Source organism: Ranitomeya variabilis, chromosome 2 (genome assembly GCF_051348905.1).
Source record: "Ranitomeya variabilis isolate aRanVar5 chromosome 2, aRanVar5.hap1, whole genome shotgun sequence".
NCBI classification, from domain to species: Eukaryota; Metazoa; Chordata; class Amphibia; order Anura; family Dendrobatidae; genus Ranitomeya; species Ranitomeya variabilis.
In genome coordinates, this window is record NC_135233.1 from 495,452,326 (window position 1) to 495,596,504 (window position 144,179).

Sequence of the window (144,179 nt, forward strand, 5' to 3'; positions counted from 1 at the left end):
TGGTTTTGGCACTGTGAGCAGGTGCCAGGTCGTGCTGAAAAATGAAATCTTCATCTCCATAAAGCATTTCAGCCGATGGAAGCATGAAGTGCTCCAAAATCTCCTGATAGCTAGCTGCATTGACCCTGCCCTTGATGAAACACAGTGGACCAACACCAGCAGCTGACATGGCACCCCACACCATCACTGACTGTGGGTACTTGACACTGGACTTCAGGCATTTTGGCATTTCCTTCTCCCCAGTCTTCCTCCAGACTCTGGCACCTTGATTTCCGAATGACATGCAAAATTTGCTTTCATCAGAAAAAAGTACTTGGGACCACTTAGCAACAGTCCAGTTGCTGCTTTACCTGGGGAATGCGGCACCTGTAGCCCATTTCCTGCACACGCCTGTGCACGGTGGCTCTGGATGTTTCCACACCAAACTCAGTCCACTGCTTCCTTAGGTTCCCCAAGGTCTGGAATCGGTCCTTCTCCACAATCTTCCTCAGGGTCCGGTCACCTCTTCTCGTTGTACAGCGTTTTCTGCCACATTGTTTCCTTCCAACAGACTTACCATTGAGGTGCCTTGATACAGCACTCTGGGAACAGCCTATTTGTTGAGAAATTTCTTTCTGGGTCTTACCCTCTTGCTTGAGGGTGTCAATGATGGCCTTCTTGACATCTGTCAGGTCGCTAGTCTTACCCATGATGGGGGTTTTGAGTAATGAACCAGGCAGGGAGTTTTTAAAAGCCTCAGGTATCTTTTGCATGTGTTTAGAGTTAATTAGCTGATTCAGAAGATTAGGGTAATAGGTCGTTTGGAGAACCTTTTCTTGATATGCTAATTTATTGAGACAGGTTTTTTGGGTTATCAGGAGTTGTATGCCAAAATCATCAGTATTAAAACAATAAAAGACCTGACAAATTTCAGTTGGTGGATAATGAATCTATAATATATGAAAGTTTAATTGTAATCATTACATTATGGTAAATAATGAAATGTAACATTATATGCTAATTTTTTGAAAAGGACCTGTATATGGAGGGATGGAGACAGATGGGACAGGAACATGGGGCAGGATGGAGACACATGGTGCAGTATCATGGGGCAGGATGGAGATATGGTGCAGGATACAGACATGTGGTGTAGGATCATGGGCAGGATGGAGAAAGATTTGGAGGTATGGAGACAGGGAGGTATGGAGACAGATGATAATAATAATAATCTTTATTTTTATATAGCTCTAACATATTTCGCAGCGCTTTACAGTTTTTTCACACATTATTATCACTGTCCCCGATGGGGCTCACAATTTAAATTCCCTATCAGTATGTCTTTTTAATGTGGGAGGAAACTGGAGTACCCTGAGGAAACCCACGCAAACACGGGGGGAGCATACAAACTCCTTGTAGATGTTGTCCAAGGTGGGATTAGAGCCCAGAACCCCAGCGCTGCAAGGCTGCAGTGCTATCCACTGAGATAGATGGGGCAGGATGGAGACACATGGTGCAGGATCATGGGGCAAGATGGAGACACATGGTGAAAGATCATGGGGCAAAGTGGAGACACATGGTGATGGATCATGGGGCAGGATAGAGACAAACAGATGGGGCAGGATCATGGGGCAGCATGGAGACATATATGGAGGGATGGAGACAGATGGGACAGGAACATGGGGCAGGATGGAGACACATGGTGCAGTATCATGGGGCAGGATGGAGATATGGTGCAGGGTGCAGACATGTAGTGCAGCATCACGGGCAGGATGGAGAAAGATATGGAGACAGGGAGGTATGGAGACAGATGGGACAGATGGAGATAGATGGGGCAGGATGGAGACACATGGTGCAGGATCAAGGAGCGGGATAGAGACAAACAGATGGGGCAGGATCATGGGGCAGCATGGAGACAGATGGACAGGATGGAGACAGATGGGGCAGGGATCATGGGGCAGGATGGAGACACATGGTGCAGGATCATTGGACAGATGGGGCAGGATGGAGACATATGGGACAGGATGGGGAGATCATAAGGGGCAGGATGGGACATCACATGGGGAGAATGAATACTAATGAGGGCAGGATGTGGATGGAGCCAGGAATGAGACACAAGGGGGCCAGATTGAGGGATATTATTACCCTAGGGCAGGAGTGGGGAACCTTTTTCCAGCCGGGGGCCTGGAATTTCTACCATTATTCTGGGGCCACACAAAAATGATCCCCTTGAAAATAACCCTGGTATATTTAGTCAATTAATTACGGTAACTCACCCTTAATGTGAGGTGTTGTGGATTCTGTTTGTGGGCTCCCTCTGGTGGTTACTGCTGGTACTGGGTGACTTTGGTGGGTTGCGGCCTTTGGTTTCCACCTGTCCATCAGTGGCTGGGTGTTTCCTATTTTACCTGGCCTTTCTGTCATTCCCTTGCCGGCTACCAATGTATTCAGATGTGCTCTGTTTGGTTCCTGCCTACCTGCTCCCAGATCTTTCAGGATAAGCTAAGTGCTGATTTTCAGTTGTTTGGTTTTTTGTCCAGCTTGCTTATTATGTCTCTATGCTAGCTGGTAGCTCTAGTGGACTGAGGTTCTCCCCATGTGCCATGAGTTGGCACATGGGTTCTTGTAATCTCAGGATGGTTTTTTTGATTAGGGTTTTTTGCTGACCGCTCAGTCCCCTTTTGTATCGTTCTGCTTTCTAGTTTACAGCGGGCCTCAATTTGCTAAAACTATATATATCATCTCTATGTGTGTGCCTTCCTCTCATTTCACCGTCAATACATGTGGGGGGCAACTATATCTTTTGGGGTTCATTCCTCTGGAGGCAAGTGAGGTCTTTATTTTCTCTGCAGTGCTAGTTAGCTCTTAGGCTGGTGCGTGGCGTCTAGAACCAACGTAGGCACGCTCCCTGGCTATCTCTAGTTGCGTTTGTCAGGCGTAGGGCAGCGGTCAGCCCAGGTTCCATCACCCTAGAGCTCGTCCGTAATATATTTGTACTTTGCTTGTCCTGTGCTATCCCTAGCCATTGGGATTCATGACAGTATAGCCGGCCCACAAAGTGTTAATTGTTTGGGCTGAAGCAGGAGAAAGAGAAGTGTTTAAGGGAAATTTTTTTTTTTTTTTTTCCCTTCAGAGTTTTGCTGCCTAGCCCTTAATTGCTGTCTAGCTGCTTCTTACCTCCTCTTAACCCTTGAATGGCTCTGATCTTAGCTGTTTAACATGGATGTCCAGAGTTTGGCTTCCAGCCTGAGTAATCTCGCGGCAAAAGTTCAAAACATACAGGATTTTGTTGTTCACACTCCCATGTCTGAACCTAGAATTCCTATTCCAGAGTTCTTTTCTGGAGATAGATCTACCTTCCTGAATTTCAGGAACAATTGTAAATTGTTTCTTTCTTTAAAATCTCGCTCCTCTGGAGACCCTGCTCAACAGGTCAAGATTGTAATATCTTTCCTGCGGGGCGACCCTCAGAATTGGGCATTTGCATTGGCACCAGGGGATCCTGCATTGCTCAGTGTGGATGCGTTTTTTCTGGCATTGGGATTGCTCTATGAGGAACCTAACCCTCGAGATTCAGGCTGAAAAGGCTTTATTAGCCCTCTCTCAGGGGCATGATGAAGCGGAAATATATTGTCAGAAGTTTCGGAAATGGTCGGTGCTTACTCAGTGGAATGAGTGCGCCCTGGCTGCAAACTTCAGAAATGGTCTTTCTGAAGCCATTAAGGATATTATGGTGGGGTTCCCTACGCCTACAGGTCTGAATGAGTCTATGGCTATGGCCATTCAGATTGATCGGCGTTTACGGGAGCGCAAACCCGTGCACCAGTTGGCGGTGTCTTCTGAACAGGCACCTGAGACTATGCAATGTGATAGAATTCAGTCCAGAAGTGAACGGCAAAATTATAGGCGGAAAAATGGATTGTGTTTCTATTGTGGTGATTCAGCTCATGTTATATCAGCATGCTCTAAACGCACAAAAAGGGTTGATAAATCTTTTGCCATTGGTACTCTGCAGCCTAAGTTCATTTTGTCTGTGACTCTGATTTTTTCACTGTCTTCCATTTCCGTCGATGCCTATGTGGATTCGGGCGCTGCCCTGAGTCTTATGGATTGGTCATTTGCTAAACGCTGCGGTTTTAGTCTGGAACCTCTGGAAGTTCCTATTCCTCTGAAGGGAATTGACTCTACACCATTGGCTATGAATAAACCACAGTATTGGACACAAGTGACCATGCGCATGACTCCCGTTCATCAGGAGGTGATTAGCTTCCTTGTACTTTATAATTTACATGATGTACTAGTGCTTGGTCTGCCATGGTTACAAACTCATAATCCTGTCCTGGACTGGAAAACAATGTCTGTGTTAAGCTGGGGATGTCAGGGGGTTCATGATGATGCACCTCCGATTTCAATCGCTTCATCTACTCCTTCTGAGATCCCTGCGTTTTTGTCTGACTATAGGGATGTTTTTGAGGAGCCTAAGCTCAATTCGCTCCCTCCGCATAGAGATTGTGACTGTGCTATAGAATTGATTCCTGGCAGTAAGTTCCCTAAGGGTCGTTTATTTAATCTGTCACTGCCAGAGCATACTGCTATGCGGAATTATATTAAGGAGTCCTTGGAAAAGGGACATATTCGTCCATCTTCGTCCCCTCTGGGAGCAGGTTTTTTTTTTGTGGCAAAAAAAGATGGTTCCCTGAGGCCTTGTATAGATTATCACCTTCTGAATAAGATTACAGTCAAGTATCAGTATCCATTGCCATTATTGACTGATTTGTTTGCTCGCATTAAGGGGGCTAGGTGGTTCACTAAGATAGATCTTCGCGGTGCGTATAATCTGGTGCGGATAAAACAGGGTGATGAGTGGAAAACCGCATTTAATACGCCTGAGGGCCATTTTGAGTATTTGGTAATGCCTTTTGGACTCTCCAATGCTCCGTCAGTCTTTCAGTCCTTTATGCACAATATTTTCCGTGAATATCTGGATAAGTTTATGATTGTGTATTTGGATGATATTTTGGTGTTTTCTGATGACTGGGAGTCTCATGTTCTACAGGTCAGGAAGGTGTTTCAGGTTCTGCGGGCCAATTCTCTGTTTGTGAAGGGCTCAAAGTGTCTCTTCGGAGTCCAGAAGATTTCTTTTTTGGGGTACATTTTTTCTCCTTCTACTATTGAGATGGATCCCGTCAAGGTTCAGGCGATTTGTGACTGGACACAACCTACATCTGTTAAGAGCCTTCAGAAGTTCTTGGGGTTTGCTAATTTTTATCGTCGGTTCATTGCTAATTTTTCCAGTATTGTTAAACCTTTGACTGATTTGACTAAAAAGGGTGCTGATGTTGCTGATTGGTCTCCTGCGGCCGTGGAGGCCTTTCAGGAACTTAAGCGCCGGTTTTCTTCTGCTCCTGTGTTGTGTCAACCAGATGTTTCACTTCCTTTTCAGGTTGAGGTTGATGCTTCCGAGATTGGAGCGGGGGCGGTTTTGTCACAGAGAAGTTCTAATGGCTCGGTGATGAAGCCATGTGCATTCTTCTCTAGAAAATTCTCGCCCACCGAGCGCAATTATGATGTGGGTAATCGGGAGCTTTTGGCCATGAAGTGGGCATTTGAGGAGTGGCGTCATTGGCTTGAGGGTGCTAAACATCGTGTGGTGGTCTTGACTGATCACAAGAATCTCATTTACCTTGAGTCTGCCAGGCGTTTGAATCCTAGACAGGCTCGTTGGTCGTTGTTTTTTTCTCGTTTCAATTTCGTGGTTTCATACCTGCCAGGTTCAAAGAATGTGAAGGCAGATGCTCTTTCCAGGAGTTTTGTGCCTGACTCTCCTGGAGACTCTGGGCCTACTGGTATCCTTAGGGATGGGGTAATATTGTCCGCCGTATCCCCAGACTTGCGACGTGCATTGCAGGAGTTTCAGGTGGATAAACCGGATCGTTGTCCACCAGAAAGACTGTTTGTTCCGGATGATTGGACCAGTAGAGTCATCTCCGAGGTCCATTCTTCTGTGTTGGCTGGTCATCCTGGAATATTTGGTACTAGAGACTTGGTGGCCAGGTCTTTTTGGTGGCCTTCCTTGTCTAGGGATGTGCGTACCTTTGTGCAGTCTTGTGAAGTGTGTGCTCGAGCTAAGCCTTGCTGTTCTCGGGGCCAGTGGGTTGTTGTTATCCTTGCCCATCCCGAAGAGGCCTTGGACGCACATTTCCATGGATTTTATTTCTGATCTCCCGGTTTCACAGAAAATGTCCGTTATCTGGGTTGTGTGTGACCGCTTTTCTAAGATGGTTCATTTGGTGCCCTTGCCTAAATTGCCTTCCTCCTCTGAGTTGGTCCCTTTATTTTTTCAGAACGTGGTTCGTTTGCATGGGATTCCGGAGAATATTGTTTCTGACAGGGGATCCCAGTTTGTGTCTAGATTTTGGCGGACGTTTTGTGCCAAGATGGGCATTGATTTGTCTTTCTCGTCTGCATTCCATCCTCAGACGAATGGCCAGACGGAGCGAACTAATCAGACCTTGGAAACTTATTTGAGGTGTTTTGTTTCTGCTGATCAAGATGACTGGGTTGCTTTTTTGCCACTGGCCGAATTTGCTCTTAATAATCGGGCTAGTTCTGCCACGTTGGTCTCTCCTTTTTTTTGTAATTCGGGGTTTCATCCTCGTTTTTCCTCTGGTCAGGTGGAGCCTTCGGATTGTCCTGGAGTGGACGTGGTGGTGGACAGGCTACATCAGATTTGGAATCAGGTGGTGGACAATTTGAAGTTATCTCAGGAGAAGACTCAGCAGTTTGCTAATCGCCGTCGCCGCGTGGGTCCCCGACTTTTTGTTGGGGATTTGGTGTGGTTGTCTTCTCGTTTTGTCCCTATGAAGGTCTCTTCTCCTAAGTTCAAGCCTCGGTTCATCGGTCCTTATAGGATCTCGGAGATTCTTAACCCTGTATCTTTTCGTTTGGATCTCCCAGCATCGTTTGCTATTCATAATGTGTTCCATCGGTCGTTGTTGCGGAGGTATGAGGTGCCCGTTGTTCCTTCGGTTGAGCCTCCTGCTCCGGTGCTGGTGGAGGGAGAACTGGAGTATGTTGTTGAGAAGATCTTGGATTCTCGTGTTTCCAGACGCAAACTCCAGTATTTGGTTAAGTGGAAGGGTTATGGTCAGGAGGATAATTCCTGGGTGGTCGCCTCCGATGTTCATGCGACTGATTTGGTCCGCGCCTTCCATAGAGCTCACCCTGATCGCCCTGGGGGTTCTTGTGAGGGTTCGGTGACCCCTCCTCAAGGGGGGGGTACTGTCGTGGATTCTGTTTGTGGGCTCCCTCTGGTGGTTACTGCTGGTACTGGGTGACTTTGGTGGGTTGCGGCCTTTGGTTTCCACCTGTCCATCAGTGGCTGGGTGTTTCCTATTTTACCTGGCCTTTCTGTCATTCCCTTGCCGGCTACCAATGTATTCAGATGTGCTCTGTTTGGTTCCTGCCTACCTGCTCCCAGATCTTTCAGGATAAGCTAAGTGCTGATTTTCAGTTGTTTGGTTTTTTGTCCAGCTTGCTTATTATGTCTCTATGCTAGCTGGTAGCTCTAGTGGACTGAGGTTCTCCCCATGTGCCATGAGTTGGCACATGGGTTCTTGTAATCTCAGGATGGTTTTTTTGATTAGGGTTTTTTGCTGACCGCTCAGTCCCCTTTTGTATCGTTCTGCTTTCTAGTTTACAGCGGGCCTCAATTTGCTAAAACTATATATATCAACTCTATGTGTGTGCCTTCCTCTCATTTCACCGTCAATACATGTGGGGGGCAACTATATCTTTTGGGGTTCATTCCTCTGGAGGCAAGTGAGGTCTTTATTTTCTCTGCAGTGCTAGTTAGCTCTTAGGCTGGTGCGTGGCGTCTAGAACCAACGTAGGCACGCTCCCTGGCTATCTCTAGTTGCGTTTGTCAGGCGTAGGGCAGCGGTCAGCCCAGGTTCCATCACCCTAGAGCTCGTCCGTAATATATTTGTACTTTGCTTGTCCTGTGCTATCCCTAGCCATTGGGATTCATGACAGTGAGGGCTGGAGCTGCTTCTCTTTGGTGCAGCTGTGATGTTAGGTGATAGTGATCATGTTGCTTCTCACAGCTGCTTTTCCAGGGTTATGTCGACCTGGAGAGTAGTCAACTTTTTGTCATAATAAGTTTTGTAAATCTTATACATCACATAGGACATGCTGAGACAGCTGCATATACACCTCATAGGAGACGCTGGAGCTGCTGTTTATACATCACACAGGAGATGCTGAGACTGCTGTATCTATATCACAATGAGGATGCTGAGACAGCTGTATATATAATTTAAAGCATAGCCAGGAAAAACATACACTAAAACTTAATATTTATTAGATATGTTAAACTTAGGACAAACATACAATCAACAATTCCACAGTGTAAGTACTCATGATTAGCAGTGCTCAAGTAAAAAATGGTTCAATCTCACCAGTATAGGTTTTTGTTCATGTTCTTCAAGGCCTATTTATTCGAATACAAAACCCAGAGCGGGAGGAGAGAAAGGGGGATTAAAGGGTAAAGATAGAACAGTCTTTCTGTTTCTCCCTGTCGTGCCCCTGTAGTACTCCCGCTCTGACAAGGGCAATACCCAAGTATGGACCTGTGTGACGCCCCAGGGTCCTGGTTGTCACAGTGACATTGCTTTCCTCACGGGGAGAGTGATGTTATGTTTGGAAGCGATGAAGGATATCTTTTATCAGGTAATCACAATGCATGCAACATGTTCACACTCCAGGCCAGAAGGGGGAGCTCTGTTGTGAATTCCGTTCTCGGGCTCCCTCCTGTGGTCATGAGTGGTACTGTGTGAGTTTGTTCTTGGGCTCCCTCTGGTGGCCTTTAGCGATATGGCTGGGCTCAGCTGTTTCATCTCCTGCTAGGCTGGGCCTATTTAACTCACCCGGACCTTTACTTGTCGCCTGCTGTCAGTGTATTCAGTCCTGATCCTGTGCTCTCCTGAATATTCCATGTGACCAGTCTCCTGCTATGAGAAGCTAAGTTTGCTTGTTCAGTTTCTCATTATTTCCTTGAAAACATTTCTCATTATATGATGAGTTCAGCCCAGCTTGCTTTCATGTGATTTTTTGCTTGCTGGTTAGTTCTGGGGTGCAGAGTGCGCCCCTCACATCGTGAGTCGGTGTGGGGGTTTTTGTATTCTCTGCGTGGTTTACTTTTGATAGTTTTTGTACTGACCGCACAGACACCTATCTTTATCTGCCTATCTAGTATAAGCGGGCCTCATTTGCTAAACCTGTTTCATCTCTACTTTTGTGCTTTCCCCTTAACTCACCGTTATTATTTGTGGGGGGCTATCTAAAACTTTGGGGATATTTCTCTGAGGCAAGTGAGGTCTTTGCTTTCTCTCTAGGGGTAGTCAGTTTCTCAGGCTGTGACGAGGCGTCTAGGTTTTCAGGTAACGCTCCACAGCTGCCTTTAGTGTGTTTGGATAGGATCAGGATTGCGGTCAGTATAGCTTCCACATCCCCAGAACTTGTCCTATATATTCAGGGTATATGTGTCAGGTCAGTTTGAGATCCTACCACCAGGATCATAACAGTACAGCAGGCCACAAAGTGTTAATGCAGCAGAAGAGGGAGAAGAGAAATCCTGAAGTCATTTTTTTTTCCCTCTGCACTGTGTTTGGCTTCTCTCCTCCCCTTAATCTTTGGGTGGTTCTGAATTCAGTTGCAGATATGGACATTCAGAGTCTGTCTTCTAGTGTGGATCATCTCACTGCAAGGGTACAGGGCATTCAGGATTATGTAGTCCGCAGTCCTATGTCAGAGCCTAAAATACCAATTCCTGAGCTGTTTTCCGGAGATAGATCTAGGTTTTTGAACTTTAAGAATAATTGTAAGTTATTCCTTTCTCTGAGACCTCGCTCCTCTGGTGATTCTGTTCAGCAAGTTAAAATTGTTATTTCTTTGTTGCGTGGTGACCCCCAAGATTGGGCATTCTCTCTGGCGCCAGGAGATCCTGCATTGCTAAATGTGGATGCGTTTTTTCTGGCGCTTGGAGTGCTTTATGAGGAACCTAATCTGGTAGACCAGGCAGAGAAGGTTTTGCTGGCTCTCTCTCAGGGTCAAGATGAAGCAGAGGTTTACTGTCAGAAGTTTAGGGAGTGGTCTGTGCTCACTCAATGGAATGAGTGCGCCCTGGCGGCGATTTTCAGAAAGGGTCTTTCGGAAGCCCTTAAAGATGTTATGGTGGGGTTCCCCACGCCTGCGGGTCTGAATGAGTCAATGTCTTTGGCCATTCAGATTGATCGGCGTTTGCGGGAGCGCAAACCTGTGCACCATCTGGCAGTAATTTCTGAGCAGAAACCTGAGCCTATGCAATGCGACAGGATTCTGACCAGAGTTGAACGGCAAGACTACAGACGTCAGAATGGGTTGTGCTTTTACTGTGGTGATTCTGCTCATGTTATCTCAGCATGCTCTAAGTGCACAAAAAGGTTTACCAAATCTGTCACCATTGGTACTGTACAACCTAAATTCATTCTGTCTGTTACTTTGATTTGCTCTCTGTCATCCTACTCAGTTATGGCTTTTGTGGATTCAGGTGCCGCCCTGAATCTGATGGATTTGTAATTTGCCAGGCGCTGTGGTTTTATCTTGGAGCCTTTACAATTCCCCATTCCACTAAAGGGAATTGATGCTACGCCATTGGCCAAGAATAAACCTCAGTACTGGACTCAAGTGACCATGTCTATGACTCCTGCACATCAGGAGGTGATTCGCTTTCTTGTGCTACATAATTTGCATGATGTTGTCGTGTTGGGTCTGCCATGGCTGCAGGCTCATAATCCAGTCCTGGATTGGAAAGCAATGTCTGTGTCAAGTTGGGGTTGCCAGGGAATTCATGGCGATGCCCCTTTGGTGTCAATTGCTTCTTCTTTCTTCTACTCCTTCTGAAGTCCCTGAATTTTTGTCAGACTACCAGGATGTACTTGATGAGCCCAAATCCAGTGCCCTACCTCCTCATAGGGACTGTGATTGTGCTATAAATTTGATTCCTGGTAGTAAGTTCCCTAAGGGACGACTTTTTAATTTATCTGTACCAGAACATGCCGCTATGCGGAGTTATATAAAGGAGTCCTTGGAGAAGGGGCATATTCGCCCGTCCTCGTCCCCTTTGGGTGCGGGGTTCTTTTTTGTGGCCAAGAAGGATGGTTCTCTGAGACCCTGTATAGATTATCGCCTTCTAAATAACATCACGGTCAAATTTCAGTACCCCTTGCCACTGTTGTCTGATCTGTTTGCTCGGATTGGGGGGGCCAGTTGGTTCACCAAGATAGATCTTCGAGGAGCATATAATCTTGTGCGCATAAAACAGGGCGATGAATGGAAAACAGCATTTAATACACCCGAAGGCCATTTTGAGTGAGTACTTGGTGATGCCTTTTGGGCTTTCTAATGCTCCCTCTGTGTTTCAGTCCTTCATGCATGACATCTTCCGAGAGTATCTGGATAGATTTATGATTGTGTACCTGGATGATATTTTGGTCTTTTCTGATGACTGGGAGTCTCATGTGAAGCAGGTCAGGATGGTATTTCAGGTCCTGCGTGCCAATGCCTTGTTTGTGAAGGGCTCTAAATGTCTCTTCGGAGTCCAGAAGATTTCTTTTTTGGGCTTTACTTTTTCTCCGTCTACTATTGAGATGGATCCAGTCAAGGTCCAGGATATTCATGACTGGACTCAACCTACATCTGTGAAGAGTCTTCAGAAGTTCTTGGGTTTTGCTAATTTTTACCGTCGCTTCATCACTAATTTTTCTAGCGTGGTTAAGCCTTTGACGGATTTGACCAAGAAGGGTTCTGATGTGACGAATTGGTCTCCTGCGGCCGTGGAGGCCTTTCAGGAGCTTAAGCGTCGGTTTTCTTCGGCTCCTGTCTTGCGCCAGCCCGATGTCTCTCTTCCCTTTCAGGTTGAGGTTGAAGCTTCTGAGATTGGAGCAGGGGCTGTCTTTTCGCAGAGAAGCTCTGATGGCTCTGTGATGAGACCATGTGCTTTCTTTTCAAGAAAGTTTTCACCTGCCGAGCGGAATTATGATGTTGGTAATCGTGAGTTGTTGGCAATGAAGTGGGCATTTGAGGAGTGGCGACATTGGCTTGAGGGAGCCAAGCATCGTGTGGTGGTCTTGACGGATCACAAGAATTTGACTTATCTCGAGTCTGCCAAACGGTTGAATCCGAGACAGGCTCGATGGTTGTTGTTTTTCTCTCGTTTCAATTATTGTGGTTTCATATCTTCCGGGTTCGAAAAATGTGAAGGCTGATGCCCTTTCTAGGAGTTTTGTACCTGACTCCCCGGAAGTTTCTTAACCGACTGGTGTTCGGTGATGGACCTCAAAAAAGTGTTTGGGGATAGATTTAAGCAGGGATGGTTCAGAGCAATTTGCTGAGTTGTTAATGTCCCTGATGTGTTCCTGGACGCGAATTTTAAAGAGACTAGTGGTCATGCCAATATAAACACGGTTACAGGGGCACCGAGCGTGGTATACAATTGCTTCAGTGTTGCAAGTGATATGGTGTACGATTTTATAATTTTTATCCCCGGCAGAATTAGCGAATTCCTTGGTCCTAAGGATATATTTACACGCTGAGCAATTACCGCAGGGAAAGCAACCCCACGGTGGACCCTTTGAGCTAGTACCGAAGGGATTACCCCTAGGGGGGACATAATGGCTGCTGCATAGCATATCACCTAAAGTGTGAGATTTGCGCCAGGAAATAAGGGGGTAGGGAGTAATTTGACCACGTAGATCTTTATCCGTTAGCAGAACTGGCCAATGTTTATTGAGAATTTTATTGATCTCAGGCCAGTTGGATTTGAACTGCGTGATAAAACGTGGTGCTTTATCCGATTTTTTCAAATGCCTCATAGGTGGTCCAGCAAGCAAAGAGGGCCTATCTGAATGTAGTGCCCGTGAGTATCACCTATAGATGTCTGTGTGTTTATACCCCCTATCTCTAAAGCGGCGTGTAAGGTCCTTTGCCTGTTTATGAAAACTGCCGTCATCAGAGCATAGCCGGCGTGCCCGCAAAAATTGTCCCACCGGAATAGAGCTCTTAAGCTTAGGAGGATGAAATGACGTGAAATGCAGAAGTGCATTAGTGGCGGTGCTCTTGCGGAAGATGTCAGTGTTGATAGTACCATCAGGAGATTTGGAAATAGCCAGATCCAAGAAATCTATTGAGTTCTGGCTGTATTTCCAAGTGAGTTTGATGTTAAGCATGTTGGTATTAAGGTGGTTCAGAAAAGCGTCTAATTGCGACGTGGAGCCCTGCCATATGAAAAGAATATCGTCGCTATAGCGTAACCATGAGACGACGGAACTGTGACCAGGTGTGTCAAGGACCACATCCCTCTCCCACAGCCCCAGGAACAAATTAGCATATGAGGGCGCACAAGACGCCCCCATTGCAGTGCCCTGGAGCTGTAGGAAAGGGCGGTCCTTGAACACAAAATAATTATGGGTAAGTATGAATTGTAATAAATCCATAATAAATTTGATAAGTTCAAAATCCAAATTGGTCATGTTAAGAAAAAATTCAACAGCCCGCATCCCGTGGTCATGGGCTATCGACGTGTACAGGGACTCCACGTCACAAGTGACAAACCACATGTCCTCCTCGAGGGTAAGACCATCCAGTCTTCTGAGGACATCTGTAGTGTCCTTCACAAAAGATGGAAGAGTCTCCACACGCTTCTGCAAATAAATATCAATAAATTGGCACGAAGGTTCACAAAGACCCCCATGCCCGAGACAATAGGTCTGCCTGGAGGGCATGAGGGGTCCTTGTGAACCTTAGGCAGCAGGTAGAACGTGGGAACAGTGGGGAATTCTGGCAAGAGGGCCTCCTTCATTTTAGGGGTAATAGCTGAACATTTCACACCTTCATCCAGAAGATGTGCTAGGTTCTGCTGGAACGGAAGTGATGGGAGAGTGTCAAGTTTTTTGTAATGATCAGGCCTGTACAGCTGCCTAAAGGCCTCCGCCTCATAAAGTGATACAGGCCAGATAACGACGTTGCCACCCTTGTCCGCCCGTTTGATGACCACATCTTTCATGGATATCAATTCTTTAATAGCTCTTCTCAGAGGAGGAGAGAGGTTATCAAGAACAATATCAGGATTCAGTTGGTCAATCTCATCTTTGACCAATTTAACAAAGATTTCCACTGAGGAACAAGGGACAAGGGTGGCTGTGAAGCCACCTCCCTGTAGGACCCGGATGCAGCCCTGCGGCCATTTTGGATCCGGGGTTTTGCAGGGAGGAGACGCTTGGTACAAGGTGTGTTGTGATCCGCTTTTTGGCTCCCCTGGTGGTGGCTGGTGGTACTGGAGACTTGTGTGTGCTTTTCTGCCTCAGCTCACCTGCTTCCATCAGTTTTGGGAGTTCCCTATTTAGCCTTGCTCTCCAGTCACTTCCTTGCCGGTCATCATTGTAACCTGAGTCATTCAGTTGCATGTTCCTGCTACTAGTCTGCTGATCAGCTAAGTGGACTCTTGTCCTTATTGTTTTGTTTTTCTTGTCCAGTTTACAGTTTTGTCATTTCCTGTTACTGGAAGCTCTTGTGGACTGAAATTGCCACTCCTGTGTCATGAGTTGACACAGGAGTCTTAAAGTAATTTCAGGATGGGTTTTTGAAAGGGTTTTTCAGCTGACCGTGAAGTCCTCTTTTGTATCCTTCCTCTATCTAGTAAGTGGACCTCGCTTTGCTAAATCTACCTTCATACTGTGTATGTCTTTTCCTCTGAACTCACCGTTAATATACGTGGGGGCTACTATCATCTTTGGGGAATTTCTCTAGAGGTAAGCCAGGTCTGTTCCTTCCTCTTCCAGGCGTAGTTAGTTCTCCGGCTAGCGCGTGGCATCTAGGCAGCCGTAGGAATGCTTCCTGGCTACTGTTAGTTGTGTGGTAGATTTAGGTCACGGTCAGCTTGAGTTTCCATCACCCGAGAGCTAGTCTGTTATTTTTGTGTTTCTGATGTTCCCACGCCATTGGGGAATCATGACAGTATGACCGGCCGCTGTTAAAGTAATTGGCAGAAGAAAGGAGAGTAAAAGAAGTCTGTAGATTTTTTTTTTTTTCCTCTCATGTTTGCTACTTAGTTGGCTCAGTTGTATTTCTGCTCTATTTACAGCCTTGCCTTTCTCTCCTTCTAATCCTTGAATGGCTCTGATCTCTCCGGTTTAAGGATGGACCCACTGTCATGATTCCCCAATGGCGTGGGAACATCAGAAACACAAAAATAACAGACTAGCTCTCGGGTGATGGAAACTCAAGCTGACCGTGACCTAAATCTACCACACAACTAACAGTAGCCAGGAAGCATTCCTACGGCTGCCTAGATGCCACGCGCCAGCCGGAGAACTAACTACGCCTGGAAGAGGAAGGAACAGACCTGGCTTACCTCTAGAGAAATTCCCCAAAGATGATAGTAGCCCCCACGTATATTAACGGTGAGTTCAGAGGAAAAGACATACACAGTATGAAGGTAGATTTAGCAAAGCGAGGTCCACTTACTAGATAGAGGAAGGATACAAAAGAGGACTTCACTGTCAGCTGAAAAACCCTTTCAAAAACCCATCCTGAAATTACTTTAAGACTCCTGTGTCAACTCATGACACAGGAGTGGCAATTTCAGTCCACAAGAGCTTCCAGTAACAGGAAATGACAAAACTGTAAACTGGACAAGAAAAACAAAACAATAAGGACAAGAGTCCACTTAGCTGATCAGCAGACTAGTAGCAGGAACATGCAACTGAATGACTCAGGTTACAATGATGACCGGCAAGGAAGTGACTGGAGAGCAAGGCTAAATAGGGAACTCCCAAAACTGATGGAAGCAGGTGAGCTGAGGCAGAAAAGCACACACAAGTCTCCAGTACCACCAGCCACCACCAGGGGAGCCAAAAAGCGGATCACAACAGTACCAACAGAACCTAAGATTCCTACACCAGAGGTATTTTCCGGAGATAGATCTCGGTTTCTGAATTTCAAATGTAATTGTAAATTATTCCTTTCTCTCAGACCTCACTCCTCTGGAGATCCTGTTCAGCAGGTTAAGATTGTGATTTCTTTGCTGCGAGGTGACCCTCAAAATTGGGCATTTTCATTGACACCAGGGGATCCTGCGTTGCTCAATGTGGATGCGTTTTTTCTGGCTTTAGGGTTGCTGTATGAGGAACCTAATTTGGAGATTCAAGCTGAAAAAGCTTTAATAGCCCTGTCTCAAGGGCAAGATGAAGCTGAGATATACTGCCAAAAATTTTGTAAATGGTCTGTGCTTACTCAGTGGAATGAGTGTGCCCTAGCGGCAAATTTCAGAGAGGGCCTTTCTGATGCCGTTAAGGATGTCATGGTGGGGTTTCCTACGCCCACAGGTCTGAATGAGTCCATGACAATGGCGATTCAGATTGATCGGCGTTTGCGGGAGCGCAAACCCGTGCACCATTTGGCGGTATCTTCTGAAGGGACGCCAGAGAAAATGCAATGTGACAGAATTCTGTCAAGAAGCGAGCGGCAGAATTATAGGCGCAAAAATGGCTTGTGCTTCTACTGTGGTGATTCCGCGCATGTTATATCAGCATGCTCTAAACGTACTAGGAAGGTTGACAAGTCTGTTTCTATTGGCACTTTACAGTCTAAATTTCTTCTGTCTGTAACTCTGATTTGTTCATTATCAGTTATTACCGTGGATGCCTATGTGGACTCTGGCGCCGCTCTGAGTCTCATGGATTGGTCCTTCGCCAGGCGCTGTGGGTTTGATTTGGAGCCTCTGGAAGTTCCTATACCTCTGAAGGGTATTGATTCTACACCTCTGGCTTGTAATAGACCACAGTTCTGGACGCAAGTGACTATGCGTATGACTCCAGACCATCAGGAGATGATTCGCTTCCTCGTGTTGTATAATTTACATGATGTTTTAGTGCTTGGATTACCATGGTTACAATCTCATAACCCAGTACTGGACTGGAAAACTATGTCTGTGTTAAGCTGGGGATGTCGGGGGGCTCATGGGGACATACCTTTGGTTCCTATCTCGTCATCTATTCCCTCTGAGATTCCTGCATTTTTGTCGGATTTTGGGGATATTTTTGAAGAGCCTAAAATTGGTTCTCTCCCTCCCCACAGAGAGTGTGATTGCGCCATAGATCTGATTCCAGGCAGTAAATTTCCAAAGGGTCGTTTGTTTAACCTATCTGTACCTGAGCATGCTGCCATGCGAGAATATGTTAAGGAGTCCCTGGAAAAGGGACATATTCGTCCTTCTTCATCACCTTTAGGAGCTGGGTTTTTCTTTGTCTCTAAAAAGGATGGCTCGCTGAGGCCTTGTATTGATTATCGACTCCTGAATAAAATTACTGTCAAATATCAGTATCCGTTGCCGCTGCTTACTGATTTGTTTGCTCGCATAAGGGGGGCTAAGTGGTTCTCCAAGATTGATCTCCGTGGGGCGTATAATTTGGTGCGAATTAAGCAAGGGGATGAGTGGAAAACCGCATTTAATATGCCTGAGGGCCACTTTGAGTATTTAGTAATGCCTTTCGGCCTTTCTAATGCGCCTTCAGTTTTTCAGTCCTTTATGCATGATATTTTCCGTGAATATCTGGATAAATTTATGATTGTGTATTTGGACGATATTTTGATTTTTTCTGAGGACTGGGAGTCTCATGTTCAACAGGTCAGGAGGGTTTTTCAGGTCTTGCGGGAGAATTCTCTGTGTGTAAAGGGTTCTAAGTGTGTTTTTGGGGTTCAAAAGATTTCCTTTTTGGGGTACATTTTTTCCCCTTCTTCTGTTGAGATGGACCCTGTCAAGGTTCGGGCTATTTGTGACTGGACGCAGCCTACTTCTCTAAAGGGTCTTCAGAAGTTCTTGGGCTTTGCTAATTTTTATCGTCGATTTATAACTGGTTTTTCTGGTGTTGCTAAGCCTCTTACGGATTTGACTAAGAAGGGTGCTGATGTTGCCAATTGGTCCTCTGCCGCTGTGGAGGCCTTTCGGGAACTTAAGCGCCGCTTTTCGTCTGCCCCTGTGTTGCGCCAGCCCGATGTCTCTCTCCCCTTTCAGGTTGAGGTCGATGCTTCCGAGATCGGAGCGGGGGCGGTTTTGTCGCAGAAAAGTTCCGATTGCTCAGTGATGAGACCTTGTGCGTTCTTTTCTCGAAAATTTTCTGCCGCCGAAAGAAATTATGATGTCGGTAATCGGGAGCTTTTGGCCATGAAGTGGGCATTTGAGGAGTGGCGTCATTGGCTTGAGGGTGCTAGACATCAGGTGGTGGTTTTGACTGATCACAAGAATCTGATTTATCTTGAGTCTGCCAGGCGCCTGAATCCTAGACAGGCGCGCTGGTCGTTGTTTTTCTCTCGGTTTAATTTTGTGGTCTCATATCTACCAGGTTCTAAGAATGTGAAGGCGGATGCCCTTTCTAGGAGTTTTGAGCCTGATTCCCCTGGTGATTCGGAACCTACAGGTATCCTTAAGGATGGGGTGATATTATCCGCTATTTCCCCAGATCTGCGACGTGCTTTGCAAGAGTTTCAGGCGGATAGACCTGATCGCTGTCCACCTGGTAGACTGTTTGTTCCTGATGATTGGACCAGTAGAGTCATCTCGGAGGTTCATTCTTCTACACTGGCGGGTCATCCTGGAATTTTTGGTACCAGGGATTTGGTGGCTAGATCCTTCTGGTGGCCATCTCTGTCTCGTGATGTGCGTGTTTTTGTGCAGTCTTGTGATGTGTGTGCTGGGGCCAAGCCTTGTTGTTCTAGGGCTAGCGGGTTGTTGTTGCCCTTGCCTATTCCGAAGAGGCCTTGGACGCACATCTCGATGGACTTTATTTCTGATCTTCCTGTCTCTCAGAGGATGTCTGTTATCTGGGTGGTGTGTGACCGTTTTTCTAAGATGGTTCATTTGGTGCCATTGCCGAAGTTGCCTTCCTCGTCTGAGTTGGTTCCTTTGTTTTTTCAAAATGTGGTTCGCTTGCATGGTATTCCTGAAAATATCGTTTCTGATAGGGGTACCCAGTTCGTTTCTAGATTTTGGCGGTCATTCTGTGCCAGGTTGGGCATTGATTTGTCTTTTTCGTCTGCCTTCCATCCTCAGACTAATGGCCAGACGGAGCGAACTAATCAAACTTTGGAGACGTATTTGAGGTGTTTTGTGTCTGCGGATCAGGATGATTGGGTTGCCTTTTTGCCGTTGGCGGAGTTTGCTCTTAATAATCGGGCCAGTTCTGCCACTTTGGTTTCCCCTTTCTTTTGCAATTCGGGGTTTCATCCCCGTTTTTCTTCTGGTCAGGTGGAGTCTTCGGATTGTCCTGGAGTAGATGCTGTGGTGGATCGGTTGTATCGGATTTGGGAACAAGTGGTGGACAATTTGAATTTGTCCCAGGAGAGGACTCAGCGGTTTGCTAACCGCCAGCGTCGGGTTGGTCCTCGCCTTCGTGTTGGGGACTTGGTGTGGTTGTCTTCCCGTTTTGTCCCAATGAGGGTTTCTTCTCCTAAATTTAAGCCTCGGTTCATCGGTCCCTATAGGATTTTGGAGATTATTAACCCTGTTTCCTTTCGTTTGGACCTTCCGGCATCTTTCGCTATCCATAATGTGTTCCATCGGTCGTTGTTGCGGAGATACGAGGTGCCGGTGGTTCCTTCTGCTGGGCCTCCTGCTCCTGTGCTGGTTGAGGGTGAATTGGAGTACGTTATAGAGAGGATCTTGGACTCCCGTATTTCCAGGCGGAGACTCCAGTACCTGGTTAAATGGAAGGGCTATGGTCAGGAAGATAATTCTTGGGTAACTGCCTCTGATGTTCATGCCTCGGATTTGGTTCGTGCCTTTCATAGGGCTCATCCAGGTCGCCCTGGCGGTTCTTGTGAGGGTTCGGTGCCCCCTCCTTAAGGGGGGGGTACTGTTGTGATCCGCTTTTTGGCTCCCCTGGTGGTGGCTGGTGGTACTGGAGACTTGTGTGTGCTTTTCTGCCTCAGCTCACCTGCTTCCATCAGTTTTGGGAGTTCCCTATTTAGCCTTGCTCTCCAGTCACTTCCTTGCCGGTCATCATTGTAACCTGAGTCATTCAGTTGCATGTTCCTGCTACTAGTCTGCTGATCAGCTAAGTGGACTCTTGTCCTTATTGTTTTGTTTTTCTTGTCCAGTTTACAGTTTTGTCATTTCCTGTTACTGGAAGCTCTTGTGGACTGAAATTGCCACTCCTGTGTCATGAGTTGACACAGGAGTCTTAAAGTAATTTCAGGATGGGTTTTTGAAAGGGTTTTTCAGCTGACCGTGAAGTCCTCTTTTGTATCCTTCCTCTATCTAGTAAGTGGACCTCGCTTTGCTAAATCTACCTTCATACTGTGTATGTCTTTTCCTCTGAACTCACCGTTAATATACGTGGGGGCTACTATCATCTTTGGGGAATTTCTCTAGAGGTAAGCCAGGTCTGTTCCTTCCTCTTCCAGGCATAGTTAGTTCTCCGGCTGGCGCGTGGCATCTAGGCAGCCGTAGGAATGCTTCCTGGCTACTGTTAGTTGTGTGGTAGATTTAGGTCACGGTCAGCTTGAGTTTCCATCACCCGAGAGCTAGTCTGTTATTTTTGTGTTTCTGATGTTCCCACGCCATTGGGGAATCATGACAAAGGTGAGCACATCGCCTTGTACCGATCGTCTCAGAGAAGCACGCAGGGAGCCCCCTCCCTGCGTGATGCTTCCATGTACCGTCGGAACACTGCAATCATGATTGATCGCAGTGTGCCAGCGGTTAATGTGCCGGGGCGGTCCTGACACATAGTGTCGGATGTCAGCTGCGATAGTCAGCTGACACCCGGCCGCGATCGGCCCCGCTCCCCCCGTGAGCGCGGCCGATAGCGCTGGACGTACTATTCCGTCCTTGGGAAGTAGGGCCCACCTGTTGTGAATTCTCCTTTTGGGCTCCCTCCGGTGGTTGTAGGTGGTAATGCAGTTGTCCCTGAGTTGCAGTCCTGGTCAGGTGTATCTGCTGATTGCAGTTCTGACTGGGGTATTTAGGCGTGCAGGATTCATTAGTCCTTGCCAGTTGTCCATGGTTGTTGGGAGGTTTTGGTCCTGGTTTGGTTCCTTCTGCCTTCTGCCAAATCAGCAAAGATAAGTGTCTGGTTTTGTTTCTGTGGCACACATGCTGTGTGCTTAATAATTCTGTGCTATTCAGTGTTTTTTTGTCCAGCTTAGATTGTGTCGGTATTTTCTCAGTCTTGTTGGATTCTCTGGAGTGGCAGATATACATTCCATGTCTTTAGTTAGATTGTGGAACTTTTTTGTATTATCTGCTGTGGATATTTTTGGAAGGGTTTTTAATACTGACCACTTAGTATTCTGTCCTATCTTTCACTATTTAGCTAGAGTGGCCTCTTTTGCTGAATCCTGTTTTCTGCCTGCGTGTGTCTTTCTTCTCCTACCCACAGTCAATATTCGTGGGGGGCTGCCTATCCTTTGGGGTTCTGCTCTGAGGCAAGGTAGTATTCCTATTTCCATCTATAGGGGTATTTAGTCCTCTGGCTGTGTCGAGGTGTCTAGGGTTTGTTAGACAAACCCCACGGCTACTTCTAGTTGCGGTGTTAGTTCAGGTTTTGCGGTCAGTACAGTTTCCACCTACTCCAGAGAAAGTTCATGCGGCTCCAAAGTCACCGGATCATAACAGTACAACTGGCCAACTATGAGTTAAATGCATCTCAGAAGAAGGGAAGAAAGGTGTTGAGTCATTTTTTTTTCTGCAGTTTGCTTTGCCTTTTCTTCCCTCTTTTTCTCTGGGTGGCTAAGGAGTCTTGTGTTAGCATGGATGTTCAGGAATTAGCTTCTCGTGTAGACCAGCTTGCTGCTAGGGAACAGGCAATTTCTGATTATATTGTTCAGACTCCTGTTTTAGAGCCGAAGATTCCTACTCCTGATTTGTTTTTTGGTGACAGGTCCAAATTTTAGAGTTTTAAAAACAACTGTAAACTGTTTTTTGCTTTGAGACCTCAATCCTCTGTGGATTCTATTCAGCAGGTTAAAATCGTCATTTCCCTGCTGCGTGGTGACCCACAGGATTGGGCATTTTCCCTGGAATCTGGGAATCCGGCTTTGCTTAATGTAGATTCCTTTTTTCAGGCTTTAGGACTATTATATGATGAACCTAATTCTGTGGATCAAGCGGAGAAGACCTTGTTGGCCCTATCTCAGAATCAAGACGCGGCAGAATTGTATTGTCAGAAATTTAAAAAATGGTCTGTGTTGACTAAATGGAATGATGATGCTTTGGCTGCAATTTTCATAAAGGGTCTTTCTGAATCCGTTAAAGATGTTATGGTGGGGTTTCCCACGCCTGTCGGTCTGAGTGATTCTATGTCTTTGGCCATTCAGATTGATCGGCGCTTGCGGGAGTGCAGAACTGTGCGCACTGTGGCGTTGTCCTCAGAGCAGAGTCCTGAGCCATTGCAGTGTGATAGGATTCTGTTTAGGATAGAACGACAAGGACTCAGGCGTCAGAATAGGTTGTGTTATTATTGCGGCGACACTTCTCATGTCATTTCAGTCTGCCCTAAGCGGACAAAGAGGATCGCTAGTTCATTTACCATCAGTACTGTACAACCTAAATTTCTGTTATCGGTGTCCTTGATCTGCTCATTGTCATCATTTTCTGTCTTGGCGTTTGTGGATTCAGGCGCCGCTTTGAACTCAATGGACCTTGAGTTTGCCAGGCGTTGTGGTTTCCCCTTGCAGCCTTTGCAGAACCTTATTCCTTTAAGGGGCATTGATGCTACACCTTTGGCTAAAAATAAGCCCCAGTTTTGGACACAGGTGACCATGCACATGGCGCCAGCCCATCAGGAAGATTGTCGATTTCTGGTATTGCATAATTTACATGATGCTATCGTGTTGGGTTTTCCGTCGTTGCAGGTACATAATCCTGTGTTGGATTGGAAGTCTATGTCTGTGACTAGTTGGGGTTGTCAGGGGGTTCATAATGATGTTCCTTTAATGTCTATCTCCTATTCTTCCTCTTCCGAAATTCCAGAGTTTTTGTCTGATTTTCAGGATGTATTCGATGAGCCCAAGTCCAGTTCTCTTCCACCGCACAGGGACTGTGATTGTGCTATTGATTTGATTCCAGGCTGTAAGTTTCCTAAGGGCCGACTCTTCAACCTGTCTGTGCCTGAACATACCGCTATGCGGAGTTATGTTAAGGAGTCTTTGGAGAAAGGGCATATTCGGCCATCTTCTTCACCGATGGGAGCGGGATTTTTTTTGTTGCTAAGAAGGATGGCTCCTTGAGACCCTGTATTGATTATCGCCTCTTGAATAAGATCACGGTCAAGTTTCAATACTCTTTACCTTTGCTTTCCGATTTGTTTGCTAGGATTAAGGGGGCTAGTTGGTTTACGAAGATTGACCTTCGGGGGGCGTATAATCTTGTTCGTATTAAGCAGGGTGATGAATGGAAAACTGCGTTCAATATGCCCGAAGGCCATTTTGAATACCTTGTGATGCCGTTCGGGCTCACTAATGCTCCATCTGTTTTTCAATCTTTCATGCATGATATCTTCCGGACTTATATTGATAAATTCTTGATTGTATGTTTGGACGATATTTTCATTTTTCTGATGATTGGGAGTCTCATGTGGAACAGTTCAAGATGGTATTTCAGATCCTTCGTGACAATGCTTTGTTTGTGAAGGGGTCTAAGTGTCTCTTTGGGGTGCAGAAGGTTTCTTTTTTGGGTTTTATTTTTTCTCCTTCATCTATTGAGATGGATCCGGTTAAGCCTCAGGCCATTCATGATTGGATTCAACCCACGTCCGTAAAGAGCCTTCAGAAATTTTTGGGTTTTGCAAATTTTTATCGCCGTTTCATTGTTAACTTTTCCAGCATGGTTAAACCCTTGACCGATTTGACGAAGAAAGGCGCTGATGTGGCGAATTGGTCCTCTGCAGCTGTTTCTGCCTTTCAGGAGCTTAAACGTCGATTTACTTCTGCTCCAGTGTTGCGCCAACCGGATGTTTCTCTTCCGTTTCAGGTTGAGATTGACGCTTCTGAGATTGGCGCAGGGGCCGTTTTGTCCCAGAGGGATCCTGTTGGTTCCTTGATGAAACCGTGTACATTCTTTTCCCGTAAATTTTCGCCTGCTGAACGCAATTATGATGTCGGCAATCAGGAGTTGTTGGCTATGAAGTGGGCATTTGAGGAGTGGCGACATTGGCTTGAGGGAGCTAAGCACCGTATTGTGGTCTTGACCGATCATAAGAATTTGATTTACCTGGAGTCTGCCAAGCGGCTGAATCCTAGACAGGCTCGATGGTCCTTGTTTTTTTCCCGTTTTGATTTTGTGGTCTCGTATCTTCCGGGTTCCAAGAATATTAAGGCTGATGCCCTTTCTAGGAGTTTTTTGCCTGATTCTCCTGAGGTCCTTGAACCGGTCGGCATTCTGAAAGAAGGGGTGGTTCTTTCTGCCATTTCCCCTGATTTACGACGGGTTCTTCAGGAATTTCAGGCTGACAGACCTGATCGTTGTCCAGTGGGGAAACTGTTTGTTCCTGACAGATGGACTAGTAGAGTGATTTCTGAGGTTCAATGTTCTGTGTTGGCTGCTCATCCTGGTATTTTTGGTACCAGAGACTTGGTTGGTAGGTCCTTTTGGTGGCCTTCTTTATCACGTGATGTGCGTTCTTTTGTGCAGTCCTGTGGGACTTATGCGCGGGCCAAGCCTTGTTGTTCCCGTGCTAGTGGGTTGCTTTTGCCATTGCCGGTCCCTGAGAGGCCCTGGACGCATATTTCTATGGATTTTATTTCTGATCTTCCGGTTTCCCAGAGGATGTCGGTTATCTGGGTTGTTTGTGACCGGTCTTCTAAGATGGTTCATTTGGTGCCTTTGCCTAAATTGCCTTCCTCTTCAGATTTAGTTTCGTTGTTTTTTCAGCATGTGGTTCGTTTGCATGGTATTCCGGAGAATATTGTGTTTGACAGAGGTTCCCAGTTTGTTTCTGGGTTTTTGGCGAGCCTTTTGTGCTAGGCTGGGCATTGATTTATCTTTTTCCTCTGCATTTCATCCTCAGACAAATGGCCAAACCGAGCGAACTAATCAGACCTTGGAGACTTATTTGAGATGCTTTGTGTCTGCTGATCAGGATGATTGGATGGCCTTTTTGCCATTGGCCGAGTTTGCCCTTAATAATCGGGCTAGTTCGGCTACTTTGGTTTCGCCTTTTTTTTGTAATTTTGGTTTTCATCCTTGTTTTTCTTCTGGGCAGGTTGAGCCTTCTGACTGTTCTGGTGTGGATTCGGTGGTTGACAGGTTGCAGCAGATTTGGGCTCATGTGGTGGACAATTTGGTGTTGTCTCAGGAGGAGGCTCAACGTTTTGCTAACCGTCGTCGGTGTGTTGCTTCCCGGCTTCAGGTTGGGGATCTGGTCTGGTTGTCTTCCCGTCATGTTCCTATGAAGGTTTCTTCTCCTAAGTTTAAGCCTCAGTTTATTGGTCCTTATAGGATTTCTGGGATTATTAATCCGGTGTCTTTTCGATTGGCGCTTCCGGCCTCTTTTGCTATCCATAATGTCTTCCATAGATCTTTATTGCGGAAATATGTGGTACCCGTTGTTCCCTCTGTTGATCCTCCGGCCCCTGTGTTGGTTGATGGGGAGTTGGAGTATGTGGTTGAGAAGATTTTGGATTCTCGTTTTTCGAGGCGGAGGCTTCAGTATCTTGTCAAATGGAAGGGTTATGGCCAGGAGGATAATTCTTGGGTTTTTGCCTCTGATGTCCATGCTGCTGATTTGGTTCATGCTTTTCATCTGGCTCGTCCTGATCGGCCTGGGGGCTCTGGTGAGGGTTCGGTGACCCCTCCTCAAGGGGGGGGTACTGTTGTGAATTCTGCTTTTGGGCTCCCTCCGGTGGTTGTAGGTGGTAATGCAGTTGTCCCTGAGTTGCAGTCCTGGTCAGGTGTATCTGCTGATTGCAGTTCTGACTGGGGTATTTAGGCGTGCAGGATTCATTAGTCCTTGCCAGTTGTCCATGGTTGTTGGGAGGTTTTGGTCCTGGTTTGGTTCCTTCTGCCTTCTGCCAAATCAGCAAAGATAAGTGTCTGGTTTTGTTTCTGTGGCACACATGCTGTGTGCTTAATAATTCTGTGCTATTCAGTGTTTTTTTGTCCAGCTTAGATTGTGTCGGTATTTTCTCAGTCTTGTTGGATTCTCTGGAGTGGCAGATATACATTCCATGTCTTTAGTTAGATTGTGGAACTTTTTTGTATTATCTGCTGTGGATATTTTTGGAAGGGTTTTTAATACTGACCACTTAGTATTCTGTCCTATCTTTCACTATTTAGCTAGAGTGGCCTCTTTTGCTGAATCCTGTTTTCTGCCTGCGTGTGTCTTTCTTCTCCTACCCACAGTCAATATTCGTGGGGGGCTGCCTATCCTTTGGGGTTCTGCTCTGAGGCAAGGTAGTATTCCTATTTCCATCTATAGGGGTATTTAGTCCTCTGGCTGTGTCGAGGTGTCTAGGGTTTGTTAGACAAACCCCACGGCTACTTCTAGTTGCGGTGTTAGTTCAGGTTTTGCGGTCAGTACAGTTTCCACCTACTCCAGAGAAAGTTCATGCGGCTCCAAAGTCACCGGATCATAACAGTACAACTGGCCAACTATGAGTTAAATGCATCTCAGAAGAAGGGAAGAAAGGTGTTGAGTCATTTTTTTTTCTGCAGTTTGCTTTGCCTTTTCTTCCCTCTTTTTCTCTGGGTGGCTAAGGAGTCTTGTGTTAGCATGGATGTTCAGGAATTAGCTTCTCGTGTAGACCAGCTTGCTGCTAGGGAACAGGCAATTTCTGATTATATTGTTCAGACTCCTGTTTTAGAGCCGAAGATTCCTACTCCTGATTTGTTTTTTGGTGACAGGTCCAAATTTTAGAGTTTTAAAAACAACTGTAAACTGTTTTTTGCTTTGAGACCTCAATCCTCTGTGGATTCTATTCAGCAGGTTAAAATCGTCATTTCCCTGCTGCGTGGTGACCCACAGGATTGGGCATTTTCCCTGGAATCTGGGAATCCGGCTTTGCTTAATGTAGATTCCTTTTTTCAGGCTTTAGGACTATTATATGATGAACCTAATTCTGTGGATCAAGCGGAGAAGACCTTGTTGGCCCTATCTCAGAATCAAGACGCGGCAGAATTGTATTGTCAGAAATTTAAAAAATGGTCTGTGTTGACTAAATGGAATGATGATGCTTTGGCTGCAATTTTCATAAAGGGTCTTTCTGAATCCGTTAAAGATGTTATGGTGGGGTTTCCCACGCCTGTCGGTCTGAGTGATTCTATGTCTTTGGCCATTCAGATTGATCGGCGCTTGCGGGAGTGCAGAACTGTGCGCACTGTGGCGTTGTCCTCAGAGCAGAGTCCTGAGCCATTGCAGTGTGATAGGATTCTGTTTGGGACAGAACGACAAGGACTCAGGCGTCAGAATAGGTTGTGTTATTATTGCGGCGACACTTCTCATGTCATTTCAGTCTGCCCTAAGCGGACAAAGAGGATCGCTAGTTCATTTACCATCAGTACTGTACAACCTAAATTTCTGTTATCGGTGTCCTTGATCTGCTCATTGTCATCATTTTCTGTCTTGGCGTTTGTGGATTCAGGCGCCGCTTTGAACTCAATGGACCTTGAGTTTGCCAGGCGTTGTGGTTTCCCCTTGCAGCCTTTGCAGAACCTTATTCCTTTAAGGGGCATTGATGCTTCACCTTTGGCTAAAAATAAGCCCCAGTTTTGGACACAGGTGACCATGCACATGGCGCCAGCCCATCAGGAAGATTGTCGATTTCTGGTATTGCATAATTTACATGATGCTATCGTGTTGGGTTTTCCGTCGTTGCAGGTACATAATCCTGTGTTGGATTGGAAGTCTATGTCTGTGACTAGTTGGGGTTGTCAGGGGGTTCATAATGATGTTCCTTTAATGTCTATCTCCTATTCTTCCTCTTCCGAAATTCCAGAGTTTTTGTCTGATTTTCAGGATGTATTCGATGAGCCCAAGTCCAGTTCTCTTCCACCGCACAGGGACTGTGATTGTGCTATTGATTTGATTCCAGGCTGTAAGTTTCCTAAGGGCCGACTCTTCAACCTGTCTGTGCCTGAACATACCGCTATGCGGAGTTATGTTAAGGAGTCTTTGGAGAAAGGGCATATTCGGCCATCTTCTTCACCGATGGGAGCGGGATTTTTTTTGTTGCTAAGAAGGATGGCTCCTTGAGACCCTGTATTGATTATCGCCTCTTGAATAAGATCACGGTCAAGTTTCAATACTCTTTACCTTTGCTTTCCGATTTGTTTGCTAGGATTAAGGGGGCTAGTTGGTTTACGAAGATTGACCTTCGGGGGGCGTATAATCTTGTTCGTATTAAGCAGGGTGATGAATGGAAAACTGCGTTCAATATGCCCGAAGGCCATTTTGAATACCTTGTGATGCCGTTCGGGCTCACTAATGCTCCATCTGTTTTTCAATCTTTCATGCATGATATCTTCCGGACTTATATTGATAAATTCTTGATTGTATGTTTGGACGATATTTTCATTTTTCTGATGATTGGGAGTCTCATGTGGAACAGTTCAAGATGGTATTTCAGATCCTTCGTGACAATGCTTTGTTTGTGAAGGGGTCTAAGTGTCTCTTTGGGGTGCAGAAGGTTTCTTTTTTGGGTTTTATTTTTTCTCCTTCATCTATTGAGATGGATCCGGTTAAGCCTCAGGCCATTCATGATTGGATTCAACCCACGTCCGTAAAGAGCCTTCAGAAATTTTTGGGTTTTGCAAATTTTTATCGCCGTTTCATTGTTAACTTTTCCAGCATGGTTAAACCCTTGACCGATTTGACGAAGAAAGGCGCTGATGTGGCGAATTGGTCCTCTGCAGCTGTTTCTGCCTTTCAGGAGCTTAAACGTCGATTTACTTCTGCTCCAGTGTTGCGCCAACCGGATGTTTCTCTTCCGTTTCAGGTTGAGATTGACGCTTCTGAGATTGGCGCAGGGGCCGTTTTGTCCCAGAGGGATCCTGTTGGTTCCTTGATGAAACCGTGTACATTCTTTTCCCGTAAATTTTCGCCTGCTGAACGCAATTATGATGTCGGCAATCGGGAGTTGTTGGCTATGAAGTGGGCATTTGAGGAGTGGCGACATTGGCTTGAGGGAGCTAAGCACCGTATTGTGGTCTTGACCGATCATAAGAATTTGATTTACCTGGAGTCTGCCAAGCGGCTGAATCCTAGACAGGCTCGATGGTCCTTGTTTTTTTCCCGTTTTGATTTTGTGGTCTCGTATCTTCCGGGTTCCAAGAATATTAAGGCTGATGCCCTTTCTAGGAGTTTTTTGCCTGATTCTCCTGAGGTCCTTGAACCGGTCGGCATTCTGAAAGAAGGGGTGGTTCTTTCTGCCATTTCCCCTGATTTACGACGGGTTCTTCAGGAATTTCAGGCTGACAGACCTGATCGTTGTCCAGTGGGGAAACTGTTTGTTCCTGACAGATGGACTAGTAGAGTGATTTCTGAGGTTCAATGTTCTGTGTTGGCTGCTCATCCTGGTATTTTTGGTACCAGAGACTTGGTTGGTAGGTCCTTTTGGTGGCCTTCTTTATCACGTGATGTGCGTTCTTTTGTGCAGTCCTGTGGGACTTATGCGCGGGCCAAGCCTTGTTGTTCCCGTGCTAGTGGGTTGCTTTTGCCATTGCCGGTCCCTGAGAGGCCCTGGACGCATATTTCTATGGATTTTATTTCTGATCTTCCGGTTTCCCAGAGGATGTCGGTTATCTGGGTTGTTTGTGACCGGTCTTCTAAGATGGTTCATTTGGTGCCTTTGCCTAAATTGCCTTCCTCTTCAGATTTAGTTTCGTTGTTTTTTCAGCATGTGGTTCGTTTGCATGGTATTCCGGAGAATATTGTGTTTGACAGAGGTTCCCAGTTTGTTTCTGGGTTTTTGGCGAGCCTTTTGTGCTAGGCTGGGCATTGATTTATCTTTTTCCTCTGCATTTCATCCTCAGACAAATGGCCAAACCGAGCGAACTAATCAGACCTTGGAGACTTATTTGAGATGCTTTGTGTCTGCTGATCAGGATGATTGGATGGCCTTTTTGCCATTGGCCGAGTTTGCCCTTAATAATCGGGCTAGTTCGGCTACTTTGGTTTCGCCTTTTTTTTGTAATTTTGGTTTTCATCCTTGTTTTTCTTCTGGGCAGGTTGAGCCTTCTGACTGTTCTGGTGTGGATTCGGTGGTTGACAGGTTGCAGCAGATTTGGGCTCATGTGGTGGACAATTTGGTGTTGTCTCAGGAGGAGGCTCAACGTTTTGCTAACCGTCGTCGGTGTGTTGCTTCCCGGCTTCAGGTTGGGGATCTGGTCTGGTTGTCTTCCCGTCATGTTCCTATGAAGGTTTCTTCTCCTAAGTTTAAGCCTCAGTTTATTGGTCCTTATAGGATTTCTGGGATTATTAATCCGGTGTCTTTTCGATTGGCGCTTCCGGCCTCTTTTGCTATCCATAATGTCTTCCATAGATCTTTATTGCGGAAATATGTGGTACCCGTTGTTCCCTCTGTTGATCCTCCGGCCCCTGTGTTGGTTGATGGGGAGTTGGAGTATGTGGTTGAGAAGATTTTGGATTCTCGTTTTTCGAGGCGGAGGCTTCAGTATCTTGTCAAATGGAAGGGTTATGGCCAGGAGGATAATTCTTGGGTTTTTGCCTCTGATGTCCATGCTGCTGATTTGGTTCATGCTTTTCATCTGGCTCGTCCTGATCGGCCTGGGGGCTCTGGTGAGGGTTCGGTGACCCCTCCTCAAGGGGGGGGTACTGTTGTGAATTCTGCTTTTGGGCTCCCTCCGGTGGTTGTAGGTGGTAATGCAGTTGTCCCTGAGTTGCAGTCCTGGTCAGGTGTATCTGCTGATTGCAGTTCTGACTGGGGTATTTAGGCGTGCAGGATTCATTAGTCCTTGCCAGTTGTCCATGGTTGTTGGGAGGTTTTGGTCCTGGTTTGGTTCCTTCTGCCTTCTGCCAAATCAGCAAAGATAAGTGTCTGGTTTTGTTTCTGTGGCACACATGCTGTGTGCTTAATAATTCTGTGCTATTCAGTGTTTTTTTGTCCAGCTTAGATTGTGTCAGTATTTTCTCAGTCTCGTTGGATTCTCTGGAGTGGCAGATATACATTCCATGTCTTTAGTTAGATTGTGGAACTTTTTTGTATTATCTGCTGTGAATATTTTTGGAAGGATTTTTAATACTGACCGCTTAGTATTCTGCCCTATCTTTCCCTATTTAGCTAGAGTGGCCTCTTTTGCTGAATCCTGTTTTCTGCCTGCGTGTCTTTCTTCTCCTACTCACAGTCAATATTCGTGGGGGGCTGCCTATCCTTTGGGGTTCTGCTCTGAGGCAAGGTAGTATTCCTATTTCCATCTATAGGGGTATTTAGTCCTCCGGCTGTGTCGAGGAGTCTAGGGTTTGTTAGGCACACCCCACGGCTACTTCTAGTTGTGGTGTTAGTTCAGGTTTTGCGGTCAGTACAGTTTCCACCTACTCCAGAGAAAGTTCATGCGGCTCCAAAGTCACCGGATCATAACACCCACCCCACATGGACGGTTTAGTACGTCCGATGATAGAAAGGGGTTAAAGAAACCAGCTGAATATGGCATTTTATTGGCAATGCGCACACTGGGAATGTACCCAGATTAGCCCCCAGTCAGTTTTTGGCCAGGAACTTATCTCTGGTCATCACAAAGCATAATGTTCAGACATTGACTGATAGGGATGCTACTTCTCCTAGGTGGTAGGCTCTTTCCTTGGCTGACAAGAGCAATGTGTTTGTATGTGATGTGAGGAGGGAGCGTTTGTGACTATTTGGACACTGTAAGTTCTATGGGGGTTTTGTCATCACCTCTTCCCATTTATTACATAGCTGTATCACTACAGTGGTGATATCACCTCCTCCCTTTTATTGTACGGCCAAATAACTGCAGGTACTGTATGTCACCCCTCTTATATCATACAGCTGTACCACCATAACATTGGCACCTCTACTATTGAATTTATAGCTACAGTATATCACTATTTAATTATTAATTCATGGATTTCAGCTCAGTCTGAAGCAATGGCGACTTGATGGATGAACAATCTGTAGGGAGATCGATCTTGTGCAAGCCTAGATAGGTCCACCAGGGTCTTTTCCACTGTTATCCTGATTGCATCCAGCCATTGGGTTCTTCTCCTTGTTCCTTCTATTTTCCCAATCATGATGTCCTTCTCCAGTGATTGTTCGCTTCGTATGATGTGCCCAAAGTAGGCAAGTCGTAGCTTGGTGATGGGTCATTTGAGTGACGTGTCCGACTTCATTTGTTCCAAAATTGATTTGTTTGTTCTTCTTGCCATTCCTGGTATTGATAACATCCTTCTCCAGCACCACATTTGAAAATGCATTGATTCTTCTTCTGTCTTGCTTCTTCATCGTCCAGTTTTCACATTTGTACGTTACCACAGAAAAGATAAAACTATGTATAAGCCGTGTCTTCATCGCCAGTGAAATGTTCCTCGATTTGAAGACCTTGTCCATTGTCTTCATTGTTGATTTGTCCATAGCTAGACAGATATTCACTTCTGGTGTTGTCGTTTCATCTTGAGTGATCATCAGGGCCGGACTGGCCATCTGGCAATTCTGGCAAATGCCAGAAGGGCCTGTCTGGTTGTGGGCTGCCTTGTGTGCTACATTGTTAGCAGAATCGGTGTTCTCAAGATACCCATACTGTTAAGCGTTGTGATGGAGCACAAAGTTGCTGACTCTGTAACTTACCCCAGCAGGCCATGGGTATCATTAGAAATATTGGTCTTGTAGTAAATCTTGCTTTCCTCCATCCAGGGTAATATTAGTGCAGCGCCCCAGAGACCTGGTCGTTGCACAAAACATCGCTACGCCGCTAAGGGGAATGATGGTACGTCTGATGGCACTGAAGGAGTGATCGTCTACCTGCCCCAGGAGGGGAAAGGCTTCGTCCAGGAAATTGGAACGGCCCTGAGAGTCCGCATCACCCAGGACGAGGTGGAGCCCTGCCTGTGTGGAGATGGTGCGAAGTCCCTCCTGAAACTGGGAGATGTAGTGACATATCGCCGGCGCCTGAAGGGGAGCAGTTGGTGGGCCCGGGATATGCAGCGCTGTACGGCCATCCTGGCGGTATCCAGAACCGAGGGGGAGGAGCTTGCCGCTGAAGCAGCTGCCGCAGCCTCTGCTGCCGCCAGCACCATCCATCGACCTACGCAGACACCTATCGCGGCGCACGACCTGGTCGTGCAGAAGACCCAAACCCATGGGGTACACCTGGCACCGGGAGTGGACTTGGAGTCAAGCCTACCTGGATCGCAGAGAGCCATTTGTCAGGTAAAGCCCCAGTGGACGCCGCCAGAACCAGAGTAAGATCCTAATGCTCTGAAACTGTACATAGTTAACTGTGTGTTTTCCTTGCTGCTAGTACCTGATCAGGGTCAGTTCTTAAAGGGATCCCTTAGTTTACCCGGGATCCCTATTGCTTTTATTTTTGTTTTTATTCTCCTTTTGCTCCTTGTTCACCCAAGTTTACAAAGAACTGCTGGATCATGAACACTGCATGATTACAAACTTATTGTAAATAGTTTGCACCTTCTTAGAGGTGCCCCCTACTGGTTTTACAACACAGAGGACTCTTTGCGAAGAAACTGTTCCTGGGAACAGCATTGGAGTTCCTGTCTACACGGACTGGCAGCATGAGTAGCTGCACTACCTCAAAGAGACTTGGCTCCCTCTTAAAGGGAATGTTCGTTAGTTGTATTTAAGATACAATGTCGCCCTGCAAGAGAATAAATAAAAATAATGTTTTACATAGAAGAGTTATATGTAGTTAGTTAGTTGTTTATAGGAAATGTTTAATAATGTGTTAGAGAATGAGGACAGGAAAGTGAACCCGTAGGGATTAGTGAGTGAGTCCTCCTAGGAAAAGAGGCAGTAGGCCTGGGCAGATAGACAGGCGGTCCTGCATGAGACAATCAGAGAGTAACAAGAAAATATTGCACTTAGGAAAGAAAGATGAAGAAAAGTTAATTTATAATTTAGAAGTTTTATCGTAGGCCTTTAGTGGATCCAGCTTATACATCCTTAAAGGCAATGTTAAATTATTGTTCAGAATTTGCACTCAGTAGAATACCCGGCTGGGTAATAGAAGTCATGTATAGTCTGTTATTTAAAATATTTAACCATGTTTGTAACGTTTAAGAGTCCACAACTCCCATAAAGGGAAGCACTGTTCTTATTACTTATTACTTGTTACTGCATTTCAAAATTGTACGTCTTTTTGCTGACATGTATTGTTGTTTTCTTCCCAGTCCGGGAGTACTGGATTTAACCGGGGGGGGGGCGGGTGCAGTGCCCCAGAGACCTGGTCGTTGCAGTAACATCACTCCGCCGCTAAGGGGAATGATGGTACGTCTGATGGCACTGAAGGAGTTCACCTGACCAGGTATCACAGACACCAATACACTTCATAGTCTGGCCTCCAGGGGGAGAAAGGGGCACTATGCATTAGGCCACTCCTCACAATCTGGTAAAACTGGGGGTTAGATAGAAAGTTAGTCAGAAAGCTGACTGGGTTGGAACCAGGCAACATCCTGTGGCAGAGGGTGTTGCAGGGGAAGATTCAGGGGGGTCTGTTGTGAACTGTGTTTTTGGGCTCCCTCTTGTGGTCACTAATGGTATGGTATGAGTCTTGTCTTTCTGCAGGCCTGGACTTCAGCTGTTTCATTAAGCTGTGGGTGTTCCCTATTTAGTCCTCCTTAGGACTCAGTCTCTTGCCTGGTATCGATGTATTCAGTCCAATTTGGTCTCCTCCTGATTCCTTGCCATCTGTCTCATGCAAGAAAAGCTAAGTCCTGTTTGCATACTTTGGATCATTTGCATTATCAGTGTTTTTTGTCCAGCTTGCTCAAAATGTGATTCTCTAGCTCGCTGGAAGCTCTAGGGTGCTGATATTCTCCCCTCACACCGTCAGTCGGTGCGGGGGTTCTTGAATATTCAGCGTGGATGTTTTTGCAGGGTTTTCTGCTGACCGCATAGTTCACTTTCTATTTTCTGCCTATCTAGATTAGTGGGCCTCACTTTGCTGAATCTAGTTCATCTCTACGTTTGTGTTTTCCTCTTACCTCACCGTTATTATTTGTTGGGGGCTTTCTACATCTTTGGGGTTAATTTCTCTGGAGGCAAGTGAGGTCTTATTTTCCCTCTAGGGGTAGCCAGTTCTCCGGCTGGCTCGAGACGTCTAGAAACAACGTAGGCACATTCACCGGCTACTTCTAGTTGTGTGTTAGGATCAGGTATGCGGTTAGCCCAGTTTCCACCTCCCTAGAGCAGTTCTATGTTTTTCGCAGACTTGCCGGCATACCAGAGATCCTCTACCACTAGGATCATAACAGGGGTCCCTGTCAGGGGTGGGATCCTGACGGAGGCCTAGCAAACAGAAAGAACGTTACAGGACCGCGCCTGCACTTCATCACGGCGGTACCCCAAGAAAGGGCAAGAAGAGAGGTTTATTGTGAAGAGTGAGAAATAGTGTTGAGCATTCCGATGCTGCAAGTATCGGGTATCGGCCGATACTTGCTGTATCGGAATTCCGATACCGGGATTCCGATACTCTTGTGGTATCGGGTATCGGGTATCGCAACAACATTAATGTTAAAATGTGTAAAAGAGAGAATTAAAATAAAAAATATCGCTATACTCACCTGTCCGACGCAGCCGGGACTTCAGCGAGGGAACCGGCAGCGTTGTTTGTTTAAAATTCGCGCTATTACTTGGTTACGTGAATTCCCGGCTTGTGATTGGTCAGGTCGGCCATGTTGCCGGGACGCGGACCAATCACAGCAAGCCGTGACGAAATTACGTCACGGCTTGCTGTGATTGGTCCGCGTCCCGGCAATATGGCCGCCCTGACCAATCACAAGCCGTGACGTCACGGGAGGCTGGACACGCGCCCATTTTAAAATGAGCGCGTCCAGCCTCCCGGCTTGTGATTGGTTGACCGCGGCGCAACCAATCACAAGCCGTGACGTCACGGGAGGCTGGACACGCGCCCATTTTAAAATGAGCGCGTCCAGCCTCCCGGCTTGTGATTGGTTGACCGCGGCGCAACCAATCACAAGCCGTGACGTCACGGGAGGCTGGACACGCGCCCATTTTAAAATGAGCGCGTCCAGCCTCCCGGCTTGTGATTGGTTGACCGCGGCGCAACCAATCACAAGCCGTGACGTCACGGGAGGCTGGACACGCGCCCATTTTAAAATGAGCGCGTGTCCAGCCTCCCGTGACGTCACGGCTTGTGATTGGTCAGGGCGGCCATATTGCCGGGACGCGGACCAATCACAGCAAGCCGTGACGTAATTTCGTCACGGCTTGCTGTGATTGGTCCGCGTCCCGGCAACATGGCCGACCTGACCAATCACAAGCCGGGAATTCACGTAACCAAGTAATAGCGCGAATTTTAAACAAACAACGCTGCCGGTTCCCTCGCTGAAGTCCCGGCTGCGTCGGAGAGGTGAGTATAGCGATATTTTTTATTTTAATTCTTTCTTTTACACATTTATATGGTTCCCAGGGCCTGAAGGAGAGTTTCCTCTCCTTCAGACCCTGGGAACCATCAGGAATACCGTCCGATACATGAGTCCCATTGACTTGTATTGGTATCGGGTATCGGTATCGGATTGGATCCGATATTTTGCCGGTATCGGCCGATACTTTCCGATACCGATACTTTCAAGTATCGGACGGTATCGCTCAACACTAGTGAGAAACGAGATCAAAGCAACAAGGAGAAAACACCAGTAGGAGTCGTGCTGTAAGATCAAGGCAACATCCTACTGAGGCGTGTAGCCGGTGGCCGGAAACGCAGAGGAAGTACTGGCTCCAAGCCTTACTTCAAACCAACGGCAGGACAGTCAGTTATAGGCGGGCCGTCTCACCTAAATCACCTAAGCAGACATAGGGGGCAACAGTGGGAGAGGGGCGACTCTAGGGTCCCGGAAGAACTCCAGGCCTATCCGTCATACGGGTGCGTCCTAGCCATATCATCTGGGGGACGGAGAAGAACATCAGAATCAGTTGTGAGGGAACATCAGAAACAGACACAACAGTTGTGAGGACTATCCCGTGGTGCTGAGCAGGGAAGGACTACAACACACAAGCGCTAGAAGGAAGGCACAGATTTCCACCTGCAAAGGGAACTCTGGAGGTGTAATCGGACCGGCCGGTCTCAGCCAGCCCTGTTAACCGTACTCTGGATTGAGGATCCTGAAGCTTTCAGTAAAGAGGTAAAGAGACAGCAACCCTGTGTCCTCGTTATTCATCGCACCCTGCACCACACTGTCATGATTCCCAATGGCAGGGAAACATCAAAACACAAAGATAACGGACGAGCTCTGGGTGATGGAATCTCGAGCTGACCGTGAGCTAAATCTACCACACAACTAATAGTAGCCAGGGAGCATACCTGATTAACCCTAGATGCCACGCGCCAGCCGGAGGACTAACTACCCCTGGTAGAGGAAGAAACAGACCTGGCTTACCTCTAGGGAAATACCCCAAAAGATGATAGCAGCCCCCCACATGTAATGACGGTGAGTTTAGAGGAAAAGACATACACAGTATGAAGGTAGATTTAGCAAAGAGAGGTCCACTTACTAGATAGCAGAAGGATACAAAAGAGGACTTCACGGTCAACTGAAAACCCTATCAAAAAACCATCCTGAAATTACTTTAAGACTCCTGTGTCAACTCATGACACAGGAGTGGCAATTTCAGCCCACAAGAGCTTCCAGCTACAGAGAATAACAAAACTGCAAACTGGACAAAAGATACAAAACAAAAGGACAAAGTCCACTTAGCTGATCAGCAGACTAGTAGCAGGAACATGCAACCGAAGGCTCTGGTTACAATGATGACCGGCAAGGAAATGACTGGAGAGCAAGGCTAAATAGGAAACTCCCAAACACTGATGGGAGCAGGTGAACTGAGACAGCAAAGACACACACGTCACCAGTACCACCAGCAACCACCAGGGGAGCCCAAAAGCGGATTCACAACACCACACGTTATCACTCTCAACTTTTACTGGACGCCCCTTAGCAGGGTCACAGACCGGGTCTAGCCACCGTGACAATCCCAGAACCGAGACAGAGAGGCCCGGTACCGGGTACCCCTCAGCCCTGCGACTGTGGGGGCGCTCCATTAGTAATATATCCCATCTGGTGCTTTTGGGCGGGGACAACATGGGCCTGCATGATTTCAAATGCCAGGGCTGAATTTCAGCCTCAGTCCGTACCTGGTGATCATCGATCTGACTAGGCGGAAGTCTTTAACAACTTCCAGTTTGTCGCCGTTTATCTCAAATGTGTCCGTTTGTACCTGTCAGTAGTCATTAATTTCTTTTTCTTCTTTATGTTCAGTAAAAGTCCCTGGTTGAGCTTTCCATCTGGACACTCCGTAATAAGTCCATAAGTCCATCTACGCTTGTTACTATCAATATTAAATCGCCTGCGTATTTCAGATTGCTGATGATTCGTCCAGCAATGTTTATTCCTTCTTCCTTTGAATTACAATACATTTATTATTGCAATACCAAACACAGCCTAAAGAGAAGAGTGGCGCTATACACCAGACAACCCATTTCAATCCAGAATTGTGGAGGGTAAGACATATTAGACAGAGGAGAGTATTTCGTCTCCTACTTCTGAATGTGAAGATAGTGTAGAGTATAACTCCAGCGCTGGGCTATATGGTTACTTGTTACAGTTATGCATCGGACAATGGGTGTTACATGTAAGGTTTGTCCATTTACTACTGACATTTCTGTAGGGATCAGGCAGATCTAGCTAAGAATCAAAAGCTGAACATGAATATAAATGTTCATATGGTGCCTTTGATATCAAACTTGGAAGCATAAAGGAAACGTGTGAATGTGGTTTTCTTAAAAAAATAACACGAATTGTAGCATAATTTCTCTCAGTATCTAAAATTATCACCAATTTTACCCTACATCCGTACTTAAATTATTACTAACTAGTTGTAAGGTGATAATGTCTAAAGGTGTTAATCCAGAAAGAAAGTAAACTAACACAAACAAACTGAAATAAATGTGCAGGAGCAGCTGCTGTAGTCACAATGCAAAAGCAAGAAAGAAAAGAGGCAACAAAATTCTGCCAGCGCAAATATGTAAGCGGCCATATTTATTACACAGCTCCTAGAAATGTGAGGTTCTTAGCGCACATTTTGATCAAATTGTGCGAGCCCATCTGCCAACGACAAGGCGACCTCTTCAGATGGGACCCTACACTAACACTACACTAACCGGTATTAATAAAGCCCCTAGGTCTAATGTTGTTGATCCAGAAAACACCCTGGACACACTCAGCCAATTTGTGACTCAGGGAAAAAATTCCTTCTTGACCCCGGGAAAAGGCGATCAGTCCTAGAACCCTGGATCAAACCCTACTACTAATACTATGGTTATTATTATCCTCCCACATTATCTAATATTATTTATTTATTATTATTGTTTCTATTCTAAGTAATGTTTATTCTAATATTAAAACTAAAGTCATTACTATATGCGTATTATTAAAATAATAATTTAATAACTGTTATAATTATTTTATGCATTTTGTCCTTTCTCTTCCTTATTATAAATATTCTACCATTGCAGTTTTAATTATTGTTTTGCTATTACTATAAAAAGACTATTGTACCTTTTTTACTGTAAATATTACTACTATACTATGTATATGCTTTTGATCCAGAAGAAGGCAAAAACCCTTGGACACTTTCAGCCAATCTGTGTCTGAAGGGAAAAATTCCTTCTTGACCCCGGGAAAAGGAGATCAGACCTAGAACCCTGGATCAAACCCTACTACTAGTACTATGTTATTATTAGCATTACGCTTTTATTATTATTATTATTATTATTGTTATTATCCCACATTATGTATTGTTTATTTATTATTGTTTCTATTTTAAGTAACGTCAATTCTAATATTGAAACTAAAATTACTATATTTTATTATTAGAAAACTTATTTAATAACTACTATAATTATTTTATGCTTTTTGCACTTTTTCTTCCTTATAATAAATATTCTATTATTGCAGCTTTAATTATTTTTTTGCTATTGCTATAAAAAGACTATTGTACCTCTTCTACTATAAATATTACTACTATGCTATGTATATGCTTTTGATCCAGAAGAAGGCAAAAACCCTTGGACACTTTCAGCCAATCTGTGTCTGAAGGGGAAAATTCCTTCTTGACCCCGGGAAAAGGCGATCAGTCCTAGAACCCTGGATCAAGTCGCCTAATTCTATAAAATGTGTATATTGTGTTATATTAATAGAATAGTGGTTAATACTAGCTGACTACCTTGTTATGACAACTATTTCTCTATATCCTATTTATACTACTGTAACTAATTATTTATATTATTAATTATTATTAATGCTACGCCCCTACCAATAATAAGGTCCCTATGTTACTTACTGCTACATCAAACCTGCTGTTATAACTACTATTATTATTACTTTTACATTTTTATTTCTACTATCTTTTACTATAATTACTTTTTGTTACTACTATGATAGCTACTATTACAGTTTTACCTACTAATATTAATATACTGCTGCTCTAATATTATTTTACCCCTCTTATTACTATTCTTTTTTTATACTTACCTCCCAGTATTTGCCGTATATGATGTTATCGGCTGAGAGGTCCTAGCAGGATTGTCCAGATGATGTTCTTCTTTCCTCTCAAATACTGGTTGATATATTGGAGGATGTGGCACTGCGTGGTCCTGCTGCTTCTTCTGGCCTCTGTCCTGCTGCTTCTTCTGGCCTCTGTTGTGGTCTCTCTTCTGGCGCCGATCTTAATTGTGATTTTGACCTCTTTTTTCTTCCTTTCTTCTTTTTGGGTTCTCTGCTCTTCATCCAGGTCCATACACAGTACTTTAGCCCGCATTGCCCTTTCCTCTTGTTCTGTGATACTGGTCTTCATGGATGGTGCAGGCTGCTCTTCAGATTCATGCCTTGGTGTATATTTCTTCTGGGCTTCTGGGCTGGTCGGCATGAGGGGCTGAGAAGACAGCAGATTAAGTTACACATGTAATAAGCCGTTCCTATACACCCATGTAAAGGCAGCAGTAAAATCTTCTCACTAACCTCCATCTTGTAGAGGGGTGACGGCAGAAACTTCATACAGAAGGCCAGTCTTCTGAATGCCTCCTCCGGTGTGATATCTGCAGCGCCCCAGAGTCCTGGTCGTTGCAGTACTGTGGCTCCGCCACTATGGGGAGCTACGGTGCGTCCGATGGCACTGAAGGAGTTCATCTGATCAGGTATCACAGACACCAATACATTTCACAGCTGGGCCTCCGGGGGGAGCTAAGGATGCTATTCATTAGGCCACTCCCCACAATAGTGGGTAAACTGGGGGTCAGGCAGGAAGTTAGATCAGAAAGCTGACTGGGTTGGAACCAGGCAACACCTTGTGGCAGAGGGTGTTGTAGGGGAAGATACAGTAGGGTCTCTGTCAGGGGTGGGATCCTGACAGAGGCTTGGCATTGGAAAGAACGTAACGGGTCCGCGCCAGCTCCGGAAGCGGCGGGGCCCAAGAAAGGACTAGAAGCGAGATAGATTGTGCTGAGTGAGAAACGAGATCAAGCAATAGGAGAATACCAGTAGGGGTCGTGCTGTAAGACCGGAGCAACACCCTACTGAGGCGCACTACCGGTGGCCGGAACGCCGAGGGAGTATTATAACATTCAGCTTCAAGCAATACTCTAAACAGCGGCAGGACAGTCAGTCTAAGGCGGGCTGTCTCACACAAATCACCTATGAAGTCTTGGGGGGCACCTTGTGGAGAGGGGCGACTCTAGGGTCCCGGAAGAGCTCCGAGCCTACCCGTCAAATGGGTGCCGTCCCAACCAGAACATCAGGGAGGGACGGAGGATTAGAAGAACATCATTTAATCGAGTTGTGAGGGAACTTAAGAAACAGACACAACGGTTGTGGGGACTTTCCGTAAGCACAGCAGGGAAGGACCGCAACACATAGCGCTAGAAGGAAGGCACCGATTTCCACCTGTGAAGAGAACTCTGGAGGTGCCATTGGACCAGCCGGACTTGCGCAGCCTGGTGAACCGTATTCTGGACTGTGGACTCAGAGATCTTCAGTAAAGAGGTAAAGAGACTGCAACCTGGTGTCCTCGTTATTTACTGCACCGCACCACCACTACCAACATCCACACCTATCATTCACTGTGCGCCCCACGGCAGGGTCACGGACCGGGGCCTAGCCGCCGTGACAACCCGAGAAGCAGAGACCCGTAGGCCCGGTACCGGGTACCCCTCGGCCCTGCGGCGGTGGGGGCGCTACAACTTGGCGTCACGAACAGGATCTACTTAAGCCTGAAGAATCAGGTCATGTGTGCCTTGGAACTGTGATTTGTTGTGCTTGGACTGTACTTTATTGCAAAGACTGTGGATTGTCACTTGCCGCCAAAAGTTCGCGCCAAAACCGCCGCCATTACAGCGCTAAGGAGAGCGCAGGAGAAGAAGAAGGGCGTGGAAGTGGGCGTGAACAAGCTGAAGAGCGCGAAAGACAATGGCCGCCCAGTCTAAATATCTCGGCCCCTTGAGGACGTGTCCGTCAGCAGCCGAGATCCGCCTCCTGATCCTCAATGGTGGACAGAGACAGAGAAAACGAAACCGCCCACGAAGGAGAGAGCGGGAAAAGGACCAGGAAGAAGAAGTGAGCGACATGGAGGACGCCATGGCGAGCCGCCCGGAGCCGGAGCGTGGGGTCGGAGCAGAGGACTCCCCCAGCCACCCGGAGGGGCACCGCAACCAGGTCTCCACCGCTGATGCTGAATTCCTGCAGGCCGGAGGGGACGAGCTCAGCGACCGACCCCGGCGGACGCAGCTGAGCACTGAGGCCGGGTGGAAGAAGGCCATCATCAGGAGCCTCACCAGACATCTGTCGGCAGCCTCATCTGGTCCGGAGCAGGAAAGAAGTCCCAGCGCTCCGAAGCTGGAAAGCAAGGCCCTGCCGGAAAGCGAGATGCTGCGAGCGGAGATGACGACGCCGCAGCTCAAGGCCCCGCAACCAGCGTTCCAGACCCCAGCGGAGGCAGAGCAGACCGGCACCGGAGGGACCGCATCTGAAGCAGGTATGAAGGACGACCCTGCCCTGACGACTGACCCCACTCCCGCGACTGCTAGTGCCACAGCTACTGACTCCGTTCCAGTGACTGATCTTGCAGCAGCCGCTACCTCTGCTACAGCAAATGCCCATACTCAAGCTGCGCAGACCTCCATCACTGTGCATGACCTAACCGTACATGAAAGACGGATTAACGGCGTTTGTCCAGCACTGGGTGTAACCCTGGACCTCACTCTTCCCAGGCCAAGAAGGGTTAAGTGCCAGGTGCAGCCCTGGAAGCCGTCCAACTAAACCTCGGAAACCTGAAACTGTACATAGTTAACTGTTTGTTTCCCTGCTTTTTGTTGCTTTAAACCCGACCTGGGTTAACTCTTCAAGGGATCCCTTTGTTTACCCGGGATCCCTTCCTCTGCTTTTGCTTTTGTTTCCTGTTTCCTCATTGTTGAAAAGAACTGCTGAATCATGAACAGTGCATGATACAAACTGCTTGTAAATAGTTTGCACCTTCTTAAAGGGGCTTCTTACTGGTTTTTACTTAAAGAAGGACTCTTTGTGAAGATACCACACTGGAACCTTTGCTGATTATGGACTGGTAGCTTGAGAAGGCGTGCTACCTCATAGAGACTCGGTCCCCTCCTAAAGGGGATGTTCATTTGTTACGCTTAAACTGTGATATTGCTTTAAGACAGGAAGCAATAATGTCTTGATCAAAGGAAATGATGATAATGTTTATATGAGAAAAGTTATATGTGTTTAATTAGTTAAATGTGAAGAAATACTGATGATGTGCTCTGAGAAGTAAAAGGTGAAAGATAGAAGAAGGATGCAGTGGACCCGTAGGGATAGACGTGGTGTCCAGCATGCATGATAGGAAGAAAGATAATGAGAAGGTTTAATGTTCGATAGAAAATGTTTTTGATAATGCTGATAGATAGTTAGGATAGAAGGTAAACCCTGAGTCCTCATAGGAGTCATGTAGAGATGACTTAGTGCTCTTAAACTGAAAGTAATGTTATGTTCTATACTGTGTATAGTAGTTGAAAAGGCAGTAGGCCCTGGCTGAACGGGGCGGTCCTGTAACAGAAGGGAGAGGCAGTAGGTCTGGTGCCGATAGGACAGGTGGTCCTGCAGATTTAAAGAAGGAGAACGAAAAGTTAAAATACCTTATAATGTGATTATAGGAAGGTCTTTAGTGGATTAAGAGTGTATGTCCTTAAAGGCAGAGTTAAATTATTGTTCAACAATTTTTGCACTTAGTAGAATACCCGGTTGGGTAAGAAAAGTTAATTATAGCATGTTGCTATGATATTTTACCATGTTTGTAACGTTCAAGTGTCCTCACCTCCCATAAAGGGAAGCTCTGTTCAAATATGCTTATTGTTATTGCACTCAACAAAATTGTATGTCTTTTTGCTAACTTGTATTGTTGTTTTCTTCCCAGTCCCGGAGTACTGTGTTTAACCAGGGGGGAGTGCAGCGCCCCAGAGTCCTGGTCGTTGCAGTACTGTGGCTCCGCCACTATGGGGAGCTACGGTGCGTCCGATGGCACTGAAGGAGTTCATCTGATCAGGTATCACAGACACCAATACATTTCACAGCTGGGCCTCCGGGGGGAGCTAAGGGTGCTATTCATTAGGCCACCATAGTGGGTAAACTGGGGGTCAGGCAGGAAGTTAGATCAGAAAGCTGACTGGGTTGGAACCAGGCAACACCTTGTGGCAGAGGGTGTTGTAGGGGAAGATACAGTAGGGTCTCTGTCAGGGGTGGGATCCTGACAGAGGCTTGGCATTGGAAAGAACGTAACGGGTCCGCGCCAGCTCCGGAAGCGGCGGGGCCCAAGAAAGGACTAGAAGCGAGATAGATTGTGCTGAGTGAGAAACGAGATCAAGCAATAGGAGAATACCAGTAGGGGTCGTGCTGTAAGACCGGAGCAACACCCTACTGAGGCGCACTACCGGTGGCCGGAACGCCGAGGGAGTATTATAACATTCAGCTTCAAGCAATACTCTAAACAGCGGCAGGACAGTCAGTCTAAGGCGGGCTGTCTCACACAAATCACCTATGAAGTCTTGGGGGGCACCTTGTGGAGAGGGGCGACTCTAGGGTCCCGGAAGAGCTCCGAGCCTACCCGTCAAACGGGTGCCGTCCCAACCAGAACATCAGGGAGGGACGGAGGATTAGAAGAACATCATTTAATCGAGTTGTGAGGGAACTTAAGAAACAGACACAACGGTTGTGGGGACTTTCCGTAAGCACAGCAGGGAAGGACCGCAACACATAGCGCTAGAAGGAAGGCACCGATTTCCACCTGTGAAGAGAACTCTGGAGGTGCCATTGGACCGGCCGGACTTGCGCAGCCTGGTGAACCGTATTCTGGACTGTGGACTCAGAGATCTTCAGTAAAGAGGTAAAGAGACTGCAACCTGGTGTCCTCGTTATTTACTACACCGCACCACCACTACCAACATCCACACCTATCATTCACTGTGCGCCCCACGGCAGGGTCACGGACCAGGGCCTAGCCGCCGTGACAACCCGAGAAGCAGAGACCCGTAGGCCTGGTACCGGGTACCCCTCGGCCCTGCGGCGGTGGGGGCGCTACATATCAACTGCAGAGAAAAGAACCAAATATAAGGATCACCCATAACCATACAGAGAGGATGTGACAAAGCGGCACTACTGATCGCTATATCGCTAACCATCCCGCTAAGTGCTAGGAGCAGAAATGTCAGTAAGAAGAAGCTAGAAAAATGTGTTTTGTACATGGAAGATGCAATCCTTCGGTAGCCTTCATGGCCAGTGATAGGATTCCCCTCTCTACCTATGAAGCTCACGTTCTGCTCAGACCGGCGATGTCAGCCTCTGTTGGGGATCAGTTTAGCCTTCTGGTATTTTTTACAGCAAATATCTGCAGTTCTATATTTACCCCCAAAATTACTGGAAACCTGACACATCCCAAAGATAAAGAAAGGTGAAGCCGTTGGGAGCCGTCTGACCACAGGACAGAGAATGGTCGTCTAACAGTGTGAGGAATCTCACCGGATCCAACGCAGGATGAAGGTCCGGTCCACATGGTCTCGCTGTGGTCTTCACTCGTGTCGAAATCTATCAAAATCCTGTAAAATACCAGAACAGTCAGAATCGGTTTTGTGCTCATTGACCAGGGTGTACTGTTACTGGAACCTTTGGGAAACACCGTCTATGTGTTTAGGAGGCATTGCCGGGGCAAAGGCAACATTGGGCAATGTGCAGGATATGACTGCTCTATATCCAATATCTGCCCTCCCCCATTATTCTGTGCTGTATATGGAGGAATATTCGGAATAATCGACTTCGGTCCGTTCTCTGCTCTGCAGGCGCCGTTCTCTATGGAGGACGGAGCTGATGTTAAATATTGGACCCATCCAATAAGATGTGACAAGTGGAGACAGCGGAGTATCAGCCGCCGGCTCCTCATCATGTACATGTCTGTATGTGAAGTATTGGGGTAAATAAGAACAAATAGTAACAGAACATCTCGGGTTATTCTGTGTGAATATGTGATGAGATAATCAGCCGTCACTTATATAATATTACAGGTTTATACCTGAAATGTCGCTGTGGCCGCAGGTGTCCGTCTTCACTCTCTGCTGAGATAGAACAGAATGAGCATAACTGAAGTTTGTGTTTTTTTCAAATTCAAATCTAACAATCCTATTGGTTGTTTATTGCCATGGTGACAGAAATAACTGATAATTTAAAGGGACATGACGGTATTATTGCACTATAGTGAATTTTACTGTATGTAACTCCCCTTTGACACCATTTAAGCACATGGAGATGTGTTGTAATTCCCTGCACAGATGATAGGCGCAATACTATGCAGGTAAATGAGATGAAGGACCAGTGTCCCATTTGTTCTAACCATTGGTGCGGGTCCCAGGAATTGAGTTCTAGCAATATGTCATCGTTTTCCAAAAACCCTGTATTTGCTTCTACTTCACTGCATTTTGTGAGGTCATGATATCTTATTATCTAGTTGGATTGCTCAAGGGAGTTTCTGTTGTGTAATTTACAATTAAGAATAGAATTGTTGTCACCTAGGAGAGGCATGTTCAATAAATATTAGGTTTAGGCAGGGCCGCCATCAGGGCATTACTGCCTTGACTGGCGTATGGGGCCCAATGAGCAGAGGGGGCCCACAATGCCCCATCTGTCTCCTTCCTGCCTGATGATCCTGCACCATGTGACATGGCGCAGGATGGAAACACATGGTTCAGGATCATGGGGCAGGATGGAGACAGATGGGGCACGATGGAGACACATGGTGCAGGATGGAGACATGGGGCAGGATAGAGATAAATGGTGCAGAATCATGGGAAAGGTGTAGACATGGGGCAGGATGGAGACATGGGGCAGGATAGAGATAAATGGTGCAGATTCATGGGCAGGGTGTTGACATGGGGCAGGATGGAGACAGATGGGACAGGATCATGGGACAGCATGGAGACAGATGGGGCAGGATGTAGACATATGGGGCAGGATCACAAGGCAGGATGGAGACAGATGGAGCAGGGTCATGGGACTGGATGGAGACATACACTCACCGGCCACTTTATTAGGTACACCATGCTAGTAACGGGTTGGACCCCCTTTTGCCTTCAGAACTGCCTCAATTCTTCGTGGCATAGATTCAACAAGGTGCTGGAAGCATTCCTCAGAGATTTTGGTCCATATTGACATGATGGCATCACACAGTTGCCGCAGATTTGTCGGCTGCACATCCCAAAGATGCTCCATACAAGGCAGGATGGATCCATGCTTTCATGTTGTTTACGCCAAATTCTGACCCTACCATCCGAATGTCGCAGCAGAAATCGAGACTCATCAGACCAAGCAACGTTTTTCAATCTTCTACTGTCCAATTTCGATGAGCTTGTACAAATTGTAGCCTCAGTTTCCTGTTCTTAGCTGAAACGAGTGGTACCCGGTGTGGTCTTCTGCTGCTGTAGCCCATCTGCCTCAAAGTTCGACGCACTGTGCGTTCAGAGATGCTCTTAGGCCTACCTTGGTTGTAACGGGTGGCGATTTGAGTCACTGTTGCCTTTCTATCAGCTCGAACCAGTCTGCCCATTCTCCTCTGACCTCTGGCATCAACAAGGCATTTCCGCCCACAGAACTGCCGCTCACTGGATTTTTTTTCTTTTTCGGACCATTCTCTGTAAACCCTAGAGATGGTTGTGCGTGAAAATCCCAGTAGATCAGCAGTTTCTGAAATACTCAGACCAGCCCTTCTGGCACCAACAACCATGCCACGTTCAAAGGCACTCAAATCACCTTTCTTCCCCATACTGATGCTCGGTTTGAACTGCAGGAGATTGTCTTGACCATGTCTACATGCCTAAATGCACTGAGTTGCCGCCATGTGATTGGCTGATTAGAAATTAAGTGTTAACAAGAAGTTGGACAGGTGTACCTAATAAAGTGGCCGGTGAGTGTATATGGAGGGATGGAGACAGATGGGACAGGAACATGGGGAAGGATGGAGACACATGGTGAAGTATCATGGGGCAGGATGGAGATATGGTGCAGGATGCAGACATGTGGTACAGGATCATGGGCAGGATGGAGAAAGATATGGAGGTATGGAGACAGGGAGGTATGGAGACAGATGGAGATAGATGGGGCAGGATGGAGACACATAGTGAAGGATCATGGGGCAGGATGGAGACACATGGTGAAGGATCATGGGGCAGGATGAAGACACATGGTGAAGGATCATGGGGCAGGATAGAGAGATACAGATGGGGCAGGATGGAGAGAGATGGGGCAGGGATCATGGGGCAGGATGGAGACACATGGTGCAGGATCATGGGACAGATGGGGCAGGATGGGGAGATCATATGGGGCAGGATGGGACATCACATGGGGAGAATGAATACTAATGAGGGCAGGATGGGAGAACATGTGGATGGAGCCAGGAATGAGACACAAGGGGGCCAGGTGAGGGATATTATTACCATAGGGCAGGGGTGGGGAACCTTTTTCCAGCCGGGGGCCTGAAATTTTTACCATCATTCGGGGGCCACACAAAAATGATCACCTTGAAAATCACCCTGGTATATTTAATCAATTAATTACGGTAACTCACCCTTAATGTGACGGCTGGAGCTGCTTCTCTTTGATGCAGCTGTGATGTTAGGTGACACTGATAATGTTGCTTCTCACAGCTGCTTTTCCAGGGTTATGTCGGCCAGGAGAGCAGTCAATTTTTTGTGATAATAAGTTTTGTAAATCATATACATCACATAGGAGACACTGGGACTACTGTATATTAGTGGTGGGCGAGCACTAAAATGCTCGGGTGCTCGTTGCTCGGGTCGAGCAAATTGGAATACTCGGGTACTCGGCCAGAACAACGAGCCCAATGTAAGTCTATGGGAGACCCGAGTATTTTTCCGCGATCCCCCGGGGGTCCTTTTAAGGTCTAAAAACGTCTGATAATGATGGAAACACTGCTCAAGTGACACAGGGACATCATGGGGATCGCCACTGGAAGCATTCCTGACTCCTAGTTCACAGCCTTAAAGGGAACCTGTCACCACGTTTTTGGAAGATGGGATAAAAATAGCGTTAAATAGGGGCAGAGGTGGGCGTTACATTAGTGTGTGTGTTATGCGTTTATTACCCACCTAAGTTGCCGAAATAACTTTGCAAAGTCTCCGTTTTCGCCTGTCAATCAGGCTGGTCAGGTCGCATGGGCGTTGTCTTCCCCCAGATTTGGCGTAGTTTTCCGTTGGTGGCGTAGTGGTGTGCGCATGCCCAAAGTCCGGAATCCTCTTCCAGGGGATTTAAAATAGCTCGGTGTTCGTTATTGCATTGGTGATCGGTGGGCGCGGCCATCTTCCTTTGGCCGCGCGTGCGCAGAAGCGGCGCTCTGCTGGCCGCGGCTTCAGGAAAATGGCCGCCGCGATATCCATCTGCGCACGCGCGGCATCCCGCGGCCATTTTCCTGAAGCCGCGGCCAGCAGAGCGCCGCTTCTGCGCACGCGCGGCCAAAGGAAGATGGCCGCGCCCACCGATCACCAATGCAATAACGAACACCGCGCTATTTTAAATCCCCTGGAAGAGGATTCCGGACTTTGGGCATGCGCACACCACTACGCCACCAACGGAAAACTACGCCAAATCTGGGTGAAGACACCACGCCCATGTGACCTGACCAGCCTGATTGACAGGCGAAAACGGACACTTTGCAAAGTTATTTCGGCAACTTAGGTGGGTAATAAACGCATAACACACACACTAATGTAACGCCCACCTCTGCCCCTATTTAACGCTATTTTTATCCCATCTTCCAAAAACGTGGTGACAGGTTCCCTTTAATAAGTTTTTTTCCAAGATTCATGCCATTTTTCCCGGTGCCACAAAAAACACATGAAACGAAACCAAAACTGGTTTTGTTTGGAAATATGTCAAGGTACATTCTTTGCAGGTTAATGACTTGCCTGTAAGGCCAAATATTTCACCCCAGACAGAAAATTTCCTCTCCCACTTAGGCTTAGTTCAGACACTGCGTTTTTAAAGTGTTTTTCAACTTTAACATTGCTTTCAACCACTACAAATGCATTCACTGGGAAATGTCATTGTAACATGTAACACCCCTAGCTGGCCATGTGATGTGTGACACAAAAGCAGACCCATCTTGTTTCATTTACGAAGGAGGGACTCTTAAAGTCACAGAGCCTATTTTTACTGGTGCATCAGGCGGCATTATTAAAGGGCCATTATGAAACAGTGGGTCTCCTAAGCTGTTGTAGCCTATGCTGTGAGTGGATGGGCTGCCAAGAATTACGACGCACCACAATACCCCTGTCATAAGATGTCCAGGGGAGACTCCTGAAAAAGTGTTGCATTGAATTCAAGGCCTGCCTTGCTACCAATTCATATGCACCTCAATAAGCCTTTGAACCCACATACTGGATGGGCCCAGGAAAATCCACTTCACAACATGCATTTTGTACTCCCGTACTCCTTTGTTTTATACATTGGCAGGAAGGCGAGCCTTGCTGCATAGTCAATCATATGCACACCATTAAGCCTTGTAACCCACATAGTGGATGGGCCCAGGAAAATCCACTTCACAATATGCATTTTGTACTCCCGTACTCCTTGGTTTTACACATTGGCGGCAAGGCCAGTCCTGCGGTATAATCAGTCATATGCACCTCATTAGGCCTTGAAAACCACATACTGGATGGGCCCAGGAAAATCCTCTTCACAATATGCATTTTGTGCTCCATACTCCTTTATTTTATACATTGGCAGGAAGGCGAGCCCTACTGCATAGTCAGTCATATGCACCCCATTACGCCTTGGAACCCACATACTGGATGTGCCCAGGAAAATCCACTTCACAATATGCATTTTGTGCTCCATACTCCTTTATTTTATACATTGGCAGGAAGGCGAGCCCTGCTGCATAGTCAGTCATATGCACCCTATTAGGCCTTGGAACCCACATACTGGATGTGCCCATGAAAATCCACTTCACATCATGCATTTTGTGCTCCCGTACTCCTTGGTTTTACACATTGGCGGCAAGGCCAGTCCTGCTGTATAATCAGTCATATGCATCTCATTAGGCCTTGAAAACCACATACTGGATGGGCCCAGGAAAATCCTCTTCACAATATGCATTTTGTGCTCCATACTCCTTTGTTTTATACATTGGCAGGAAGGCCAGCCCTGCTGCATAGTCAGTCATATGCACCCCATTAGGCCTTGGAACCTATATACTGGATGGGCCCAGGAAAATCCTCTTCACAATATGCATTTTGTGCTCCATACTCCTTTGTTTTATACATTGGCAGGAAGGCCAGCCCTGCTGCATAGTCAGTCATATGCACCCCATTAGGCCTTGGAACCCACATACTGGATGTGCCCATGAAAATCCAATTCACAATATGCATTTTCTACTCCCGTATTCCTTGGTTTTACACATTGGCGGCAAGGCCAGCCCTGCTGCATAGTCAGTCATATGCACCCCATTAGGCCTTGGAACCCACATACTGGATGTGCCCTTGAAAATCCACTTCATAATATGCATTTTGTACTCCCATACTCCTTCGTTTTATACATTGGCAGGAAGGCCAGCCCTGCTGCATAGTCAGTCATATGCACCCCATTAGGCCTTGGAACCCACATACTGGATGTGCCCTTGAAAATCCACTTCACAATATGCATTTTGTGCTCCATACTCCTTTGTTTTATACATTGGCAGGAAGGCAAGCCCTGCTGCATAGTCAGTCATATGCACCCCTTTAGGCCTTGAAACCCACATAGTGGATGGGGCCAGGAAAATCCACTTCACAATATGCATTTTGTGCTCTATACTCCTTTGTTTTATACATTGGCAGGAAGGCGAGCCCTGCTGTATAGTCATATGCACTCTATTAGGCCTTGGAACCCACATACTGGATGGGCCCTTGAAAATCCACTTCACAATATGCATTTTGTGCTCCATACTCCTTTGTTTTATACATTGGCAGGAATTCCAGCCCTGCTGCATAGTCAGTCATATGCACCCCTTTAGGCCTTGGAACCCACATAGTGGATGGGGCCAGGAAAATCCACTTCACAATATGCATTTTGTGCTCCATACTCCTTTGTTTTATACATTGGCAGGAAGGTGAGCCCTGCTGCATAGTCATATGCACCCTATTAGGCCTTGGAACCCACATACTGGATGGGCCCAGGAAAATTCACTCGTATTTTTTTATGGTATCATGGTTCCCTCTTTGCACAATTATTTACAGGAGAATTTGGCAATTTTATTTGACATGTTTTTAACACTAAGCTTCAGATACGGCTTTAAAGAAGGCAAATACTTGCAATACAAGGCAATTTTATTTCAAACTACAAAATTCAAGGAATAGTATGATTTAATAGTGTGAGTGCGTACACTTTTGTATGTGTTAACATACACAGGTTAATAAGCACATATAAGGATGAAATAAATATAGTGATTACGTATATATGAAGATTAACTACATACAGTATATTTATATCACCAAGAGGCTTTTAAACATCATCCGTCTGGAATATCAGAGAAGCAACACCAAGACAGAAAGCCCCTGGGGATTACCTACACTGCATGGGCATCCCCAATTATGCAGGTATCAGCACACTGAACATGTACATGTACCCCAGTTTTGGCATCTGTCTTAGTCATGTTTCTCTGGTCTTATATAGTGAATAACACTATGTAGTAACCCTAGTTTCACCCACACCTTTAAGTGGCCAGTTTTCAAGGTTGGGTGAAACTGAGATATCATGCAGTCATCACACGAGGGGCCATAAACCCCTAGAAAATAAAAGCCACAAGGATTTAGATCAAACCACCACTGGCATAGTTTCAGTAATCCTTAATGTTTTACAATGACAAACAGCAATTATATAGAGGCTTAGAACTGTTTGTGAAGTGAATAAACAAACATCAAGATTGTGTCACTATGAGCATTGTCTGTCACATCTCTAAATGTTTTACAAGAAATGCAGCTATGTGATTGTCTGAATGCATTCGGTATACAGTATTTCAAACTTGTTTACAAATCGCCATTTGTATATTCTCCATTTGTACATTTGAGGCAGACAAAGTTAAGGCTCACAAGGAGAGAAACAAATATAGTGTACAAAGCTATATTTTAATGAACTACTGAGGCAAAGTAACAGCATTGCTTTATCAAATTTATATGAAGTGTATTGTGTCCAATGTTAGCAACCAGGCAACACAAAAAGGAGCTTTTTGAGTGAGCTCTTTCAGGTACACAAATGTTATGAAGTGTTTGCCAACAAAGATGTGGTTTCACCAATGGGGGTTACCTTTTGTAAAAATAGACTAGTGCCATCACAGCCCCCCTTGACCAAACTTCACCAGCCTATAACAGTGCAAAGCACGTTCACCTTGGTGATCTAGTGGCAGTTATTCAAGAGACATTGCAGGAGACAGAGTTAAGAAGTAGGGCCAATGGAATGCCATGCCCAATTCCCCAATGTGGGGTCCTTTTTGGACTGATTAAAATAATGCCATCACAGCCCCCCAGACCTAAATGCCCCGTACAGACCACGTTCATCCTGGTGATCTACTGGCAGGTACAGGACAGATTGCAGGAGACCGAGTTAAGAAGTAGGCCCAAAGAAATGTCATGCCCAATTCCCCAAAGTGTTGTCCTTTTTGGACTTAAAAATAGAGTGCCATCAGAGCACACTTTCCCAAAATTCACCGGCCTATAACAGTACTGAGCACATGCACCTTAGTCATGTCGTCGGAGATAAGGAGGAGACATTGCAGGAGACAGAGTTAAGAATTAGGGCCAATGTAGTGGTGTGGGTCTCTGAGACTTTTAATGCAGTGCATGATCTGCCAAACAATTCCCCAATGGGGGTACCTTTTTAAAAATACACTAGTGCCATCGCATGCCCCTAGCCCAAACTTCAACGGCCTATAACAGTACTGAGCATGTTCACCCTGGTGATCTACTGGCAGGTACATTTTAGATTGCTGGAGACCGAGTTAAGAAGTAGGCCCAATGTAATGTCATGCCCAATTCCCCAATGTAAAATCCTTTTTTTAAAAAATAAAAGAGGGCCATCACAGGCCCCTTGGACAACATGCACTGTACAGAGCACGTGCACCCTGGTCATCTAGTGGCAGTTAAAGGACAAATTGCTGGAGGCAGACTTAAGAAGTAGGCCCAATGTAATGTAATGCCCAATTCCCCAATGTGGGGTCCTGTTTTTACAAAATAAAAGAGTGCCATGACAGGCCTCTTGGCCAACATGAACCATACAGAGCACGCTTACCCTGTTGGTCTACTGGCAGGTACAGGACAGATTGCAGGAGACCGAGTTAAGAAGTAGGCCCAATAAATGTAATGCCCAATTCCCCAATGTGGGGACCTGTTTTTACAAAATTAAATAGTGCCTTCACAGCCCCCATGCCCAAAAATCACCGGCCTATAACAGTACTGAGCACGTTCACCCTGGTCATCTAGTGGTTCTGGATGATGAGGATGAGGATAAGGAGGAGGAGAACAACAAACAGACCAAATGTGGAAGCGTATACCCATGTGTGGTTGTGAAGAGGTGCATGAGAATACACCTCCCCAAAAGAGAGAATGTATTTATGGTTATTTTTCGCTGGTTTCACTTGGTGGCGTACAGAAGTCTTTCCCAATCCAGGCCTTGTTCATTTTTATAAGAGTCAGCCTGTCAGCATTTTCAGTTTACAGACGGATGCCCTTATCTGTGATAATTCCACCAGCGGCACTAAAAACCCGTGATATAGAAGGGTTAATAGTTTGCCTTTAAGTGCCTTTTGCCTTTAATTCCTAGAATTACCAGAATCTGTTGACGCAGTAGTCTGATGGTCTCCTCTTCAAGGAGACTACACTTCTTATCATGTATGTTCTCAATAGTCAACCACAACATGTTCTGGGTGCCTGGTAAATAAAGTATGACCCTGGGTGATGGTGGGGGCTACATGAGCTACATGCATTTGTTGTAAATGGTATAAAACTTTGCCTTGTTTTTTGAGATATCAGATAAAAGTGACTTGCTCTCAGAAATATGTGTGCGGTGTCCTTTGTCTTTGCTGCAGTCTGTCCAGCTTCTCTCATCCCCTTAATCTCTGGGTGGTTTTGTGTTCAGCTGCAGACATGGATATTCAGAGTCTGACTTCTAGTGTGGATCATCTTGCTGCAAGGGTGCAAAGCATTCAGGATTTTGTTGTTCATAGCCCTATGTCAGAGCCAAAAATACCTATTCCTGAGTTGTTTTCTGGAGATAGATCTAGGTTTCTGAATTTTAAGAATAATTGTAAATTATTTCTATCTTTGAGACCTCGTTCCTCTGGTGATTCCGCTCATCAAGTTAAAATTGTTATCTCCTTGTTACGTGGCGACCCTCAAGATTGGGCCTTCTCTCTGGTGCCAGGAGATCCTGCATTGCTGAATGTGGATGCGTTTTTTCTGGCGCTTGGACTGCTTTATGAGGAACCTAATCTTGAGAACCAGGCAGAAAAGGCCTTGCTGGCTCTTTCTCAGGGCCAGGATGAAGCTGAGGTGTATTGTCAAAAATTTCGGAAATGGTCGGTGCTTACTTAATGGAATAAGTGTGCCCTGGCTGCAAATTTCAGAGAAGGTCTTTCTGAAGCCATTAAGAATGTTATGGTGGGGTTCCCCACGCCTGCAAGTCTGAATGATTAATGGCTTTGGCCATTCAGATTGATCGGCGTTTGCGGGAGCGCAAATCTGCGCACCATCTGGCGGTGTTTTCTGAACAGAGACCTGAGTCTATGCAATGTGACCGAGTTCTGACCAGAATTGAGCGGCAAAATCATAGACGTCAAAATGGGTTGTGCTTTTACTGTGGTGATTCAACTCATTATATCTCAGCATGCTCTAAGCGCGTTAAAAAAATCGCTAAATCTGTCACCATTGGTACTATACAGCCTAAATTCATTTTGTCTGTTACTTTAATTTGTTCTTTGTCATCCTACTCGGTTATGGCTTTTGTGGATTCAGGTGCTGCCCTGAATCTGATGGATTTGTCGTTTGCCAGGCGCTGTAGTTTTGTCCTGGAGCCTTTGGAATTCCCTATTCCACTGAGGGGAATTGATGCTACACCATTGGCTGAGAATAAGCCTCAATATTGGACTCAAGTGACCATGTGCATGACTCCTGTACATCGGGAGGTGATTCGCTTTCTTGTGCTGCATAATTTGCATGATGTTGTCGTGTTGGGTCTGCCATGGCTGCAGGCCCATAATCCAGTTCTGGATTGGAAAGCTATGTCTGTGTCAAGTTGGGGTTGCCAGGGGATTCATGGCGATGCTCCTTTGGTATCAATTGCTTCTTCCACTCCTTCTGAGGTCCCTGAGTTTTTGTCAGACTACCAGGATGTATTTGATGAGCCCAGATCCGGTGCCCTGCCTCCTCACAGGGATTGTGATTGTGCTATAAATTTGATTCCTGGTAGTAAGTTCCCTAAGGGACGACTTTTTAATTTGTCTGTACCAGAACATGCCGCAATGCGGAGCTATATAAAGGAGTCTTTAGAGAAGGGACATATTCGCCCGTCCTCCTCCCCTCTTGGTGCAGGATTCTTTTTTGTGGCCAAGAAGGATGGTTCTCTGAGACCTTGTATAGATTATCGTCTTCTAAATAAAATCATGGTCAAATTTCAGTATCCTTTGCCATTGTTGTCTGATCTGTTTGCTCGGATTAAGGGGTCCAGTTGGTTCACCAAGATAGATCTTCGTGGTGCGTATAACCTTGTGCGCATTAAGCAGGGGGATGAATGGAAAACAGCATTTAATACGCCCGAACGCCATTTTGAGTACTTGGTGATGCCTTTTGGACTCTCTAATGCTCCTTCTGTGTTCCAGTCCTTCATGCATGACATCTTCCGAGAATATCTGGATAAATTTATGATTGTGTATCTGGATGACATTTTGGTCTTTTCTGAGGACTGGGAGTCCCATGTGAAGCAGGTCAGGATGGTATTTCAGGTCCTGCGTGCTAATGCCTTATTTGTGAAGGGCTCAAAATGTCTCTTCGGAGTACAGAAGGTTTCGTTTTTGGGTTTTATTTTTTCTCCTTCTACTATTGAGATGGACCCAGTCAAGGTCCAGGCTATTCATGACTGGACTCAGCCTACATCTGTTAAGAGTCTTCAGAAGTTCTTGGGTTTTGCTAATTTTTACCGTCACTTCATTGCTAATTTTTCTGGCGTGGTTAAACCCTTGACGGATTTGACCAAGAAGGGTTCTGATGTGACTAATTGGTCTCCTGCGGCCGTGGAAGCCTTTCGGGAGCTGAAGCGTCGGTTTTCTTCGGCTCCAGTTTTGTGTCAGCCTGATGTCTCTCTTCCTTTTCAGGTCGAAGTTGATGCTTCTGAGATTGGAGCAGGGGCTGTTTTGTCACAGAGAAGCTCTGATTGCTCTGTGATGAAGCCTTGTGCTTTCTTTTCAAGAAAGTTTTCGCCTGCCGAGCGAAATTATGATGTTGGTAATCGGGAGTTATTGGCTATGAAGTGGGCATTTGAGGAGTGGCGACATTGGCTTGAGGGAGCTAAGCATCGTGTAGTGGTCTTAACTGATCACAAAAATCTGATTTATCTCGAGTCTGCCAAGCGGCTGAATCCTAGACAGGCTCGTTGGTCGTTGTTTTTCTCCCGTTTCGATTTCGTGGTCTCGTACCTGCCTGGTTCGAAGAACGTGAAAGCTGATGCTCTTTCTAGGAGTTTTGTGCCTGACTCTCCGGGAGTTTCAGAGCCGGCTGGTATCCTCAGAGAGGGAGTGATTTTGTCTGCCATTTCCCCAGATTTGCGACGAGTGCTGCAGAAATTTCAGGCGGATAGACCGGACCGTTGCCCACCAGAGAGACTGTTTGTCCCAGATAGATGGACCAGCAGAGTTATTTCTGAGGTTCATTCTTCGGTGTTGGCAGGACATCCTGGGATTTTTGGTACCAGAGATTTGGTGGCTAGGTCCTTCTGGTGGCCTTCCTTGTCGCGGGATGTGCGTTCCTTTGTGCAGTCCTGTGGGATTTGTGCTCGGGCTAAGCCTTGCTGTTCTCGTGCCAGCGGTTTGCTTTTGCCTTTGCCTGTCCCGAAGAGGCTTTGGACGCACATTTCCATGGATTTTATTTCGGATCTTCCAGTCTCTCAGAGAATGTCTGTCATCTGGGTGGTGTGTGATCATTTTTCCAAAATGGTCCATTTGGTGCCCTTGCCTAAGTTGCCTTCCTCCTCCGATTTAGTTCCTCTATTTTTTCAGAATGTGGTTCGCTTGCACGGCATCCCTGAAAATATTGTGTCTGACAGAGGATCCCAGTTTGTGTCCAGATTTTGGCGGATCTTTTGTGCTAAGATGGGCATTGATTTGTCTTTTTCGTCGGCCTTCCATCCTCAGACGAATGGTCAAACCGAGCAAACTAATCAGACCTTGGAAACTTATTTAAGATGTTTTGTTTCTGCTGATCAGGATGATTGGGTGACTTTTTTGCCATTGGCCGAGTTTGCCCTTAATAATTGGGCTAGTTCTGCTACTTTGGTTTCGCCTTTTTTCTGCAATTCTGGTCTTCATCCTCGTTTTTCCTCGGGTCAGGTTGAGCCTTCTTACTGTCCTGGGGTGGATTCTGTGGTGGATAGGTTGCAGCAGATTTGGAACCATGTGGTGGACAATTTGAAGTTGTCACAGGAGAAGGCTCAGCGCTTTGCCAACCGCCATCGCGGTGTGGGTCCCCGACTTCTTGTTGGGGATTTGGTATGGCTGTCTTCTCGGTATGTTCCTATGAAGGTTTCCTCTCCTAAATTCAAGCCTCGCTTCATCGGTCCTTATAAGATTTTGGAAATCCTTAACCCGGTGTCATTTCTTTTGGACCTCCCAGCGTCGTTTGCCATTCATAACGTGTTCCATAGGTCTTTGATGCGGAGGTATGTGGTGCCTGTGGTTCCTTCTGTTGAACCCCCTGCTCCGGTGCTGGTTGAGGGCGAATTGGAGTACGTGGTGGAGAAGATCTTGGATTCTCGTATTTCTAGACGGAGGCTTCAGTATTTGGTTAAGTGGAAGGGCTATGTGTTATGACCCCAATGGCGAGGGTCTCAGAGGAACGTGGAAGTCTGCAGAATACAAAAATCCAGCTCATAGGGCAGTGGTAACTGGGTTGACCATATATCTACTCCTAACGCCAACACTAGAAGTAGCCGGGGATCATTCCTACGTTGATTCTAGATGACACGCGCCAGCCGGAGAATCTAGCTACCCCTAGTAGAGGAAAACAAAGACCTTTCTTGCCTCCAGAGAAGGGGACCCCAAAGCTGGATAGAAGCCCCCCACAAATAATGACGGTGAGGTAAGAGGAAATGACAAACACAGAAATGAACCAGGTTAAGCACAGAGAGGCCCGCTTACTGATAGCAGAATAAAGAAAGGTAACTTATATGGTCAACAAAAACCCTATCAAAATCCACACTGGAAATTCAAGAACCCCCGAACCGTCTAACGGTCCGGGGGGAGAACACCAGCCCCCCTAGAGCTTCCAGCAAAGGTCAGGATATAGATTAGGAACAAGCTGGACAAAAAATACAAAACAAAACAAATAGCAAAAAGCAAAAGGCAGACTTAGCTGATATAACTGGAACCAGGATCAGTAGACAAGAGCACAGCAGACTAGCTCTGATAACTACGTTGCCAGGCATTGAACTGAAGGTCCAGGGAGCTTATATAGCAACACCCCTAACTAACGACCCAGGTGCGGATAAAAGGAATGACAGAAAAACCAGAGTCAAAAAACTAGTAACCACTAGAGGGAGCAAAAAGCAAATTCACAACAGTACCCCCCCCTTAGTGAGGGGTCACCAAACCCTCACCACGACCACCAGGGCGATCAGGATGAGCGGCATGAAAGGCACGAACTAAATCGGCCGCATGAACATCAGAGGCGACCACCCAGGAATTATCCTCCTGACCATAGCCCTTCCACTTGACCAGGTACTGAAGCCTCCGCCTGGAGAGGCGAGAATCCAAGATCTTCTCCACCACGTACTCCAACTCGCCCTCAACCAACACCGGAGCAGGAGGCTCAGCAGAAGGAACTACAGGCACAATGTACCGCCGCAACAAGGACCTATGAAATACATTGTGAATAGCAAACGACACAGGAAGATCCAGACGAAAAGATACAGGATTAAGGATTTCCAATATCTTGTAAGGCCCAATAAAACGAGGTTTAAATTTGGGAGAGGAGACCTTCATAGGAACAAAGCGGGAAGAAAGCCATACCAAATCCCCAACGCGTAGTCGGGGACCCACACCGCGGCGGCGGTTGGCAAAGCGCTGAGCCTTCTCCTGTGACAACTTCAAGTTGTCCACCACATGATTCCAGATCTGCTGCAACCTATCCACCACGGAATCTACCCCAGGACAGTCAGAAGGCTCCACATGACCCGAAGAAAAGCGAGGATGGAAACCAGAGTTGCAGAAAAAAGGCGAAACCAAGGTGGCGGAACTAGCCCGATTATTAAGGGCAAACTCAGCCAACGGCAAGAATGTCACCCAATCGTCCTGATCAGCAGAGACAAAACACCTCAAATAAGCCTCCAAAGTCTGATTGGTTCGCTCCGTCTGTCCATTAGTCTGAGGATGGAAAGCAGACGAAAACGACAAATCAATGCCCATCCTACTACAAAAGGATCGCCAGAACCTGGAAACGAACTGGGATCCTCTGTCTGACACAATATTCTCAGGGATGCCGTGCAAACGAACCACGTTCTGGAAAAACACAGGAACCAGATCGGAAGAGGAAGGCAGCTTAGGCAAAGGAACCAAATGGACCATCTTGGAGAAGCGATCACATATCACCCAGATTACGGACATGCCCTGAGATAGCGGAAGATCAGAAATGAAATCCATGGAGATATGTGTCCAAGGTCTCTTCGGGACAGGCAAGGGCAAGAGCAAACCGCTGGCACGAGAACAGCAAGGCTTAGCTCGAGCACAAGTCCCACAGGACTGCACAAATGACCGCACATCCCTTGACAAGGAAGGCCACCAAAAGGACCTGGCCACCAGATCTCTGGTGCCAAAAATTCCCGGGTGACCTGCCAACACCGATGAATGAACCTCGGAAATGACTCTGCTGGTCCACTTATCCGGGACAAACAGTCTGTCAGGTGGACAAGACTCAGGCCTATCAGCCTGAAATCTCTGCAACACACGTCGCAGATCCGGAGAAATAGCTGACAAGATAACTCCATCTTTAAGAATACCAACAGGATCAGCGACTCCAGGAGCATCAGGCACAAAGCTCCTAGAAAGAGCATCGGCCTTCACATTCTTTGAACCTGGTAAATACGAGACAACAAAATCAAAGCGGGAGAAAAACAATGACCAGCGGGCCTGTCTCGGATTAAGGCGTTTAGCAGACTCGAGATACATCAGATTTTTGTGATCAGTCAAGACCACCACACGATGCTTAGCACCCTCGAGCCAATGACGCCACTCCTCAAATGCCCATTTCATGGCCAACAACTCCCGATTGCCCACATCATAATTTCGCTCGGCAGGCGAAAACTTCCTAGAGAAAAAGGCACAAGGTTTCATAACAGAGCAACCAGGGCCTCTCTGCGACAAAACGGCCCCTGCCCCAATCTCCGAAGCATCCACCTCAACCTGAAAGGGAAGTGAGACGTCAGGCTGGCACAAAACAGGCGCCGAAGTAAACCGGCGTTTTAACTCCTGGAAAGCCTCCACGGCAGCAGGAGCCCAGTTAGCTACATCGGAGCCCTTCTTGGTCATATCCGTCAAAGGTTTCACAATGCTAGAAAAATTAGCGATAAAACGACGGTAGAAGTTAGCGAAGCCCAAGAACTTCTGAAGACTCTTAACTGACGAGGGCTGAGTCCAATCAAGAATAGCTCGGACCTTGACTGGGTCCATCTCCACAGCAGAAGGGGAAAAAATGAACCCCAAAAAGGGAACCTTCTGTACACCAAAGAGACACTTTGAGCCCTTGACAAACAAAGAATTTTCACGCAAAATTTTAAAGACCAACCTGACCTGCTCCACATGCGAATCCCAATCATCAGAAAAAACCAAAATATCATCCAGATAAACAATCAAAAATTTATCCAGATACTTCCGGAAAATGTCATGCATAAAGGACTGAAAAACTGAAGGCGCATTGGAGAGCCCAAAAGGCATCACCAAGTACTCAAAATGACCTTCGGGCGTATTGAATGCGGTTTTCCATTCATCACCTTGCTTAATGCGCACAAGGTTGTACGCACCACGAAGGTCTATCTTGGTGAACCACTTGGCACCCTTAATCCGGGCAAACAAGTCAGACAACAGCGGTAAAGGATACTGAAATTTGACAGTGATCTTATTTAAAAGCCGATAATCAATACAAGGTCTCAAAGATCCGTCCTTTTTTGCCACAAAAAAGAATCCCGCACCAAGAGGGGAAGAAGACGGACGAATATGTCCTTTCTCCAGAGACTCCTTGATATATGAACGCATAGCGGTATGTTCAGGTACCGACAGATTAAACAGTCTTCCCTTAGGAAATTTACTGCCTGGGATCAAATCTATAGCACAGTCACAGTCCCTATGAGGAGGCAGTGCACTGGACTCAGACTCACTGAAGACATCCTGATAATCAGACAAATACTCCGGAACTTCCGAAGGCGTAGAAGAAGCAATAGACACAGGCAGGGAATCCCCATGAATACCACGACAGCCCCAACTTGAGACTGACATAGCCTTCCAGTCCAGGACTGGATTATGGGTCTGTAACCATGGCAGCCCTAAAACAACCAAATCATGCATTTTATGTAAAACCAGGAAACGTATCACCTCGCGGTGTTCAGGAGTCATGCACATGGTAACCTGTGTCCAATACTGCGGTTTATTTGCTGCCAATGGTGTAGCATCAATACCCCTAAGAGGAATAGGATTTTCTAATGGTTCAAGAGTAAAACCACAGCGCTTAGCAAATGAGAGATCCATGAGACTCAGGGCAGCACCTGAATCTACAAACGCCATGACAGGATAAGATGACAGTGAGCAAATCAAAGTTACAGACAGAATAAATTTAGGTTGCAAATTACCAACGGTGACAGGACTAACAACCTTAGCTATACGTTTAGAGCATGCTGAGATAACATGTGTAGAATCACCACAGTAGTAGCACAAGCCATTCCGGCGTCTATGAATTTTCCGCTCATTTCTAGTCAGGATTCTATCACATTGCATTAAATCAGGTGTCTGTTCAGACAACACCATGAGGGAATTTGCGGTTTTTCTATCACATTGCACCGAATTAGGTGTCTGTTCAGACAACACCATGAGGGAATTTGCGGTTTTGCGCTCCCGCAACCGCCGGTCAATTTGAATAGCCAGTGCCATAGTATCATTCAGACCTGTGGGAATGGGAAAACCCACCATAACATTCTTAATGGCTTCAGAAAGGCCATTTCTAAAATTAGCGGCCAGTGCACACTCGTTCCAATGTGTCAGCACGGACCATTTCCGAAATTTTTGGCAATACACTTCAGCCTCGTCCTGCCCCTGAGACATAGCCAGCAAGGCCTTTTCTGCCTGAATCTCAAGATTGGGTTCCTCATAAAGTAAACCGAGCACCAGAAAAAACGCATCAAGATCAGCCAATGCCGGATCTCCTGGCGCCAGCGAAAAAGCCCAATCCTGAGGGTCGCCCCGTAAGAACGAAATAACAATTTTTACTTGCTGAGCAGAATCTCCAGATGAACAGGGTCTCAGGGACAAAAACAATTTACAATTATTCACGAAATTCCTAAACTTAAACCTGTCTCCGGAAAACAGTTCAGGAATCGGTATTTTAGGTTCTGACCTAGGATTCCTGATAACATAGTCTTGTATGCCCTGCACACGAGTAGCCAGCTGGTCCACACTTGTAATCAAGGTCTGGACATTCATGTCTGCAGCAAGCATAGCCACTCTGAGGTAAAGGGGAAGAAGAAAAAAAAAAAAAAAAAAAAAAACTCAGAATCTTCTTTCTTATAATCCCTCTTCTGCAATGCATTAAACATTTAATAAGGGCCTGGCAAACTGTTATGACCCCAATGGCGAGGGTCTCAGAGGAACGTGGAAGTCTGCAGAATACAAAAATCCAGCTCATAGGGCAGTGGTAACTGGGTTGACCATATATCTACTCCTAACGCCAACACTAGAAGTAGCCGGGGATCATTCCTACGTTGATTCTAGATGACACGCGCCAGCCGGAGAATCTAGCTACCCCTAGTAGAGGAAAACAAAGACCTTTCTTGCCTCCAGAGAAGGGGACCCCAAAGCTGGATAGAAGCCCCCCACAAATAATGACGGTGAGGTAAGAGGAAATGACAAACACAGAAATGAACCAGGTTAAGCACAGAGAGGCCCGCTTACTGATAGCAGAATAAAGAAAGGTAACTTATATGGTCAACAAAAACCCTATCAAAATCCACACTGGAAATTCAAGAACCCCCGAACCGTCTAACGGTCCGGGGGGAGAACACCAGCCCCCCTAGAGCTTCCAGCAAAGGTCAGGATATAGATTAGGAACAAGCTGGACAAAAAATACAAAACAAAACAAATAGCAAAAAGCAAAAGGCAGACTTAGCTGATATAACTGGAACCAGGATCAGTAGACAAGAGCACAGCAGACTAGCTCTGATAACTACGTTGCCAGGCATTGAACTGAAGGTCCAGGGAGCTTATATAGCAACACCCCTAACTAACGACCCAGGTGCGGATAAAAGGAATGACAGAAAAACCAGAGTCAAAAAACTAGTAACCACTAGAGGGAGCAAAAAGCAAATTCACAACAGCTATGGTCAGGAGGATAATTCCTGGGTTGTCGCCTCTGATGTTCATGCGGCCGATTTGGTTCATGCCTTCCATGTGGCTCATCCTGATCGCCCTGGGGTTTTTGATGAGGGTTCGGTGACCCCTCCTCAAGGGGGGGTACTGTTGTGAACTCTGTTTTTGGGCTCCCTCTTGTGGTCACAACTGGTACTGTGTGAGTGCTGTCTTTGGGCTCCCTCTGGTGGTTCTTTGTGTCATTCTGCAGGTCTGAGGCAGGATCAGCTGTCTCGTTATCTCTTAGCTGGTTTCCTATTTAGTTCACCTGGACTCTCAGTTGTTGCCTGCTGTCAATGTCTTCAGTGCTATTTTGGAGCTCTCCTGCAGTCCTTCGTTATCAGTCTCTTCAAGAGAAGCTAAGTTTTGCTTGGTTCATTTTTTGACCATCAGTGGTTATATGTTTCTTGGTTTATTTTTGTTTCTTGTCCAGCTTGCTAATATGTGATTTCCTTGCTTGCTGGTAGCTCTAGGGGGCTGAGTTTCTCCCCTCACACCGTTAGTTGGTGTGGGGGTTCTTGTATTCTCAGCGTGGATATTTTGCATAGGGTTTATTACTGACCGCAGAGTTCCCTATCTGTCTTCTGCTATCTAGTATTAGCGGGCCTCATTTGCTTAATCTGTTTTCATTTCTATGTTTGTGTTTTCCCCTTACCTCACCGTTATTATTTGTTGGGGGCTTCCTATATCTTTGGGGTGATTTCTCTTGAGGCAAGTGAGGTCTTACTTTCCCTCCAGGAGTAGATAGTTTCTCAGGCTGCGTCGAGACGTCCAGGATTTTAGGCACGTTCACCGGCTTCCTTTAGTGTGTTGGTTAGGATCAGGTTTGCGGTCAGTCCAGTTACCACCTCCCTAGAGCTCGTGTCTATGTTCATAAACTTAGCTAGTCCGTTTTGTGATCCTCAGCCACTAGGATCATAACATATGAGAGTTGAATAATAGAGTAATAAGATAATAATTGTCATCTGTAATATTTGTCAATATACTAATTGGTTGTGTATTTGTGTAAGTGTGAAGTACAGAGCTGGTATAAACTCTGTGCAGTGTTGTTGTTTTGGTCATTTTGGATTGGCAGTACATTATATGAAGCTGTATTTTGTATAGGGCCGTGGTTTTTGTTGTTTGGCCTTAAAGTGCTTTCAGAGTGTCAGTAGACACTGCTGCAGTTTTTTTTATATAGAGTTGTGTTAATTCCAAAGTGCAAAATAGGCAGGCAGTGTGAACCTTGTATGTATGTCTATGAGAACCTCTGAATGAGAGGAGAGGTGAGTAAATGAGTATAAGAGATAAATAAATAAATCCCTCTCTGATTGATGAAGGGTTCCGTTAGATGTGGTCCTCTGTATGTGACAGAAAACATTATTCAACTCAATTTGAGCTGAATTAGGTGGAGTGATTGAGATAAGGGATTTTCTTCTTGTAAAAATCAACTGAAAAGTGAAAGGCAAAAGAAAAAAAAAAAAACAATCCCTGAATGAGCACGTATGAATGAATGATCACATAAGTATCATTACTTATCTAACTGTTGTTGAGGGTCCAGGATGAATGAGTTGTGGATATTCTTAATGTACATTTAATTTATATCTGAGATTCAGTGAAACCTGTGTTATATATGGTTTGACATTGGATAGGTTCCTATACGTGTTTTGGCCGCATGCGGTCAGAATCAGCTTATTCAAGTTATGCAGTGATCTTCCTGTATAGAGAAACTGTTTTTAATTCCGAGAGGATGAATGTTTTTGTAGAGGTCAAGTCTGAAAACTGCTGCATTCTGTTTCTGTGTGAAAAACACAAAGCTCTTATCTGTGCTGAATACCTGATGGGGGGGGGGAGGGGAAGCAAACCGCTGCGCAAATTACTTGTGATTTCTCCTCTTTGTCCTTATCTTCGCTGTGTGCCAGAAGAAGGGGGGCATGGAGCTGTGCTCAAGAATACTGTGCTCTGAATATTGTGTCCTTGATGTAGTACGCGCTGGGAGATTTGTGTTTAAAACAATAGTATGTATTGAAGTAGAAAGAAATATTGTAAGTTGAAGTTGGATGTTGAAAGTAAAAGTACTGTGCCTATTTTAGAGGAAATTTGTGTGATTGAAAGATTGGTAAAAGATTCTCCTGCTTCAAGTGAGTGATTGATATAGCAAATTGAGGATCAACGGAGGAGGTAGCCAACTGCACTGCTGATGTAGTAGGTGAGAGGTCTAACACATCTGGGCATTCTTGCTACAGTCAGCTTGTTTTTGTTACAGCTCAGAGGTGGTTTAAACTTGCCGTTCCATGGAGCTGAGCTAGCCAGCTGATCTACCGGGTGATAGGTGGTGTAACCTTCCCGCTAAATCCTTTAGGTCTACTGGGTGGTAGGTGGTGTAACCTGCCCGCTAAACCTTGACACTCACTCTGACTTGTCATGTGTGGCCACCCGTAGATGGTAATGCACACTAAAAAGTTCATTTTCAGAATAAAGGTGAGTTGTCTGAGCGAATAAGTTGAAGCCATGGGCAACTTGTTCTGTGTGCAGTCAGTGCCCCAATGGGATCCAGAACTGCTATACAGATTGAAAAAGGAAGCAGTGAAAGATGTGGGACCAATATTGAAAAAGGCAAAAATGCCAGTGTGTGGATGTTTGGATGTACAAAAAGGCACAGACAAGGGAGGAAAATAGCAAATGAATAAATGGCGTCTGACAGAGTGCAGCAGGACGGAAGTAAGGTGTATTATGAATGTTTTGATGTTCAAAAGTCCGACTATGACCGACACATTACTGCTACCATCATACCTTTGTATAACCAGAGACCCAGGCAAGACAGATGGACTTGTAAACACTGTGGTCAGACAAACCCAGACTGGAGAAATACTTGTATGATCTGTGCTGCAACCCGACCTAAGTGAATTGCACTGAATCCTGTCCAGACAAGATCACATGTAGTGACATAAGAAGCTGACACAGGATAGTGGTTAGTGGGTAGTGGGGACATTGACTTTTTGGGAGTAAGCTGACAGTAATCCTTTTGGGAAGGAGCTGTAGACCAGCATGTCATGTCACCCCCAACCGGTCATCCAGTCATCCCCACCACCAGACCCACCATCAGAGAACCAACCACATCAGGAAGGGTAAGACAGATACAGGAGTATTATCCCTGGAGGCCCTCTGACTAGCTACCTACGCTAAAACAATTGGCTGACCCTGAGAACCAACCTTTCCCATTTTACAGACAAATAAAGACAATATGATGGACGTATAAGTGCACCTGGGCAGACCTAGAGAGTTGGTGAGCACCAAAAGCGGGTGACGGACTAGGCTGTAAATTAAGACTTTTACAGATGTGACAAAAGGAGAGAGTGTAGAGATGTACTTTGGACGGTTACAGCTGAAATGGGCAGACATGGGGTACAGTCCAGTAAACCCACTTGATGTTAAAATATTGGTAAATACATTCATTGACGGTATGACCAAAGGCTTACGAGACGCAGTACAGACAGCCAGACCTGAATGGAGAAATGTAGATTCAAAAGACCTCCTGAAGGTTGCTAAAAGAGTTGAACAAACTAGGACAATAGGACGACATGTCATGTATGCTGGAACACAAGGAAAACAGTAGAGACGTAGTAAGGGACCTAAGGACTTAGAAACAGTGAAGTGCTGGAATTGTAAAATTGGAAAATGGACACTCAGACCAATCTTCCACCTCCTTCACCTTCAGACTAGGAAACTGACAACCCAGTGACCAATATGTGCCCTGTTCTTGTCCCCTCCGGACCTGGTCCTGCCTTGATGACCACCATACCAGTGCCGGGAGGGAAAGAGACAGAATTCTTAATTGACACTGGGGCAGCCGGGACTGTGGTACACAAAGACTTGATAATGCCAGATATAATTACTGACGAGACTGTGGAATGCGTGAGGGTAGAGGGATAAGCGACTGAAGCCCCTATGACTAAACAAATAAGACTAGAGTCACGAGACAGCCAAGAGGTGCTTACAAACTTATTGCTAGTGACAATACCCCTATGAATTTGCTGGGAGCAGAGTTGAGTGCTGTCTAGGCCACTATACAGTACTCTCCTGAGGGTATTACAGTTACAAGTCCCCTTTCATATAAATACTTGGGGCAGAGGGACGCCAGGGTCTTCCACGTGCACATTATACCACAGGTAAATCATGCCCTATTATAGTTACACTTAATTCCATTTATTTACCTGTTTAGTAGTTTCCTTGCACAAGATGGTATAGTTACCGTGTATTTCTAGGTTGTCTTCATATGATATATAGTTTTTTTTAGCCATTCATTATATTGGCTCAAACCATAGTCACTGTTTATTTGTCTTTTCCACTTCTTATACCTTATCGCAAGCAACTGGCATTGATATTTGGTATTTTTCAAATCCCTTCTTTTTGTATTTGAAACTGTTAGTTATGGATTTATATAGGGCTGCTACTTTCTTAGAATAAGCTTGTGCTTTGCTGTGGCCTATGGCATTGTGCTCCCCCATTTTATGACTCAGCACATTTCGTAATTACAGTATATATATATATTTTAATATATATAATTTTCTTTTGGTAACATATTTTGTGAATCAAATATAGTTCTTAAGGGGTAGTCTACCCAATCAAACACGGGTGTAAATAATATTTGGACATTAATGTGTGACTTATATAAACACTTGTGTAATATTGCAGAAATGGTGTATATGGCAAGAGTAGTGAAAGTAACACCTGACACCAGAATGTCTGAGGACAGGGAAAAGAGTCAGGTACCAGACACCGTTTGGGCAAGGGGAAAAATCTGATGTGGGTCGGCTGCCCATTCCCCTTGTCATGATTAAATTAAAAGAAGGAACCACTCCTCTTTGGTTAAAGCAATACCCCTTTGACCCTAGTCAAATCAATGGCCCTGAGCAGGGATATTAAATAGTATGTTAAGGCAGGGGTTCTAGTGCAGAGATCTTCCCCCTGCAACACCCCTTTGTATTCCATTAAGAAGAAAAAGGACCCAAGGGTTCCCCTGACATTTACAGAATAGTTCATGACTTACAGGCTATTAATGATGTTACAGTGAGTGTGACCCCAATTGTCCCTAATACACACACCGTACTGTCACAGATCCCAGCCACGTCAAAATGTTTCACAATCACTGGTTTGGCATTCTTCACCTCATCTGCAGATTGTACTATTACAGTACGTGACCTCCTGCTCTGCTGCTCGGACCAGATGTCCTTGCTGTGGCTTTTTAGCAGGAAAGGGTTGCAAAGTCTCACGTGACAAACTACAAACAAAAGGTGACATTTTTAGGCCACAATATTGCTAAAGGTACAAGACACCTGATTAAAGAAGAAAACAGGCAGTGCTGGCACAACAGCATGGAGGAAAACAGAGACCGATAGCTTACTACTCAGCACAATTAGACCCACTGATTAGAGAGTCTCCTACATCTGTCCGTGCTGTAAGAGCTGCTGTATTACTGCTAGGCATGTGAGCTCACACTGACTTTTTCTTTCGACAATTTGTTCCCCACATGACATTAATGCCATATTCGTACAAGTTCAACCAAAACACCTGTCTATGGCTAGACAGATCAGACTTGAATGTGCTCAAATACTAATTCCTGAATTCGACACCCTCAAAAGATATAATGTTCTGAATCCAGCCACTCATCTGCCTGTGGATTCAGAAAAGGGGGAATTGGTGACAGCGTTGGCAGGTGGGAAAGAGAAAAAAAAAAAAAAGAATACTTTGGTACGTTGACATGACGCACGAACATGACTGCATAGGAACTGATGAGTCAGGAGTAGTGTTGAGCATTCCGATACCGCAAGTATCGGGTATCGGCCGATACTTGCGGGTATCGGACTTCCGATACCGAGATCCGATACTTTTGTGGTATCGGGTATCGGTATCGAAACAACATTAATGTAAAAATGTGTAAAAGAGAGAATTAAAATAAAAAATATTGCTATACTCACCTCTCCGACGCAGCCTGCACCTTACCGAGGGAAGCGGCAGCGTTCTTTGTTTAAAATTCGCGCTTTTCTTTCCTTTACGTGAAGTCCCGGCTTGTGATTGGTTGCGTCGCAGTCACATGGGCGACGCAACCAATCACAGCAAGCCGTGACGTAATTTCAGGTCCTTAAGGATTTTAAAATTACGTCCCGGCTTTGTGATTGGTTGCGTCGCAGTCACATGGGCGACGCAACCAATCACAGCAAGCCGTGACGTAATTTCAGGCCCTTAAGGATTTTAAAATTACGTCCCGGCTTTGTGATTGGTTGCGTCGCAGTCACATGGGCGACGCAACCAATCACAAGCCGTGACGTCACGGGAGGCTGGACACGCGCGCATTTTAAAATGTGTTCCATCCCAAGGTCCGACTGGGTCCCGGCTTCCACTATGTTAACCCAGTGTGCCGTCAGCGAGATGTACCATCCCTGCCCACAAGCACTTGTCCACGTGTCCGTGGTTAGGTGGACTTTCCCAGTAACAGCATTGTTGAGGGCACGGGTAATGTTGTGGGACACATGCTGGTGTAATGCCGATACGGCACACCGGGAGAAATAGTGGCGACTGGGGACCAAGTACCTTGGGACGGCCGCCGCCATCAGGTTGCGGAAAGCTTCCGTCTCAACAAGCCTAAAAGGCAGCATTTCTAGCGCAAGCAGAAGATAAATATTAGAATTGAGGACTGTGGCCTGTGGGGCGTTGGCTGGGTATTTCCACTTGCGTTCCAAAGACTGGGTCATAGACAACTGAACGCTGTGCTGGGACAAGGATGTGGACGGGCTTGCTGATGGTGCTGCTTGACTGTGGGCCACAACAGGTGCAGGGCTAGAGGCATCTTCACATGCACGGTGTACTGGGGATTGGCTTCTACGCAAAACAGTGGAAGAAGCAGTGGTGTGACCAGCAGGCAGTGGTCCTGGAGTCTGGGGTTCGGCCCACAAAGTCGGGTGCTTTGCTTGCATGTGCCTGATCATGCTGGTGGTGGTCAGGCTGGTTGTTTTGCTGCCCTGCTGATGTGGGCATGGCAAGTGCTGCAAATGGCCTGTTTGGGGTTATTGGCAGAGTCTTTAAAAAATGGCCAGGCTCGGGAAGATCTCACAGGTGAAATGGCAACTTCACTCATGTTGGTGTTACAGGGAATGGATGCACGCCTTCTGTCTGTGGCCACCACACTTCTTCCTGCCTGTTGGGGGGATATGCCTCCTTCCCCATTTGTGCTGCTGTCCTCCCTATGCATGTCCTCCTGTCACTATGTCATTCACCACCTCATCTTCCACATCCGCACCCTGCTCCTCCTCCTGACTTTCTGACAAATGTGTCTCATCATTGTACACCTCTTGTGACACTTTCCCACCATCGCCTTCATGTGACTGGGGCTGGTCAAAGCTTTGGGCAGCTCTACATGCGATATCATCTTTCCCCACTTCAAGTTGACAGGCAGAGATTTCTGAATCTTGAAATGGAAAACTAAACAGCTCTTCAGAGTGTCCAAGTGTGGGATCAGTTGTCTCAGGGCACTCGGCATGGTGGGAGGAAGGGTGAGGAATATCGTGGCCACACTCACGACTACTCAGACTTGACCGTGTGGAAGACAAGGTGGTGGTGGTGGCTAAGTGACTGGAAGCATTATCCGCTATCCAACCAACAACCGTTTCACACTGCTCTGGCTTCAATAGTGGTGTGCTGCGGTCCCCCAGAAACTGGGACAGGAAGGTCGAGCGAGAAGATGTGGGTCTTTGTTGTTGCCCACTTTCATCTTGCTCACGGCCTCGTCCTCTTGATGCACCATCAGCATCACGTCCACATCCCCGTCCCTTGCCCCTTGCCTTAACCATTTTAAATGGACTACTGCACTATTTCAAATGCTCAACACAAATGTATTTATTACTAGCGAAATAATATGTGATCAGTATGCCTGCAAATCTACGATTTTTCAAACCCAAACACCAGGCAGGCCTCAGCCAGACTTAACAGACTGTATTCAATTTTTTTTTTAAAGTTAATTTATGCTAAATAGCACTGTATAGAATTTGAGTATCACACAGCCACAAAATATGTACACCGGCCTCCAATGACCTAACTTGGAGCACAGAGATATATGACGGCTGTAAGGGAAATACCACACTGACAAATCTGTGGTCTTTCAATTTTTTGGGAGGCTAAATAGCGCTGTACAGAATTTGAGTATCACACAGCCACAAAATAAGTACACTGGCCTCCAATGACCTAACTTGGAGCACAGAGATATATGACTGCTGTAACGGAAATACCAAGCTGACAAATCTGTGGCCTTTCAATTTTTTTAATGCTAAATAGCGCTGTATAGAATTTGAGTAAGAATGAGCGCTTGAAAGTCCTTAGATGACGTCGCCGCCTGTGATTGGTCGCGTTGCGGTCACGTGACTGCTCCGCGACCAATCACAGGCCGCAACGTCATCTAAGGACTTTCAAGCGCTTGAAAGACCTTAGATGACGTCACGGCTTGTGATTGGTCGCGTTGCGGTCACGTGACCGCTCCACGACCAATCACAGGCCGCGACGTCATCTAAGGACTTTCAAGCGCTCATTCTTATGAACGGAGGCTGGCGGTTACAACCAGGGCGTGTCAGAGGGTGAGTGTATCAATATTTTTTATTTTTATTCTTTATTTTACACATTAATATGGATCCCAGGGCCTGAAGGGGAGTTTCCTCTCCTTCAGACCCTGGGAACCATCAGGATACCTTCCGAAGTCCCATTGACTTGTATTGGTATCGGATATCGGTATCGGCGATATCCGATACTTTTCGGGTATCGGCCGATACTATCCGATACCGATACTTTCAAGTATCAGACGGTATCGCTCAACACTATATATGACGGCTGTAATGGAAATACCACACTGACAAATCTGTGGCCTTTCAATTTTTTGGATGCTAAATAGCGCCATACAGAATTTGAGCATCACACAGCCACAAAGTAAGTACACCGGCCTCCAATGACCTTACTTGGAGCACAGAGATATATGACGGGTGTAACGGAAATACCACACTGGCAAATCTGTGGCTTTTCAATTTTTTTGGAGGCTGAATAGCGCTGTATAGAATATGAGTATCACACAGCCACAAATTAAGCACACCGGCCTCCAATGACCTAACTTGGAGCACAGAGATATATGAGGCCTTTTTCGGTGAATTTAAGACACCAAAAAAAAGTGGCACAAGGCTAGCACACACAGCTATGCTACAGTACATATGCCTGATAAACTAGCACTTTTCAACAGGCCTCAGTCTGACAGAACAGACTGTATATTTTATTTTTTTGGGGGGGGGATTTTTTGGAAAAAAAAATAAAAATTGGTATATAGACAGTAAACAAGCTGCAGCAGCAGGCAGTTATGGAGCTTTGGGAAGGATGCAGTGGGAGCAATGGACGCACATACAGTGCCTGCAGGCCTTGCACTGATGTGGATATGCTGTGCCTTGCCTGCCTAGCGCTGCAATAACGGGACCCAAGAACTAGCCCTAAAAAGAACTGATGGTTTCTGAGGAGTTGTGGATGTTAAAGTTGCAGACCTACACTAACTCTAAAATCACGATTCTGACCCTATCTTGGCAGCAGCTCTCCCTACTCTCGCTGAAACAGGAACAGAATGCGGCGATCAGGGGCGCCAGGTCTCTTTTACTCGGGATGATGCTGTATGGCCCAGCCAATCACTGCACGACCACAACAAAGATGGCTGCAGCATTTCATGGCCTGGCAGACAATCCCTGCACCGTGATTGGGTCTCTAAAGTCCGCCAAAACTGCTGGGTGGAGACTGCAGTTACCGCCGAATAATCCTGGAAATGCTCGCTGCTGGCCGAGTAAGCCGAGCATAGCGATACTCAGCAGAGTAACGAGTAGTGGCGAGCACGTTCGCTCATCACTACTTTATATACATCACATAGGACATGCTGAGACAGCTGTATATACACCTCATAGGAGAAGCTGGGACTGCTGTTTATACATCACACAGGAGATGCTGAGACTGCTGTATCTATATCACATTGAGGATGCTGAGACAGCTGTATATATCACATAGGAGATACAGGGACTGTTGTATATACATCACATAGGAGACGCAGGGACTGCTGTATATACATCACACAGGAGATGCAGGGACTGCTGTTTATACTTCACACAGGAGATCCTGGGACTGCAGTATTTACATCACACAGGAAACGGGACTGCTGTATATACATCACACGGGAGACACTGGGACTGTTGTATATACATCACACAGGAGACGCTGGGGCTGCTGTATATACATCACACAGGAGATGGTGGGACTGCTGTATATACATCACACAGGCGATACTGGGACTGCTGTATATACATCACACAGGAGACGCTGGGACTGCTGTACATAATAGCATAGGAAACATTAAGACTGCTACATATGCATCACAGGAGACTCTGAGGTCATATATATTACAGGAGGGGCTGGGGGGGCATATACATCACAGGAGATGCTGGGACATATTCATCACCGGGGAGGCTGGGGGGATATACTGTACTAGGGAAAATATGCAGCACTTTTGGGGTAAATGCAGCACTGGGGAATATACACATCACTTGTGGACACATACAACCATGGGGGGGGGGAAATACAGCACTGGGGAGGGGGAATATAAAGCACTGGAGGAAACAGGCATTGCCGGATAGGCACATAGATCCGCAGGCCGGAGGTTCCCCACCCCTGCCCTAGGGGCTAATTAAGGGAATTCTTGGCTCTTTCTTGGATGCATTATCCGTTGAAGTATACTAGCTTCTTCATAACATGTGGTGGGTTCCTGGTGTCAATTTTTTGGTTTCCCAATTTATGATAACCTTGCCTGTCTTTTGGGGGGGATTTGTCAATAAAATTTTGTATTTTTTATTATGATTTGTTCCTGTGTACATTTTTTCTTTTTCTGATGTTATCACTAGTGTTGAGCGATACCTTCCGATATCGGAAAGTATCGGTATCTGATTGAATCGGACGATATTAAAAAAATATCGGCTATCGCCGATACCGATACCCGATACCAATGCAAGTCAATGGGACCAAAATATCGGAATTAAAATAAACCCTTTCTTTCCTTGTAGGTTCATTCTACATAAAGGAAAACAACTAAGAATAATGTAGGATGTATTGGGGGAGGTGGCGGAGACATTAAAGGCATAGAGGTTTAGCCCAATCAAATAGAATAGGAGGAATTTTAATTTTTTTTAAGGCGTTTGGAGTTACAAAGATATTGACTATGTTAAGATTTTTTTTTATTTTGTCAGATATTGATGTTTCGCTACTTCCATGCCCTTCACCTTCTTTTTTACTTCTCCGACACTTTCTTCTTCATCATCCTCAACAGCAGCATCTTTGACATCAACTTCTTCTTCACCTTATTCATCTTCTTCTTCATCTTCTACCTATTATTTTTTTTGTTACATTCTTCATATTCTTTTTATTAAACTATTATTCTTCTTCATATTCTACTTCTTCATCATATTCTTATTTGTGACAGGCATTCCTGTAGTTGTTATCTATAACAGTTTGAAGATTACACATTCCATTCTGCCTGTCACAAAAGAGTTACAACAGGATTTGTCCACGTTCAGTTAGGCCTGCAGCAGCAGGCTTTTTCCAGGGGCACCACGAGGAGGAACAGACTCACCCCCATACACTGCTTAGTCTTCTTCTGCTTATAATTTAGATAATATCTTTTGCTCTGATGTTTAGTCTTGTGCTTAATGTTCTTCTGCTCTTTGTTCTGCAACCTCTTGTTCTTCTGCTTCTCGGTCTTCCGGGTCGTCGTCTTTAGGGTCTTGAACTTGGAAATGTAGCAGAAGGTACAAGAAGGCTGAGAAAATGCCGATAACCAGCTGATGGAACTGGAACTCGGATGGCTACCCGAAGGTCCAAGAGCCAATGGAACTACCGAGGATCAGCTGACGTTACTGGAACCCGGTTACTAAGCAGGAGGTACCCATGCCAGAAAGCACTACCAAGGACCACCTGACGTTGGTGGAACTCGGATACCCAGAAGGAGGCACCTAAGCCAAAGGCTCTGCCCGGAACCAGCTGACGGTACTGGAACCAGGATGAGGAGCAGATGGTACAAGAGCAAAAGACACTGCGGAGAACCAGCTGATGGTACTGGAACCCGGATGGGTGGCCGAAGGTACAAGAGCCAATGGAACTACCGAGGACCAGCTGACGTTACTGGAACCCGGTTACTAAGCAGGAGGTACCCGTGCCAGAAAGCACTACCAAGGAGCACCTGACATTGGTGGAACTCGGATACCCAGAAGGAGACATCTAAGCCAAAGGCTCTGCCCGGAACCAGCTGACGGTACTGGAACCAGGGGGACCTATTCAAGATTGTCTTCCTAGAGCCACAACTAGTGGTGTTGGAGCCAAGGGTCAGCAGGGGGAGCAGAGTGTAGGCCGAAGCCTGCACTGGAGACAGCTTATTGTCTGTTGTGTTTGCATGGCATTTGCAGGACAAGTTGCCGGCTACACAGCAGGGGAACAGCTGGCATTACTGAACCCCACTGACACAGTGGCGGGTGTTTTTCTCTGTGCAGCCAGCACTTCCGAGCAACAACTGGCGGTGTTAGAGCCCAGGGACAGCAGGAGGAGCAGAGTGTAGGCCAAAGCCTGCACTGGAGGCAGCTTAGTGTCTGTTGTGTCTGCGTGGCGTTTGCAGGACACGTTGCCGGCTACACAGCAGGGGAACAGCTGGCGTTGTTGAATCCCACTGACACAGTGGCGAGGTGAGTGTTTTTCTCTGTGTAGCCAACACTTTTGAGCACCAACTGGCGGTGATAGAGCCCACGGAATCAAGGAGGAGCAGAGGAGCAGAGTGTAGGCCGAAGCCTGCACTGGAGGCAGCTTAGTGTCTGTTGTGTCTGCGTGGTGTTTGCAGGACACGTTGCTGGCTACACAGCAGGGGAACAGCTGGCATTGCTGAACCCCACTGACACAGTGGCGAGTGTTTTTCTCTGTGCAGCCAGCACTTCCGAGCACCAACTGGCGGTGTTAGAGCCCAGGGTCAGCAGGAGGAGCAGAGGAGCAGAGTGTAGGCCGAAGCCTGCACTGGAGGCAGTTTAATATCTGTTGTGTCTGCATGGCATTTGCAAGACACATTGCCGGCTACACAGCAGGGGAACAGCTGGCGTTACTGAACCCCACTGATACAGTGGCGGGTGTTTTTTCTGTGCAGCCAGCACTTCCGAGCACCAACTGGCGGTGTTAGAGCCCAGGGTCAGCAGGAAGAGCAGAGGAGCAGAGTGTAGGCCGAAGCCTGCACTGGAGGCAGTTTAATATCTGTTGTGTCTGCGTGGTGTTTGCAGGACACGTTGCCGGCTACACAGCAGGGGAACAGCTGGCGTTACTGAACCCCACTGACACAGTGGCGAGTGTTTTTCTCTGTGAAGCCAGCACTTCCGAGCACCAACTGGCGGTGTTAGAGCCCAGGGAATCAAGGAGGAGCGAAGTGTAGGCGGAGGCCTAATTGGAGTAAGTTGAAAGGGAACCTTTAACCCTCCCCAGGCGTTTGCAGCTGAAGAGCCATCTTGTACAGCACTACTGCTGCAAAAGGAAAAGGTGGCTCTTTTTATTATGTTCCTTGCAAACGCAAAACTAGACACTTATGTAATGTGTCCCCTCACACCGTGAGACCGTCCCGGAGGTGGGACTTTCCTTCGTAATGGGACGCAGCACAGCCATCTGTTGTGAACTCTGTGTTCAGGCTCCCTCTTGTGGTCACTGGTGGTATGGTGTGACTTTTGCTTTGGGCTCCCCCTGGTGGCTTTGTCTGTTATCCTGCTGGTCTCTGGCTATCAGCTGGTTTGTTATCCTCTGGGAGGTTCCTATATAGCTCTCTTTTACTTCCACTTGTTGCCGGCTGTCGATGTAATCAGTGCTACTCAGATTCCTTCTGACTACCTTGCTCCCAGTCCATCCAGGATAAGCTAAGTTTTGTTTGCTCATTTTTTGATCAGCAGTGTTTATCTTGTTTTCTGTTCCAGCTTGCTAAAATGTAATTCCCTCGCTTGCTGGTTGCTCTAGTGGGCTGAGTTTCTCCCCACACACCGTGAGTTGGTGTGCGGGTTCTTGAAATCTCAGGATGGATATTTTGTAAGGGTTTTTATTGATCGCATAGACCCCTGCTCTATTTTCTGCTTTCTAGTACTAGTGGGCCTCTTTTGCTGAATCTGATTTCATCCCTATGTATGTGCCTTCTTCTTACTTCACCGTTAATATTTGTTGGGGGCTTCTATATCTTTGGGGATTATTTCTCTGGAGGCAAGCGAGGTCTTTCTTTCTCTTTAGGGGTAGCTAGTTCCTCAGGCTGGCTCGAGACGTCTAGGAATTTTTTAGGCACGTTCACCGGCTACCTCTAGTTGTGTTGGATAGGTTCAGATTTGCGATCAGTCCAGTTACCATCTCCCTAGAGCTCATCCTTAGTTTAATCACTTGCTGATCTATTTGTGATCCTCAGCCACTAGGGATCATAACAGCCATCATTCCTCCCCCTTGGCGACGTGCGCCACCTTCTCAGCGTTGTTTGATTCTGTCCCGGAGCCTGCGCTGTTATGTTATCCCTTGGCCATGTGCAGTTAGCGCTGCCCGTCTTCTGACATCATTTGGTGTCAGGCTGGCTGCGCCTGTGCAGCCGCGCTGCCCAAGATCCCACCTCGCAGTGTCGTCTAATGTAATCACACTGCGGGCCTGGGATCCATGGGCATGCGCATTGCATATCTTCCCGCTTCTTCAGACTGTGCGGCGTCACGGCCGTGGCATGCTATTAGGGATCAGCTGACAGCACACAGTCTGAAGAAGGTGGAGCGAGATGAGTGAGAGCCTGAGGTAAAGATATGCACTGCGCATGCCCATGGATCCCAGGCCCGTAGTGTGATTAAAGCAGAAGAGACTGCGAGGCGGAATCTCGGGCAGCACATCCGCACAGGCGCAGGCAGCCTGACAACAAATGATGTCAGAAGACGGGCGGCGCTAAATGCGCATGGCCAAGGGATAACAGCGCAGGCAACGGGACAGATTCAAACAACGCTGAGGAGGCGGCCCACGGCGCCAAGGGGTAGGAATGACGGCTGTGCTGCGTCCCATTACGAAGGAAAGTCCCACCTCCGGGATGGCTACACGGTGTGAGGGGACACATTTCATAAGTTTTAGGTTCAGCGTGTGCAAGGAGCACAAAGAAAAGAGGCACCTTTTCCTTGTGCAGCATTACTGCTGCACAAGGTGGCTCTTTCAGTAACAAACGCCTGGGGGGGACAGGTTCCCTTAAATTTCAGTAGTTGTGTCAGCGTGGCGGTCGCAGGACACATTGCAGCAACAAAGCAGGGGAGCAGCTGACGTTACTGAACCCCAATAACAGAGGAGCAACTGTTGACTGTGTAGACAGCACTTCCAGGGCAGCAACTGGCGGTATTGGAGCCCAGAGACAGCAGGAGGAGCAGGCTGGAGGTATTGCCGCAACACAGCAGGGGAGCAGCTGGCGTTACTGAACCCCAATAACAGAGGAGCAACTGTTGACTGTGCAGACAGCACTTCCGGGCAGCAACTGGCGGTGTTGGAGCCCAGGGAATCAAGGAGGAGCAGAGAAACAGAGTGTAGGCCGAAGCCTGATTGGAGGAAGTTGAAAGGGAACCTTTAACCCCCCCCCCAAGGCATTTGTGGTTGAAAGAGCCATCTTGTGCAGCACTAAGTATGCAAAAGGAAAAGGTGGCTCTTTTAATTATGCTCCTTGCAAACGCAGAACTAAACACTTATAAAATGTGTCCCCTGATACCGTGAGACCGTTCCGGAGGTGGGACTTTCCTTCATAATGGGACGCATCACAGCCGTCATTCCTACCCCCTTGGTGCAGTGCGCCGCCTCCTCAGCGTTGTTTGAATCTGTCCCGGAGCCTGCGCTGTTATATTATCCCTTGGCCATGTGCACTTAGCGCTGCCCATCTTCTGACATCATTTGGTGTCAGGCTGGCTGCGCCTGTGCGGACGCGCTGCCCGAGATTCCGCCTCGCAGTCTATTCTGATTTAATCACACTGCGGGCCTGGGATCCATGGGCATGCACAGTGCATATCTTCGCCTCTCACTCCCCTCCTTCCGACTTCTTCAGACTGTGCGGCGTCACGGCTGTGGCATGCTATTAGGAATCAGCTGACGGCGCACAGTCTGAAGAAGGCGGAGGGAGATGAGTGAGAGCCTGAGGTGAAGATATGCACTGCGCATGCCCATGGATCCCAGACCCGCAGTGTGATTAAAGCAGAAGAGACTGCGAGGCGGAATCTCGGTCAGCTCGTCCGCACAGGCGCAGGCAGCCTGACAACAAATTATATCAGAAGACGGGCAGTGGTAAGTGCACATGGCCAAGGGATAACATAACAGTGCTGGCTACGGGACAGATTCAAACAACGCTGAGGAGGCGGCGCACGGCACCAAGGGGGTAGGAATGACGACTGTGCTGCGTCCCATTACGGAGGAAAGTCCCACCTCCGGGACGGTCTCACAGTGTGAGGGGACACATTTTATAAGTGTTAAGTTCTGCGTGTGCAAGGAGCTAAACTAAAAGAGCTACCTTTTCCTTGTGCAGCATTACGGCTGCACAAGGTGGCTCTTTCAGTAACAAACGCCTGGGGGGGACAGGTTCCCTTAAATTTCAGTAGTTGTGTCAGCGTGGCGGTCGCAGGACACATTGCTGGCTACACAGCTGGGGATCAGCTGACGTTACTGAAACCCAATAACACTGGGTCATGTGTTTTGACTGTGCAGCCTGCACTTCTGAGCATTAACTGGCGGTGTTGGAGCCCAGGGATTACAGTTCAGGTGGTAGAAACATGAACGCAACAGGAGAACTGGATACTGTAGCCAACCAATTATTTAATCTGGAAGAGGAGTGGCAAATTCCTGCGAGATCCAGGCCTTGTTCATTTTAAGAAAAGTAAACCGGTAAACGTTATCGGAGGATAGTCGCATGCGATGGTCTGTTAGTACACCACCTGCGGCACTAAAGACGCGTTCCGATAATACACTAGCAGCAGGGCAAGCCAGCTGTCATGTCGGACGCTGTTCAGACCAGGTCGTCCGACAGACAGCGGTAGTTCCGCTTTTGACCACTATTTGCTCATTGGCGTCGGCTAGATTTTGTCTAGCTGTTCCGGGGTTAATTTACCTGATCCTCGGATTGGAAGCTGGGCCATGCCCATTGCCTTTAAATAGTTCTCCTGATCATTGGGCGTCACTGATTATAGCTTCTGTCTTGTGTGTTGTTATCTCGGTCTGGAGTGGAGAGCTGGTTGTTGGAGAATCGTTGCTGGTGGTGTATTTTCCTTTGTCTTATTTACTCCTTCCTATATTTGTATTAATTTTGCCCTGCACATCTATAGTGAATTCCTGAGTGACTGTGGCGTGGTGTATATTTTCCTTTATCCTTGTCTGTGCTAACTGTGGGTATTGGTGTATTGCATTCACTGGGTGGAGCGCGGAGGTTTTCATCTTAGGGTTGAAACAGGAGGCAGGGTGAGGTTCGAGGCCTGGACATGCACACCATCAGTGTAAACTTCAGGTAGAGGGTCAGTCAGTATTTCCCTAGTCTGAGGGAAATTGCAGGGGCCCGGGTTATTAGCTCTCGCCCACCTAGTCTCCCCGTGACATTATAATCAGCCGAACAAGAAAAAAAAAAAAAAAAAAGGGGGGTTTCTTTTTTTTTGTGTGTTTTGTCATGGATCCCATGACTTCCATAACCCATCAGTTGGAGGCGCTGTCCCTACAGGTCACTGAGTTGAGGGGGGCAGTACAGCAACAGGGATTAGCAGTATCTAATGTGCAAGCTGGAGCGACAGGAAGAGTTGCTGAGCCTAAATTTCCTTTGCCTGAAAAATTTGCTGGGGAACGCAGTAAATTTGTTTCTTTTCGTAAGGCTTGCAAACTATATTTCCGTATGCGCCCGATCTCCTCGAGTAATGAGGCTCAGCGTGTGGGCCTGGTGTTGTCATTGTTAAGTGGGGATCCCCAAGCATGGGCGTTTTCTTAGCCATCTGATTCTGCTGCATTTGACTCTGTGGAGAGTTTTTTTTCTTCTCTTAGGAAAATCTACGATGAACCTGACAGAATGGCTCTTGCAGAATCTAAGATACGCTCTATTCGCCAGGGGGAGCGAGTTACAGAGGATTACTGTTCTGAATTTCGCCGCTGGGCGATCGATACACAATGGAATGATCCAGCATTGCGGAGTCAGTTTATTCATGGGGTTTCTGGAAGGGTTAAAAAAGCCCTTCTGATGTACGAGACTCCTGCTTCTCTAGATTCCACTATGAGTCTGGTTGTCCGCATTGATCGCCATTTGCGTCAGGGGGAGCATGAGACACCGCCTATGGGAGAAGGTTTAGATTCATGTGAGGTTGCTGCAGGTGAGCCCACGGAGCCTATGTAAATCGCAGGGGTGTCACATGTAAAGCGTCGAGCCCCTGAGCTCAGGAAGCAGGGAGCCTGTTTTTAATGTGGTAAAATTGGTCATTTTATTAACATCTGTCCTCTGCTGACTAAGAAAAACGCAACGGCAGAAAACTTATAAGCTCAGAGGGCGTGGAGGAGACCAATCTGAGCTTATGTATATCCTCCATGGTGGTTTCTCAATGCATGCTCCCTGCTAAGGTTTTTATCGCTGGCAGTCCGCGTGGTCACCATCAAGGCAGCTCCTCTCTCTCAGGGGGAGATTACTGAATTTGTGGCTGAGGTGAAACTCCACATTGGGGTTCTACATTCCGAGCGGGTTACATGTAAGGTGCTCAGGAATCTTCCTGCTCAGGTGGTTTTGGGTTTTCCTTGGTTGTCTATGCACAACCCAGTAATTGACTGGAAAACTCAGGACATAATTCAGTGGAGCGAGTTCTGCCAGGAGAATTGCCTGGCCACATGTGTGGCTGCGGTGACTTCAAGCGTTCCGGAGTCACTTCTGGATTTTGTGGATGTGTTCTCTGAGAAGGGTTGTTCAGAGTTGCCACCACATCGTCCCTATGACTGTTCTATCAGGTTTAAACCAGGGGCCAAATTGCCTAAAGCAAGGATGTTTAACATCTCCGGTCCGGAGAGACAAGCGTTAAAAGATTATATTGCTGAAAGCTTGAGCAAAGGGCACATCAGGCCGTCATCCTCGCCGGTGGCAGCAGGGTTCTTCTTCGTGAAGAAGAAAGATGGCGGATTGCGCCCATGTTTGGATTTCAGGGAGTTGAACCAGATTACGGTTCGTGATCCATACCCTATGCCACTAATACCAGATTTGTTCAACCAGGTGGCAGGTGCTAAGTGGTTTACCAAGCTTGATCTCAGGGGGGCGTACAACCTCATAAGAGTCCGTCATGGTGATGAGTGGAAGACGGCTTTTAATACCCCTGAGGGTCATATTGAAAATTTGGTGATGCCATTTGGGTTGACTAACGCACCTGCAGTGTTCCAACATTTCATCAATGATGTGTTCTCGCATGTTTTGGGGAAATTCGTTATCGTGTACCTAGATGACATTCTCATATATTCTTGCGACCGTGATGCTCATTTAGATCATGTCAGGCAGGTGTTACAGCTTCTCAGAGAGAATAAGCTGTATGCTAAACTTGAGAAATGTGTATTTTTTGTTCAAGAGTTGCCGTTCTTGGGTTATATTGTGTCTGCTTCTGGTTTTAAAATGGACGCCGCTAAGGTGCAAGCGGTGCTGCATTGGGAACGTCCTGATAACCTGAAAGCACTTCAGCGGTTCCTTGGGTTTTCTAACTACTATAGGAAATTTATCAAGGATTTTTCAATCATTGCTAAACCGCTAACTGACATGACTAAAAAGGGTACCAATTTCTCCGTTTGGCCTGAGGCTGCTGTGCGCGCATTTGAGTTTCTTAAGAACAGTTTTGTTTCAGCCCCCATTCTTGTGCAGCCAGACGTATCAAAACCCTTTGTTGTGGAAGTCGATGCGTCTGAGATTGGTGTGGGGACGGTACTATCTCAAGGCTCATCTTTGAGTGGTTTGCGTCCGTGCGCCTATTTCTCCAAGAAACTGTCGTCCGCCGAACGTAACTACGATATCGGCAACAGGGAGTTGTTGGCTATTAAGTTGGCCTTTGAGGAATGGCGACACTTCTTGGAGGGGTCGGTACATCAGGTTACGGTTATTACCGATCATAAGAATCTGCTGTATTTGGAGTCAGCCAAGCGTCTGTCCCCCAGGCAGGCTCGCTGGGCATTGTTTTTCACGCGGTTCAATTTTGTTGTCACGTACAGACCGGGGTCTAAAAACACTAAGGCGGATGCTCTGTCCAGGTGTTTTCCGGGGGGAGAACCTCGGGAGGATCCAGTACCCATCCTCCAAAAGGGTGTTGTGGTTTCGGCTCTCACTACCGAGGTTGAGGCTGAGATTGCCGAGGCTCAGGAGGAGGTACCATCTGAGCTTCCCATCAACAAATCTTTTGTACCGCTTCATCTCCGCTTAAAGGTTTTGGCGGAGCATCATGATGCTGTCCTGGCTGGCCACCCAGGGGTTAGAGGTACCTTGGAGTTGGTGTCACGTCGGTTTTGGTGGCCCAAGATCCGACAGGACGTGGTCTCATACGTGTCAGCTTGTACCATGTGCGCTAGGGCTAAGACGGCCCGCTCCCGTCCTGTTGGCACACTACTTCCTCTTGAGGTACCTAGTAAGCCATGGACGGAAATCTCCATGGATTTCATCACTGATTTGCCCTCATCAGCTGGGAACATGGTCATCTTGGTGATTGTTGATCGGTTTTCAAAAATGTCGCACTTTGTGTCTTTGTCTTCGTTGCCTAACGCTAAGACTCTGGCTCAGGTATTTGAGCAGGAGGTGGTCAGACTTCATGGGGTTCATGGGGGTCTGACGTCGTGTCTGATCGGGGGTCTCAGTTTGTGGCAAAATTTTGGAAAGCATTTTGCTTACGGCTGGGGATCAAGTTGTCCCATTCTTCGGCGTTTCATCCTCAGTCAAATGGTCAGACTGAGCGTATGAACCAAAATTTGGAACAGTACCTACGCTGCTTTGTTTCTGATAACCAGGAGGAGTGGTCTACCTTTCTTCCTTTGGCTGAGTTTGCCATCAATAATCACCGCCAGGAGTCATCTGGGGAGTCTCCGTTTTTTTGTGTTTACGGGCTACATCCTCAATTTTGTACTTTGAGTCAGAGGGGCTCTTCTGGCGTTCCGGAGTAGGACCAGTTAGGAGCACAATTGTCGTCAGTCTGGAGGAGAGTTAAACAGTGCCTGTTGAGTGTGGGTGCTAGGTACAAACGTGTGGCTAACAGTAGGCGTGTGCCAGGTCCGGACCTGAGTGTGGATGACTGGGTGTGGTTATCCACAAAAAACATAAGACTCAAAATACCATCACTTAAATTGGGTCCACGGTTTATTGGTCCGTTTAGGGTCACCGCCGTCATTAACCCAGTAGCGTACCGACTGGAGCTCCCTATGGTGTACAAGATACACAACGTGTTCCACAGGTCTCTTCTGAAGAAGGTGGTGGGTTCTGTGGACGCGGCGCCTATGCCACCTCCAGTCTTGGTGGATGGTAACCTGGAAAGAATTTGAAGTCTCCAAGGTGGTTGACTCTCGTGTAGTGCGCCGCACTTTACAGTACTTGGTACACTGGCGTGGTTATGGGCCTGAGGAGAGGTCCTGGGTACCAGCCTCGGACATTCATGCGGATCGGCTGGTCAGGTTTTTTCAACGTCGCCATCCGGACAAGCCGGGTCCTATAAGCCGTGAGGGCCCTGTAGTCTGTCACCATCTGACGGAAACGTTGCCTCCTGCTGACTGGAGCCATATGTGATGGTGTAGACATGTGTGGCGGGCACACAAAACTGTGCCAAAGTTGGGCCGTACTGGTCTTGCCTTGTGCTGAGGCACTGATTCTGCTCCCTCTTTGTGCAGAGCTTCCTCCACTGCCTCGACGCACTGAGCTGCTTTGTAAAGCACTAGCAGCACTGCTCTCACTTGGACTGGAGAGGATGATGGAATTCACCAGTGTGTGTTGGTACTCCCGCATTTTACGCTCCCGGTTCAACGGTGTTATGAGGCTTTGTAAGTTGTCCCGGTAGCGAGGATCTAGGAGGGTGTACACCCAATAATCAGCCGTATTCAGAATGTGGGCGATGTGGCGGTCGTTTCTCAGGCACTGCTGCATGTAATCAGCCATGTGCTGCAGACTGCCAACTGGCCAAGAAACGCTGTCCCCTGCTTGAGGCGTGATCTCTGCCTGCTCTGCATCACCCCACCCTCGCTCTACACACTGACTACTGGAGAATTGTGTAACTCCCTCCTCTGGACCGATGTCTTCCTCCTTCATTGACTCCTCCTTATCCTCTTCACAAACTGTCCCCTGCCTAGGCCTTTGTGAGGAACCACGTAGCGCTGACTGTCCAGAAGCTGATGGAATTGGTGACTCCTCATCCTCCACCTCTTCCACAACATCATCCCTTAGCGCTTGCAGTGTTTGTTGAAGCAGGCAGATAAGGGGGACAGTCATGCTGACTAGTGCATCATCTGCACTCGCCATCCGCGTGGAATCATCGAAGGAACGCAAAACCTGGCAGACGTCCTTCATAGTGGCCCACTCAGTGGTTGTGAAGACTGAACGGTGTGGAGTGCGACTTCTTTGCGCCTGATGCAGCTGGTACTCCATTACTGCTGGCTGCTGCTCACACAACCGCTCCAACATATGTAACGTGGAATTCCAACTGGTGGGTAGGTCACATATGATGCGATGTTCGGGAAGGCGGAATCGGTGCTGCAAAGCTGCAATGCGCGATCTTGCCATGCTGGAATGCCGCAAGTGAGCACACTCTAGGCGGACCTTGTGCAGCAGTGCATCAAGATCTGGATAGTCCCTCAAAAAACTCTGCACGACCAAGTTGCGCACATGTGCCAGACATAGCATGTGAGTGAGGTTGCCTAGGGCCAGAGCTGCCACCAGATTTTGGCCATTGTCACACACTACCATTCCTGGCTGGAGATTCGCTGGTACAAACCACACGTCGCTCTCCTGCTTGATGGCATTCCAGAGCTCCTGCGCTGTGTGGCTTCGATTCCCCAAAGAAATTAATTTCAAGGCGGCCTGTTGACATTTGGCCACAGCTGTGCTCATGTCGGTCGTAACAGGTAAATGTTCACGGGTCCATGTGGAGGTGGACTGTGACGGCTCCTGCAGTGATGATTCTGAGGAACTTGTGTATGAGGAGGAGTCAATGCGGACAGACTGGATTCCTGCAATCCTTGGAGTTGGCAGGACACGGCCTGCGCCACTCGCACGATCTGTACCCGGCTCAACAACATTAACCCAATGGGCAGTGAGGGACAGGTATCGCCCCTGTCCATGGTGACTGGTCCACGCATCGGTGGTGAGGTGGACCTTGCTACTGACGGCGTTCAGTAGCGCGTGTTTTATGTGTCCCTCCACATGCTTGTGCAGGGCAGGGACGGCTTGCCTGCTGAAATAAAAGCAGCTGGGCACATTGTATTGTGGGACTGCCAATGCCATCAAGTTACGGAAGCTGTCAGTCTCCACCAGCCTGAATGACAGCATTTGAAGGGACAGTAGTTTTGCAATGCCAGCATTCAGAGCCTGTGCTCGGGGGTGGTTTGCCGAGAATGGCCATCTTTTCTCCCATGCCTGTGCTACCGATGGCTGTAGACTGGGCTGGGAGTGTGAGGATGACTGGGAACGTGGTGCTGCGGGTGGAATTACTGTGGGTCTCTGTACAACAGTGCCAGAGGTTCTTCCATGGCGATCCTGTGAGGAAGCCGAACCAGCTGTGTGTGAGTTGGAGGAAGAGGCAACAACACGAGCTGAAGAGGTGGTAGGTGCCGCAGTTGGTTGGCCTAGGTCTTCAGTGTGTTTTTGTAACTCCACCGCGTGCTTGGTCCGCACATGTTTCCACATATTTGTGGTATTGAGGTTGCTGCCATTTTTCCCTCTTTTGACTTTCTGATGACGCACCGTGCATTTGACAAAGCAAATGTCATTTGCAACTTTGTCAAAAAAGGACCAGGCACTGCAAGTCTTGGGAGCGCCCGTTTTGGCTTTTGGAAGAGGCATGCTCCTAAAGGGTGCCGAAGTGGAGGCTACAGGAACCGCAGTCTTCCCCCTCCCTCTCCCTCTTTGGCCTGTTCGGGGGAATCTCTTCCTCAGAGCTGCTCCCACCACCTTCCTGTACCTCACGCCACGATGGGTCAAGGACCTCAACACCTACACTACCCTCTGCTACCAACTGCTCCTCCTGGGTAGTCTCGGCAGCACAGTACGCACCAGAAAGTGGTACCTGAGTCTCATCATCAGATGCGTACTGAGGTGCGGTGACCGGAGGCACTGGCCCACCCGCCTCTTCAGAGTCAAAGAGACAAAGCTGTTGGGCATCACTGCACACTGCCTCTTCTTCCATTTCTCCAATGCTGCTTGGCTGGCCCCCTGTTTCCAAGCCAAGAGATTCAGAGAACAGAAGTAGAGATGGCTCCTGTCCTGGGCTCTCTGACTGTCTGGGCAATTTGGCAGGTGGTGAAGAGACAGATGGGTGCTCTCCAGTGCTCTGTGCCTGAGAGGATGTGGCACTAATTAAAGTCGATGTGTTAGCTGCCATCCATCCAACAATGGCTTCAATTTGTTCTTCACGCAGCAGCGGTGTACGGCGATCTCCTACAAAGCTGCACATGAAGGACTGTTCCCTGCTGAAACTGGGTGATGATGAGTCACCGATGCCCGCAGCAGGCACTGAATCCCCACGTCCTCTCCCTGCTCTGTGCCCACGCCCACGTGCCTTACTCCCTGCCCTCTTCATCTTGGTTGTCTTATAAAGATAAGCAGAAAAGTACTAAGGGCTTAGTGTGCTTATTCCTGAACAGCTCCTAACAGGTATAAGAAACACTAATTTTCTAAAGTGTGGACTGTTGTGAAATTGGATTCTGGGCTCCCCCGGTGGCCACTTGAGGAATTGAACTTGTGTGCATCATCCCCTCTGTTCACCTGCTCCTATCAGGATGTGGGAGTCGCTATATAACCTTGCTCCTCTGTCAGTTTCTTGCCGGTCAACAATGTAATCAGAAGCCTTCTGTGCTTGTTCCTGCTACTAGACAACTCCCAGCTAAGTTGGACTTTTGTCCTTGTGTGTTTTTGCATTTTGTTCCTGTTCACAGCTGCTGTTTCGTTACTGTGTCTGGAAAGCTCTTGTGATCGGAAATTGCCACTCTGGTGTTATGAGTTAATGCTAGAGTCTTAAAGGAATTTCTGGATGGTGTTTTGATAGGGTTTTCTGCGGACCATGAAAGTGTCCTTTCTGTCTTCCTGCTATCTAGAAAGCGGACCTCGATTTTGCTAAACCTATTTTCATACTACGTTTGTCATTTCATCTAAAATCACCGCCAATATATGTGGGGGCCTCTGTCTGCCTTTTGGGAAAATTTCTCTAGAGGTGAGCCAGGACTGTCTTTTCCTCTGCTAGGATTAGGTAGTTCTCCGGCTGGCGCTGGGCATCTAGGGTTAAAAAACGTAGGCATGCTACCCGGCCACTTCTAGTTGTGCGGCAGGTTTAGTTCATGGTCAGTATAGTTTCCATCTTCCAAGAGCTAGTTCTCATATATGCTGGGCTATGTTCTCTCGCCATTGAGAATCATGACAGTTTGACCGGACCAAAAAAGGGTTAAATTACTGGCTGAGAAAGGAGAGAAAAAAGAAGTCTGCTACAATTTTTTTTTTTTTCCTCTAGTTCTGAGTGTGCTCTTAATTGAATCACTTGCTAGTCTGCCTATACTGCAGCCTTCCTCTCTTTCTCTCCTTCTAATCCTTGAATGGCTCTGTGTTCACCTGTTTCAAATGGATCTTCAGAGTGTAGCTACAGGTTTGAATAATCTCGCCACAAAGGTACAAAATTTGCAAGATTTTGATGTTCATGCACCTATGTCTGAGCCTAGAATTCCTTTGCCTGAATTCTTCTCGGGGAATAGATCTCACTTTCAAAATTTTAAAAATAATTGCAAATTGTTTTTGTCCCTGAAGTCTCGCTCTGCCGGAGACCCTGCACAGCAGGTCAGGATTGTAATTTCCTTGCTCCGGGGCGACCCTCAAGACTGGGCTTTTGCATTGGCACCAGGGGATCCTGCGTTGCTCAATGTGGATGCGTTTTTTCTGGCCTTGGGGTTGCTTTATGAGGAACCTCATTTAGAGCTTCAGGCGGAAAAGGCCTTGATGTCCTTGTCTCAGGGGCAAGATGAAGCTGAAATATACTGCCAAAAATTCCGCAAATGGTCTGTGCTTACTCAGTGGAATGAGTGCGCCCTGGCGGCGATTTTCAGAGAAGGTCTCTCTGATGCCATTAAGGATGTTATGGTGGGGTTCCCTGTGCCTGCGAGTCTGAATGAGTCCATGACGATGGCTATTCAGATCGATAGGCGTCTGCGGGAGCGCAAACCTGTGCACCATTTGGCGGTGTCTACTGAGAAAACGCCAGAAAATATGCAATGTGATAGAATTCTGTCCAGAAGCGAGCGGCAGAATTTTAGACGAAAAAATGGGTTGTGCTTCTATTGTGGTGATTCAACTCATGTTATATCAGCATGCTTTAAGCGTACTAAGAAGCCTGACAAGTCTGTTTCAATTAGCACTTTACAGTCTAAGTTTATTCTATCTGTGACCCTGATTTGTTCTTTGTCATCTATTACCGCGGACGCCTATGTCGACTCTGGCGCTGCTTTGAGTCTTATGGATTGGTCCTTTGCCAAACGCTGTGGGTATGATTTGGAGCCACTGGAGGCTCCGATACCTCTGAAAGGGATTGACTCCACCCCATTGGCTAGTAATAAACCACAATACTGGACACAAGTGACTATGCGTGTTAATCCGGATCACCAGGAGGTTATTCGCTTTCTGGTCCTGTATAATCTACATGATGTTTTGGTGCTGGGATTGCCATGGCTGCAATCTCATAACCCAGTCCTCGACTGGAGAGCTATGTCTGTGTTAAGCTGGGGATGTAAAGGAACTCATGGGGACGTACCTTTGGTTTCCATTTCATCATCTATTCCCTCTGAGATTCCTGAATTCTTGTCTGACTTTCGTGACGTTTTTGAAGAACCCAAGGTTGGTTCACTACCTCCGCACCGGGAGTGCGATTGTGCCATAGACTTGATTCCGGGTAGTAAATACCCTAAGGGTCGTTTATTTAATCTGTCTGTGCCTGAACACGCTGCTATGCGAGAATATATAAAGGAGTCCTTGGAAAAGGGACATATTCGTCCTTCGTCATCTCCCTTAGGAGCCGGTTTTTTCTTTGTGTCTAAGAAAGACGGCTCTTTGAGGCCGTGTATTGATTATCGACTTTTGAATAAAATCACGGTTAAATATCAATATCCGTTACCACTGCTTACTGATTTGTTTGCTCGTATAAAGGGGGCCAAGTGGTTCTCTAAGATTGATCTCCGTGGGGCGTATAATTTGGTGCGAATCAAGCAGGGGGATGAGTGGAAAACCGCATTTAATACGCCCGAGGGCCATTTTGAGTATTTGGTGATGCCTTTTGGTCTTTCAAATGCCCCTTCAGTCTTCCAGTCCTTTATGCATGACATTTTCCGCGATTATTTGGATAAATTTATGATTGTGTATCTGGATGATATTCTGATTTTTTCGGATGACTGGGACTCTCATGTCCAGCAGGTCAGGAGGGTTTTTCAGGTTTTGCGGTCTAATTCCTTGTGTGTGAAGGGTTCTAAGTGTGTTTTTGGGGTTCAAAAGATTTCTTTCTTGGGATACATTTTTTCCCCCTCTTCCATCGAGATGGATCCTGTCAAGGTTCAGGCTATTGGTGATTGGACGCAACCCTCTTCTCTTAAGAGTCTTCAGAAATTTTTGGGCTTTGCTAACTTTTATCGTCGATTTATTGCTGGTTTTTCTGATGTTGTAAAACCATTGACTGATTTGACTAAGAAGGGTGCTGATGTTGCTGATTGGTCCCCTGATGCTGTGGAGGCCTTTCGGGAGCTCAAGCGCCGCTTTTCTTCCGCCCCAGTGTTGCGTCAGCCTGATGTTGCTCTTCCTTTTCAGGTTGAGGTCAACGCTTCTGAAATCGGAGCTGGGGCGGTGTTGTCGCAGAGAAGTTCCGACTGCTCCGTGATGAGACCTTGTGCTTTTTTTTCCCGTAAATTTTCGCCCGCCGAGCGGAATTATGATATTGGGAATCGGGAGCTTTTGGCCATGAAGTGGGCTTTTGAGGAGTGGCGTCACTGGCTTGAGGGGGCCAGACATCAGGTGGTGGTATTGACTGACCACAAAAATTTAATTTACCTTGAGTCTGCCAGGCGCCTGAATCCTAGCGCTGGTCGTTGTTTTTCTCTCGGTTTAATTTTGTGGTGTCGTACCTACCGGGTTCTAAGAATGTTAAGGCGGATGCCCTTTCTAGGAGTTTTGAGCCTGACTCCCCTGGTAATTCTGAGCCCACAGGTATCCTTAAAGATGGAGTGATATTGTCTGCCGTTTCTCCAGACCTGCGGCGGGCCTTGCAGGAGTTTCAGGCGGATAGACCTGATCGTTGCCCACCTGGTAGACTGTTTGTTCCTGATGATTGGACCAGTAGAGTCATCTCTGAGGTTCATTCTTCTGCGTTGGCAGGTCATCCTGGAATCTTTGGTACCAGGGATTTGGTGGCAAGGTCCTTCTGGTGGCCTTCCCTGTCACGAGATGTGCGAGGCTTTGTGCAGTCTTGTGACGTTTGTGCTCGGGCCAAGCCTTGTTGTTCTCGGGCTAGTGGATTGTTGTTGCCCTTGCCTATCCCGAAGAGGCCTTGGACGCACATCTCGATGGATTTTATTTCGGATCTGCCTGTTTCTCAGAAGATGTCTGTCATCTGGGTGGTGTGTGACCGTTTCTCTAAGATGGTCCATCTGGTTCCCTTGCCTAAGTTGCCTTCTTCTTCCGAGTTGGTTCCTCTGTTTTTTCAAAATGTTGTTCGTTTGCATGGTATTCCTGAGAATATCGTTTCTGACAGAGGGACCCAATTCGTGTCTAGATTTTGGCGGGCATTCTGTGCTAGGATGGGCATAGATTTGTCTTTTTCGTCTGCTTTCCATCCTCAGACTAATGGCCAGACCGAGCGGACTAATCAGACCTTGGAGACATATTTGAGGTGTTTTGTGTCTGCGGATCAGGATGATTGGGTTGCTTTTTTGCCTTTGGCGGAGTTCGCCCTCAATAATCGGGCCAGCTCTGCCACCTTGGTGTCCCCGTTTTTCTGTAATTTGGGGTTTCATCCTCGATTTTCCTCCGGTCAAGTGGAATCTTCGGATTGTCCTGGAGTGGATGCTGGGGTGGAGAGGTTGCATCAGATTTGGGGGCAGGTGGTGGACAATTTGAAGTTGTCCCAGGAGAAGACTCAGCTTTTTGCCAACCGCCGTCGTCGTGTTGGTCCTCGGCTTTGTGTTGGGGACTTGGTGTGGTTGTCTTCTCGTTTTGTCCCTATGAGGGTTTCTTCTCCTAAGTTTAAGCCTCGGTTCATCGGCCCGTACAAGATATTGGAGATTCTTAACCCTGTGTCCTTCCGTTTGGACCTCCCTGCATCCTTTTCGATTCATAATGTTTTTCATCGGTCATTGTTGCGCAGGTATGAGGTACCGGTTGTGCCTTCCGTTGAGCCTCCTGCTCCGGTGTTGGTTGAGGGTGAGTTGGAGTACGTTGTGGAAAAGATCTTAGACTCTCGTGTTTCCAGACGGAGACTCCAGTATCTGGTCAAATGGAAGGGATACGGTCAGGAGGATAATTCTTGGGTCACTGCCTCTGATGTTCATGCCTCCGATCTTGTCCGTGCCTTTCATAGGGCTCATCCTGATCGCCCTGGTGGTTCTGGTGAGGGTTCGGTGCCCCCTCCTTGAGGGGGGGGTACTGTTGTGAAATTGGATTCTGGGCTCCCCCGGTGGCCACTTGTGGAATTGAACTTGTGTGCATCATCCCCTCTGTTCACCTGCTCCTATCAGGATGTGGGAGTCGCTATATAACCTTGCTCCTCTGTCAGTTTCTTGCCGGTCAACAATGTAATCAGAAGCCTTCTGTGCTTGTTCCTGCTACTAGACAACTCCCAGCTAAGTTGGACTTTTGTCCTTGTGTGTTTTTGCATTTTGTTCCTGTTCACAGCTGCTGTTTCGTTACTGTGTCTGGAAAGCTCTTGTGATCGGAAATTGCCACTCTGGTGTTATGAGTTAATGCTAGAGTCTTAAAGGAATTTCTGGATGGTGTTTTGATAGGGTTTTCTGCTGACCATGAAAGTGTCCTTTCTGTCTTCCTGCTATCTAGAAAGCGGACCTCGATTTTGCTAAACCTATTTTCATACTACGTTTGTCATTTCATCTAAAATCACCGCCAATATATGTGGGGGCCTCTGTCTGCCTTTTGGGAAAATTTCTCTAGAGGTGAGCCAGGACTGTCTTTTCCTCTGCTAGGATTAGGTAGTTCTCCGGCTGGCGCTGGGCATCTAGGGTTAAAAAACGTAGGCATGCTACCCGGCCACTTCTAGTTGTGCGGCAGGTTTAGTTCATGGTCAGTATAGTTTCCATCTTCCAAGAGCTAGTTCTCATATATCCTGGGCTATGTTCTCTCGCCATTGAGAATCATGACAGTGGACTAGACTTTAATATCAGCTAATGTGGCCTACATAACTGTAAAGTGGTGTGTTTGGTGAACTTTATTATTTATTTATTTATTTATTTTTTGCAGAAATGGCTACAGAGCGATGTGCACTTACACAGAGACCATGCAGACAGCCGTAAACGGCTCTGCAAGGCCCAAAAAAGCTCCTCAATGTAATCCTATGTAGTGTTTTTCCACAATTTAGCTGGATATGGGTGGAAAGCCACTAATAGGAAATATTTGAAAAAATGTGAAGCAGGCTGCCCTAATTGCAAAAAAGGACAATGGATTTAACGGTATGAGGCAGTGACGCACCCTGAGCTTACTGCAACCGGCTGTGGCTGCGGACAGACTACAGAGCGATGTGCACTCACACGGAGACCATGCAGACAGCCGTAAACAGCGCTGCAAAGCCAAAAAAGCTCCTCTATGTAATCCTATGTAGTGTTTTTCCACAATTTAGCTGGATACGGGTGGAAAGCCACTAATAGGAAATATTTGAAACAAAGTGCAGCAGGCTGCACTAATAGCAAAAAATGTCAATGGATAGAATGGTATGAGGCAGTGACGCACGCTGAGCTGAATACAACCGGCTGTGGCTGCACACAGACTACAGAGTGATGTGCACTCACACAGAGACCGTGCAGACAGCCGTAAATGGTGCTGCAAGGCCAAAAAACCTCCTCTATGTTATCCTATGTAGTGTTTTTCCACAATGTAGCTGGATACGGGTGGAAAGCCACTAATAGGAAATATTTGAAAAAAAGTGCAGCAGGCTGCACTAATAGCAAAAAAGGACAATGGATAGAATGGTATGAGGCAGTGGCACAACCTGAGCTGAATACAACCGGCTGTGGCTGCACACAGACTACAGAGTGATGTGCACTCACACAGAGACCTTGCAGACAGCTGTGAACAGCGCTGCAAGGCAAAAGCAAGGTTCTCACACAGCGGTTGCTAAATTAGCCTGGGTAAAGCACAATGAAGCAAACCGCTATCTCTAAACTGGCCCTCAGTCAGAACACAGCGTCCTGTCCCTAACTGAATTCCCAGCAGAGTGAACCCTAAATGGCGGCAGCTAGGGTTGAGCGAAACGGGTCGATCATTTTCAAAAGTCGCCGACTTTTGGCTAAGTCGGCGTCTCATGAAACCCGATCCGACCCCTGTGCTTGTCGGCCATGCGGTACGCGACTTTCGCGCCAAAGTCGCGTTTCAATGACGCGAAAAGCGCCATTTCTCAGCCAATGAAGGCGAACGCAGAGTGTGGGCAGCGTGATGACATAGATCCTGGTCCCCACCATCTTAGAGAAGGGCATTGCAGTGATTGGCTTGCTGTCTGCGGCGTCACAGGGGCTATAAAGGGGCGTTCCCGCCGACCGCCATCTTACTGCTGCTGATCTGAGCTTAGGGACAGGTTGCTGCCGCTTCGTCAGAAGCAGGGAGAGCGTTAGGCAGGGTCCACTAACCACCAAACCGCTTGTGCTGCAGCGATTTCCACTGTCCAACACCACCTTCGGTGTGCAGGGACTGTGGAAGCTATTTTTTTTTTTTTTTCCCCTCAGCGCTGTAGCTCATTGGGCTGCCCTAGAAGGCTCCGTGATAGCTGTATTGCTGTGTGTACGCCACTGTGGAAACCAACTGCTTTTTTCAAAGCACATATCCTCTTGTTCCTTCCTTTCTGCACAGCTATCTTTTTTGTTTGTCCACACTTTTTATTTAATTTGTGCATCAGTCCACTCCTATTGCTGCCTGCCATACCTGGCTTACATTACTGCAGGGAGATAGTAATTGTAGGACAGTTTTTTTTTTTTTTTTTTTTTTGTGGGAGATTAAGATTGGCATTTCTGCTACAGTGCCATCCCTGTGTGTGCCATCTCTCACTGAGTGGGCCATAGAAAGCCTATTTATTTTTTCCGTGATTTGTGTTCTAAATTCTACCTCAACACAAAAACACTACATCAATCAGTGGGAGAAAAATATTGGCCTCAGTCAGGGCTTGTGTGCCACTGCTGTGTGTGCTATCTCTCATTCAGTGGGCTATAGCAAGCCTATTTTTTTTTTTTTTTTTTTAATATTATTTGGTTTCTAAAGTCTCCCTGAAAAAAAAAAAAAAACCTAAAAAAACAGTGGGAGAGTAATATTGCCCTTTCAGCTTGTGTGCCAGTCTTGACTCCTGGGTGTGCCACCTCTCTCCCTCTCATTCAGTGGGCCATAGAAAGCCTATTTATTTTTTTTTTAAAATATTATTGGGTTTCTAAAGTCTCCCTTAAAAAAAAAAAAAAAACTAAAAAAACAGTGGGAGAGTAATATTGCCCTTTCAGCTTGTGTGCCAGTCTTGACTCCTGGGTGTGCCACCTCTCTCTCATTCAGTGGGCCATAGAAAGCATTTTTTTTTTTTTTCCTTGATTTGTGTTCTAAAATCTACCTCAACACAAAAACACTACATCAATCAGTGGGAGAAAAATATTGGCCTCAGTCAGGGCTTGTGTGCCACTGCTGTGTGTGCTATCTCTCATTCAGTGGGCTATAGAAAGCCTATTTATTTATTTATTTTTTTTCTTATTATTTGGTTTCTAAAGTCTCCCTGAAAAAAAAAAAAAAAACATAAAAAAACAGTGGGAGAGTAATATTGCCCTTTCAGCTTGTGTGCCAGTCTTGACTCCTGGGTGTGCCACCTCTCTCTCTCATTCAGTGGGCTATAGAAAGCCTATTTTTATTTTTTTTTATTTTTTTTTATATATTATTTGGTTTCTAAAGTCTCCCTGAAATAAAAAAAAAACTTAAAAAAACAGTGGGAGAGTAATATTGCCCTTTCAGCTTGTGCGCCAGTCTTGACTCCTGGGTGTGCCACCTCTCTCTCTCTAATTGTGGGCCATAGAAAGCCTTTTTTTTTTTTTTTTTTTTAATATTATTTGGTTTCTAAAGTCTCCCTGAGAAAAAAAAAAAATAAATTAGGTGGGAGATTAATATTGACATTAGTGTTGAGTGACAGTCCTGCGTGTGTGTCATCTCTGTGATTTTGTGCCACAGAAAACAGAGTGTGTAACATTGTGCCTGATTTTCCTTGTGGTCTCACCAACCTGTTAAGGGATATTGAAATCATACTGAAGTTATAGCTCACCGTGTAAGTTGTTTGACAGCAACAAATAAAGTTACTTTGGTTAAGATTTTAAAACAATGAGGAAGTCTGGTGCAAGAGGTCGTCGTGGGCGTTCATTGTCAGCTGGTAATGATGGTAGTGGTAGTGGAGCATCAGGTGGTCGTGGGGATAAAAATATTCCACCTAAGTCTGGAGCTGTGGAGCCAGTTTCGTCGTCAGGCTACACAAGGCCTCGAACGCTCTCTTTTCTGGGAGTAGGAAAACCGCTTTTAAAGGCGGAGCAGCAACAGCAAGTTTTGGCTTACATTGCAGACTCAGCCTCTAGCTCTTTTGCCTCCTCTTCCGAAACTGGTAAATGTAAAAGCAGCGCGTCGCTTGTGGATGTTCACGGTCAGGGACAAGTCGCTTCCTTGTCCTCCTCAGCAAAAACTACAACAAGAGAGAAGGATGCAGCAGGCGACACAACGGGTCACTCCATGGAGCTCTTTACACATACCGTCCCTGGCTTAGAAAGTGAAACATTTAACAGGCCATGCCCATTACAAGTATATTCTGACATGGAGTGCACTGATGCACAGCCACAGCCAGAGTACTATGCTGCTCCTTTGACTCAGACCACCACATTGCCCTCTCAGGGTACAGATCCACAATCAGACCCTGATGAGACTATGTTGCCCCGCCACGAACGCTATACCACCGACCGACACAGTGACACAGACGAAGTTGCACACGAGCTCGAAGAGGAGGTAATAGATGACCCAGTTATTGACCCCGATTGGCAGCCATTGGGGGAACAGGGTGCAGGCGGCAGTAGTTCAGAAGCGGAGGTGGAGGAGGGGCCGCAGCAGGCATCAACATCGCAACAGGTTCCATCTGCCGGGCCCGTATCTGGCCCAAAACGCGTGTCAAAGCCAAAACCTGTTGGAGCACAGCGTTGCCATCCGGTTAAAGCTCAGTCTGCAATCCCTGAAAAGGGATCCGAGTCTAGGAAGAGTGCAGTCTGGCATTTTTTTAAACAACATCCAACTGATCAGCGCAAAGTCATCTGTCAAAAATGTTCAACTAGCTTAAGCAGAGGTCAGAATCTGAAAAGTCTAAATACTAGTTGCATGCATAGACACTTAACCACCATGCATTTTCAAGCCTGGACTAACTACCAAACGTCCCTCAAGGTTGTAGCACCCTCGGCCAATGAAGCTAGTCAGCAACGCAACATCCCTTCCGTCACTGTAAGGCCACCATTTTCCGCACCACCGGCAGTATCTGTGCAGGTTTCTTTGCCAGCCAAAAGCAGTCAGGGTCAGGGAATCACCAGTTTTGTAGGAGGAAATATTGCATCTAGGGCACCGGCGGAAACAATACCGTCTCCAACCGTCTCTCAGTCTGCCATGTACACCGGCACACCCGAAAGTTCCACGATCTCCAGCTCTCCAGTCCAGCTCACCCTACATGAGACTCTGGTTAGAAAAAGGAAGTACTTATCCTCGCATCCGCGTACACAGGGTTTTAACGCCCACATAGCTAGACTAATCTCGTTAGAGATGATGCCCTACCGGTTAGTTGAAAGCGAAGCTTTCAAAGCCCTGATGGAGTACGCTGAACCACGATACGAGCTACCCAGTCGACACTTTTTTTCCAGAAAAGCCATCCCAGCCCTGCACCAGCATGTTAAACAGCGCATCGTCCATGCACTCAGGCAATCTGTGAGTACAAAGGTGCACCTGACTACAGATGCATGGACCAGTAGGCATGGCCAGGGACGTTATGTGTCCATCACGGCACACTGGGTGAATGTGATGGATGCAGGGTCCACAGGCGACATCAATTTAGGGACAGTTGTGCCTAGCCCACGGTCTAGGAAACAGTTGGCTGTAGGCGTTCGCACCCCCTCCTCCTCCTCCTCCTCGTCCTCCTGCAGAAGCTACAGCTCTTCCACAGAACGCAGTCTGCCAACCACTCCATCGGCAGATGACACTGTTGCACACCAGTTGTCCCATTATGGGCCAGCTACTGCCAAGCGTCAGCAGGCTGTATTGGCTATGAAGTGCTTGGGCGACAACAGACACACCGCGGAAGTTCTGTCCGAGTTCTTGCAACAAGAAACACAGTCGTGGCTGGGCACAGTAGATCTTGAGGCAGGCAAGGTAGTGAGTGATAACGGAAGGAATTTCATGGCTGCCATCTCCCTTTCCCAACTGAAACACATTCCTTGCCTGGCTCACACCTTAAACCTGGTGGTGCAGTGCTTATTGAAAACGTATCCTGGGTTCTCCGACCTGCTCCTCAAAGTGCGTGCACTTTGCTCACATATCCGACGTTCGCCTGTACACGCCAGCCGTATGCAGACCTATCAGCGGTCTTTGAACCTTCCCCAGCATCGCCTAATCATAGACGTTGCAACAAGGTGGAACTCAACACTGCACATGCTTCAGAGACTGTGCGAACAGAGGCGTGCTGTTATTTATTTGTGGGAGGATACACGGGCAGGCAGTAGGATGGCAGACATGGAGTTGTCAGGTGTGCAGTGGTCTAAGATACAAGACATGTGTCAAGTCCTTCAGTGTTTTGAGGAATGCACATGGCTGGTTAGTGCAGACAACGCCGTAATAAGCATGAGCATCCCCCTAATGCGTCTGCTGATGCAAAGTTTGACGCACATAAAGGAGCAGGCGTCTGCACCAGAGGAAGAGGAAAGCCTTGATGACAGTCAGCCATTGTCTGGTCAGGGCAGTGTACAGGACGAGGTAGCGGGCGAAGAGGAGGTGGAGGACGAGGAGGATGATGGGGATGAGTATATTTTTAATGCCGAACCTTTCCCGGGGGCACAGGAAATTGGTTGCGTGTCACGGCCGGGTTCTGGTTTTTTGAGGGACACAAGTGACGTAGATTTGCCTGCAACTGCCCCTCAACCAATCACAACCGGAGATTTGACAACTGGAACTTTGGCCCACATGGCGGATTATGCCTTACGTATCCTAAAAAGGGACACACGCATTACGAAAATGATGAACGATGACGATTACTGGTTGGCCTGCCTCCTTGATCCACTCTATAAAGGCAAATTGCAAAATATTATGCCACATGAGAACTTGGAACTAATATTAGCAACCAAACAATCAACTCTTGTTGACCGTTTGCTTCAGGCATTCCCAGCACACAGCGCACGTGATCGTTCTCACACGAGCTCCAGGGGGCAGCAGACTAGGAGTGTTAGGGGTGCACACATCAGAAGTGGCGTTGGACAGAGGGGTTTTCTGACCAGGTTGTGGAGTGATTTTGCTATGACCGCAGACAGGACAGGTACTGCTGCATCAATTGAAAGTGACAGGAGACAACATTTGTCCAGTATGGTTACTAACTATTTTTCATCCCTTATCGATGTTCTCCCTCAACCGTCATTCCCATTTGATTACTGGGCCTCCAAATTAGACACCTGGCCAGAATTGGCAGAATATGCATTGCAGGAGCTTGCTTGCCCGGCAGCAAGTGTCCTATCAGAAAGAGTATTCAGTGCTGCAGGTTCAATATTAACCGAAAAAAGGACTCGTCTGGCTACCCAAAATGTTGACGATCTAACATTCATTAAAATGAACCACAACTGGATTTCGAAATCTTTTGCCCCACCTTGCCCGGCCGACACCTAGCTTTCCTATGAAAAGCTCTTGCCTGTGAATTACTTTTCTAATGTCTAATTTGCTGCAGCTGATTGTACAGCATACGACATGTTTACACCTCCCTAAATGGCAAAACTCCCCACACGGGGCCGTGGTATCGCGACTTGGCGCAAGCACCCGTGAGACTGCTGTTTGTCTGAAGAGGTGGGTGTGCTCGCTTTTGGTTGACGGCATTGCTACTGGGTCCCTCATAGTACAATGTAGTGTCTCTGGCGGTGGTGGTGCGCACCCAACGTCAGACACACCGTTGTAACATGAGGGGCCCTGGGGCGGTCCCGCCGGCCTCAAGAGAGTTCCCCCCTACCCCAGCTCAAAATGTGCTCTACCACGTCCAAAATTATGTCGCACAGCTCCACCAATCTTTAGTCTATTCGCTGACATCATTCAATGTCTGGCACTGACAATACAAATTTGTAGACATCTATGATGCAACTTAAAGTAGTCTGTGTCTGTGTCCTATATTGGCACCATTAAATAGTTACTGCCAAATTACTATGTCAGAAACTCAGTAGATGAGCCCACCCCTGTACCTAAGTATGCCACCTTTTTTTTTGTTTTGGTTGTTTTGCGAGACATTAACATCTATTTATATTTTGGGAGTACTGGGACAGACACTCCTTGCACTACTCCTCCACTCACCACCAAGCTGCCTGTGTATCCATGTAACCGCTGTAAAGCTGCCATGAGCCTATTGTTTGTTATTTTAGGCCTTTGATAGCCTGTCTGCGGTCCCTACTTTAAATACTCCTCCACTGACCACCAAGCTGCCTGCCCGTGTATCCATGTAACCGCTGTAAAACTGCCATGAGCCTATTGTTTGTTATTTTAGGCCTTTGAAGCCTGTCTGCGGTCCCTCCTTCCACTAGTCCTCCACTGACCAGACCACTGCTGCCCGTGTACCCCTGGAACCAATTATAAAGTGCCTACAGCCAGCCCATTTTCTTATGTTAGGCCTTTGAAGCCTGTCTGCGGTCCCTACTTTAAATACTCCTCCACTGACCACCAAGCTGCCTGCCCGTGTATCCATGTAACCGCTGTAAAACTGCCATGAGCCTATTGTTTGTTATTTTAGGCCTTTGAAGCCTGTCTGCGGTCCCTCCTTCCACTAGTCCTCCACTGACCAGACCACTGCTGCCCGTGTACCCCTGGAACCAATTATAAAGTGCCTACAGCCAGCCCATTTTTTTATGTTAGGCCTTTGAAGCCTGTCTGCGGTCCCTCCTTCCACTAGTCCTCCACTGGCCAGACCACTGCTGCCCGTGTACCCCTGGAACCAATTATAAAGTGCCTACAGCCAGCCCATTTTCTTATGTTAGGCCTTTGAAGCCTGTCTGCGGTCCCTACTTTAAATACTCCTCCACTGACCACCAAGCTGCCTGCCCGTGTATCCATGTAACCGCTGTAAAACTGCCATGAGCCTATTGTTTGTTATGTTAGGCCTTTGATAGCCTGTCTGCGGTCCCTACTTTAAATATTCCTCCACTCACCACCAAGCTGCCTGCCCGTCTATCCATGTAACCGCTGTAAAACTGCCATAAGCCTATTGTTTGTTATTTTAGGCCTTTGATAGCCTGTCTGCGGTCCCTACTTTAAATACTCCTCCACTGACCAGACCACTGCTGCCCGTGTACCCCTGGAACCAATTATAAAGTGCCTACAGCCAGCCCATTTTCTTATGTTAGGCCTTTGAAGCCTGTCTGCAGTCCCTAATTCAAATTGTCCTCCACTGTCTAAATCGGAGCTTCCACCTTCTGGCTTTCGGCCTATAGTATCAGAAATTAAACTGCATTTGGCCTTCAACTTTGGTTAGGGCCTACTAACGGCTTCTGCCCCTGCCTGGTGTTGCCCTCAACTAAATAAAGCTGAGCTTCAACCTTCCGGCTCTCATTAAGTGGTTTAAAAAAAAAAAATGGTGGTTAGGGCCTACTAACGGCTTCTGCCCCTGCCTGGTGTTGCCCTCAACTAAATAAAGCTGAGCTTCAACCTTCTGCTCCAAATTACCATTTTAAAAAATGCAATAGGCTTTTCCGGCCTACTAAAGGTGTCTGTCTGTGTGCCCCTGCCTGGTGTTGCCCTCAACTAAATAAAGCTGAGCTTCAACCTTCTGCTCCAAATTACCATTTTAAAAAATGCAATAGGCTTTTCCGGCCTACTAAAGGTGTCTGTCTGTGTGCCCCTGCCTGGTGTTGTCCTCAACTAAATAAAGCTGAGCTTCAACCTTATGCTCCAAATTACCATTTTAAAAAATGCAATAGGCTTTTCCGGCCTACTAAAGGTGTCTGTCTGTGTGCCCCTGCCTGGTGTTGTCCTCAACTAAATAAAGCTGAGCTTCAACCTTCTGCTCCAAATTACCATTTTAAAAAATGCAATAGGCTTTTCCGGCCTACTAAAGGTGTCTGTCTGTGTGCCCCTGCCTGGTGTTGCCCTCAACTAAATAAAGCTGAGCTTCAACCTTCTGCTCCAAATTACCATTTTGAAAAATGCAATAGGCTTTTCCGGCCTACTAAAGGTGTCTGTCTGTGTGCCCCTGCCTGGTGTTGTCCTCAACTAAATAAAGCTGAGCTTCAACCTTCCGGCTCTCATTAAGTGGTTTTAAAAAAAAAAATGGTGGTTAGGGCCTACTAACGGCTTCTGCCCCTCCCTGGTGTTGTCCTCAACTAAATAAAGCTGAGCTTCAACCTTCCAGCTCTCATTAAGTGGTTTTAAAAAAAAAAAATGGTGGTTAGGGCCTACTAACGGCTTCTGCCCCTCCCTGGTGTTGCCCTCAACTAAATAAAGCTGAGCTTCAACCTTCTGCTCCAAATTACCATTTTAAAAAATGCAATAGGCTTTTCCGGCCTACTAAAGGTGTCTGTCTGTGTGCCCCTGCCTGGTGTTGTCCTCAACTAAATAAAGCTGAGCTTCAACCTTATGCTCCAAATTACCATTTTAAAAAATGCAATAGGCTTTTCCGGCCTACTAAAGGTGTCTGTCTGTGTGCCCCTGCCTGGTGTTGCCCTCAACTAAATAAAGCTGAGCTTCAACCTTCTGCTCCAAATTACCATTTTAAAAAATGCAATAGGCTTTTCCGGCCTACTAAAGGTGTCTGCCCCTCCCTGGTGTTGTCCTCAACTGAACAAAGCTGAGCTTCCACATTCTGGCTTTCGCCCTATACTATCAGATATTAAACTGCATTTGGCCTACTAGTGTGGTTAGGCCCTTGAAACAGTGTCTGCTGCTCTTGGGTTTGCTACTCCACTGAACAAAGCAATGCCGCCTGTTTAGTCCTGTTACCAATTTTGAACTGCATGTAGCCTACTTTATTCTTTGGCCCTATATCTGTTTCCTCCTCATCCTGCCCATTGCCCAGCCACTGCTAAATGAGTCTGCTGGTACATTGACCTAGACCACTACATTCCCCTTGTACTCTACACAGCCAGAATCTGTCCCTGCTGAAAGTAAGGTTCCCCTTCCCGCATGTTATACCACCTTACACAGGGACAAAGAGGAAGGTGCAGATGAAAGTGCAGGTTCCTTCATCAGGTGGGGGGGCATACTCGTTGGCGACGTCACTGGCACAGGGCCCCTCAGAGTACGCAAAAGTGTCGCTGCTGGTGGGAGGCGCCCCCGCCATGCAAACACACCGCCGTACTTTGAGGGGCCCTGTGCCAGTGGCAATGCGAACGAGTGGGCCCCCCCCTGCTTGCTCAGGATCACAGCACTTGCAACTTTTAAATACTTACCTTTCCCTGCAACACCGCCGTGACGTAGTCCGCATTTCCTGGGCCCACGAAAAACTTGAGCCAGCCCTACTCCCCCCACAACTTTCCCCCAATTCCCTATGCCCAACTATTATTATACAGTTAATTAAGATTGGCAAGCTTCAGAAACAAGAATGGATGTTTTTGGCATTAAAATGGGCACTGTAGGTGTTTTCCTGGCCTCCACTCACTGCCGACTATGCTTCCCCATTGACTTGCATTGGGTTTCGTGTTTCGGTCGATCCCCGACTTTTAGCGATAATCGGCCGACTGCACTCGACTCGACTCTGGACAAAATCGGGTTTCCCAAAACCCTACTCGATCTTAAAAAAATGAAAGTCGCTCAACCCTAGCGGCAGCGACTTTTATAGTGCATCATGACATCATTTCAGCTGCAAATCACAGCCATGCCAGTACTTCCATGCCCACCATGCAGAACAGGATGTGCCCACACTTCTAATCAGTCCTCATTGGCTGAATTCGGGCAGTTTGAATTCTGGGAACTTCCGATTCCGGTATCCAATATACGGAAAATATCGGAACTCGGTATCAGAATTCCGATACCGCAAATATCGGCCGATACCCGATACTTGCGGTATCGGAATGCTCAACACTAGTTATCACTTATCCTGTAGAGAGGTGACTACTTTTTTTCACAGGAGAACCCTTGTAAGTACACTTCTGCCATTGTATTCGAAGTATCTAATCTCTAATGGAAATAAAGAATCTTCTCCTAATTAATATCAGTGTAACATCCCTGCCAGCATCACTGCATGGCTTCCCATCTCCCCTCTTACTCACCACTCCGGGTCATGCTGTGAGTTCTGTCCTCTGCCTGCTCCATACTCTGGGACTCATGTCCTTACTTGTTGCATACCTCCTGGCTATATGCTTAGAGTGGCAGTCTCGGCACTTCCTGTTTCTTATAGTGACCGTGTGCACCTTCCTAAGTTGTCCCCTGCCAATTGCCAAGAGGCATCAGGTATTTAAGGCATTCCCACCGCTAACGGGATGCCTGAGCAATGTATTTCCTCAGTTAGTGTCTTGCTGCTGAGGTGCCAGGTCCTGTCTTGCTTTATCTCTCTTTTCAGCCACCCAAGAGGGCTTCGTACCCTGTCCTGTACCTGTGTCTCTCATTTCTGCCACCCAGGGGAGCTTCGTACCCTGGCCTGTACCTGTGTCTTGTGTCTCTCATTTCTGCCACCCAATGGGGCTTTGTACCCTGGCCTGAGTCCTTGTTTCCATGCCTTGTCCCATACCTGACCTTGTCTGAACTTAGTCCCATACCTGTGTCCATTTGTATCCCTGTCTGTAAGCTTTCCTAGTCCACTGTGTGTTTCCTTGTGTTCATTCCTTCTGCTCTTTGCTCTGCCTCCTGCAGCTTTGCTCTTTTCTCCGCATCCTGTGGCTCTGCTCTTTGCTCCGCCTCCTGTGGCTCTGTTCTTTGCTCCACCTCCTGCGGCACTGCTCTTTACTCAACCTCCTGCGGCTCTGCTCCTCTCTCACCTCCTGCGGCTCTGTCCTGCTCTCCGCATCGTGCCCAGTGTGTCCTTGTCCCTCCAGTCTGTACTGGTTCGTACCTGCTCCCTTATCATACTCATTCCAACCTGTGTTACCGTGTCTCCTGAAGCAGTTCCTGTCCCTCCAGTCTGAGCTGGTTCCTATTTGTTCCCTCCTCATACCTGCCTATGTTCCTGTCTCACCCGAACCCGTTCCAGTCCTGCTAGCTGTGCCCGCCTGCCTGCCTAGAGTACCAGTCGTGCCTAAATGTACTTGCTTGCACCTGTCTCTTGTGTTTTGTCCCTCAGTGGGATCAGCTGCCACAGCTGACACCGCCCTGGAGTGGTACCTGGCAGCTACCTTCCGCACAAGCCTGACCTCACCATCAGAGGCTCCAGTGAACACCAAGGTAACTGTTTAACTGCCCCCCTTCCAGGGTAGTCTGGTTTGTGGCACAGTAGGGCCACAATCCCCTCGCTCACGCCACCCAGTCAGGGCACGAGTATGACAATCAGAGAGAACAAATGACAGCAAAATACAACACAATCCCCTATACCAAGACCAATAATAACACATACAGGGAAGAAATACCACCACACCATGACTAGACCATGTATTACCACCACATAGTGACCAAATAATACTACATACAAGGAACAAATACCACCACACCATGACCAGATCACATGTTACCACCACAGTTTCCTTATATTACTACATACAATGAACAAATACCAGCACACCATGAACAAACCACATATTACCACCACATAGTGACCGAATGCTACAATACAGATCATGAATACAAACCACAATACTAACAACACTTATTACCACCAGTGACATTATGGAGAGGAGCTCTGTATATAGTGTCAGTGTACAGGTAATAGAGGGATCACCGGTGACATTATACTCAGGAGCTCTGTATATAGTGTCAGTGTACAAGTAATACAGTGATCACCTATGACATTATACATAGGAGCTCTGTATATAGTGTCAGATACAGGTAATAGAGGAATCATCAGTGACAATATACACAGGTGCTCTGTATATAGTGTCAGTGTACAGGCAATATAGTGATCACCAGTGACATTATACACAGGAGCTCTGTATAAAGCATATAGCGTAAAGGTAATACAGTGATCACCAGTGACATTATACACAGGAGCTTTGTATATAGTTTCAGTGTACAGATAATACAGGGATCACCAGTGGCATTATATACAGGAGCTCTGTATACAATGTCAGTGCACAGGTAATACAGTGATCACCAGTGACATTGTACACATGAGCACTGTATATAGTGTACAGATAATACAGTGATCACCAGTGACATTATACACAGAAGTTCTGTATATAGTGTATAGTGTACAGATATTACAGTGATCACCGGTGAAATTATACACAGGAGCTTTGTATATAGTGTACAGGTAATACAGTGATCACCAGTGACATTATACACAGGAGCTTTGTATATAGTTTCAGTGTACAGATAACACAGGGATCACCAGTGTCATTATATACAGGAGCTCTGTATATAATGTACAGGTAATACAGTGATCACTGGTGACATTATACACAGTGAGCTCTGTACAGAGTATATAGTGTATAGTGTGCATGTACATGTAATACACTGATTCACCAGCCACGTCTGTAGTTTAAGTCCATTATCTTCACTTTTCTTCTACAAGAAGCACAGACTGCCATCACTGCTTCCAGCCAGAAATCGTTTCTGCAAAAAATAACACATATTCATCAAAAGCTGATCATTCCAGAGCACTTTCCCCACTTTTTCCCCGACTTCTATACTATGTCAGATATGGGAGTACCCACCATGGGGCAGGGGCGCACCTATCATGATGAGACCTGGCCACCTGTTTTTCCTGCCGCTGACCCTTTAAACCTTCACAGGTGCGTGCATCAGTGAGTCAGTGGCCCGGGTGCCCTGCACAGAGGGGTTCACAATGCCTGATGTTGAACGTCAGTACGTTCTTTATGGGCGGAGATAGAGCGCTCTGCTCTCCCCGTCTCCTGACCCTGGCTGCAGCACGCAACTGAATGTATCAGGATCAGGTCTCAGGCATCCGTAGGCCCTCCTAGTACCCGCGCACTCCTGAGGCAATCGCTACAGGTGCTGAGCTGGGGCCGAGCTGATGTATATACAGGGGCTGGGGGTTGGATGTGGCTGGGCTGATGTACATACAGGGGCTGGGGGCTTGCTGGGCTGATGTATATACAGGTCACGTGCTGGGGGCAGGCTGTGGCTGGGTTGGTGCATGTATATACAGGGGCTTGGGGCTGGCTGGGCAGATGTATATACAGGGGCTGGGGGTTGGCTGTGGCTGAGCTGATGTATATACAGGGGCTGGGGGCTGGCTGGTCTGATGTGTATATGCAGCGCCCCAGAGTCCTGGTCGATGCAGTAATGTCATTCTTCCACCAGGGGGAGTGATATTATGTCTGAAGGTAATAAAGGAGATCTTCCTACCAGGTATCACAAACCATACACTACACTTCACACTCCAGACCACCAGGCGGAGCCTTGCTCCTGTCTACTAGGGCACTCCTCACATTAGGGTAAAACTGGTGGGCTGGATAGAAAGTTAGTCAGAGGCTGGCTGGGCTTCGCCCAAGCAACACCGAGTCAGATGCTGACTGGGCTTTGCCCAGGCAACATCCTGTCAGGCAGACAGAGGGAAAGGAGGAACATCAGAGCTGCAGACAGAAAGGTCCCTGACGGGTGGGATCCTGTCAGAGGCCTAGACAGAAAGTCACGGAGCTGCGCCTGCCCCACGTGCGGCAGCATCCTAAGAAAGGACACGAAGAGAATTGTATTGTAGAGGGTGAGAAACTAAGTCATAGCACAAGGAGATAACACCAGAAGGAGTTCTGCCCTGTAAAAGGCTGCCTCCTTCTGAGGCGCAGAAGCCGGTGGCTGGAACACCGAGGGAGCAACCATCTCTAAGCCTTGCTCCAGAAACTGGCAGGACAGTTAATTCCACGTTGGCTGCCTGACCATATACCCAGGAGGCACGGTGGCAACTTGTGGGGGCTGGGGCGTCTCTAGGGTCCCTGTAAAAAGCCTCAGGCCATCAGTCATACGGGTTTGTCCTATCCATACCATCTGGGGGACAGAGAGAAGAGACATAACATCTAGAACATCTACAACAGTTGTGAGGACCTCACCGAGTTGCTCAGCAGGGGGGTTGTTGTGAATTCTGTTCTCGAACTCCCTCCGGTGGTTATGAATGGTACTTCGGCGAGTTCTGTCCATGGACTCCCTCTGGTGGCTGTGAGTGGAGCTGCTGGTTCTGAGGTTCTTTCCTCAGCTGTCCTCGTTTAGTCCTAGGCTGGCTGCTCTATTTAACTCCACTTAGATCGTTACTTGATGCCAGCTGTCAATGTCCTAGTACTGGTTCAGTTCTCTCTTGGATCTTTCAGATGACCTGTCTACTCCAGCAAAAGCTAAGTCCCTGCTAGCTTATTTGTTTACCATTGTTTTCTTGTCCAGCTTGCTATCATGATTCTGCCTTGCTAGCTGGAAGCTCTGGGATGCAGAGTGGCACCTCCACGCCGTGAGTCGGTGTGGGGTCTCTTTTGCACACTGCGTGGTTTTTTGGTAGTTTTTATGCTGACCACAAAGATACCTTTTCTATCCTCAAGTCTATTTAGTTAAGTCTGGCCTCCTTTGCTGAAACCTATTTCATTCCTGTGTTTGTGACTTCCATCTTAACTCACAGTCAATATGTGTGGGGGGCTGCCTTTCTCTTTGGGGAAATTTCTCTGAGGCAAGTTAGGCCTTATTTTCTATCTTTACGGGTAGTTAGCTCTTAGGCTGTGAAGAGGCGTCTAGGCAGAGTCAGGTACGCTCCACGGCTATTTCTAGTTGTTGTGATAGGATTAGGGGTTGCGGTCAGCAGAGCTCCCACTTCCCAGAGCTTGTCCTGTATTACTAGTTTTCTCATCAGGTCATTCCTAGTGCTCCTAACCACCAGGTCATCATAACAGTACAGCTGGCCCGTAAAGTGTTAATGCATCTCAATAGAGGGATAAAGGAAGTTCTGAGACCATTTTTTTTTTTCCTCTGCAGCGTGTTTTGTTTTTCTTTTCCCCTAATTCTCTGGGTGGTTCAGGACACAGGTGTAGATATGGACATTCAAGGTCTGTCCTCTTGTGTGGATCAACTCACTGCAAGGGTACAAGGCATTCAAGATTATGTAGTTCAGAACCCGATGTTTGAACCCAGAATTCCAATTCCTGATTTGTTTTCTGGGGATAGATCTAAGTTCCTGAATTTCAAAAATATTTGTAGACTGTTTTTTGCTTTGAAACCCCGCTCCTCTGGTGACCCCATTCAGCAAGTAAAAATCATTATTTCTTTGCTACGTGGCGACCCTCAAGACTGGGCATTTTCCCTTGCGCCAGGAGATCCTGCATTGCGTAATGTAGATGCGTTTTTTCTGGCGCTTGGGTTGCTTTATGATGAACCAGATTCAGTGGATCAGGCAGAGATGAAGCGGAGGTATATTGTCAGAAGTTTAGAAAGTGGTCTGTGCTTACTCAGTGGAATGAGTGTGCCCTGGCAGCAATTTTCAGAAAGGGTCTTTCTGAAGCCCTTAAGGATGATATGGTGGGATTCCCCACGCCTGCTGGTCTGAATGAGTCTATGTCCTTGGCCATTCAGATCGATCGACGCTTACGTGAGCGCAAAACTGTGCACCATTTGGCGGTATCTTCTGAGCAGAGGCCTGAGCCTATGCAATGTGATAGGACCTTGACCAGAGCTGAACGGCAAGAATACATACGTCAGAATGGGCTGTGTTTTTACTGTGGTGACTCCACTCATGCTATCTCTGATTGTCCTAAACGCACTAAGCGGTTCGCTAGGTCTGCCACTATTGGTAGGGTACAGCCAAAATTTCTTTTGTCCGTTACTCTGATTTGCTCTTTGTCATCCTATTCTGTTATGGCATTTGTGGATTCAGGCGCTGCCCTGAATTTGATGGACTTGGAGTTTGCCAGGCGCTGTGGTTTTTTCTTGGAGCCTTTACAGTATCCTATTCCATTGAGAGGAATTGATGCTACGCCTTTGGCCAAGAATAAGCCTCAGTACTGGACTCAATTGATCATGTGCATGGCTCCTGCACATCAGGAGGATGTTCGCTTTTTGGTGTTGCATAATCTGCATGATGTGGTCGTTTTGGGTTTGCCATGGCTACAGGTCCATAATCCAGTATTGGATTGGAAATCAATGTCTGTATCTAGTTGGGGTTGTCAAGGGGTACATGGGGATGTCCCATTGTTGTCAATTTCGTCTTCCCATCCTTCTGAAGTCCCTGAGTTCTTGTCAGATTACCGGGATGTATTTGATGAGCCCAAATCCAGTGCCCTACCTCCTCATAGGGATTGTGATTGTGCTATTAATTTGATTCCTGGTAGTAAGTTTCCGAAGGGCCGACTGTTCAATTTATCTGTGCCAGAACACGCCGCTATGCGGAGTTATGTAAAAGAGTCCTTGGAGAAAGGGCATATTCGCCCGTCGTCGTCACCGTTGGGAGCAGGGTTCTTTTTTGTGGCCAAGAAGGATGGTTCTCTGAGACCCTGTATAGATTACCGCCTTCTCAATAAAATTACCATCAAATTTCAGTACCCTTTGCCACTACTGTCTGATTTGTTTGCTCGGATTAAGGGGGCTAGCTGGTTCACTAAGATAGATCTTCGAGGGGCGTATAATCTTGTGCGTATTAAACAGGGCGACGAATGGAAAACAGCATTTAATACGCCCGAGGGCCATTTTGAGTACCTGGTGATGCCATTCGGGCTTTCTAATGCTCCATCTGTGTTTCAGTCCTTTATGCATGACATCTTCCGAAAGTACCTGGATCGATTCATGATTGTATATTTGGATGATATTTTGGTCTTTTCGGACGATTGGGAGTCTCATGTGAAGCAGGTCAGAATGGTGTTCCAGGTCCTTCGTGCTAATTCCTTGTTTGTGAAGGGGTCTAAATGTCTCTTTGGAGTTCAGAAGGTTTTATTTTTGGGCTTCATTATTTTCCCCTTCTACTATCGAGATGGATCCTGTTAAAGTTCAGGCCATTTATGATTGGACTCAGCCTACTTCTGTGAAGAGCCTTTAGAAATTCCTGGGCTTTGCTAATTTTTACCATCGCTTCATCGCTAATTTTTCTAGTGTTGTTAAACCATTGACTGATTTAACCAAGAAAGGTGCGGATGTGGTCAATTGGTCCTCTTCGGCCATTGAGGCTTTTCAGGAGTTGAAGCGTCGTTTTTCTTCTGCCCCTGTGTTGTGTCAGCCAGATGTTTCGCTCCTGTTTCAGGTCGAGGTGGATGCTTCTGAGATTGGAGCAGGGGCTGTTCTATCTCAAAGAAGTTCTGATGGCTCGGTGATGAAGCCATGTGCTTTCTTTTCTAGAAAGTTTTCACCTGCTGAGCGCAATTATGATGTGGGCAATTGAGAGTTGTTGGCTATGAAGTGGGCGTTCGAGGAGTGGCGACATTGGCTTGAAGGAGCCAAGCATCGCGTGGTGGTCTTGACGGATCACAAGAATTTGACTTATCTCGAGTCTGCCAAGCGGTTGAATCCTAGACAGGCTCGATGGTCGCTGTTTTTCTCCCGCTTCGATTTTGTGGTTTCGTACCTTCCGGGTTCTAAGAATGTGAAGGCTGATGCCCTTTCAAGGAGTTTTGTGCCTGATTCTCCGGGAGTTCCTGAGCCGGCTGGTATTCTCAAAGAGGGGGTAATTTTGTCTGCCATCTCCCCTGATTTGCGGCGGGTGCTGCAGGAGTTTCAGGCTGATAGACCTGACCGTTGCCCAGCGGAGAAACTGTTTGTCCCTGATAGATGGACTAGTAGAGTTATCTCTGAGGTTCATTGTTCGGTGTTGGCTGGTCATCCTGGAATCTTTGGTACCAGGGATTTGGTGGCTAGATCCTTTTGGTGGCCTTCCTTGTCACGGGATGTGCATTCTTTTGTGCAGTCCTGTGGGACTTGTGCTCGGGCTAAGCCCTGCTGTTCTCGTGCCAGTGGGTTGCTTTTGCCCTTGCCGGTTCCAAAAAGGCCCTGGACGCATATTTCCATGGATTTTATTTCAGATCTCCCTGTCTCTCAAAGGATGTCGGTTATCTGGGTGGTTTGTGATCGCTTCTCTAAGATGGTCCATTTGGTACCTTTGCCTAAATTGCCTTCCTCCTCTGATTTGGTTCCATTGTTTTTCCAGCACGTGGTTCGTTTACATGGCATTCCGGAGAACATCGTGTCGGACAGAGGTTCCCAGTTTGTTTCGAGGTTTTGGCGGTCCTTTTGTGCTAAGATGGGCATTGATTTGTTTTTTTCTTCAGCTTTCCATCCTCAGACAAATGGCCAAACCGAACGAACCAATCAGACTTTGGAGACATATCTGAGATGCTTTGTTTCTGCTGATCAGGATGATTGGGTGTCCTTCTTGCCTTTGGCTGAGTTCGCCCTTAATAATCGGGCCAGCTCGGCCACTTTGGTTTCGCCTTTTTTCTGTAATTCTGGTTTCCACCCTCGTTTTTCTTCAGGACAGGTTGAGCTTTCGGACTGTCCTGGTGTGGATTCTGTGGTGGACAGGTTGCAGCAGATTTGGACTCACGTGGTGGACAATTTGACATTGTCCCAGGAGAAGGCTCAACGTTTCGCTAACCGCCGTCGCTGTGTTGGTCCCCGACTTCGTGTTGGGGATTTGGTTTGGTTATCGTCTCGTTATGTTCCTATGAAGGTTTCGTCTCCTAAGTTTAAGCCTCGTTTCATTGGTCCTTATAAGATTTCTGAAATTCTTAATCCTGTGTCATTTCATTTGGACCTTCCAGTTTCTTTCGCCATCCATAATGTGTTCCATAGGTCGTTATTGCAGAGATATGTGGCTCCTATGGTTCCCTCCATCGACCCTCCTGCCCCGGTGTTGGTTGAGGGGGAGTTGGAGTATGTGGTGGAGAAGATTTTAGATTCTCGTATTTTGAGACGGAAACTTCAGTACCTAGTCAAGTGGAAAGGTTATGGTCAGGAGGATAATTCCTGGGTGGTTGCCTCTGATGTTCATGCTGCCGATCTTGTTCGTGCCTTTCATTTGGCTCGTCCTGATCGGCCTGGGGGCTCTGGTGAGGGTTCGGTGACCCCTCCTCAAGGGGGGGGTACTGTTGTGAATTCTGTTCTCGAACTCCCTCCGGTGGTTATGAATGGTACTTCGGCGAGTTCTGTCCATGGACTCCCTCTGGTGGCTGTGAGTGGAGCTGCTGGTTCTGAGGTTCTTTGCTCAGCTGACCTCGTTTAGTCCTAGGCTGGCTGCTCTATTTAACTCCACTTAGATCGTTACTTGATGCCAGCTGTCAATGTCCTAGTACTGGTTCAGTTCTCTCTTGGATCTTTCAGATGACCTGTCTACTCCAGCAAAAGCTAAGTCCCTGCTAGCTTATTTGTTTACCATTGTTTTCTTGTCCAGCTTGCTATCATGATTCTGCCTTGCTAGCTGGAAGCTCTGGGATGCAGAGTGGCACCTCCACGCCGTGAGTCGGTGTGGGGTCTCTTTTGCACACTCTGCGTGGTTTTTTGGTAGTTTTTTATGCTGACCGCAAAGATACCTTTTCTATCCTCAAGTCTGTTTAGTTAAGTGTGGCCTCCTTTGCTGAAACCTATTTCATTTCTGTGTTTGTGACTTCCATCTTAACTCACAGTCAATATGTGTGTGGGGGCTGCCTTTCTCTTTGGGGAAATTTCTCTGAGGCAAGTTAGGCCTTATTTTCTATCTTTAGGGGTAGTTAGCTCTTAGGCTGTGAAGAGGCGTCTAGGCAGAGTCAGGTACGCTCCACGGCTATTTCTAGTTGTTGTGATAGGATTAGGGGTTGCGGTCAGCAGAGATCCCACTTCCCAGAGCTTGTCCTGTATTACTAGTTTGCTCATCAGGTCATTCCTAGTGCTCCTAACCACCAGGTCATCATAACAGGGGGTACTACAACACACAGGCGCTAGAGGAAGGCTATTGAATTCCACCTGGATAAGGGGACTCTGGATTTGCCTTCAGACTGGCCGGACTCTGCCTACCCTGTGATTTGGTGCTCTAGACTGTGGATGCTGAAGCCTTCAGTAAAGGTAAAGAGACTGCAACCTTGTGTTCTCGTTATTCACTGCGCCTTACATCATCCACCATCCACCATCTACACTCTGGGAAGCCCTGGGGACATACTTCACCTGTGGGAAGGTATACCATCTAGCTGCCATAACATCACCCCAGCGGACCCCTCACAGCAGCGTCGGTCACCCTGACCGAATACCACAGTGTTATGACCCCAGTGGACAGGGTCTCAGAGGAACGTGTAAGTCTGCAAGACACAAAAATCCAGCTCATAGGGCTGTGGTAACTGGGTTGACCAAATAGCTACTCCTAACGCCAACACTAGAAGTAGCCGGGGATCATGCCTACGGTGATCGCTAGATGACTCGCGCCAGCCGGAGAATCTAACTACCCCTAGGAGAAGAAAACAAAGACCTCTCTTGCCTCCAGAGAAAGGGACCCCAAAGCAAGATACAAGCCCCCCACAAATAATAACGGTGAGGTAAGAGGAAATGACAAACACAGAAATGAACCAGGTTCAGCAAAGAGAGGCCAGCTTACTAATAGCAGAATATAGCAAGATAACTTATCTGGTCAACAAAAACCCTATAAAAATCCACGCTGGAGATTCAAGAACCCCCGAACCGTCTAACGGTCCGGGGGGAGAACACCAGCCCCCTAGAGCTTCCAGCAAAGGTCAGGATACAGATAGGAACAAGCTGGACAAAAATACCAAACAAAACAAAAGCAAAAAGCAAAGAAGCAGACTTAGCTTGAAAAACAGGAACCAGGATCAGAGGACAAGAGCACAGCAGATTAGCTCTGATTTCAACGATGCCAGGCATTGAACTGAAGGTCCAGGGAGCTTATATAGCAACGCCCCTGAACTAACGGCCCAGGTGAGGATATAGGAAAAGACAGACGCTCCAGAGTCAAATCACTAATGACCACTAGAGGGAGCAAAAAGCAAAATCACAACAGTACCCCCCCCTTAGTGAGGGGTCACCGAACCCTCACCACGACCACCAGGGCGATCAGGATGAGCGGCATGAAAGGCACGAACTAAATCGGCCGCATGAACATCAGAGGCGACCACCCAGGAATTATCTTCCTGACTAGGGTTGAGCGACTTTCATTTTTTTAAGATCGAGTAGGGTTTTGGGAAACCCGATTTTGTCCAGAGTCGAGTCGAGTGCAGTCGGCCGATTATCGCTAAAAGTCGGGGATCGACCGAAACACGAAACCCAATGCAAGTCAATGGGGAAGCATAGTCGGCAGTGAGTGGAGGCCAGGAAAACACCTACAGTGCCCATTTTAATGCCAAAAACATCCATTCTTGTTTCTGAAGCTTGCCAATCTTAATTAACTGTATAATAATAGTTGGGCATAGGGAATTGGGGGAAAGTTGTGGGGGGAGTAGGGCTGGCTCAAGTTTTTCGTGGGCCCAGGAAATGCGGACTACGTCACGGCGGTGTTGCAGGGAAAGGTAAGTATTTAAAAGTTGCAAGTGCTGTGATCCTGAGCAAGCAGGGGGGGGCCCACTCGTTCGCATTGCCACTGGCACAGGGCCCCTCAAAGTACGGCGGTGTGTTTGCATGGTGGGGGCGCCTCCCACCAGCAGCGACACTTTTGCGTACTCTGAGGGGCCCTGTGCCAGTGACGTCGCCAACGAGTATGCCCCCCCACCTGATGAAGGAACCTGCACTTTCATCTGCACCTTCCTCTTTGTCCCTGTGTAAGGTGGTATAACATGCGGGAAGGGGAACTGTTGTGAATTTGGATTCTGGGCTCCCCCGGTGGCTACTGGTGGAATTGAACTTGTGACATCATCTTCCCTGTTCACCTGTTCTGATTAGATCTGGGTGTCGCTATATAACCTGGCTTCTCTGTTAGATGCTTGCCGGTCAACAATGTTATCAGAAGCCTCTCTGTGCTTGTTCCTGCTCCCAGACATCTACTAGATAAGTTGGACATTCGTCCATGTTTTGTTTTTGTATTTTGGTTCCAGTTCACAGCTGCAGTTTCGTTACTGTGTCTGGAAAGCTCTTGTTGATCAGGAATTGCCACTCTGGTATTATGAGTTAATGCCAGAGTCCTAAAGTAATTTCTGGATGTGTTTTGTTAGGGTTTTCTACTGACCATGAAAGTATGCTTTCTGTCTTCTGCTATCTAGAAAGCGGACCTCAAATTTGCTAAAACTATTTTCCTGCTGCGTTTGTTGTTTCATCTCATATCACCGCCAATATATGTGGGGGGCTTCTGTCTCCTTTTTTTTGGGCATTTCTCTAGAGGTGAGTCAGGTCTTATATTTCCCTCTGCTAGCATTATTTAGTTCTCCGGCCGGCGCTGGGCATATAGGGATAAAAAGTAGGACATGCTACCTGGCTACTTCTAGATGATGCGGTAGGTTTAGTTCATGGTCAGTATAGTTACATCTTCCAAGAGCTTGTTCCTATAGAGGCTTATGCTAGTTCTCTGGCCATGGAGATCATGACAGTTTGACCGGCCCACTAAAGGGTTAAAATCCTTGGCTGAGAAAGGAGAGAAATAAGAAGTCTGCTGAGAGTTTTTTTTTTTTTTTTTTTTTTTTTTCTCTGTGCTCTTAATTGGATCACTTGCCAGTCTGTCTATGCTGCAGTCTTTCTTTTTTTTCTCTCTCCTTCTAATCTTTGAATGGCTTTGTGTTCACCTGTTAATAATGGATCTTCAGAGTGTAACTGCAGGTTTGAATAATCTCACCACGAAAGTACAAAATTTGCAAGATTTTATTATTCATGCTCCGGTATCTGAGCCGAGAATTCCTTTGCCGGAATTCTTCTCAGGGAATAGATCTAGCTTTCAGAATTTTAGAAATAATTGTAAGCTATTTTTGTCCCTGAAATCTCGTTCTGCTGGAGACCCTGCACAGCAGGTTGGGATTGTGATTTCCTTGCTCCGCGGCGACCCTCAAGACTGGGCTTTTGCATTGGCACCAGGGGATCCTGCGTTGCGCAATGTGGATGCGTTTTTTTTGGCCTTGGGCTTGCTGTATGAGGAACCTCATTTGGAACTTCAGGCAGAAAAAACTTTGATGTCCCTATCGCAGGGGCAAGATGAAGCTGAAATTTACTGCCAAAGATTCCGTAAATGGTCTGTGCTTACTCAGTGGAATGAGTGTGCCTTGGCGGCTACTTTCAGAGAGGGTCTCTCTGATGCCATTAAGGATGTTATGGTGGGGTTCCCTGTGCCTGCGGGTCTGAATGAGTCCATGACAATGGCCATTCAGATCGATAGGCGTCTGCGGGAGCGCAAACCAGTGCACCATCTGGCGGTGTCCACTGAGAAGACGCCAGAAAGCATGCAGTGTGATAGAATTCTGTCCAGAAGCGAGCGGCAGAATTTTAGACGGAAAAATGGGTTGTGTTTCTATTGTGGGGATTCTACTCATGTTATATCAGCATGCTCTAAACGTACTAAAAAGCTTGATAAATCTGTTTCCATTGGCACTTTACAGTCTAAATTTATTTTGTCTGTGACCCTGATTTGCTCTTTGTCATCTATTACTACTGACGCCTATATCGACTCTGGCGCCGCTTTGAGTCTTATGGATTGGTCCTTTGCCAATCGTTGTGGGTATGATTTAGAGCCTTTGGAAACTCTTATTCCTCTGAAGGGGATTGACTCCACCCCATTGGCTAATAATAAACCACAATACTGGACACAAGTGACTATGTGTATTAATCCGGATCACCAGGAGACTATTCGTTTTCTAGTGCTGTATAATCTACATGAGGATTTGGTGCTGGGATTGCCATGGCTGCAGTCTCACAACCCAGTCCTTGACTGGAGAGCTATGTCTGTGTTGAGCTGGGGATGTAAGGGGACTCATGGGGACGTACCTTTGGTGTCCATTTCATCATCTATCCCCTCTGAAATCCCTGAGTTCCTGTCTGACTATCGTGACGTCTTTGAAGAACCCAAGCTTGGTTCACTACCTCCGCACCGTGAGTGCGATTGTGCTATAGATTTAATTCCGGGTAGTAAATACCCAAAGGGTCGTTTATTTAATCTGTCTGTGCCTGAACATACTGCTATGCGAGAATATATAAAGGAGTCCTTGGAAAAGGGACATATTCGTCCATCGTCATCTCCCTTAGGAGCCGGTTTTTTCTTTGTGTCAAAAAAAGACGGCTCTTTGAGACCATGTATTGATTATCGGCTTTTGAATAAAATCACGGTTAAATATCAATACCCATTGCCGTTGCTGACTGATTTGTTTGCTCGCATAAAGGGGGCCAAGTGGTTCTCTAAGATTGATCTCCGTGGGGCGTATAATTTGGTGCGGATCAGGCAGGGGGATGAGTGGAAAACCGCATTTAATACGCCCGAGGGCCACTTTGAGTATTTGGTGATGCCTTTTGGTCTTTCTAATGCCCCTTCAGTCTTCCAGTCCTTTATGCATGATATTTTCCGCGATTTTTTGGATAAATTTATGATAGTGTATCTGGATGATATTCTGATTTTTTCGGATGACTGGGACTCTCATGTCCGGCAAGTTAAGAGGGTTTTTCAGGTTTTGCGGTCTAATTCTCTGTGTGTCAAGGGTTCTAAGTGCGTTTTTGGGGTTCAGAGAATTTCCTTTTTGGGATATATTTTTTCTCCCTCTTCCATTGAGATGGATCCTGTCAAGGTTCAAGCTATTTGTGATTGGACGCAGCCCTCTTCTCTTAAAAGTCTTCAGAAATTTTTGGGCTTTGCCAACTTTTATCGTCGATTTATTTCTGGTTTTTCGGATGTCGTTAAGCCATTGACCGATTTGACTAGACAGGGTGCTGATGTTGCTAATTGGTCCCCTGATGCTGTGGAGGCCTTTCAGGAGCTTAAGCGCTGTTTTTCTTCTGCCCCTGTGTTGCGTCAGCCTGATGTGACTCTTCCTTTTCAGGTTGAGGTCGACGCTTCTGAGATCGGAGCTGGGGCAGTGTTGTCGCAGAAAAGTTCTGACTGCGCCGTGATGAGGCCTTGTGCCTTCTTTTCCCGTAAATTTTCGCCCGCTGAGCGGAATTATGATGTTGGGAATCGGGAGCTTTTGGCCATGAAGTGGGCGTTTGAGGAGTGGCGCCATTGGCTCGAGGGGGCCAGACATCAGGTGGTGGTATTGACTGACCACAAAAATTTGATTTATCTTGAGACCGCCAGGCGCCTGAATCCTAGACAGGTGCGCTGGTCATTATTTTTTTCTCGGTTTAATTTTGTGGTATCGTACCTACCAGGTTCTAAGAATGTTAAGGCGGATGCCCTTTCTAGGAGTTTTGAGCCTGATTCACCTGGCAACTCTGACCCCACAGGTATTCTTAAGGAGGGAGTTATCTTGTCAGCCGTTTCTCCAGACCTGCGGCGGGCCTTGCAGGAGTTTCAGGCGGATAGACCGGATCGTTGTCCGCCTGATAGGCTGTTTGTTCCTGATGATTGGACCAGTAAAGTCATCTCTGAGGTGCATTCTTCTGCGTTGGCAGGTCATCCTGGAATTTTTGGTACCAGGGATTTGGTGGCAAGATCCTTCTGGTGGCCTTCCCTGTCACGAGATGTGCGAGGCTTTGTGCAGTCTTGTGACGTTTGTGCTCGGGCCAAGCCTTGTTGTTCTCGGGCTAGTGGATTATTGTTGCCCTTGCCTATTCCTAAGAGGCCTTGGACACACATCTCGATGGATTTTATTTCAGATCTGCCTGTTTCTCAGAAGATGTCTGTCATCTGGGTGGTGTGTGACCGTTTTTCTAAGATGGTTCATTTGGTTCCCCTGCCCAAATTGCCTTCTTCTTCCGAGTTGGTGCCCCTGTTTTTTCAAAATGTTGTTCGTTTGCATGGTATTCCTGAGAATATCGTTTCTGACAGAGGAACCCAATTTGTGTCTAGATTTTGGCGGGCATTTTGTGCTAGGATGGGCATAGATTTGTCTTTTTCGTCTGCTTTTCACCCTCAGACTAATGGCCAGACCGAGCGGACTAATCAGACCCTGGAGACATATCTGAGGTGTTTTGTGTCTGCTGACCAGGATGATTGGGTTGCTTTTTTGCCATTGGCGGAGTTCGCCCTCAATAATCGGGCCAGCTCTGCCACCTTGGTTTCCCCGTTTTTCTGTAATTCGGGGTTCCATCCTCGATTTTCCTCCGGTCAGATGGAATCCTCGGATTGTCCTGGAGTGGATGCGGTGGTGGAGAGATTGCATCATATCTGGGGGCAGGTGATGGACAATTTAAAGTTGTCCCAGGAGAAGACTCAGCTTTTTGCCAACCGTCACCGTCGTGTTGGTCCTCGGCTTTGTGTTGGAGATTTGGTGTGGTTGTCTTCTCGTTTTGTCCCTATGAGGGTCTCATCTCCTAAGTTTAAGCCTCGGTTCATCGGTCCGTATAAAATATTGGAGATTCTTAACCCTGTTTCCTTCCGTTTGGACCTCCCTGCATCCTTTTCTATTCATAACGTTTTTCATCGGTCGTTATTGCGCAGGTATGAGGCACCGGTTGTGCCTTCCGTTGAGCCTCCTGCTCCGGTGTTGGTTGAGGGTGAGTTGGAGTACGTTGTGGAAAAAATCCTAGACTCCCGTGTTTCCAGACGGAGACTCCAGTATCTGGTCAAGTGGAAGGGATATGGCCAGGAGGATAATTCTTGGGTCACTGCATCTGATGTTCATGCCTCTGATCTGGTTCGTGCCTTTCATAGGGCCCATCCTGATCGCCCTGGTGGTTCTGGTGAGGGTTCGGTGCCCCCTCCTTGAGGGGGGGGTACTGTTGTGAATTTGGATTCTGGGCTCCCCCGGTGGCTACTGGTGGAATTGAACTTGTGACATCATCTTCCCTGTTCACCTGTTCTGATTAGATCTGGGTGTCGCTATATAACCTGGCTTCTCTGTTAGATGCTTGCCGGTCAACAATGTTATCAGAAGCCTCTCTGTGCTTGTTCCTGCTCCCAGACATCTACTAGATAAGTTGGACATTCGTCCATGTTTTGTTTTTGTATTTTGGTTCCAGTTCACAGCTGCAGTTTCGTTACTGTGTCTGGAAAGCTCTTGTTGATCAGGAATTGCCACTCTGGTATTATGAGTTAATGCCAGAGTCCTAAAGTAATTTCTGGATGTGTTTTGTTAGGGTTTTCTACTGACCATGAAAGTATGCTTTCTGTCTTCTGCTATCTAGAAAGCGGACCTCAAATTTGCTGAAACTATTTTCCTGCTGCGTTTGTTGTTTCATCTCATATCACCGCCAATATATGTGGGGGGCTTCTGTCTCCTTTTTTTTGGGCATTTCTCTAGAGGTGAGTCAGGTCTTATATTTCCCTCTGCTAGCATTATTTAGTTCTCCGGCCGGCGCTGGGCATATAGGGATAAAAAGTAGGACATGCTACCTGGCTACTTCTAGATGATGCGGTAGGTTTAGTTCATGGTCAGTATAGTTACATCTTCCAAGAGCTTGTTCCTATAGAGGCTTATGCTAGTTCTCTGGCCATGGAGATCATGACAGGGAACCTTACTTTCAGCAGGGTCAGATTCTGGCTGTGTAGAGTACAAGGGGAATGTAGTGGTCTAGGTCAATGTACCAGCAGACTCATTTAGCAGTGGCTGGGCAATGGGCAGGATGAGGAGGAAACAGATATAGGGCCAAAGAATAAAGTAGGCTACATGCAGTTCAAAATTGGTAACAGGACTAAACAGGCGGCATTGCTTTGTTCAGTGGAGTAGCAAACCCAAGAGCAGCAGACACTGTTTCAAGGGCCTAACCACACTAGTAGGCCAAATGCAGTTTAATATCTGATAGTATAGGGCGAAAGCCAGAATGTGGAAGCTCAGCTTTGTTCAGTTGAGGACAACACCAGGGAGGGGCAGACACCTTTAGTAGGCCGGAAAAGCCTATTGCATTTTTTAAAATGGTAATTTGGAGCAGAAGGTTGAAGCTCAGCTTTATTTAGTTGAGGGCAACACCAGGGAGGGGCAGAAGCCGTTAGTAGGCCCTAACCACCATTTTTTTTTTTTAAAACCACTTAATGAGAGCCGGAAGGTTGAAGCTCAGCTTTATTTAGTTGAGGACAACACCAGGCAGGGGCACACAGACAGACACCTTTAGTAGGCCGGAAAAGCCTATTGCATTTTTTTAAATGGTAATTTGGAGCAGAAGGTTGAAGCTCAGCTTTATTTAGTTGAGGGCAACACCAGGGAGGGGCAGAAGCCGTTAATAGGCCCTAACCACCATTTTTTTTTTTTAAAATCACTTAATGAGAGCCGGAAGGTTGAAGCTCAGCTTTATTTAGTTGAGGACAACACCAGGCAGGGGCACACAGACAGACACCTTTAGTAGGCCGGAAAAGCCTATTGCATTTTTTAAAATGGTAATTTGGAGCAGAAGGTTGAAGCTCAGCTTTATTTAGTTGAGGACAACACCAGGCAGGGGCACACAGACAGACACCTTTAGTAGGCCGGAAAAGCCTATTGCATTTTTTAAAATGGTAATTTGGAGCAGAAGGTTGAAGCTCAGCTTTATTTAGTTGAGGACAACACCAGGCAGGGGCACACAGACAGACACCTTTAGTAGGCCGGAAAAGCCTATTGCATTTTTTAAAATGGTAATTTGGAGCAGAAGGTTGAAGCTCAGCTTTATTTAGTTGAGGACAACACCAGGCAGGGGCACACAGACAGACACCTTTAGTAGGCCGGAAAAGCCTATTGCATTTTTTAAAATGGTAATTTGGAGCAGAAGGTTGAAGCTCAGCTTTATTTAGTTGAGGACAACACCAGGCAGGGGCACACAGACAGACACCTTTAGTAGGCCGGAAAAGCCTATTGCATTTTTTAAAATGGTAATTTGGAGCAGAAGGTTGAAGCTCAGCTTTATTTAGTTGAGGGCAACACCAGGGAGGGGCAGAAGCCGTTAGTAGGCCCTAACCACCATTTTTTTTTTTTAAAACCACTTAATGAGAGCCGGAAGGTTGAAGCTCAGCTTTATTTAGTTGAGGACAACACCAGGCAGGGGCACACAGACAGACACCTTTAGTAGGCCGGAAAAGCCTATTGCATTTTTTAAAATGGTAATTTGGAGCAGAAGGTTGAAGCTCAGCTTTATTTAGTTGAGGACAACACCAGGCAGGGGCACACAGACAGACACCTTTAGTAGGCCGGAAAAGCCTATTGCATTTTTTAAAATGGTAATTTGGAGCAGAAGGTTGAAGCTCAGCTTTATTTAGTTGAGGACAACACCAGGCAGGGGCACACAGACAGACACCTTTAGTAGGCCGGAAAAGCCTATTGCATTTTTTAAAATGGTAATTTGGAGCAGAAGGTTGAAGCTCAGCTTTATTTAGTTGAGGGCAACACCAGGGAGGGGCAGAAGCCGTTAGTAGGCCCTAACCACCATTTTTTTTTTTTAAAACCACTTAATGAGAGCCGGAAGGTTGAAGCTCAGCTTTATTTAGTTGAGGACAACACCAGGCAGGGGCACACAGACAGACACCTTTAGTAGGCCGGAAAAGCCTATTGCATTTTTTAAAATGGTAATTTGGAGCAGAAGGTTGAAGCTCAGCTTTATTTAGTTGAGGACAACACCAGGCAGGGGCACACAGACAGACACCTTTAGTAGGCCGGAAAAGCCTATTGCATTTTTTAAAATGGTAATTTGGAGCAGAAGGTTGAAGCTCAGCTTTATTTAGTTGAGGGCAACACCAGGGAGGGGCAGAAGCCGTTAGTAGGCCCTAACCACCATTTTTTTTTTTTAAAACCACTTAATGAGAGCCGGAAGGTTGAAGCTCAGCTTTATTTAGTTGAGGACAACACCAGGCAGGGGCACACAGACAGACACCTTTAGTAGGCCGGAAAAGCCTATTGCATTTTTTAAAATGGTAATTTGGAGCAGAAGGTTGAAGCTCAGCTTTATTTAGTTGAGGACAACACCAGGCAGGGGCACACAGACAGACACCTTTAGTAGGCCGGAAAAGCCTATTGCATTTTTTAAAATGGTAATTTGGAGCAGAAGGTTGAAGCTCAGCTTTATTTAGTTGAGGACAACACCAGGCAGGGGCACACAGACAGACACCTTTAGTAGGCCGGAAAAGCCTATTGCATTTTTTAAAATGGTAATTTGGAGCAGAAGGTTGAAGCTCAGCTTTATTTAGTTGAGGGCAACACCAGGGAGGGGCAGAAGCCGTTAGTAGGCCCTAACCACCATTTTTTTTTTTAAAACCACTTAATGAGAGCCGGAAGGTTGAAGCTCAGCTTTATTTAGTTGAGGACAACACCAGGCAGGGGCACACAGACAGACACCTTTAGTAGGCCGGAAAAGCCTATTGCATTTTTTAAAATGGTAATTTGGAGCAGAAGGTTGAAGCTCAGCTTTATTTAGTTGAGGACAACACCAGGCAGGGGCACACAGACAGACACCTTTAGTAGGCCGGAAAAGCCTATTGCATTTTTTAAAATGGTAATTTGGAGCAGAAGGTTGAAGCTCAGCTTTATTTAGTTGAGGGCAACACCAGGGAGGGGCAGAAGCCGTTAGTAGGCCCTAACCACCATTTTTTTTTTTTAAAACCACTTAATGAGAGCCGGAAGGTTGAAGCTCAGCTTTATTTAGTTGAGGACAACACCAGGCAGGGGCACACAGACAGACACCTTTAGTAGGCCGGAAAAGCCTATTGCATTTTTTAAAATGGTAATTTGGAGCAGAAGGTTGAAGCTCAGCTTTATTTAGTTGAGGACAACACCAGGCAGGGGCACACAGACAGACACCTTTAGTAGGCCGGAAAAGCCTATTGCATTTTTTAAAATGGTAATTTGGAGCAGAAGGTTGAAGCTCAGCTTTATTTAGTTGAGGACAACACCAGGCAGGGGCACACAGACAGACACCTTTAGTAGGCCGGAAAAGCCTATTGCATTTTTTAAAATGGTAATTTGGAGCAGAAGGTTGAAGCTCAGCTTTATTTAGTTGAGGACAACACCAGGCAGGGGCACACAGACAGACACCTTTAGTAGGCCGGAAAAGCCTATTGCATTTTTTAAAATGGTAATTTGGAGCAGAAGGTTGAAGCTCAGCTTTATTTAGTTGAGGGCAACACCAGGGAGGGGCAGAAGCCGTTAGTAGGCCCTAACCACCATTTTTTTTTTTTAAAACCACTTAATGAGAGCCGGAAGGTTGAAGCTCAGCTTTATTTAGTTGAGGACAACACCAGGCAGGGGCAGAAGCCGTTAGTAGGCCCTAACCAAAGTTGAAGGCCAAATGCAGTTTAATTTCTGATACTATAGGCCGAAAGCCAGAAGGTGGAAGCTCCGATTTAGACAGTGGAGGACAATTTGAATTAGGGACTGCAGACAGACTTAGTAGGCTGTCCCCTGTGGACCATGCATCCACCACATTAACCCATTGCGCCGTAATGGACACGTAATCTTCCGTGGCCATGCCTACAGGTCCATGCGTCTGTTGTCAGGTGCACCTTTGTACTCACAGATTGCCAGAGTGCATGGACAATGCGGTCTTCTACATGCTGGTGGAGGGTTGGGATGGCTTTTCTCGCAAAAGAAGTGTCGACTGGTTAGCTTGTAGCGTGGTACAGCGTAGTCCATCATGGCCTTATTAATAGTAAATAAAATATATAACTAGGCTCTATGAACTTTTAAATAGGTTCCAGGGGTACACGGGCAGCATTGGTGTGGTCAGTGGAGGAGTATTGCAAGTAGGGGCTGCAGACAGGCTATCAAAGGCCTAAAATAACAAACAGTAGGCAGTCATGGCAGTTTTACATCGGTTACATGGATACACAGGCAGGCACTCAAGGCAGCATTGTGGTCAGTGGAGGAGTATTGCAAGTAGGGGCCGCAGACAGGCTATCAAAGGCCTAAAATAACAAACAATAGGCTCATTGCAGTTTTACAGCGGTTACATGGATAGACGGGCAGGCAGCTTGGTGGTGAGTGGAGGAGTATTTAAAGTAGGGACCGCAGACAGGCTATCAAAGGCCTAACATAACAAACAATAGGCTCATGGCAGTTTTACAGCGGTTACATGGATACACGGGCAGGCAGCTTGGTGGTCAGTGGAGGAGTATTTAAAGTAGGGACCGCAGACAGGCTTCAAAGGCCTAACATAAAAAAATGGGCTGGCTGTAGGCACTTTATAATTGGTTCCAGGGGTACACGGGCAGCAGTGGTCTGGTCAGTGGAGGACTAGTGGAAGGAGGGACCGCAGACAGGCTTCAAAGGCCTAAAATAACAAACAATAGGCTCATGGCAGTTTTACAGCGGTTACATGGATACACGGGCAGGCAGCTTGGTGGTCAGTGGAGGAGTATTTAAAGTAGGGACCGCAGACAGGCTTCAAAGGCCTAACATAAGAAAATGGGCTGGCTGTAGGCACTTTATAATTGGTTCCAGGGGTACACGGGCAGCAGTGGTCTGGTCAGTGGAGGACTAGTGGAAGGAGGGACCGCAGACAGGCTTCAAAGGCCTAACATAAAAAAATGGGCTGGCTGTAGGCACTTTATAATTGGTTCCAGGGGTACACGGGCAGCAGTGGTCTGGTCAGTGGAGGACTAGTGGAAGGAGGGACCGCAGACAGGCTTCAAAGGCCTAAAATAACAAACAATAGGCTCATGGCAGTTTTACAGCGGTTACATGGATACACGGGCAGGCAGCTTGGTGGTCAGTGGAGGAGTATTTAAAGTAGGGACCGCAGACAGGCTTCAAAGGCCTAACATAAGAAAATGGGCTGGCTGTAGGCACTTTATAATTGGTTCCAGGGGTACACGGGCAGCAGTGGTCTGGTCAGTGGAGGACTAGTGGAAGGAGGGACCGCAGACAGGCTTCAAAGGCCTAACATAAAAAAATGGGCTGGCTGTAGGCACTTTATAATTGGTTCCAGGGGTACACGGGCAGCAGTGGTCTGGTCAGTGGAGGACTAGTGGAAGGAGGGACCGCAGACAGGCTTCAAAGGCCTAAAATAACAAACAATAGGCTCATGGCAGTTTTACAGCGGTTACATGGATACACGGGCAGGCAGCTTGGTGGTCAGTGGAGGAGTATTTAAAGTAGGGACCGCAGACAGGCTTCAAAGGCCTAACATAAGAAAATGGGCTGGCTGTAGGCACTTTATAATTGGTTCCAGGGGTACACGGGCAGCAGTGGTCTGGCCAGTGGAGGACTAGTGGAAGGAGGGACCGCAGACAGGCTTCAAAGGCCTAACATAAAAAAATGGGCTGGCTGTAGGCACTTTATAATTGGTTCCAGGGGTACACGGGCAGCAGTGGTCTGGTCAGTGGAGGACTAGTGGAAGGAGGGACCGCAGACAGGCTTCAAAGGCCTAAAATAACAAACAATAGGCTCATGGCAGTTTTACAGCGGTTACATGGATACACGGGCAGGCAGCTTGGTGGTCAGTGGAGGAGTATTTAAAGTAGGGACCGCAGACAGGCTTCAAAGGCCTAACATAACAAACAATAGGCTCATGGCAGTTTTACAGCGGTTACATGGATACACGGGCAGGCAGCTTGGTGGTCAGTGGAGGAGTATTTAAAGTAGGGACCGCAGACAGGCTTCAAAGGCCTAACATAAGAAAATGGGCTGGCTGTAGGAACTTTATAATTGGTTCCAGGGGTACACGGGCAGCAGTGGTCTGGCCAGTGGAGGACTAGTGGAAGGAGGGACCGCAGACAGGCTTCAAAGGCCTAACATAAAAAAATGGGCTGGCTGTAGGCACTTTATGATTGGTTCCAGGGGTACACGGGCAGCAGTGGTCTGGTCAGTGGAGGACTAGTGGAAGGAGGGACCGCAGACAGGCTTCAAAGGCCTAAAATAACAAACAATAGGCTCATGGCAGTTTTACAGCGGTTACATGGATACACGGGCAGGCAGCTTGGTGGTCAGTGGAGGAGTATTTAAAGTAGGGACCGCAGACAGGCTTCAAAGGCCTAACATAAGAAAATGGGCTGGCTGTAGGCACTTTATAATTGGTTCCAGGGGTACACGGGCAGCAGTGGTCTGGTCAGTGGAGGACTAGTGGAAGGAGGGACCGCAGACAGGCTTCAAAGGCCTAACATAAAAAAATGGGCTGGCTGTAGGCACTTTATAATTGGTTCCAGGGGTACACGGGCAGCAGTGGTCTGGCCAGTGGAGGACTAGTGGAAGGAGGGACCGCAGACAGGCTTCAAAGGCCTAACATAAAAAAATGGGCTGGCTGTAGGCACTTTATAATTGGTTCCAGGGGTACACGGGCAGCAGTGGTCTGGTCAGTGGAGGACTAGTGGAAGGAGGGACCGCAGACAGGCTTCAAAGGCCTAAAATAACAAACAATAGGCTCATGGCAGTTTTACAGCGGTTACATGGATACACGGGCAGCTTGGTGGTGAGTGGAGGAGTAGTGCAAGGAGTGTCTGTCCCAGTACTCCCAAAATATAAATAGATGTTAATGTCTCGCAAAACAACCAAAACAAAAAAAAAGGTGGCATACTTAGGTACAGGGGTGGGCTCATCTGCTGAGTTTCTGACATAGTAATTTGGCAGTAACTATTTAATGGTGCCAATATAGGACACAGACACAGACTACTTTAAGTTGCATCGTAGATGTCTACAAATTTGTATTGTCAGTGCCAGACATTGAATGATGTCAGCGAATAGACTAAAGATTGGTGGAGCTGTGCGACATAATTTTGCATGTGGTAGAGCACATTTTGAGCTGGGGTAGGGGGGAACTCTCTAGAGGCCGGCGGGACCGCCCCAGGGCCCCTCATGTTACAACGGTGTGTCTGACGTTGGGTGTGCACCACCACCGCCAGAGACACTACATTGTACTATGAGGGACCCAGTAGCAATGCCGTCAACCAAAAGCGAGCACACCCACCTCTTCAGACAAACAGCAGTCTCACGGGTGCTTGCGCCAAGTCGCGATACCACGGCCCCGTGTGGGGAGTTTGGCCATTTAGGGAGGTGTAAACATGTCGTATGCTGTACAATCAGCTGCAGCAAATTAGACATTAGAAAAGTAATTCACAGGCAAGAGCCTTTCATAGGAAAGCTAGGTGTCGGCCGGGCAAGGTGGGGCAAAAGATTTCGAAATCCAGTTGTGGTTCATTTTAATGAATGTTAGATCGTCAACATTTTGGGTAGCCAGACGAGTCCTTTTTTCGGTTAATATTGAACCTGCAGCACTGAATACTCTTTCTGATAGGACACTTGCTGCCGGGCAAGCAAGCTCCTGCAATGCATATTCTGCCAATTCTGGCCAGGTGTCTAATTTGGAGGCCCAGTAATCAAATGGGAATGACGGTTGAGGGAGAACATCGATAAGGGATGAAAAATAGTTAGTAACCATACTGGACAAATGTTGTCTCCTGTCACTTTCAATTGATGCAGCAGTACCTGTCCTGTCTGCGGTCATAGCAAAATCACTCCACAACCTGGTCAGAAAACCCCTCTGTCCAACGCCACTTCTGATGTGTGCACCCCTAACACTCCTAGTCTGCTGCCCCCTGGAGCTCGTGTGAGAACGATCACGTGCGCTGTGTGCTGGGAATGCCTGAAGCAAACGGTCAACAAGAGTTGATTGTTTGGTTGCTAATATTAGTTCCAAGTTCTCATGTGGCATAATATTTTGCAATTTGCCTTTATAGCGTGGATCAAGGAGGCAGGCCAACCAGTAATCGTCATCGTTCATCATTTTCGTAATGCGTGTGTCCCTTTTTAGGATACGTAAGTAGTGTTGAGCATTCCGATGCTGCAAGTATCGGGTATCGGCCGATACTTGCTGTATCGGAATTCCGATACCGGGATTCCGATACTCTTGTGGTATCGGGTATCAGGTATCGCAACAACATTAATGTTAAAATGTGTAAAAGAGAGAATTAAAATAAAAAATATCGCTATACTCACCTCTCCGACGCAGCCGGGACTTCAGCGAGGGAACCGGCAGCGTTGTTTGTTTAAAATTCGCGCTATTACTTGGTTACGTGAATTACCGGCTTGTGATTGGTCAGGTCGGCCACGTTGCCGGGACGCGGACCAATCACAGCAAGCCGTGACGAAATTACGTCACGGCTTGCTGTGATTGGTCCGCGTCCCGGCAATATGGCCGCCCTGACCAATCACAAGCCGTGACGTCACGGGAGGCTGGACACGCGCCCATTTTAAAATGAGCGCGTCCAGCCTCCCGGCTTGTGATTGGTTGACCGCGGCGCAACCAATCACAAGCCGTGACGTCACGGGAGGCTGGACACGCGCCCATTTTAAAATGAGCGCGTGTCCAGCCTCCCGTGACGTCACGGCTTGTGATTGGTCAGGGCGGCCATATTGCCGGGACGCGGACCAATCACAGCAAGCCGTGACGTAATTTCGTCACGGCTTGCTGTGATTGGTCCGCGTCCCGGCAACATGGCCGACCTGACCAATCACAAGCCGGGAATTCACGTAACCAAGTAATAGCGCGAATTTTAAACAAACAACGCTGCCGGTTCCCTCGCTGAAGTCCCGGCTGCGTCGGAGAGGTGAGTATAGCGATATTTTTTATTTAAATTCTTTCTTTTACACATTTATATGATTCCCAGGGCCTGAAGGAGAGTTTCCTCTCCTTCAGACCCTGGGAACCATCAGGAATACCGTCCGATACATGAGTCCCATTGACTTGTATTGGTATCGGGTATCGGTATCGGATTGGATCCGATATTTTGCCGGTATCGGCCGATACTTTCCGATACCGATACTTTCAAGTATCGGACGGTATCGCTCAACACTATACGTAAGGCATAATCCGCCATGTGGGCCAAAGTTCCAGTTGTCAAATCTCCGGTTGTGATTGGTTGAGGGGCAGTTGCAGGCAAATCTACGTCACTTGTGTCCCTCAAAAAACCAGAACCCGGCCGTGACACGCAACCAATTTCCTGTGCCCCCGGGAAAGGTTCGGGATTAAAAATATACTCATCCCCATCATCCTCCTCGTCCTCCACCTCCTCTTCGCCCGCTACCTCGTCCTGTACACTGCCCTGACCAGACAATGGCTGACTGTCATCAAGGCTTTCCTCTTCCTCTGGTGCAGACGCCTGCTCCTTTATGTGCGTCAAACTTTGCATCAGCAGACGCATTAGGGGGATGCTCATGCTTATTACGGCGTTGTCTGCACTAACCAGCCGTGTGCATTCCTCAAAACACTGAAGGACTTGACACATGTCTTGTATCTTAGACCACTGCACACCTGACAACTCCATGTCTGCCATCCTACTGCCTGCCCGTGTATCCTCCCACAAATAAATAACAGCACGCCTCTGTTCGCACAGTCTCTGAAGCATGTGCAGTGTTGAGTTCCACCTTGTTGCAACGTCTATGATTAGGCGATGCTGGGGAAGGTTCAAAGACCGCTGATAGGTCTGCATACGGCTGGCGTGTACAGGCGAACGTCGGATATGTGAGCAAAGTGCACGCACTTTGAGGAGCAGGTCGGAGAACCCAGGATAAGTTTTCAATAAGCACTGCACCACCAGGTTTAAGGTGTGAGCCAGGCAAGGAATGTGTTTCAGTTGGGAAAGGGAGATGGCAGCCATGAAATTCCTTCCGTTATCACTCACTACCTTGCCTGCCTCAAGATCTACTGTGCCCAGCCACGACAGTGTTTCTTGTTGCAAGAACTCGGACAGAACTTCCGCGGTGTGTCTGTTGTCGCCCAAGCACTTCATAGCCAATACAGCCTGCTGACGCTTGGCAGTAGCTGGCCCATAATGGGACAACTGGTGTGCAACAGTGTCATCTGCCGATGGAGTGGTTGGCAGACTGCATTCTGTGGAAGAGCTGTAGCTTCTGCAGGAGGACGAGGAGGAGGAGGAGGAGGGGGTGCGAACGCCTACAGCCAACTGTTTCCTAGACCGTGGGCTAGGCACAACTGTCCCTAAATTGATGTCGCCTGTGGACCCTGCATCCACCACATTCACCCAGTGTGCCGTGATGGACACATAACGTCCCTGGCCATGCCTACTGGTCCATGCATCTGTAGTCAGGTGCACCTTTGTACTCACAGATTGCCTGAGTGCATGGACGATGCGCTGTTTAACATGCTGGTGCAGGGCTGGGATGGCTTTTCTGGAAAAAAAGTGTCGACTGGGTAGCTCGTATCGTGGTTCAGCGTACTCCATCAGGGCTTTGAAAGCTTCGCTTTCAACTAACCGGTAGGGCATCATCTCTAACGAGATTAGTCTAGCTATGTGGGCGTTAAAACACTGTGTACGCGGATGCGAGGATAAGTACTTCCTTTTTCTAACCAGAGTCTCATGTAGGGTGAGCTGGACTGGAGAGCTGGAGATCGTGGAACTTTCGGGTGTGCCGGTGTACATGGCAGACTGAGAGACGGTTGGAGACGGTATTGTTTCCGCCGGTGCCCTAGATGCAATATTTCCTCCTACAAAACTGGTGATTCCCTGACCCTGACTGCTTTTGGCTGGCAAAGAAACCTGCACAGATACTGCCGGTGGTGCGGAAAATGGTGGCCTTACAGTGACAGAAGGGATGTTGCGTTGCTGACTAGCTTCATTGGCCGAGGGTGCTACAACCTTGAGGGACGTTTGGTAGTTAGTCCAGGCTTGAAAATGCATGGTGGTTAAGTGTCTATGCATGCAACTAGTATTTAGACTTTTCAGATTCTGACCTCTGCTTAAGCTAGTTGAACATTTTTGACAGATGACTTTGCGCTGATCAGTTGGATGTTGTTTAAAAAAATGTCAGACTGCACTCTTCCTAGACTCGGATCCCTTTTCAGGGATTGCAGACTGAGCTTTAACCGGATGGCAACGCTGTGCTCCAACAGGTTTTGGCTTTGACACGCGTTTTGGGCCAGATACGGGCCCGGCAGATGGAACCTGTTGCGATGTTGATGCCTGCTGCGGCCCCTCCTCCACCTCCGCTTCTGAACTACTGCCGCCTGCACCCTGTTCCCCCAATGGCTGCCAATCGGGGTCAATAACTGGGTCATCTATTACCTCCTCTTCGAGCTCGTGTGCAACTTCGTCTGTGTCACTGTGTCGGTCGGTGGTATAGCGTTCGTGGCGGGGCAACATAGTCTCATCAGGGTCTGATTGTGGATCTGTACCCTGAGAGGGCAATGTGGTGGTCTGAGTCAAAGGAGCAGCATAGTACTCTGGCTGTGGCTGTGCATCAGTGCACTCCATGTCAGAATATACTTGTAATGGGCATGGCCTGTTAAATGTTTCACTTTCTAAGCCAGGGACGGTATGTGTAAAGAGCTCCATGGAGTGACCCGTTGTGTCGCCTGCTGCATCCTTCTCTCTTGTTGTAGTTTTTGCTGAGGAGGACAAGGAAGCGACTTGTCCCTGACCGTGAACATCCACAAGCGACGCGCTGCTTTTACATTTACCAGTTTCGGAAGAGGAGGCAAAAGAGCTAGAGGCTGAGTCTGCAATGTAAGCCAAAACTTGCTGTTGCTGCTCCGCCTTTAAAAGCGGTTTTCCTACTCCCAGAAAAGAGAGCGTTCGAGGCCTTGTGTAGCCTGACGACGAAACTGGCTCCACAGCTCCAGACTTAGGTGGAATATTTTTATCCCCATGACCACCTGATGCTCCACTACCACTACCATCATTACCAGCTGACAATGAACGCCCACGACGACCTCTTGCACCAGACTTCCTCATTGTTTTAAAATCTTAACCAAAGTAACTTTATTTGTTGCTGTCAAACAACTTACACGGTGAGCTATAACTTCAGTATGATTTCAATATCCCTTAACAGGTTGGTGAGACCACAAGGAAAATCAGGCACAATGTTACACACTCTGTTTTCTGTGGCACAAAATCACAGAGATGACACACACGCAGGACTGTCACTCAAGCACTAATGTCAATATTAATCTCCCACCTAATTTATTTTTTTTTTTTTCTCAGGGAGACTTTAGAAACCAAATAATATTAAAAAAAAAAAAAAAAAAAAGGCTTTCTATGGCCCACAATTAGAGAGAGAGAGGTGGCACACCCAGGAGTCAAGACTGGCGCACAAGCTGAAAGGGCAATATTACTCTCCCACTGTTTTTTTAAGTTTTTTTTTTATTTCAGGGAGACTTTAGAAACCAAATAATATAAAAAAAAAAAAAAAAAAAAATAGGCTTTCTATAGCCCACTGAATGAGAGAGAGAGGTGGCACACCCAGGAGTCAAGACTGGCACACAAGCTGAAAGGGCAATATTACTCTCCCACTGTTTTTTTATGTTTTTTTTGTTTTTTAAGGGAGACTTTAGAAACCCAATAATATTTAAAAAAAAAAATAAATAGGCTTTCTATGGCCCACTGAATGAGAGGGAGAGAGGTGGCACACCCAGGAGTCAAGACTGGCACACAAGCTGAAAGGGCAATATTACTCTCCCACTGTTTTTTTATGTTTTTTTTTTTTTTTTCAGGGAGACTTTAGAAACCAAATAATAAGAAAATAAATAAATAAATAAATAGGCTTTCTATAGCCCACTGAATGAGAGATAGCACACACAGCAGTGGCACACAAGCCCTGACTGAGGCCAATATTTTTCTCCCACTGATTGATGTAGTGTTTTTGTGTTGAGGTAGATTTTAGAACACAAATCAAGGAAAAAAAAAAAAATGCTTTCTATGGCCCACTGAATGAGAGAGAGGTGGCACACCCAGGAGTCAAGACTGGCACACAAGCTGAAAGGGCAATATTACTCTCCCACTGTTTTTTTATGTTTTTTTTGTTTTTTAAGGGAGACTTTAGAAACCCAATAATATTTAAAAAAAAAAATAAATAGGCTTTCTATGGCCCACTGAATGAGAGGGAGAGAGGTGGCACACCCAGGAGTCAAGACTGGCACACAAGCTGAAAGGGCAATATTACTCTCCCACTGTTTTTTTATGTTTTTTTTTTTTTTTTCAGGGAGACTTTAGAAACCAAATAATAAGAAAAAAAATAAATAAATAAATAGGCTTTCTATAGCCCACTGAATGAGAGATAGCACACACAGCAGTGGCACACAAGCCCTGACTGAGGCCAATATTTTTCTCCCACTGATTGATGTAGTGTTTTTGTGTTGAGGTAGATTTTAGAACACAAATCAAGGAAAAAAAAAAAAAATGCTTTCTATGGCCCACTGAATGAGAGAGAGGTGGCACACCCAGGAGTCAAGACTGGCACACAAGCTGAAAGGGCAATATTACTCTCCCACTGTTTTTTTATGTATTTTTTGTTTTTTAAGGGAGACTTTAGAAACCCAATAATATTTAAAAAAAAAAATAAATAGGCTTTCTATGGCCCACTGAATGAGAGGGAGAGAGGTGGCACACCCAGGAGTCAAGACTGGCACACAAGCTGAAAGGGCAATATTACTCTCCCACTGTTTTTTTATGTATTTTTTGTTTTTTAAGGGAGACTTTAGAAACCCAATAATATTTTTAAAAAAAAATAAATAGGCTTTCTATGGCCCACTGAATGAGAGGGAGAGAGGTGGCACACCCAGGAGTCAAGACTGGCACACAAGCTGAAAGGGCAATATTACTCTCCCACTGTTTTTTTAGGTATTTTTTTTTTTTCAGGGAGACTTTAGAAACCAAATAATATTAAAAAAAAAAAAAAAAAAAAATAGGCTTGCTATAGCCCACTGAATGAGAGATAGCACACACAGCAGTGGCACACAAGCCCTGACTGAGGCCAATATTTTTCTCCCACTGATTGATGTAGTGTTTTTGTGTTGAGGTAGAATTTAGAACACAAATCACAGAAAAAATAAATAGGCTTTCTATGGCCCACTCAGTGAGAGATGGCACACACAGGGATGGCACTGTAGCAGAAATGCCAATCTTAATCTCCCACAAAAAAAACAAAAAAAAAACAGGGACTGTCCTACAATTACTATCTCCCTGCAGTAATGTAAGCCAGGTATGGCAGGCAGCAATAGGAGTGGACTGATGCACAAATTAAATAAAAAGTGTGGACAAACAAAAAAGATAGCTGTGCAGAAAGGAAGGAACAAGAGGATATGTGCTTTGAAAAAAGCAGTTGGTTTCCACAGTGGCGTACACACAGCAATACAGCTATCACGGAGCCTTCTAGGGCAGCCCAATGAGCTACAGCGCTGAGGGGAAAAAAAAAAAAAAATAGCTTCCACAGTCCCTGCACACCGAAGGTGGTGTTGGACAGTGGAAATCGCTGCAGCACAAGCGGTTTGGTGGTTAGTGGACCCTGCCTAACGCTCTCCCTGCTTCTGACGAAGCGGCAGCAACCTGTCCCTAAGCTCAGATCAGCAGCAGTAAGATGGCGGTCGGCGGGAACGCCCCTTTATAGCCCCTGTGACGCCGCAGACAGCAAGCCAATCACTGCAATGCCCTTCTCTAAGATGGTGGGGACCAGGATCTATGTCATCACGCTGCCCACACTCTGCGTTCACCTTCATTGGCTGAGAAATGGCGCTTTTCGCGTCATTGAAACGCGACTTTGGCGCGAAAGTCGCGTACTGCATGGCCGACAAGCACAGGGGTCGGATCGGGTTTCATGAGACGCCGACTTAGCCAAAAGTCGGCGACTTTTGAAAATGATCGACCCGTTTCGCTCAACCCTATTCCTGACCATAGCCCTTCCACTTGACCAGGTACTGAAGCCTCCGCCTGGAGAGACGAGAATCCAAGATCTTCTCCACCACGTACTCCAACTCGCCCTCAACCAACACCGGAGCAGGAGGCTCAGCAGAAGGAACCACAGGCACAACGTACCACCGCAACAAGGACCTATGAAACACGTTGTGGATAGCAAACGACACAGGTAGATCCAGGCGAAAGGATACAGGATTAAGAATTTCCAATATCTTGTAAGGACCAATAAAACGAGGTTTAAATTTGGGAGAGGAAACCTTCATAGGAACAAAGCGGGAAGAAAGCCACACCAAATCCCCAACATGTAGTCGGGGACCCACACCGCGGCGGCGGTTGGCAAAGCTCTGAGCCCTCTCCTGTGACAACTTCAAGTTGTCCACCACAAGATTCCAGATTCGCTGCAACCTATCCACCACAGAATCCACCCCAGGGCAGTCAGAAGGTTCCACATGACCCGAAGAAAAACGAGGGTGGAAACCAGAGTTGCAGAAAAACGGCGAAACCAAGGTGGCGGAACTAGCCCGATTATTAAGGGCAAACTCAGCTAACGGCAAGAAGGTCACCCAATCGTCCTGATCAGCAGAGACAAAACACCTCAAATAAGCCTCCAAAGTCTGATTAGTTCGCTCCGTCTGTCCATTAGTCTGAGGATGGAAAGCAGACGAAAACGACAAGTCAATGCCCATCCTACTACAAAAGGATCGCCAGAATCTGGAAACTAACTGGGATCCTCTGTCTGACACAATATTCTCAGGGATGCCGTGCAAACGAACCACGTTCTGGAAAAACACAGGAACCAGATCGGAAGAGGAAGGCAGTTTAGGCAAAGGAACCAAATGGACCATCTTGGAGAAGCGATCACATATCACCCAGATAACAGACATGCCCTGAGACACCGGAAGATCAGAAATGAAATCCATGGAGATATGTGTCCAAGGTCTCTTAGGGACAGGCAAGGGCAAGAGCAACCCGCTGGCACGAGAACAGCAAGGCTTAGCTCGAGCACAAGTCCCACAGGACTGTACAAATGACCGCACATCCCTAGACAAGGAAGGCCACCAAAAGGATCTGGCCACCAGATCTCTGGTGCCAAAAATTCCTGGGTGACCTGCCAACACCGAGGAATGAACCTCGGAAATGACTCTGCTGGTCCACTTATCAGGCACAAACAGTCTGTCAGGTGGACAAGAATCAGGCCTATCAGCCTGAAATCTCTGCAACACACGTCGCAGATCAGGAGAAATAGCTGACAAGATAATACCATCCTTAAGAATACCAACAGGTTCAGCGACTCCAGGAGCATCAGGCACAAAGCTCCTGGAAAGAGCATCGGCCTTCACATTCTTTGAACCTGGTAAATACGAGACAACAAAGTCAAAACGGGAGAAAAACAATGACCAGCGGGCCTGTCTAGGATTCAGGCGTTTAGCAGACTCGAGATACATCAGATTTTTGTGATCAGTCAAGACCACCACACGATGCTTAGCACCCTCGAGCCAATGACGCCACTCCTCAAATGCCCATTTCATGGCCAACAACTCCCGATTGCCCACATCATAATTTCGCTCCGCAGGCGAAAACTTCCTAGAGAAAAAGGCGCAAGGTCTCATAACAGAGCAACCAGGGCCTCTCTGCGACAAAACGGCCCCTGCTCCAATCTCTGAAGCATCCACCTCAACTTGAAAGGGAAGCGAGACATCAGGCTGGCACAAAACAGGCGCCGAAGTAAACCGACGTTTCAACTCCTGGAAAGCCTCCACGGCAGCAGGAGCCCAATTAACCACATCGGAGCCCTTCTTGGTCATATCCGTCAAAGGTTTCACAATGCCAGAAAAGTTAGCGATAAAACGACGGTAGAAGTTAGCGAAACCCAAGAACTTCTGAAGACTCTTAACTGACGAGGGCTGAGTCCAATCAAGAATAGCTCAGACCTTGACTGGGTCCATCTCCACAGCAGAAGGGGAAAAAATGAACCCCAAAAAGGGAACCTTCTGTACACCAAAAAGACACTTTGAGCCCTTGACAAACAAATAATTTTCACGCAAAATTTTAAAGACCATCCTGACCTGCTCCACATGCGAGTCCCAATTATCAGAAAAAAACAGAATATCATCCAGATAAACGATCAGAAATCTATCCAGATAGTTCCGGAAAATGTCATGCATAAAGGACTGAAAAACTGAAGGGGCATTAGAGAGCCCAAAAGGCATCACCAAGTACTCAAAATGACCTTCGGGCGTATTGAATGCGGTTTTCCATTCATCCCCTTGCTTAATGCGCACAAGGTTGTACGCACCACGAAGGTCTATCTTGGTAAACCACTTGGCACCTTTAATCCGGGCAAACAAGTCAGACAACAGCGGCAAAGGATACTGAAATTTGACAGTGATCTTATTTAAAAGCCGATAGTCAATACAAGGCCTCAAAGATCCGTCCTTTTTAGCCACAAAAAAGAATCCCGCACCAAGAGGGGAAGAAGACGGACGGATGTGTCCTTTCTCCAGAGACTCCTTGATATATGAACGCATAGCGGTATGTTCAGGTATCGACAGATTAAACAGTCTTCCCTTAGGAAATTTACTGCCTGGAATCAAATCTATTGCACAGTCAGATTCCCTATGAGGAGGCAATGCACTGGACCTGGACTCGCTAAAGACATCCTGATAATCAGACAAGTACTCCGGAACTTCCGAAGGCGTAGAAGAAGCAATAGACACAGGCAGGGAATCCTCATGAATACCACGACAGCCCCAACTAGACACTGACATAGCCTTCCAGTCAAGGACTGGATTATGGGTCTGTAACCATGGCAGCCCCAAAACAACCAAATCATGCATTTTATGTAGAACGAGAAAACGTATCACCTCGCGGTGTTCAGGAGTCATGCACATGGTAACCTGTGTCCAATACTGCGGCTTATTTTCTGCCAATGGCGTAGCATCAATACCCCTAAGAGGGATAGGATTTTCTAATGGTTCAAGAATAAAACCACAGCGCTTAGCAAATGAGAGATCCATAAGACTCAGGGCAGCACCTGAATCTACAAACGCCATGACAGGATAAGATGACAGTGAGCAAATCAAAGTTACAGACAGAATAAACTTAGGATGCAAATTACCAACGGTGACAGGACTAACAACCTTAGATATACGTTTAGAGCATGCTGAGATAACATGTGTAGAATCACCACAGTAGTAGCACAAGCCATTCCGGCGTCTATGAATTTTCCTCTCATTTCTAGTCAGGATTCTATCACATTGCATCAAATCAGGTGTCCGTTCAGACAACACCATGAGGGAATTTGCGGTTTTTCTATCACATTGCATCACATCAGGTGTCTGTTCAGACAACAACATGAGGGAATTTGCGGTTTTGCGCTCCCGCAACCGCCGGTCAATTTGAATAGCCAGGGACATGGTATCATTCAGACCTGTGGGAATGGGAAAACCCACCATAGCATTCTTAATGGCCTCAGAAAGGCCATTTCTAAAATTAGCGGCCAGTGCACACTCGTTCCAATGTGTCAGCACGGACCATTTCCGAAATTTTTGGCAATACACCTCAGCCTCGTCCTGGCCCTGAGACATAGCCAGCAAGGCTTTCTCTGCCTGAATCTCAAGATTGGGTTCCTCATAAAGTAAACCGACGCCAGAAAAAACGCATCAATATCAGCCAATGCCGGATCTCCTGGCGCCAACGAAAAAGCCCAATCCTGAGGGTCACCCCGTAAGAATGAAATAACAATTTTTACTTGTTGAGCAGAGTCTCCAGACGAACAAGGTTTCAGGGACAAAAATAATTTACAATTATTCCTGAAATTCCTAAACTTAAATCGGTCTCCTGAAAACAGTTCAGGAATCGGAATCTTGGGTTCAGACCTAGGATTTCTGGTAACATAATCTTGTATACCCTGCACACGAGCGGCAAGCTGGTCCACACTTGTAATCAAGGTCTGGACATTCATGTCTGCAGCAAGCTTAAGCCACTCTGAGGTAAAGGGGAAAAGAAAAAAAAAAAATGAGAGAGGGAAAAAAAAAAACTCAAAATTTTCTTTCTTATAATCCCACTTCTGCAATGCATTAAACATTTAATACTGGCCTGGCATACAGTTATGACCCCAGTGGACAGGGTCTCAGAGGAACGTGTAAGTCTGCA